General features: G+C 45.9%; 1 pseudogene; it reads right to left on the bottom strand.

Annotated features, from left to right (window-relative positions):
* Positions 1-53,228: 53,228 nt before the first annotated feature.
* Positions 53,229-107,050, bottom strand: LOC146816787 (uncharacterized; annotated as a pseudogene).
* Between the last annotated feature and the right edge of the window lie 37,129 nt (positions 107,051-144,179).

The raw sequence follows: 144,179 nt of genomic DNA, 5'->3' as shown, positions 1-144,179 counted from the left end.
GGCTCAGGCTTATGGTCCGCCTTTTAGAGGTAGTGATAGAGGTGGACGTGGATCTTATGGTTCGTCTTTCCCTTCTTATACTCGTTCGAATTTGTCTGCTGACCAGTGCGCGTACTGTAAGAAATTTGGGCATTGGGCTTCCGATTGTCCAGCACTGTGTGCTCAGCAGTGTCCACGTGGTCGGGGACAAATGAGAAATCGTTCAGGATATTCAGGGCCTAAAGGAAGCACAGGTGATCGTGCTAGGTTTGATGCTAATATACGTGGGCAGAATGGGTTTAACACTTTTGATAGAAAGAACCAATATCAAATGTCCGACTATGTGCCGTCTGATTCTCAAGATTCTGCTTATGCATAGGATTGCCTAGGATGGGGTAAGGAATCAGTTGAAGTTCCATTAGATCAGAGGGGTCCCTATGTCACAGCGAATGTTTTGGGTTCTACTGATCATTTTCTGGTTGATACAGGAGCTACTCGTAGCGCCTAGTCTAAACAATTGGTTCCAAGGGCAGCCCTGTCTGGCTTAACCATTACATCAATAGGTTTCGATGGAACACCTTCCCTTAGCCCATTGTCACAACCACTTGCATTCCATGTGGATACATTTACTGCTCCGTGTCCATTTTTGCTTTCCCCAAATACACCAGACAATATTGTAGGTCTTGATATGCTCAAGTATTTCAGGGCTACGATACGACGTTCTCCAGAAGGTGTACGTGTTAGATTGAATGACATCCATCCTGTGATGGAGAGAGCTTGTCTTGATAAAGAGGATATTGCATTAGCTTCACTCCCTAGTACTTTGTGGGCTACTTCAGACACCGATGTAGGGCAAATGGTTATTCCACCGTTACACATTAGTGTCAAGGAGGGCGCTGTGCTGCCACGTTTGCCTCAATACAAAATTTCACAGGAAGGCGAAGAAGCACTCATACGTATTGTCCATGATATCATTGAAGTGGGGGTTGTTGAGGAAGTTCCTTACAATGTTTGTAACAGTCCGATTCTTCCTATTCTGAAAAAGGATACTGACACTAGGATTTACCGATTCATTATTGATTTGCAAGAAGCTCATAAGATTGTAGCACCACAATACCCCGTGGTTTCTGACATAACGACACTTCTTACTTTGGTTCCTCTGACAGCAACTACATTCTCTGTGATAGACTTGAAGAATACTTTCTTTTTGATCCCTATTCATCCTGATAGCCGATATTTGTTCGGTTTCACTTTGAATAATCGATCGAATAGATTTTGTAGAGTTCCTCAAGGCTACACTGAGAGTCCTAGTATTTACAGTACAGCATTAAAAAGACAACTTGATTCTTTTGTTTTGCCTGAAGGTGTGGCTCTCATACAATATGTCGATGACATCTTGTTGGCAGCCGATACCCCTGAACAGTGTGAAAAATGTACTTTGTCCTTGCTATCTTTTCTTGCTTCCCATCATCACAAAGTGTCACGAAAGAAATTGCAATATTGTAGACCGAAGGTAACCTACTTAGGTCACCTTCTGTCTAAGGAGGGCCGTGCACTCACACCAGATCGCTATTTTAGACACACCAGTGCCCCGTACTTAGAAAGATGTCCGTGCATTCATTGGTCTTACTTCTTTTTGTAGGCAATGGATATTAGGATTTTCGCATATTGTTAAACCCTTGCTAGTACATTTGACTAAAGATACTCCAATGCCCCTCCCATGGACAGATGAATGTGAGACTGCTTTCCGACAGTTACGACAACCCCTTTGTTCAGCACCAGTGTTAGGTACTCCAGATTATACGAAGCCTTTTACACTATATGTACATGAGAAAGATGGATGCGCATTGTCAGTTTTAGTGCAGACACACGGTGACAAACAGCGTCCCTGTGCATATTTTTCAGCAGTACTTGATCCTGTTGCTCGTGCGTTACCTGGATGCTTCCGTTCAGTTGCAGCAACAGCTGTGTCAATACGTCAGAATGAAGGGATAGTTTTGTCACATAAGCTGTTGGCTGTTGGTGCTAGTACCCCATGCGGTTGATGCCCTTTTAAATCAGACGAAGACGCAGTATTTAACTAGTGCTCGTCTGACAGGATCCGAATTGACATTGTTGGCCCCTCACATTACACTAAAGAGATGTGCGATACTAAACCCAGCCACTTTGTTGCCATACCCGGTGACTCAGTCTCAGTCACAGGAGTCTCATGATTGTATATTCCTTACTGAGGAACAGACAAAGGGTCATGTCGATTTGCAAGACATGCCCCTTTCAAGTGTTGATGGGGAACTATGGGTTGATGGGTCCTGTTTGAAGTTACCAGATGGTACAACGTCAGCTGCATATACAATTACAACACTTCAGACGGTAGTTGAGACAGCTCGTATTCCACAGAAGTCAGCTCAAGCAGCTGTGCTAATAGCTTTGACACGAGCGTGTGAACTTAGTATTGACTTATCTGTGAACATTTATACAGATAGCTGCTATGCGTTCGGAGTGGCTCATGATTTTGGGCTACTCTGGAAGGAGAGGGGCTTTCTTACATCCCACAAGGTGCAAATAATGCATGGAGAATGAGTACATAATCTCTTGACTGCTTTAACATACCTGAAGAGAATAGCAATTGTTAAATGTAGCACACATAAGAAAGTAATTAATAAGATAGGACAAGGCAATGCTTTTGCAGACCAAACAGCCCGTGAAACTGCCATGCAGCGAAGCACGACGTCTATGTACGTAGTGAAGTCACAGGCTTAACGTTGGCATGATACCAGACAGGAAGTGCTAGATATGCAGAGATCTGCTTCTGCAGAAGAAATTGAGCAATGGTCTAAGGAGGGAACATTGGATGATGAGGGCTGTTGGAGGAATAAAGAGATGAGCAAGTGGAGATTGCCGACAGTCTATTTACAACCTATGATTCATATGGCACATGGGTCGGCACATGTTGGAGACTCCTTGATAACGAAATTGCTCATGCAAGTTTGAGAGCATCCAGAAATTGCCGGCACAGCTAAAAAGATGGTGCAGTCTTGTCTGATTTGTCTTCAGCATAATCCTGGTAAAGGGACACAAACTCCTACAGGAGGGTTTGCTACGCCAACCGCACCTTTTGAAGTTTTGCAAATGGATTACATCCAGCTTGAGCGCTGTAATAACTTAAAGTATGTTTTGGTAGTGGTATGTGCCTTTAGTAACTGGATAGAGGCATACCCTACGAAGGACAATACAGCTCTCACTACAGCAAAGGTGCTTTTGAAGGAATTTTTCCCTAGATTTGGTGTTTGTAAACTTTCATGGAGTGATAACGGACCCCATTTTACTGGGCAAGTTGTCGAATATGTCCTGAAGGGGTTGGGGATAAAGCAGAAGTTCCACGCTGCTTTCCATCCACAATCAGCAGGGTTAGTGGAAAGGTATAGGTGGGCGGAATTTGCGAAATTAACTTTCGCAAATTATCGCGAAAATGCTAAAAATCTCCGCAAACACGCCGGAAATATCGCGAAGACGCGGAAGTTTTTTTCCCGCCTGTTTGCGGTATTTTTTGCGTGATCGCGGGTCGCCAACTTACCCATGCGGTTGCTCAAGGGCGCGGCCATCTTGTTTTCACTTGTCCCGCCCTCTCGCGATGCTTACTTCCTGTTCCGGGTCGCGCAATGCATGTTCGCGCCCGTTCGCGGTCGAAATTTCCTGTTCGCGACCGCTTTTACTTGATCGCGTTGCTTTTTGCTTGCTCGGGGAGAAAATATTGCGCAAACTTGCGCACGTGGTCGCAATGGGCGCGGCCATCTTGTTTTTCACTCTATTGCATGGTTCTGGGGCCTGATTTTCAATCCTCCCAAAATCCTTTCAATCCTTTGTTTATAGCCACTTTTTTTGGATCTTTATTACTTATTATTTCTCTAACTATTTTCCTGCTTCTATATTTTTGGTTTTTGTCTACTTTTTTTTTGTTTTTTAGCTACTTTTTCTCTTTCTATTGCCTGCTATTTATTTCCTTTACTCCTTTATTTATTTTACCTTTTCTTTCCCGCCCCGTCCCCAGAACCATGTCCAAGGGTAGGGCTGTTCGCCGGCGCAGCCAGAGCCGCGACCGCCTTCCTTGCGGAAGGCGGCGCCCACAAGGGGTGCAGGCACGGGCCTTATTTGGGGAGGAGGAGTTGGCTGCACTAATTTTCTTTGTGCAGCACCACCTCCCCTCAACCCTGGCAGCAGGTGGCAGGCCTGGGTCCGGGTACGGCCTCCAGGAGCGTCGGCAGTGGTGGGGGAAGGTGCGCCGGGCAGTGTCGGCCATCTCTGGGGTCCGGCGCACCCAGGCACAGCTGACGTACCGGTGGTCCGACATCCTGGACCGTGAGCAGGACCTGCTGGACCTGCTAGGAGTGGAGGTCCCGGGGCTTGGTGAGTACATATTTAATTACTACAACTTTGTGTCTGTTCTTCTGCTCTGTGTTATATATTGCGAATATTTTCTTTCCTTCCAACCAGCTAGAATGTTGCTGCTTACAATACATTCCAGGTTAATAACGTTTAAAAGTCTTCTGTGATTATGGTGCTCTTCTGCGCTACTACTAATCTTACTTGTTTGAAGCTTTGCGTTTGCGCTTGCTTAGCGTGATTCTTTACGAGTTTATTTTAGAGAAATTAAGTTACGTAATGCTACAGTGACTCTAGTCCACTCCTTACTTTGTCCCGTCACTAATAGATAGGGGCGGATTGATGTTTAGGTACACTACTTTGTATGAGCTTCTAATTTGTTAATGGTATGCGTGATGCCCCCTCACTCAGTTACGTGACGTGCTGCTAGTACGGCAGTCTTTAGAACCTTTTCTAGTTTGTTCAATGAGTGGTGGTAGGCTTAGCAGTTACTTAGCAGTAGCAGATCAGCATCAATCAAACCAAAATTTGGTGTATACAAAAAATGTAGTCATGTTCATGTGTCCTCCATGATTTGACCATACGCATTGTTGAGGAATACAGTGGAAATGCATACTTAATGTACAATTGGCATGCCTGGAATAGGTGGGCTAGGTTGGGTGGTACGTTGTACTTAGGCTTAGTTGTAACTTAGTTTTCTGGAATCAGAATGGAAGACTGGATTACTGTTGATAAATTGTAACTTAAGTAGTCGAACTGCGAATCCCCCGATATTACATGTTGACCAGATGAGATTGGTCAATGTAGTTATTGCAATTGTTGTTTACATAAGTGTTTTTTGACCGTTGTTGAAAAAAATTGTATTTGTTTGACACCATCCATCAATGTTTGTCTCTTTCTTATATCTTTCCTGTTCATCAGCACCCAGGGGCAGACCGACAGGGACTGGGCAGTCGGCGGGACAGGAACAACACCACCAGGAGGACACCGCTGAGGGCTCCTCTGCTGGCCCCAGTAAGTCTTCTTGTTTTTAATAATATTTCTTATTCCATAACTTTTACTGCCCCATATTTTTCCTGAACTATTGTTGGTTTCCAAATGCTATTTTTTCACCACCAATTATCCTTCGATCTGTACGGTTTCAAAAATCTTATCCCTGCCTCCGCTATGATGACTCTGAGTACTACTACTACTACATACTATCAGTCTGTCTGTACTGTAGTAGCTAGTCTTGCCCAGTTGGCCAGTGCCACTCTTTGTGAAAGGTTGTAATATAAAACTCATATTCACCAGTAGCTCGAGCCATAGAGTCCAATCCGTTGGGTCGTCGTCTTGTACTACTTTTACTCTTATTGATCTTGAGGCTTTGAAAATTCACAGCAACAACAGCCCTACCAGATTTATTACTATTTTGATATGATACCCTATAGGACATATTACTGTTGTAGGGATCTTGCACATACATTTGCACCAAAAAATAGGATGTTGGTGATGGTAGGTTGGACCTTCCTTGCACACCTCAACCAGAAATTCCGCACCCACCACAATTCCACTGCTTGACTATAGTACTGTCTTGTCATAACTATTAGGTCTCGGAACCCTCCCTCCAAGATACCCAACAAGTAGACAACCCAGAACATAACACACCCAACCTCTCAGTCGTGGAAGCAATTCACATGCACACCCTTACTTTAATTTGCTCACTCGTGTATGTTTGTCCACACCAAATACCACCAAGTCTATGTAAGTTCAAAATGTTTATTTCAATTTGAGAAGGTCTGTACACTGTTTTCTTAGCAGCACCAACCGGAAAATCAATAACATTAAAACAATATACATTGTTACACTTATACAGTTGGGAATTAAATCATGATAACTGAACAGTGGTGGAAGGCAGCACCACCATCCCATAGCAATTTAGTTTATATAAATTTATAAAAGAAGATGTGAGTGAAGGGACCCCTCACCTTAGAAGAACCTAGTACTGGTAGTTGTTGCATCATTCAGAAGCTCTGGTTCGTAGAAGGAAATCTTGCGTCTGTAATGCGAAAAAAGATATGGTGTGCGTTAGTATATTGCAACTTGCAAGCATTTCTCAGCCGTGCCAAAAAGTGTAGCATCTATGAATAAGCAATATGGACTAACAGTAACAGTAGTACACCAGTACTTCCTAAAAAAGTGGCTTGTTAATGGTTGTGGACCGCTTGTACGCAGCGCGTAGACTAGACAGTAGCAGTGTGAGGCAGGTCATGTGGGCTCAAAGGTGTCTTAAGAAGCTGCAAGGTAAAGGTAACGTCACATGTGCAAAAATAAAAGCCACAAAGGTAAAATGGTAGCATGGCTACAATGATCATATATAACTATTAGTGTCTACTCTACTACTACCTGATTTGTACTAGTGATGTATGTTAGTATTAACTCATTTTTCAACCTTGCAACTGATCAATAGGGGGGAGGTGTATATGACGCCTAATAAATGTGTAATGTTTTCTAGGCGCACTACCGACCACCAGTGCCGGGGCCAGCGAACAAGGCGACGCGGAGGGAGAGGATGCAGCAGTTGCTGCCGATACCGACGAAGGAGCGGTAGGGGGAGTGGCAGCACCAGTGACAGGCGGTGGTAAGTTAGATTCATAATCCTTAACTATTGTTGAACTTGACAGCACACTCACTGCAAGGGTGTACTGTATGTATATGTATACTGTACAGTTGTGACTTAGGGCCCCATTAGGATGGTGGGCGTATTGCCCCCGCTGGGCCGGCTGGAATTCACTGCCGACACCGCAGGGGCAAACCTCCGCCATCCCTGTAGAAATTATTCAGACCCCCCACATGTCGACCAGGCGGAAAAGGGTTCAATATGCCGGTGGTGTCTCTCTGAACACACCGCCAGCCATATAATCTGCATTTTGGAATGCTTTTGCGTGGCGGCATTGCCGTCCGCCACGGAAAGGCATGCAGACATTGCAGAGTATGCTTGGGTGCCCCCATGGAGGGTACCTACCTATGTTATGGTACCCCCCGCCTTTCCAAGCAAAACGTGACAGGCTCCGTGCGGGGCCCGTCATGTTGTGCTTGGAAAAGCAGCACAGCATGTATTTTTAGCATTGCTTTCGGCACCGCCAACCAGAATGTAAAAAAAACAGGATGCGCCAGCCACTGTGCAGGGCGCATCATCCTAATTAATTGTCCCCACGGGACCCCCACCCTTTTTAGCGTGAGGATGGTGGGCGGACAAAGTCCGCCCACCATACGATGTCGGAAGTAGTAAGTATGAGTTGTTGTGAACGTTTGAAGTGTGAACTATAAGACTAGAATCCTTTTAATTGGCATAGGAGCGGGAGTATTGAGTAACCAATGGCCTCATCTATCTAATTTCAACTCCGCTTTGAAAGTTTTATGGAGAAGAGCACCTGGTGCACTGTTCAACTAAAAAGTGAAAGACGGGTGGAAGGAAGAAGGACGGGCGCGATTTAAAATGTTATGTACTACTGTGCTTTATAGTGCTACTCTACCATGCCACTATGTGTATAAATAATTAACTTGTCTTACTGTTTTTCTAAGAGTATATTTTACAATTGTCTTGTTTTTTTCTTTTCGATACACAGCTACTCCTAAACTAAATCGTAGGGAGTTGGCCGCCAAGGCACGTCGCCGGAAGCTGGAGGCAATCCAGCGAGAATACCGGCGGCTGGTGGTCTTAGCCGAGGAGGAGGAGGAGACTGCGGCTGCAATTGAGGAAGCCTCCTCCCGTGGCCCGGGCCCCAGCCATCACCCTCCAGCGGTACGGCGCCACCGTCTGGCGGCTGCCCGCCGCCACCGTGCCATCTCCAGTGCCCCCCCCCACTGTGGCTGCAACTGCCGCACCCTGAGACGCCGCATCGCCCATTTAGAGGGCGAGATGCGCCAGATGTGTGTCCTCCTCGAGTCCCGCCCCACCAGTTAGTCCCTGTCATCCTGGTCTGCCCCTTTTTTAATTCTTGTTCTTAACTCGTTTGGGCGTTACAGACTTTTTTCTATTATGGACAGTGGTTGGGGTTAGGGAGGGGGGTGGGTCAGCTTTTGTGGGTTTAGTTTATTTTTGTTTAGGTAAATTAAATTTTTTTTCTATGTTACATGCAATGTTGTTAATGTTTTGTAGGTGGGGTAACTGTTTAACATCACACGGTTTCCTTGCTGGTGCATGGCCGCCCATAGCCTGTGTTTGATTTCAATAATTGGCTGACTGTATAAGACACAAACAGATCGATGAGAGACACACCTCACTCATTGACTGGTCCTTCTAGTACTTTCAGTCTGTCATCTAGTCTATGCATTCTTTGTACCGGTGTGTGAAAACGAAATCATTGACATGTCCATTATTAATTCTGCCTCCCCCAAACTTGTCTCTTACCGGTGCTTGATGTTTATGTCCAACTGTGTCACAGCACTGGCTGGATGGTGAAGATGGTTTCCTTTTTCATACATGCCATGATTGGGGTGGTGGTAGTGGTAGTATAGTAGTAGTAGTAGACACTGGCAGGGCGGCAGCATTTCCAAAAAAAGAAAAGGAGACAGTCAATCGCCTTTGAGAGACTGTTGGAGGAGTAGTTGAATGAAGTACAGTACAGAACTTACCGAGCAACAATAATATGCTCAAATATTTGACAAAAAAACTGAATGGTGGTTAGGAGGATAGCCTACTAGACAGAGTTACAAACTATAGTTGTGTCGAGTCACTTGACTATGCCTACAGTCTAACAGTTAGTGCTGTATATGAGGAATGACAACAAACAAATCCAATCAATGCCGGCAATTCATGCTGAGGTATATGTTCCTTTGTTAAATAAAATAGCCTCTGAAATATCCTACTCATGGGTGGCCAAGCAGAAGAAGATCATCGCTCTGCCTTGAAATTGAAGTAGTGTTGCTTTCACCACATCTGCCCCAGCAAGTGTGTTATTAAGTATTGGTGTACATTAATTAAGTTACACCTCGACAATAAGTCACACAGTCGGGGGAAGAGGGTTAGGGTTTGTTGAATGGATGGGAAGGGGGTTTTTGGGAAAGGTTTGACATAGAAAAACAGTATGCATACATAGACAAACAAACGACAATCATTGAAGACTACCATATCCATATGTTAAGGGAGAAAAAGGCAATGCATGCATGATGAAGAGAGACCCGGATTACATACACTTCTAGTTCTTGTTCTGTTGTTCCGGCCTTAATACTTTAACACATAGCAAATAGAAATTTTTAATATTGGTAGGGAAGAAACGTAAACACAGGTCAAACCTAATGATGATAACAACTCCAAAAACACACTGTTGTAAAGATTGTATACAAGATATTAATCAAATTATTTAAAAGAAGATAAAAGTGGATACTGTTACTGTCTTATCCCGGTCAAAAATGTGGACTGGATTTGCATCTCGGCATTCCTCTTGCTCCTCTCGTCCATCAATCTTGGGTGTATCGCCTCGCCACTGCCCGGCTGGAAAAAAAAAAGGTGATGGATTGGTAAGGTAATTATTATGCATTGTAATGTTTTACAAAGTTTAGGGCAAGGCCCGGCCTGTAATTGTAGATGGAAAACCAAAGGGGATATTGTGAAAGAAAGTGAAAACAAATGCACAAGTGATGGTGTAGTGCAACAAGAACACTTTCCGAGGTGGCATGTATGCATCATCTCTACTCTAGTCTGTTTCCAGCATTGACCTTCAACAGTAACAGGAGAGAGCAGGCCCACAGTGCTTAGCATTAGCACATCCTACGTTAACACTTTAGAGTCCTTTTTTTTCTCTCAAAGAGTTGGACAAACGCAAAGCACATTATCCATTCCAAACATAGCATTTTACAGTTTAAGTTAGTAAAATCAATGCACTGCAGTCATCCCACCGCTACACTCTATTCAACTTCTACACAGACATTTGGGTCTGCTGTGGTTGTTGTTGACGTGTTTACCTTTAGGCTTTTCCATTTTATGCCACTCCTGAAACATCCTCCTGACTTCATCATCATCTCTGATACTTTTACTGACTGACTGAAGATCGGCCTGCAGTATAAGTAACATTTTTATGACACAACAAGAGTAGAAATATAAATATTACTGACTTGAGTCATTCTTTATTGTGTACAGAAAGATAGATTACTACTAGTACACTTTGACATCACTTTGTGCACAACAAACAAACAACGCAAACACAAAGACCAATAGCTCAGAGTCAGGTGTCCAATGCATGCCATTAATTGTCATCATTCATTACCTGTTCCTTCTCATCTTAAGTTAACTGGCCGTCTCTTTCGCCATCATCATCATGGACGGTGCTGTTGTGTCACAGTCATTTGCATTGCGCAGATTGAGTGAGTCCCCTTCCTGTATTGAATTAAAAGCAATGTATCACCAAGATGCAGGAGAAGTACACATTTCTTATTTGCAAGAAGGGGAAAATTAGTGTGTTCTGTAGAAAGTTGATTAGTGGCAGTGCACAATTACATAAATTCATGCGCAACAAACACAACAAAATCTACATCATTCAGTCTGCGACTCTGCGGCCAATGCATGGCATCAATCATTACCTGTTCCATCTCATCTTGTTAACGGGCCGTCTATTTCGCCATCATCATCATGGATGGTGCTGTTGTGTCACAGTCATACGCATTGCGCAGATTGAGTGAGTCCCCTTCCTGTATTGAATTAAAAGCAATGTATCACCAAGATGCAAGAGAAGTACACATTTCTTATTTGCAAGAAGGGGAAAATTGAATTCACCTTGAGTTAAGTTTAGTGTGTTCTGTAAAGTTGATTAGTGGCAGTGCACAATTACATAAATTCATGCACAACAAACACAACAAAATCTAAATCATTCAGTCTGCGACTCTGCGTCCAATGCATGGCATCAATCATTACCTGTTCCATCTTATTTTCAGTTAATGGCAAGTCTCTCTCGGCTCTGAAAGGAGGATAGCTATAGTAGTCATCTGATTCATGGTCCACTTGTTTTGGAAGGACGAGGAAAGTTTGAATTTGTTGATACCATCATCCAATCATCATTCATGAGGGAAATGGAATTGAGCAGGAGATTCAGTATGATCGAGCGGAGGAGCTGGATTCGGAGGACTGTACTGTCAAATGGCAGACACCTGAAACTTGTATATTAAATTAGAAGAGTAGAAGATGGTGATAATGGATTTGTTGCGATTCACAAGTTTATAACTGGAACGACAGACACATAAACAAAGGGGGAAAAAAGGGAGGAAGACAGTAAGTGCGAGCCTAATTGTCAGGGAAGTATAGCTCGTCCTCAAACTCTGGGGGTTCTTCCAGTAGTAGGTAATCATCTGACACAATACTTCCGTCACCTGAGCCGCTGTCCTCATCTTCCTCTGTTGATTCATGTACTGTGTAATTCGTGGTATGAAGTGCTGATTCATTTTGATCATTGTTAACCTCTCCACGTTTTTTGGAGATAGACTGGTCCTTCTCAATGTTACAATGGAACCAGCAGCACTGAAAACACGTTCGGAAGAGACACTTGCGACAGGGCAAGCCAGATAGCTTATCGCCAGCCTGCTGAGCTGTGGCCATTCAGACCTTTTCCTATACCAATACTGCAATGTGTTTTGATCAACGTACACCTCTGTTGGGTCGTCCAGATAGGCCTGGACCATCCGCTCAATGTTCAGGGTTGCTGATGGTAAGCTTTTGTGCTGTTTTTTCTGTGCATCAGCACTGTGCTTACAATAGCCCATCTTTACATACCAATCCTGTAATGATGATGATTTTACTCGGCCTAATGATCCAGTTTTTGTTTCTGTAGTCGATAGTGATGGTGAGTGTTGTGATTGTGAGTCAACCGCACTGCCCTCAGCCGACGAATTTGCACTTGATTCTGCATGGCCTGCTTCAGTATCAGTACTTGTTGTGGGTTGATGTGGCGGGCTTTTAATTAGCAGCCCTTCATTTTCAAACTTAATGGCTGCTTCAGCTATACAACTTTTGTAGCGGGCAACATCATTGTCGGAAAAAGCAAGGAATGTCTTCACTAGTCATAATTTTGCACGTGGATCCAGAATTGTGGCACAAATGTAATGTTCTTGTGACAACATCTTATTTTGTATCCTTACATTTTCAGTTCAGCGCCTGGATAAGCTCTCCACCAAGTCATGGGCTTGCCTTCTGTCCTCTACACCTTTGTAGGATTCAGACACATTATTCAGCTCATGCTCTAGCATTTGCAACAATGGGATAGCTTGGCCCATTGTACAGTCCTCCTTGCTGACTTCACGTGTGAAGACCTCAAAAGGAGACAGCATCTCAGTCAGGCATTTAATTAGGGTCCATTGCTCCCTCTGAAGGGTCATGCCTTTAACACTAGCATCACTGCTTCTGTACCAGACATATTCATGGAGGGACCTGTGCTGTTCGTACAGACGATCAAGCATGTAATACGTTGAGTTCCAACGGGTTGCCACCTCCTGGATGAGTGCCTTGACTGGCATCCTAAATTCATGTTGGATGATCCTCAGCTGCTTCCGAGCTTTAAAATAATGGCTGAAATGAGTGCATATTCTTCAGGAGATGGCCAGTAAATTGCTGACTATGGGTTCTTTTTTCAGAAAGTCTTGCACTATAATGTTTATGCAGTGTGCCAAACACGGAACCCTGAAATAGGAACCAAGTTCCATGGCCTTAAGTACATTACTGCCATTGTCTGTGGCAACAAAACCAATACCAAGCCCTCTGGGCCGCAGCCATTCCAAAACCTTGGTGCGAAACTCTTCTAAAATGTTTTCAGCCGTATGAGATTTCTCCATGGCGAACATGGCTACAGTTGGATGTTTCCGAGTACCTTCAAAAATCGCAGCTGTGTCAACAACACCTCGTGCAGATAGTTTATCTCTAACCCCCACAAAAGAGATCCAGTGTGCAGTGATGCACATGTAATCTGTGGCTTGGCAACTGCTCCACATGTCTGTTGTCAGGTGGATATTGTGCACAGCACTCTTCTCCAAAGCTTGTCCAACCAATTCCAGCACATCATGATGTACTGCCGGAACAGCAATTCTTGCGAAATAGGACCGGCTGGGAACTTTCCATTTCGGGCAGATGGCAGACACAAATTCAAGGAAACCCACCCCTTCCACAAATGAAAAAGGAAGAAGGTCCAGCGCTAACATTTTAGCCAGCTTCGCATTGTACAATCGTGCCGTTGGGTGGTTGCGTTGGAACTGCCCCTCCAACCTAAACATGCTCTCAATGGTAGGCTGGCTTACTTTCCTTAGTGGTGCTGTTTTCATTAACCCACTAAGGCTCAACGACACAGATTGTCTCATTGAGGTACTCGCCGGTCGCCTTGGTGTCTCACCCACACTCTAAGTATGGCTCTTACTGCGGTGCCACTCTGATGTTACTGAGGAGGATGTGGGCGTTACCACTGCAGTGACTGCACTACTGGAGACAGGGCTAGAAATGCCTCCCTGTTCTTCACCTGCCACCACAATAATATCGCTCCCTGATTCTGAATCCTGACCAACTTCAATGGGTTTAGTTTTTCTACTTTCTTTTAACTTAAGTAGGTGATCCTCCCACACGATAGTGTGGTGTATTCTGAGATGGCTTGCTTGTCCTCCGGTACCATAGTTTGTACCAAGCTTACCACGCCGAACACCTTGCTGACAAATTGAGCATATAGCAACATTCTCCTCCTTGGCGCTAACAGAAAAGAAGTCCCAAACTGGGGAGGAGAACTTTCTGGCACTGCTGGATGTGCCACTTTCAACACCAGATGAACTTTAGGGGGTGCTTGAAAATATGTGACCCTGTCCACCTACACTGTTACTTTTACTACCACTTCCTACTGAGATGGTTGAGCTGGATGTAGGTCCCTGCCGGGCCTTTGAAAATATGGCAGCTGGAGGTAGTGGTGGTGTAACCTGTGTTGGTGAGATCCGTGCTACATCCCGCTCAGTAGCAGCCTTTCTGGATAGGGTGAGAATGTCGGTCTCCAATCCCTTTGGGGCGGGAGTAATGTGCGTGATGACTGGCTCGTCTTCATCAACATCATCACCCCCCTCTTCTACATCTACCTCCATAACTCTAAGTTTTTCTGGGACCTTCCTTTTCAGAAGCATTGTCTTGTGGCGTATATCACTCTCAGACCGAGCTGGTGGGATCCAAGTGTCATCACCATCATCAGAAGCGGGGCTTGAAGAAGAAGATGGTGGACTAAGCCTCCTTTTCCTTGCTGGTGGTCTGGAAGACAATAGGTCTTCTGAAACAGTGTTTTGACTTTGCTCCACTTTGTCTGCAGGAAGCTCGATTTCCTGAAATGCCCCTACGTCAGGAGCAACAATTACTATGGTGGGCTGTTGCGGCAGCTGCTGCTGTTCTTGTTGCGGCGGCTGCTGCTGTTCTTGTTGCGGCGGCTGCTTCTGTTCTTGTCGCGGCGGCTGCTTCTGTTCTTGTTGCGGCGGCTGCTTCTGTTCTTGTTGCGGTGGCTGCTGCTGTTCTTGTTGCGGTGGCTGCACACTGATCTGCTGAGTTTGCGCCTGCATTGAACTTGATTGTGTACTACTTTGCGGTAATGACATTTCTTCAACATCGTTGCTCGTTAGTAGACTGGCTACCTCTGCGACACTAAAGCCCTTGGGCCTAGGTTGGTGGGGTTGGACTGCTGTGCTGCTCCCAGCTTGGTTCCCGGACAACGCTTTGGTGCCAAAAAAAACATTGGCCGGCACACCACCAGTCGTGGTTAATGGCACTTCCTTTTTCTGTTCCTTCTTCTCACCGGCAACTTTCTTGGTACTGGACCTGGTACCTTTCTTTGGGGCCATCTTCTTCAGATGTCAGGCAGGATGCAGATGCACAACAAGTTCTGGTCACACGTGGACGTGATGGGCAGCAGGACTTCTGTCTGGCTGGCAGTACAACAGGTAGCCGGGTGATGCTGATGACACCTCCTACTCTGTCTTTTGTGCACCTAAAAGCAAATAAGACAGGAGAAGAACATCAGTGAAATGTTGCATTTGTTGTTGTGGTTCAGTTACTTAGTACTGTACTAGTGCAAACAAACGATAGTCTAGCCATTTATGACTTTTTTTTTAACTAGAGGTATGTTATACTACTGTGTACAGCCACACACTACACTCTCAGGAAGGATAGGAAAGTTAATAATAACCACCAAAATAAAAATGTAATGAAAGTGGGGTGGACCATTAAATTATTTGAGCATCTCAGCATCCATGGAGCTGCTGCTGGCAAAGGGGGAGGATGGATGGAAGCAGTAAGCCAAATAGCCAATAGGAAAACCATGCAGGCCTATGGCAAAAGCAGGACACTAATAACTCACAGTCAAAACACCAAAAAAGGCCACCACCCACATGGACACTCACAAATCACAAACAAGCCGGGGGCCTCGGAAACACCAGGAGCTGACAAAAGGCCTATAAAAGCCAGGTAAAGGATGCATGCTAAAGCACACTGCTCTGCCTTTTTAATGCAACAAAATGGAAATGCGAACATTCACAGGCCCCAAAAAGGTCTTCAGGGTGCATGCATTGCACACCAACCAACACACCAGACACATACAACAAAAGCATGTCTTTAAGACAACCAACATCAGAAAGGCCACCCCAAAAAACACACTTCCCCAACTTAATCCAATGCCATCCATGCCCTAAATGATGTCTAAATTCAACAGATCACTCAGAAAACACTTGATTAATAAAACTGTGGCTACCTGCTCTGATCCTAGTGGATGAAAAAGCAGGCCTGTTGGCAGACAAGGCCAGGCAAGCTTGCAGGCCTAGGCTTCAAAATGGCCACCAGCCACATGGCCAGGCCCAACAACATCACAAAGGCCACCCCAAAAAACACACTTCCCCAACTCAATCCAATGCCATCCATGCCCTAAATGATGTCTAAATTCAACAGATCACACAGAAAACACTTGATTAAGAAAGCTGTGGCTACCTGCTCTGATCCTAGTGGATGAAAAAGCAGGCCTGTTGGCAGACAAGGCCAGGCAAGCTTGCAGGCCTAGGCTTCAGAATGGCCACCAGCCACATGGCCAGGCCCAACAACATCACAAAGGCCACGCCAAAAATCACACTTCCCCAACTCAATCCAATGCCATCCATGCCCTAAATGATGTCTAAAAATTCAACAGATCACACAGAAAACACTCGATTAATAAAGCTGTGGCTACCTGCTCTGATCCTAGTGGATGAAAAAGCAGGCCTGTTGGCAGACAAGGCCAAGCAAGCTTGCAGGCCTAGGCTTCAAAATGGCCACCAGCCACATGGCCAGGCCCAACAACATCACAAAGGCCACCCCAAAAAACACACTTCCCCAACTCTATCCAATGCCATCCATGCCCTGAATGATGTCTAAATTCAACAGATCACACAGAAAACACTTGAATAATAAAGCTGTGGCTACCTGCTCTGATCCTAGTGGATGAAAAAGCAGGCCTGTTGGCAGACAAGGCCAGGCAAGCTTGCAGGCCTAGACTTCAAAATGGCCACCAGCCACATGGCCAGGCCCAACAACATCACAAAGGCCACCCCAAAAAACACACTTCCCCAACTCAATCCAATGCCATCCATGCCCTAAATGATGTCTAAATTCAACAGATCACACAGAAAACACTTGATTAATAAAGCTGTGGCTATCTGCTCTGATCCTAGTGGATGAAAAAGCAGGCCTGTTGGCAGACAAGGCCAGGCAAGCTTGCAGGCCTAGGCTTCAAAATGGCCACCAGCCACATGGCCAGGCCCAACAACATCACAAAGGCCACCCCAAAAAACACACTTCCCCAACTCAATCCAATGCCATCCATGCCCTAAATGTGCTTGAAAACGAAATACATTCAAAAAACAACAAAAGGAACAGTTGCTTCATCATGCACACACACACCCATGAGGCCATGCCCATGGCTAGCTCGGGCCTACTACTACTACCCACAAAATTAATAAAGAAAAAAAAAGGAATGATGATAATTAATTATCAAACATAAATTGTAGTTACAACAACTGCAATGCCCACAATCAAACAAACACAACAACCACTTACTTGTAAAATATCCTATACCAAAAATCCTCAAATCCAATTGCAATGATGCAGCAGACAAAAAGAGTGATCTTTCCAGCTCCAAATCCAAAGGCAGAATGAGCAGGAGATGGACAAAGCACTGGGAGGAGCCTGCTGGACAGGAACAGGAAGTTGGAGATTCTGTGTCACTTCCTCCCTCTCTCCACCTTTTAAAAAAATGACTCCTTGCACAAAAAAGGAAAGCCAAATATCAATGTAAGGAGTTGTTTTCATCCAAAATCAGCATTTGCAGAAGGTTTCATGCTGCTAGAGCCGATATTCCTCTCCAAATTGAAAATTTTACGGTGTTGAGTTCTCGAGCTTCACATTACTTCCGCCGGCGTGTCGAAAACGACATGATCGCGTTCTCTTCTTTGTCCCTGTCGCTTTGGATATGATGTGTTCGGGGTCTATTTCTCCTGTTCGCGTTCGATTAGACGTGCCCGCTTCCTCATCCTCTGGCTCGCGATGTAGAATGACATGTTCGAGATCTCAATCTTCACATACTCACGCGGTGCATGATCGCGAGAAGAAAGACATGATTGCGCCACAAATGACGTGATCGCGCGACAAATGACGTTAATGCGGCCGCGAACTGTCGCGAGACAGCGCAAAATGGCTACCAAAATCCAACATCTCGTGGAGAACGCGACCGGGTCGGGAAAACTTGTCGGCGAACGCGGGGTTTCAGGTAAGGCGATCGCGCGAACACGAGAATGTATTTTTTTACAGCGCGAGCAAGAAACAAATTATCGCTAAGCTACGGAATGCGAAAATTTTGACATTTTCGCGCTTTTCGCCGAACGCGAAAATGCCAAAATATCGTAATTTCCGCGAAGGGAACGGAATTTTGGCCAGGCCTAATAACGCCACACTTAAATTAAAACTGGCGAAAATACTGGCTTCCACATCCTTGAATTGGCCAGACGCATTACCTTTGGCACTGTTGTCCATTAGATCAGTGCCACATTAGCGATCTGGTCTTACACCATATGAGGTGGTGTTTGGAAGGCCTATGAACACTTGGGGAATTCCTTAACCACGCCCCATACATGATGTACCATGTGTGTTGATGAGTGACTACCTATCACAATTGACTGACAGTTTGGTTTCTATTCATCAACAGGTTCGAGAAGCTCTTCCTGATAGGTCTGCAGGTGAAGGCCATGGACTTCGACCTGGAGACCAGGTGATGATCCGATCATTCCAGAGGTCGAGCAGCTTGGAACCAAGGTGGCGTGGCCCGGAGCAGGTGCTCCTTTCAACGAGAACTGCGGTCCGAGTGACGAACAGAAGGAACTGGGTGCACTCCTACCTTGGTGGATCCTGTTGCTTTAATCGACCATCAAGACATCCTGGATACAGAGAAAGGCCAAGCCATATCACCTGACGAACCTGAGGAAGTCTTCCCGGACCACACAATTCCTGGAGTATCCCGATACCAACTGAGACAACGGAAAGAGCCTGCATTGCTGAAATAGACTGGTTGAGCAACCTCCCTGGGTTACTGAAACGGAATGCCGATGTGGCAAGGGGGGAGGATCAGTCTTGTATAGTGTAGCGACACCCGTCTTGACCCTCGGTGAAGAAATCAATGGCGGCCCAGGGATAAGAGCTCCAACGATTGTTTTCAACAATAAGCTGATCATGTCCACAATGAGGTCAACTGTTGCTAAGAGAAAGATCATTTGTGCTATAGGGTTTGTTGTTGCTATGGTGGCTGTAGCAGTAATAACCTGGTTCGTTGAGAAAGTGGCTCCTGCTCGAGAACTTTTGATCGCCACTACTCCAGTATCAGTTGAACACCACTACTTTACGCTTCCCTACCATGAGCAGAAGCATCGACAATCCTACTTAAATAATACCTTTATCCAGATGTTGCATCATACTCATAATGCCACAAATACTACCAACTGTTGGGTGTGTGGGATGATACCTGCACATCAAAAGAAAGGAGGAACACCTTTTATTCCTCTTCCCTTTTCTCATAATGGTTCTTGTCAAGCTTGGTATGCGCTTTTTTTGCATCTGGAAGACGCACAGTAGGTGGGCTTCTTTTTCGCCTTAATAAAGTATGCTACCAAGATAAAGATGGTTATCCTCAAGCCAAAGGGACCGAATGGGAAGAGTATCAACCGGACAATATTTCAACGCCATATATCTTCACAAATATGAGAACTTTTACCAGTAATAAACAATTTGTGATTTCTGTTACCAGAGCTAAATCAGATTTATGTGTAAGCAGTATTGGAAGAATTCCAGTGGGGAAAAGCGAATGTACTGTAATTCTGTCTAATGAAGGTATAAACAATAGCCCTTTCATAGCCTCACACAATACTTATTTTATCTGTGGTAGCCACGGATATTATCAACTACCTGCTGGGTGGTTAGGCATGTACTATGTGTCCTTTCTATTGCCCCCTGTGTTTCTGACACCTGCATCACATCACCGGGACTTTACATTATTTAACAATATCGCTAGAAATAGATACAAGAGGACAATAAGTACTGACGAAGTAGACCAAACTGATACCACTCTGCAATAATATGTCGATTTTAATTTAGGTTTGTTCTCCTTTGTGGGTGCTGCATTAAACAGTAGGAAAGTAAGACGATTAACTAGAGTTGTGGAAGCTGTTACCAATCAGACAGCTATGGCACTTGGGAACATTACGGAGGAGCTGCAAGTTGCAAGGATTGTAGCTCTCCAGAACCGAATGGTCCTAGATGTGGTTCTGGCTGATCGAGGTGGTGCATGTCGCATCATCGGTAGCAGCTGTTGCGTATTCATACCGGATCACTCACCTTCAGTATATGACGCAATATCAAAGCTGCATAAGATTGCTGCAGAAATTCATCCAGAGACTGGTACTTGGACTTTGGCTGGATGGTTTTGGACTCTCGTTTCTGTTGGGGCTGGAAGTTACTAACTATCCTGTGTATAATTATTACGATACTTTTTACATGCTGTGTATGTATCCAATGTGGTCCAATGCTTTGCTCCATTTGCATTTCTGTCTGTATACCTGTCAAAAGGAATATTGCAGAGACAAAGGCCCAACAAATGTTGAATAAAGAAGTGGCCGAAATAATGCTAATAGATGTACGGGATGCATATTTAGATTACCCCAGAGGAACAGATGTCTTCAGCTAATGCTAAAAGTGTTGTCTGTTGTAAATTGGCTGCGATTGGATTAGCATTAGCGGAATCCATCTGGTATTTAGAGGCTATCTTGTCCATTTTCTGGAATCCATTTTGTATTTCTGGCAGCCATTTTATTTGCCATGTGCTTTGTCCTCCCTTAGTGTTAACTGCTCTTGTAATCTGCCTAGAAACAAACTATATTTAGTATCTTCTACCTTTGCACATGCCCAGTTGAGTTTGCAGCTGTTAGTAGTTTGTAACTGTCAGGATGTGTTTACTAGCATTGGCAAACTGTTAACTCCTCCTACTTGTCGACTGTGCAGTTTCTGTATGACCATCTATGTGCATAACTCTTCTCATGTGGACTTGTACTGCCTTTTTTCAGCCCCTGTGTGGGTATAAAAGGACCACGCTCTTTCTGTTCAGTGTGCTACTTCACTCAATACCGAAGGGTGCTGTGTGAATGTAGTTCCACCTCATGAGGTTTCTTAAACTTTGTATTTTCTATTCCAGTTTCTGTGCCAACTTCTTCCTATTGGTCTGAGCTGAGGACTCTGTGCAGAGAAGGGAGAACCCCTTGCACTGGTAGGCCTAGCTGAGGTCCACTTCTACAGTGCGTCTAGAGGGTTGGAACAAGACAACAGGGGACAGAGCCGCTTTACAATCATCTAAAGGTGAAGAATGTTTTAGAATGAGTGAGGCCTTCCTCGCTGTGGTGGGGGAGGACTGAATAGATCCTGAGTAATGGTAGGGAGTGTTTAGGGGGTCATAAGGTTTCGCTGAGGCCGCGTTTTTGAGTAAAGGGAAGATATTGGCCATCTTTACTAGGTTGACATTGGAGGCTTTGATTAGGATGATACCGTTGTTGTAGAGGGTGATAGTAGTAATGGCATTCAGCGTGAGCGAGGGCACCGTTGTTAATTTGAGACCATGAGGTGTTTTCCTAGTGCATTATATTCGGAGCATAGAGTAAAAAACGTTCCGCCAGCTTGCTCTTTTTCTGGTGTAGAAAATAAGGTCATTAACTCCACTACCTTTGTTTGCACAGACGTAGATGTCTGAGATTAAAGTTTCAGGCCTAGCCTTGAGTATGTGATGTTTGTGTTTTTTGGCTGCATTTTATGAGAGGTTAGGAGGTTAGGAGGGACTAGTCAGAATTCCCCATCGGCCAGGTCTCAGACTAGCTGTTGGCACACTCCATACACGGTTTTCAGACAGACACCTCTGAGCACTACATTCATTGCATCCCAATAAAGGGGTTGCGCTTGAGCTGCACCAATTCTCCTGGAAGAAATGGGTCATCTCCTTCCATACCGTAGCTGCATACAGCGGGTCTATCAGTGCCTCAGCGAACAAGCGCCAGAGTAACACTGCCGGGTGAGTTGTCCCCTCGCCAGGCAGATCAGTAGTAGTGAGTGGTCCGATATATACCATGCCAAATAGGACACCCACCAGACATATTGTGCCATCCCAGAAGGGGCAAGACAATAGTCCACCCAGCTATATGTTCCCAGAGCCAGGGTGTAGCAGAAGAACAGCCTGGAACACGGGTGTCTCTCCCTCCAGACATGTGGGTATCCCACCCTCCAGACATCCAGTAAGGCAATGCCCAGCATCATTTCTCTCAGTTGCCCAGTCATGTGTGGTTTTGTGCTTCCCCAGGGAGGTTCATGATCGAGCAGCCCATGAAGCATACAATTACAATCGTCTGCCAAGATGATGTCGGAAGTTAAATAGGGGGCAAGAGCCATTGCCACTCCACTCAAGTAAAGAAGCATGCACAGTCAGTGTTGGGGCCATATACATTCAGGAAGCACACCTCCCGTCCATCCAGGACTCTAAACAGAATAACAAAATAGCCCTCCAAATCTAGCACATGTCCCCTATGCTGAAAAGGTACCCCAGGGGCCAACCAAATCATGGTATCCCGCACATAGCCAGAGTACAATGTTGAAAAGACCTGACCCCTCCACCTCTTGCACAAACTTGGAACACAGATCCCCCACACACACATCTCCTGCAAGCAGGCCACAAATACATGACATTGTTTGAGGTATGCATTCACTTTGGGGGATATTCTCAAGAACGTGTGATAACTAACGCAAAAGTAGCTTAACGTAACTCTTCACATCGCAGTCTATCGTGGGAAAATAACACCATGTTAACGTGGTATTCTCAACATGGCGGCACCACGCGACAGACCCACCACAACACGTCAAATGAACGCGTTAAAATCAACGCGATGCTGTAAAAATGTGAAACACAAACGCGAAAAAAGCAGCGATGACGCAAATCACGATACATAAATCCGCGAAAACCAGCCACAGGACTGCAATCCACACGCGACATGCGGGAAAATGCACTAGAAAAGATGGAAAAAAAACAGATACAAAAACCAAACAACAGCGAAGCACAATGGAGTTGGCCGGAGCAAGTGCAGAGGACAACCCGAACTCCACAAGCCCCCCCCGGAGGACCAGCCTGGGACCTCGGGGTCAGGGAAGGGCAAGGAGAAGAAGAGTAGGAAGAAGAGATTCAGTCCGCAGGAAAACAGGACCCTGATAACAGAGGTGACAGAACATCATCAACTACTGTTCATCACCTTCACTGTGTCACTTGCAACTAAAAATGGAATATGGCAGACCATCGTGGACAAGGTGAATGCAGTCGGAGTGCTGAAAAGGACAATGGAAGAGGTCAAGATGTGCTGGAATGATGTCAAAAGCAAAACCAAGCAGAAACTCGCAAACAACCAGAAGGCTGCAATGCAGACTGGAGGCGGGAGCCCAGTGCCACAGAAGGAGCTAGATGAGATGGAGGAAATGGTGTCCACAGTCATCAGTGGGGAGACAGTGGCAGGAGTTGGGGGACCGGACACTGCTCAACATGACCGGACACAACAGCAACATGGTGTGTAATGGCCAGGGACTGGGGGGACGGGGGAGATGGGCACAATGGCACACATGCACAAGTAAGCATAGCACATCTGCAGACAAACCATGCCGCAGACCCCCAACTCCCACCAAGAGACCAATGCAACCAGGTATGCAACATCTCAGCATTGTATAAGCACAGAAGTCAGGCACACCACATGTAAGGGATAAGGGGCAGTCAAATCAGAGCTGCAGAGGCAACTCCCCCAAAATGAAGCACACACACATCACATGCAGAGCACATCAACATTGACAACGATGTGGCACAATCCACAATACATCCACAACAGAACAGAGGATACAACTGGTGCCGCTTGTGTGCAGAAACTGGCCAATCACATATGGCATGACAGGGAAATGTGAACTGACAATGTACAAGTACAAACACACATCCGTGATGTTGTTGAAATGTCCACTGTTCCGCATCATATAGGCAGCTTGCCACAAACAGTCACAATGTGCACTGTCATTCAGTCTGAATGTAAACATGTACAATGCATCAACATACATGTGAACACAATGTTAAACTGCATCTCCCCTTCACATTGCAGACGGAAATTCAACACATCCTGCAGAGCAGTCCCAACCACTCTTCTCTGATGACGAAGAGGACCACCACACCTTTGACTCCGATGCCCTGTAACAGCTCACAGAGAGCCTCCACAGCCCACTCCCAGGAGCAGGGCAGTCCAGCTGCTACGAGGAGATCCCACCCCCTGTACAGAACACACAGCAGGCAGCACCCACCACCACGGCTGTCTCCCAGGACCCCAACGACGAACACATGGCCTTCCAACGCAGTGTGTTGGGGTGCCAGGAAAAGCTGGTTGAACAGGTGCAGGTGGGGTTCGACCGCATGGCAGACAAACTAGATGCCATACGTGGGTGTCTAAGTCCCATCAGGGACCACTCACAGTCCCTAACGGACACCCATAGTCCGCTCCATGCCCTCCAACAAACCATGGCTGACATTGCCAGAGTCCTGACTGCGACAAGAACGACTGTCTAGTCAGAGTGGCTCCAGCTAGCTCGCCCGGTAGTTAAGACTCATGCGGAGGCTGATGGAGAACATGGAGTGGATGCATGCAGAAAGAGCGGCTGCCACGGCTGCACACCAGTGAGAGGTAGCTGGGTCCCTTGATGGCATAAAGACCCTCCTCATGGCATTGCTGCCACAAGACCTGGCGCTGATGCATGCTGCTGCTATCACTCCATCCACATCTCCGGCCCCTGATGTGTCACTGCCTCACAGTGCAGCGGACATTCCACCTCCGGCCCCCAAGGTGTCACTGCCACACAGTGCTGGAGACAGAACACCACCACCCACATGTGAGGCACCTGAAACAGCAGAGGATGAAGATGCGGATGAATCTGCCCTCGTGGTCAGAAGGAAGCGGTAGCATTCATCTCTGCCATATGGCCTGTTTCTGCTTAGTTCTGCCCTCTGCATCATCACCTTCCACTGTCCCTCGATGCACTCTGCGACACTCACCTTGGACCTCGACATGGACTGCCATATTCTGTTTGGTCACCAATGACACAGCTATCAGACTGCGGACTGAACTTCTCCTCTACTGATGTTCTTGTCATTCCCTGAAGGACTCTGGTTGGCCCTCCACAGGCTAACAATGTAAAGTGGGGTTTGCATGGCCTTGTAGTGCTCCATCTGCAACACTCCACTGAATGTGCATTAAACATTCATTTTCACACCGATGTGTCATGTCTATGATCTTGCAAGTGTAGAGGTATGGATGCATGTAGGGTCAATGATTTCACCTTACGTCCATATTGCTCATGTTGTGGGACTTGGGTCACAGGGTGACACATTGTCGATTGCGTGCCGGTTGGTGGCGACACTTGAACGGAGACACATGAACTAGTTACTTCCTTATCCAGCCATGGATGGAACCACACCCAGAGCACCCTTACGCTTCACTGGCATATGCCAGGCCAGCCCACTCCGCTTACACTCACAGGAGGGAACGACAACACTACATGTCCCAGGTCTTCCCTGTAGGGATCTGCTGCTCACAGGTCTAGTTCTCAGCATTAGGCCTGGGCGAAAATTTAGTTCCGTTCGCGGAAATTGCGATAATTTGACATTTTCGCGTTCCGCGGAGAGCGCGAAAATGTCAAAAATTCCGGTTTCCGCAGCTTGGCGATAATTTGTTTCTTGCTCGCGCTGTAAAATAATACATTCTCTCTCGCGCGCGATCGCCTTACCTGAATCCCTGCGTTCGCCGACAAGTTTTCTTGATCCGGTCGCGTTCTCCATGAGATGTTGTATTGTTTTTAGCCATTTGCGCTGTCTCGCGACAGTTCGCGCCCGCAGTGACGTCATGCGTCGCGCGATCACATCTTTCTTCTCGCGATCATGCACCGCGAGACAACTCAAAACAAGATGGCCGCGCCTGCAAGCAACCACATGGGTAAGTTGGCGACCCGCAACCATGCAGAAAATCTCGCGAACGTGCCGGAAAAAAACTTCCGCATCTTCGCGATATTTCCGCTTGTTTGCAATAATTTTAAACATTTTCGCGATAATTTGCGAAAGTTAATTTAGCAAATTCCGCCCACCCCTAGTCAGCATGCCACCGCCACTCCCTCACGGCTGGTTTACATCCACACCACACCCATCCAGCACAGCCATCACAGGACCTGTGACCCTGCCAATAAAAAGGGCCTGGCGCACGTGCTAGACGCCATTTCCACTCTGTATCTGGGTGTCTCCGTGTGGTTATCATTTCTGCCTGAGGGCCTAGGGCCTGGGCACAGCACATTGCCCAGTGCCGGGGATGACATGATGGCATCCGCACCACGGGACTCAATCATAAAGGGTCCATGGTTTGCGGTGCACAGACTTGGTAGCAACGGATACACTGCGGCAGGCACAGGCACACCGCCACGGGACGGGTTTTTTGGTGCACTGAGGTAAGGGCACCTTAAGTGCTGAGCGGGTGTGCAGCCTGCGATGATGCACTGTCCAGGCGGTCCGGAATGGTGGCATTAGTGTGAACCCTGCTGGACTGCAGTGTAGGCCTGAGCCAGCGGGCAGTGCGGGCCTACCGACACGTGGTGTCGCCTCGTGGTTCACAGAGTTAGTGGCACCTCTAGGGCTGAACGGGTGTGGAGCCTGCAATGAGGCCATGTGCACTGATATGTTCTCTGCCACAGCGAAATCAAGACCCAGAATCAAGTGTGTGACCTGGTGGCCCGCGGTGTGGGGCTGCATGATGTGGAGGGTGCCATGGTCGCGGGCCCCGGGCTTGGAGCTCCCAACGGCACATGGTGGGCCGGTGGCGGAAGGTGAGCAGTGTGACCTGGTTGAGGGGTGGGCCATATCTGCTGGGCTGCGGGAGGGGCTGGGGTGCAGCAGCCTGTGTGCGCAGAGGCGGCAAGCGATGATGGCGTGTGTTAATGTATGGACTCTGCCATTCATGTCTCTGGCAACTGTTTCAGGTAAAGGACCTGGGGGACAGCAGTGTGTACCAGCACGTGGTTGGAGACACATTGGTGACTTCAGGTGAGCAGTGAGGCCTGGGTCCGCAATCTCGGCACTCTCTCTTTCTCTTTCTCTCTCCCTCTCTTTCTCTCTCCCTCTATCTCCCTCTCTTTCTCTCTCCCTCTCACTTTCTCTCCCTCTCTCTCTCTCTCTCTCTCTCTTTCTCTCTCCCTCCCTCTCTCGCCCTCTCTTTCTCTCTCCCTCTCTTTCTCTCTCCCTCTCTCCCACTCCCCCCTCTCTCTCTCTCTTTCGCGCTCTTTCTCTCTGTACTTTGATGGGCACATGCCACACCTTCTTATCTGTATTTCTGTCTTGCAGGCTGTGACAGAATGCCCAGAGAAGACCCGCCGTGCCTCTTCAAGATTGCTGATTTTTGTTTAATCTGTCATAAAGGTTTTATTTGGATTATATGATATGAATGTATGATTTCCATTTTTCTGGCAACACCTGTATGTTAGGTGTTGTGATTGTGCGACTGTGAGAAGGTGGCCTGATATATGCTGTCCACTAGTTCTAGTGGGCACCTTGTATCAGTCCAAACAACCCCTTATGGTGATAGGTTAAAGACAACCTTTATTGAAAGCTATCCTAGTGGTACCTAAGGAGAGCAGCCTTCAGGCTAAGTCGTGAAGAAATGTAAAGCAGCTTGTTTTACCAGTCTATAATCTCTTGAATGATCAAATGAAAAGACAACCACACCAGGTATATATTTAAAATATATGTATTTAGTATAAAACACACCCCTCTAGTCTCTTTATGAGACTGGAGTTCGAAGTACTTAGTTTACAAGTCAGCAATTATCAGTAATAGCACAAATACACGTTTGGGCCCTAGGGGCGTACCAAACCATATACCAAAAAAGTGGTATAAGAACCATGACTGGAATAGACACTAGGCCTATAGCATCTAGAATCGCTGGGACCCCAAGGAACCACCCAAGATAGTGACACAGGGGACCCACAGGGACTGTATGCAGTGTGGGAACACAACCGCGGGTTCCCGTTATCTTCTATGGGCAATGTCACGGTTGGAAATGTAAAGATTAGGGACACTTCTAATCGAGTCAGGACCAAACCCTTTTGGACTTAAGAAGTTCTAGGGCTAGCACCCATGAGAGCACCGGAGTACTCGAGTTACCTCACCCAGGGAAGCTGGGTGCATAGGTGTCTTTTGGTGTCGGGTCGCGTCGTCGATTTCAATGGGAGCCTGCAAGGAACTGCTGCTGCCGTGAAGAGGAGAAGTGTTCGCAGAGATCCAAGGCCGGATATAGGATGGAAGGAACCTGAAAGCAGAGGGGACAGAGTCTGGGTCACTTGCCTGGGACCTAGGGCAGGATGGACCAATGCCCACAGATGTCAGGTGCTTCAGGTGAGTTGATGGGTGTCTTGACTCTTCAGCCACGAGGTCCAGGAGGCATCGACGAAGTCCATGAGCTGGATTCAAGCTGTCCCATGAAGTCTGTCGAGTGCTGCGGTGTCGGCGACCAGAATGGACCCAACAAACCTTGGCAACGGCAAGTCACTGGAATTTAGAGAAAGGACGGCGGTGCAGACCAGCAAGGTCTGAGGGACTCACCCAGCAAGGGTAAGTCAGGGCACATCTGGAGAAACCAAGAAAGCCCAAGCAGAAAAGGAGTTGCTTTCGTGGGGACCTGCTAGCCAAGTGATCGCAAAGGAGCCTCAAGCGGTCGCACTTGAAGCTGGCCCACGGGTAACTCGTGGAGGCCAACAATCTTCGGTGCAGGAGGTGCTCAAGGTTGGGGCTACTCGGAGCCCAAAGCACAACTTCAAGGAGGACCAGGAAGATAGTGTTGCTGCAAAAGTTCACGGTGTCTAGGGTCACGGTTCCACATCACCCACGATAGCCACAGGTCTCAGCTTTGATGTGGACTCAGGGTAGCCTCGGGGAAGTCTAGAAATCCACCTCTGGTGATGCAAAGACTTCAGCGCCCGACAGGAGCTTCAGCGATGCAGACCAGTCAGTCGCTTCTTTGGTGCCTGCCAAGCAGGGGAGTCACTCCTTGACCCCAAGGGAGATTTCTTCAGTCTTCCAGTTAAAGTAGAATGTCGAAGGTCCAGGATATCTGTAGCAGAGTTTCGTCCAGGGTAATCTAAAGTCCTAGGGACTGGATTCCTATACTTATAGTAAGTTTAGGGGATGGACTAACTCTAAGGCCCCACCTATGGATGGGCCTGGAAAGAGAGGTGGTTACACCCATTTCCTTTGTCCAGTTTCGCGCCAGAGCAAGGGCTGGTAGCCCCTGCAACCGGTTTGAACTGGGCTATGTACAGGGACAGCAAACGAGCCCCCAGTGCAGGACTTCAAAAGCACCAGAGAGTGCTCCTGCCCAGCCCCAATACACATCTGCCTGTCTGGGGAGGAGGTCTCACCTCCCTTCGACAGGAAACCTATTGTCCAGGCCTCCCCTGCCGGAGTATCGGTCAGCAGCAGGAGGCCAGACCCGTGTCTGTGGCAGAGGCATCCATTTTTTGATGCCAGGGCTCAGGAAAGTCCTACCGGGTTTAGCCAGTGTGAACATGTCTATGCCACCCCCGCCACCAGAACTGGTGAGGGGGTAGTATTCCAAAGTGTTTGACACCAAACACAACATGTTTTGATGCAGCCATTCCAAAGTTAGCATTTACCGCAAGGTTATAATACACTTAAGAGTATATGGTAAGGCTGTATCACAGAGCAGCCATAAGGAAGTATTTCCGAAATCTGCAGAGGGGCTCAGCTCATGCTTGGGCACCCTCTCACATAAAACCAAGCACTCTGCCTTCAGGATTGTCAAGGCCTGCCATAGGAGTGGCTTATAGGTTTATATGTGTCTGTATATGGGTGTTGATATAAGTAGCCTATACTACTGTAAGGGGTGCAAGCACACCCTTACCCAGGCTGCAGTAGCATACCTGTGGTGCCATTTTGGAGTGCTTCCCAAGGGTGGCATAATACATACTGCAGCCCCTGGTAGGCCTCTGAGGAACCTATGCCCTAGGTACAAAGTATACCATATACTAGGGGCTTATAAGGCACTCCAGAATCCAATTAGATATGTACCTAATGTACATGGAAATCATTTTAGAGAGGAAGCAGCTAGGCTGGGGTCCTGATTAGCAGGGCCATAGCCAGATTAAGGTCGAAAAACAGTGAAACACCAGCAAAAAGTGGGGGTACCCATGTGAAGCACATCCTACTCTCCTACAGCGACTTCAGGCAATTTGTTTGGTTCATGGTTTTGTGGAGTTGATGTGCATTCTCTTTGTCCAAAGGGAGGGGGTGTTGGGTCCGGGGGGGGGGGTGGCGGTGTGTGTGTTGTAGCCCTATTGGGGCTCCGGGCTGCATGTTCAGTTGCTCGGGGGTATCTGTTGTTCTTCATGTTTGGCTATGGGCTATGCTTCCTTGGCTGCTGACGGTTGTCGTCCGACTTTACACCAGGTCAGAGCAGGTGTTAAAATCCTGCTGCTAACGTTCCTTATCGCCTGTTTTGGGATCTTATCGCCGATCTGGCTTGGTCGTTGAGAATGTTGTGGAGTGGTGTTTTCGTGGCTTTTTGCTCTGGAACGCCTACTCTGCATCTCATTAGCCATAGTTGCCGAGGTCATCTGTGGCGATGTTTTTTGAGGATGCTGTCACTGGAAAACTGGTGATATCGGCTGTTTGTACCGGCTTGTGAATAGGGTGATAAATGTATTGCGACTTTGGCTGCGATAAAGTGCCGCTAACTCAGCGATAGGTCCTTGAGAATATGCTCCTATGTGTCTTTTCTCCAACTGTGCCAGCCCCCTCTCTTTCTATGTCAGGAATGTAAGTAACTCATCCACCATCATTCATGCAATGTACCATCAACACGAGGTCCGGGCCCCCACACATAAACGTCCACGCCACATACTATAACATGCAGTCACATGAGCAGTCAACTGTTCCCATAAACAGAGTATGAAACAAAACATAATGTCCCCCAACTACCCCACCCCATGAGCATTAACTCAAAATTGCCCTGTCCAATACTATTTTTTTAAAAAACAGATTGTATTGCTTTTTACAATGTCGCATGTATCAATTATCAATGTTTATCTTCTATATTTCTTGAAATTTTATATTTTACAACATTCAAATGTGCATGTTAAATTCCCACTATGTGAGTTAACATCACTGTCACTTTTTTATACGTTCATGCAATACATTGATTTAATTTATAGTTGTCCACATTGAGAATGAGGTTATTAACTAAGAAAAACTACCCCCCCCCGCCCTCCTCCCTCCCTAGTTCTGGCCCATCGTGGCTACAGTCAGGTTTAGTGATGGTTCCCAAACAAACTTCCGTAATGCGCTGAACTTCTGCAGGTGCGCGTAGGAACTAGTCACGCTGTTACAGCCCAGAGTGCTGCGGCTAAACATGGGTTTTACTGTGTAGCTGGGGTGCTTTAAAGCCCTCCAGCATAACATCCCATTCTACGGATATCTGGTTTTTGCGCAGCCCCCGGGCCTCCTCCTGCCTTATAGCTGCACTTTCAGCTCCACTCCATCGCACTACCTCGCAATTCCAAGTGTATCTCGCAGGAGGTCTCATTGACTTCCACCTCATAGTTATGAACCGTTTTGCTATTATAAATGCGAAGTCTAGAAAACGAAGTTGAACTTTCTGAAGGGCTGTGCTTTTACGTAACCCTAATAAGCACTCTTCAATAGTGTCTGCGACTTGTAAGTGTGTGGTTGCCTCTATAGCACGACACACCTCCTCCCAGAACCTTCTGAGGCGTGAGCATGCCCATAGCATGTGGATGAGATCCACCTCCTCCATCTTACAGCAAAGACAGCAATGTTGTGTGTTTGGGAACATCTGCTGTAGACGCCGTGGTGTTAGGTAAGACCTGTGGAGAAATATGCATTGTATAAATTTGAATCTTGCATTACGGGTCACTCGTTTAGGATGTTCTAGAATAATGGCCCATTCTTTGTCGGACAATTCCCACCCAGTTCTCCTGACCACTTGGTTCTCAGATCAGTGAGGGGCACTGCTGCATGGGCTCGGATACCGACATATAACCATTTTATGAGGTGTCGTCCCTCACCCATGTAATATGGCGGGCAAACCAATTCATGTGGCAGAGGTTCCTGTCGCTGAGGGGCCCAATGCTTCCTTACGTAGTGCAGCACCATGGCATGTGTCAAATATAAGTGGTTTGGTACCCCAGTCAAACGTACAAAATTGTCATGATATAGGAGGATTTTATTGCTAAACAGTGCTCCTACCGTATCGACTCTTACATCAGCCCAGGCCTGTAGCCTGCGCTTCGTGATCCTCCCACTATGTGTCGGTATCCCCAGTAGTGGAATGTTATCAGTGTATGGGATGAAGTGGGACGTGTATTGTAGCGCTTTTTTCCAGCACTGTAGCGCTGTTCTTAGCAAGGGTGGTGCATTCGGAGGGATTTTGCATTTCGGTAGCAATAGTGTGTGCAATGTCCCTCAATCCATGTCCTGTATTGTGTACCCTAATTCCTGCAGGTTTCTACCCGCGGTCCATTAGGACAGCCACTGCAACTGGCTCTGAAGTCTGGCATTCCCAGTCCCCCCTTATGTGAGTCTAGATGCAATTTTTTAAGGCTCACACTTCACCGTCCGGACCCCCATATCAGGACTAGGAGTATGGTGTCCAGCGTACGAAAGATGGTTGGTGGGACTATTATTTGCAGATTGGCAAAATAATTTATTAGCCGGGGAAGGACCACCATTTTAGATACAGCTACCCTGCCCATTGCTGATAAAGGTAGCGATGTCCAGAATGGCACTTTAGATCGCACTGTCCTTATTGCTGTTGTGAGATTACCTTCAAGCATATCCGCATGAGACCTATATGTATGTATGCCTAGGTACTTAAACATGTGATGTGCCACTGGTAAAACATACTGGCCAAAACGGATCATATCTGGGCGGGCGCCATCATGAAAAAAGAAGGCATTTGATTTTTCTTCATTGATGGCTAGAACTGATATGCATTCAAAGCTGGAAAAATACTATGGAGGGGCTCCCGCACACGTGTGAGGTCCGGCGCGTTGACAATTATGTCGTCTGAATAGGCTGATATCAGGTGCGTTGCATTGTCTAGTTGAATTCCCAGCTGGCCAGCCTCCTGGCGCAGCCTAATTGCCAGCGGCTCTAGCGCAAGCATGAATAGTAATGGAGATAGGGGACAACATTACCTCGTGCCTCTGTGCACTGAGTATTCTTGAGAAATGTGTCCTCCGGTACGTGCTCTCGCAGTAGGGGTCTTGTATAGTAGCCGAATCCACTGGAGGTACTCAGGGGGTAACCCAAACTTCTCTATGGCCTTAAACATATATTCCCATGTGATGGTATTAAATGCTTGCCATAAGTCTAAGGCAATACATCCAGCATTGACATATTCCTTGGGGGTTGTGGACATGATGTGGTGTAGTCATCCGATAATTAATGACGTGCTACGCGCTAGTAGAAATCCACATTGATTCCTATGTATTAGATTATTTAAGTGGGGAAGAAGTCTGCTGCTAGGATCTTACTGTTGCCAAGAGTGACAGTGGGCAGTATCCTGTCAGGTCTGTCGAGTCCCTTCCTGGCTTGGGGAGTGAGACCACTAATTCCTGCATGGTGGTGTGCTGAAGGTGACCCAGCTCCGGTGATCTATTGTATAGCACCTCCAATTTGGGGATTAAGGCCTCAGAATATGCGTCAAAAAAATCAACCAGAAGACCATCCAGGCCTGGCGCTTTTATGTCAGCTTTCGTGACTGGGCCTATCTGACTTTTTTTTGCATCTGTAGTGAGCTGGGGTAGGGCAGGTTCTCTAGGAATATGTGTATAAGTGTGTTGTCAATTGGGAGGGGGCTTACTGTATAAGGTTCTATAGTATGTACAGAAGGCTTCGTTTATGTCCCGTTGAGAGTGAGCCGTTCCTCCCCCTGGTATAGTGACGTTGCAGATTACATGAATTGGTGGGTCATCTCTCAGTATTTTAGCTAGTAGTGTCCTGGATTTACCAGCATCAGTATGCTTCATCTAGGTGTACGCCCTGTGGTCGAAAACCCTGAGGGTTTCTAACAACTCAGCATGCTGTATGTGCGCTTCCTGTAGGGGAGCCTGTTTAGTTGGGTTGCTCACTGCTCACTGCTTCCTGCTCTAATGAACTAATTTTATCCTGCACCTTAGCAAGGTTTTTGTGTATTTCTTGCCTAACACCTACTGTGGCACTAATCGCTGTGCCTCTTATGACTACATTGAGCACGTCCCATTCAACCTGGATTATTAAGTCCACTTTGTCTTGGGGTTCTTCTGCGTTATTGGGAGGGATAGAGTTGGGTGAGAGTGGGCGCGAGTTGTCTGGGACGTCCGTGGTTTGCGTATTGACGGAAGTTGCCTCCGGTACTTTCCCTTTGGGTTACCCCATTCCTCGTAGCAGTCTTCCCCTCAATTACAGTTATTAATTTGTAGAGGACGGCTGGACCATCGGTTGCAGCGTTGTAGGGATTGCGTACACTCGCTCCGATGATATCAGTATGGGATACTGGAGTGCCACTGGGCCCGGTTAGTCATTTCACTTCTACATGTGGCCGGAGCTCATGAAAGGTCTTCTGGCCGCCGCACATGAAAGAATTACTGGTCCCTGATAATGTCCGCCAAGCCCAAAGTTACATGCGTGTTTTGAGCCAGTGCTCAGTGTGTTCAGCCTTTGATGCGATGTATTATGGGCGACCCCCAACCAGACATAGACTGGGCCCCCTTCTGCAAAACCCCACCGCAGGCCTCAGGTAATGGCGTCTTATTACATTCACACCCCACCGCGCAATTCAGTATTGTTACAGGAGCCGATTCAGGCGACAGCTGTACCTGGATCCATTAAAAAATTAAATAATCATAAATGTATCTAGCTCATCCTTTTGTACTTCACCAATAACCTGTTTTCCCTTGTTTGTTCACCTTGTCACTGAATTCTCACCTAATAGGTTATTGTCACTTCACTGGGGCACACTGAAATATTTAATGTGGAATTATATGGAACCATTTTTGATATTGCATAATTAAATTACCTACTTCGGCTGAAGTCAGGTAGTCTTGCTGACAAAATGTGTATGGATTGTTTTGATTAATTGGTATGAAGACCAAATTAATGTAAATATTACTTGGACTCAATAGAGGGTCATAACTGTATACAATATTTCTGTTTATGATTTAATCTGAGCAATTACTTGAGTTGCAGATCCTTTAATTATTTAGAGAAATGAGTTCCTTTTTGTACTAGTATACTTACCCAGCTCACAAGGACGTATGGGTCGCTCTTGTTTCTTTAATATTGATTGTACCTGGATCCATGACTGTCCACGCGTCTTCAGTCAGGCCACCTGCATCTCACTGAAGCCCCAAACGGGTAGTAGTCAGTTCGGGTCCCAAGTAGGTTGCTTTGGGGATCCCAGCCTTCCACGTGTTACAGGTAGGAGCTCAGTGTCTTCCCCTATATATTTGTTCATTGGCTAGATTGACTGTCCACGCGTCTTCAGTCAGGCCACCTGCATCTCACTGAAGCCCCAAACGGGTAGTAGTCAGTTCGGGTCCCAAGTAGGTTGCTTTGGGGATCCCAGCCTTCCACGTGTTACAGGTAGGAGCTCAGTGTCTTCCCCTATATATTTGTTCATTGGCTAGATTGAGAGGGTGAGGGGAAGACAATCTAGGTAAATAGGCCCACCTAAAGTCCGCACCCGACTCTCTCCCCAAAGACAGCGCTCTTCAGGCTCCTGCTCGAGTCCGTGTATAGGCGCGTCTCACATTTTGGGTCCTCCTGTGTTGTGCGTGCAGAGGGGGCCGAGGGGGCAGGGGCTAGTACCACTCTGTATTCGCTCTCACCTGCAGCTTTGTGACAACCCTCCGGAGTCCAATCAGGCCCGCTGCTTCAGGCGAGAGTCTAAGCCAGTCAGACTCCTCTCAGCTCCTCTGTCATCAGCAAGGTGGGTGCAGCCGCTCATCAGGGCTGTCCCGATCAGGCGCTGTATCTCGACCACCTCCGTCTATCCAGGGGTAGCTTCACTACCAGGAGGATGTGTGCCAGCCTCTGCTAGCGTCAGGAGCAGGGCCGGCATCCTGGGTGCCTCCAGAGTCCGCAGCGCACCAATGCTCACCCCAGGAACCGGCCGCTATCACTCTTGGCAGTCCAAACCCCCTGGCGCCAGTTAGTCGATGAGGGTGTTAGAGGGACAGCTGCTCGTTCCATTGCTCACTGTAGGCTTTAACTCCCTCCGGGCGGCCCCCAATCATCCCTCGCTATGTCAGATCACATCCGGCTCGTAGGGCCTCACTGCTACGCAAGCCGCTCATCAAGGAATCCACCCAGCAATGGCAGTCTCGGATTCCCCAACCTGCCCGCAGACTCGCCTCTATTATGCCGCAACAGTGGTCTGGCGGTGCGGGCTCGATGGGTCGCAGCTTATGATGGCATAACAGGATTTCGATTCCCAGGTTCCGGAGCCCTGCTAAGTTGTGACTGCCATGTTCGGCGGCTAGCCACGCCCCTTCTTGCCCTGTCTAATACTGGGCAGTGCTTGAACATATGGCTCCACCCCATTCACATTGTTCTGTATGCCTTTTGAACCAACAATACAAGTAACAAACAACGAATCGCTTTGCTAGAGATCAGTACCCTGCAGCGGTCGTGAGGCTATACACCTGAACTATGACCCCAGCGCGTAGACCCCTGGTCCCTACATCCTCTGCCAGCCGGTTCTACCACACAACATGCAAATAACCGAGTATTTATTCTGCTGTCCCTGTCCATTCCCCTCCTGCAAGGAAAAGTGATTAGCATAGAAGGAAACAGAGAAAAAACATCCCGTACACATATAATATTCAGAAAGTAGAAACTACAGCTATTTCAAATGGCAGACCATTGACTTAAGTATAATTTTCTCAAGGCAGCAACCCCCTACAGATAGGTCCATTGTAGAGACAGACAGCAACCAACTTACAAGTAGTCTTACCTCGGTAGGAAGGTCAATACAGATTTTTGATACAATGATTGAAAAGTTGCTCTTGGTGGAGGATATTTTTAAATAAGGATTTTGAGAACTATATTCTATTTAATTCTTAGGTTGTGCTAGTAGTAAGCACGGATACCTTAAATCCTCATCTAAAAGTGACAGGTGCCAGAAATGAAATTGGTTGGGGTGTGAGAGTGCTCCCCTGAACAGGCGTAGGTGGGTGTGGGTCACGTGTGTTGTAACATCATGTGAACACATGTTGAGGCCTGTGTTATGGTCCGGCCGCCATGTGTTTAGGGTTTAGGGCTGTGTAAAATTGTAGCCATAGCTGTGTGCGGCAAAGTGTCTGAGTCTGGTACAAAGAACTGTGGCAGATGTATTTCTCAGCAAGAGGAGTTGGGAACTAAGCAGACAGCTCCAGACACCAGGCTTCAGCCTCGTGGCTGCCTAACCAAAAGAGGCTGGTCAAATGTGGCTTTTAAAAAAAAGAAGTGTCTTTCTTAGAACCAGTTAGTCAAATTTGAAATGAAGTCCAAACGCAGGTATTTGTGCCACCAAGCTTCTTCCAAGAGCTCTCAAAAAGGGTAGCAGCTGTAAAATGGTAAAGTTTCAACCCCCATGAGTAGATCAAGGAATGACAAGTGAAAACAACATGGACACAAGGGTGTCCCATCTTCCCACGACTGGACTCAAGTGTGATTAGCAGATGCCTTATGATAAAGTGACAGGAGTCATAAGCAGAGCAATGATGAGAAGTGAAAACACCAAACATACCGACTGTCACAAACTTCCCAGGACAATCTCAAACAGGATAAAACATGGCTTGTTATAAAACTGACAACCCCCCTAAGCAGAGCAATGATGAGAAGTGCAGAAACCAAACATAACGTATCTCCCAAGCTTCCCAGGAGAGTCTTAAACAGGATAACACATGGCATGTTATAAAACTGACAACACCAGCAAGCAGAGCAGCGATGAGAAGTGAAAACCTAGGATGCTGCCCCTCTTCCCACGATAGGGCTCAAGCATGATAAGCAGATGTCAAATGATAAAGTGACATCAGCCGTATGCAGAACAAGGCTGAGAAATGAAAACAAAACATATTGGGCCCGATTCACAGAACTAACTTAAGACAAAATCCTAAACTTACTACCATTTTCGTATTCACAGAAGGCACTTACTCATTTTGGTATTCACAGAAGACACTTACTCACTTCGGTATTCACAGAAGTTAGGAGTCCTAACTTTAGGACTCCTAAATGCCTTCTGTGAATACCGAAAGTCTTAAAATTAAGATTTTTCTCAGTTTAGGAGTCCAAAAGTTAGTACTCCTAATTTTACTACTACTAAACTGAGGAAAAGCCTAATTTTAAGGCTTTCGTTATTCACAGAAGGCATTTAGGAGTCCTAAATTTAGGAGTCCTAACTTTACTACTACTAAATTGAGAAAAATGCTTATTTTAAGACTTTCGGTATTCACAGAAGGCATTTAGGAGTCCTAAAGTTAGGAGTCCTAACTATACTACTACTAAACTGAGAAAAATCCTAATTTTAAGGCTTTCAGTATTCACAGATGGCATTTAGGAGTCCTAAAGTTAGGACTCCTAACTTCTGTGAATACCGAAATGAGTAAGTGCCTTCTGTGAATACCAAAATGAGTAAGTGCCTTCTGTGAATACCAAAATGGTAGTAAGATTAGGATTTTGTCTTAAGTTAGTTCTGTGAATCAGGCCCATTGAATTTCCCAAACTTCCCAGGAGAGTCTCAAACAGGATAACACAGGGCCTGTTATACAACTGACACCAGCAAGCAGGGCATTGCTGAAACAGCAAGCCCATCAAACACATTAGGTTGAGCCAAACTTCCCACGAGAAGGGTTCAAACAGACTTCACAGCTATAAAAGTGACAAAACGTACTACCATCCATGTGTTGAGAATAGTGCCAAACACATATGTTTGCTCCGGTCTTCCCAGGAGAGACCACAAACATGATAGCAGATATCAAATGCTAAAGTGACACCTAACTTAAGCAGTACAATACTGAGGAATGAAGCTCTCCAAAGCCCCATCACATATTTCAAAGCCATCCCCTCTACAAAGTGCTAGAGGCTTCTAATCAGAATGCCGTGACAAGTAAAAAAACACCCTTCAGGACACAAACACAAACCCATATTCAAAAGACCCGCTTTTTGAATGATATACCTGGTTTTTGCAGTGCGTAGGACTGCCCCACCAGGACCTCAAGGAGAAAAAGAATGGCCCAGAATAACAAGGCACAAAGTGCTGCTGTAAACCAGGTTCTGTTGTGGGTAAATAACTAGGGGTGCTTGGGTTGTTTTATATTTACAAGGTTTTAAATGGTGTTTAACGCAGTGTGGGATTGTATTTATTGTGAATAATGTGGATGGTTTTGGGGTGGCACAGGGCTGCGGTCTAAAGGTTTTAAAGGATGTTTAATGCAATGTGGGTGTACATTTAAGGTAAATAAAATGCTGATGGTTTGGGATGGCATATGAAAGCATTCTTAAGGTTTTAAATGGTGATCAACCCAATGTGGAGGGGAATTTAAGTTGAATACTGCTATCTTTTGAGGTGACACAGGCTTGTAACTGATGGTTTTAAAGGGCGTTTAAAGTATTGTGGGTACGCATTTAATGTAAATAATGTTGATGGTTTTGAGGATGCGGGTTTAGCGCTTTGTGTGCATGTATTTAATTTGAATAAGCGTGCAGCAAAATGGTAGGGGTTTTAGGGGTGTGAGACATGGGTTGTAACCTCAAGGTTTTTAAAGGGTGATTAACGCTGGTTGTGTATGTATTTAAGGTGAATAATGTTTGAGGTCTTAAGGTGCCACATGCTGCTGTAACCTTCAGGTTTTTACAGCTCCTACAAACATTTTTACCTGGCACGCTGTGGTTTTAAGGGGCCTTGAGCCTGTAAATATACTAAACAATGTACTAATAAAAACAGTGTTTCAAGTACTCACTCAAATGTGTCCTTTTTGTGTTGTCGCATGGCTGTGTCCTGGTTGTTGCTTGAATCTTCGGTTGGATTGAGGGTAATGGCATGCCTATTCTACAGCCCAATTGGTGGTAAAACTCACGTGCTCACCTGTATTTTAAGTAATCTGGTGCTCTTTTTTAATGGTGCATGTTGGTAAATCCTCCTGAGTGTGAGGTATACTAAATCAATACTGAAAGCGATACCCCCCCCCTTGTGGAGAGCGTTCCCAATCCGGACTCGAAGTTCCCAAATTCAAAATAAAAAACGTATTTCAATTTATTCTGAAAACTTTCTTTATTTTCTTTCCAGAAATTTGGTTAATGTACACTTTGAGGTGTCCACAATCTTTTATAATTGTTTTTAATTCTGATTAATATATCCTTAAAGTAATGTGCCCAATGCATTTCGGGCTGCACCCTTCGTCAGCGGAAAAAATCCTACGAAAATAGAAGAAACTTAAACTTAATATGAATCTGTATGGTAGTTACATCCACATAAATCATCAATATTTCCAATGGTGTCAAAAGGTAACAACTTTATATCCCTAGTAGGTCCTGCATGCTGATGATAGTTGTATAAAGTTAAAAATAGCTTGAGTAATGCGACCAGTGAAAAAAACAACAGCGTGCAGTCGGATGAGACTGAAAAAATAGTGCAGTGAAAGAGAAACCAAAACATGCTGATAAGTATGCTCGTGCTTCAAAAAATTATGACAAGTGTCCATGAATGTGAGACAACATTTGCCGCTTCTCAAGAGTTCCACCTTCTGTAACACCCGTTAGATTGTGAACAAGCTTTTGGTGAATCCCATGTTTCAAAAATGCATATCGTCTCAACCGTACATATCTTCATCAATCAAGCGTGGTGACAACAAACAAGATAAATCACGTAGACTGAATAAGAAGAGTTTTTAAACTCACTTAAATAGAGCGTGCTTGCCTCAAAGAAGTGTTAGACACGTTCATCCTTTTTTTTCATAAATCACGAAGTATCACCTTGAACATGGTAAACAATCTATTTATTAAATTACTGAGTGAAATAAATCATGCAATATACCCACCAGCTTACCCGTAGAAATATGGTGCGCCTACTGAAGTATACCCGCGTTACAAAGTGTGGTGTATTTTCCAATTCAAAGACCCAAATATAAATCCTCTATTTAACCCAGAAGAATAAATGCGTAATCTCGTTCCTGTCTTGTTTTATGTAATAACTTTATTTCAACACAGGTGTTTAATTACCCTGTGATGTTTTTTCATGAATAGAACTTTATTATAATCAGGTTGTTGAATGCTCAGATCCGATCATTTTTTAAAATACCTTTATTTCTACACAGGCACTTATTTACAAACACCCGATAAGCTTAAGATCGCAAATTAACAATTAATTTAAACAACTACTGCTCAGCATTTTAGCCGTAGCTGTCGCTACACTTTATCGCCTAATTTTTTATGTTTTTTTATGTTATTTCACTCGCACCGAGTGTGAACCATATTACGCTTTTCACAAATATAAATGTGTATGTTGCAAAGAGCGTGTACCATAAAGGCCACATAGTACATATAGCGTAAAGAGTGCAAAGGATTACTATGAGAGACAGGCTTTTGCTACTAGCAGTTTATAAGTTAAACTTCTATCATAGAGAGGTGTGTTCAATGTACAGATTAGAGCATAGATTAATGTTGCAAAAAAGGGGTTCATATGTCTAGAAATCAATTTTTATTATTAAAGAGAGCCCTACACAACTATGGTGGCCCTTTTTCAATTCAGAGTTTGTGCTTCGCCAAACCAGGCACGCTTTAACTATACTGGCTACCAGTAGGGTTGACATGTGGCTCCTGCATCCTGCAGGTCTCTGTCTTAAGTAACATCTATCTATACAATGATTTCAACACCTATGCACACGGGGGTGTCTGTGGTGCATACTGCTCTGACACCCTGCACAGGTTATGAGTGGCACTATATAACTAAATCAATACATCTGAAAGATAGTGGTTGTGGAGAATTGAGGGGTGTTGTTAAAAGCTGTTGGTTCTGATGGAATCCTAGGGTGGTGGTGGCATTTTCCATACATCTAACGTAGCGCAGGTGGTGTTAATGTGTTGCAAAGAGTGTATACATTATAGTTCCTAATGTACGTATAATGAAGGTAGTTCAGGGTGGTTACTGATTTTTGGTAGGTAGACCCTTTTGTTACTTGTAGTTTACAGGTTAAAATCCTGACATAGAACAGGGTGTTATTAGCTGTCACAAAGAGCTGTCTCTTGTATATTATTTGCAAGCAGTGAATGTTCTTGTAGATATATCGTTATTTTAAACATGTGTTAGCCTTTTCTGAGGTAAATGTAACAAATGGTAATGCGTTGTTTATTAGAGGTATTTATAAAACAGACCTGTCTGCTCTACCCCGCAGGATCTCCCGGAAATAACTATAAGTGATGAGGAAATGATTGCCTTTCAGCAAGGTATAGAAATTTAGAGTTCTATAGTTCTGAGCCATTTTGTCATCTGGGTGACTCAGCCCCTCTGCTTTTCTAATTATATTCTCCTGTATGTGTGTTTTATAGTCTATGACGCTGAAGTACAGATGGCTGTGGATGCTCTACATCAATTCCTAGAGGGTCAAAATGTGGCGCTCATTGTACAACACTATCCTGCTCTTACTGGTAAATGAAAATGGCCCTGCTCTACACTATGTGTGAGCATTGGGTTGTGATAACCCAAAAACCCTAAAGGTGAACTGTAGGGGTGCTCCTCAGAATGGCTGCTAAGGTCTTGCTTTATTCTGTAGATGTGACATTTTTCTTGTTTTACTTTTTCTTAACAGGTCCCATAGAGTCATGCACGAGGCAGTGCCACGAGCAAAAAAAGGGCAACTAAAAAGGAAGTATTCAGCCTTTAAAGAGGGACCAGTTACAAAGAAAGGGGCTGCACAACGGCAAATAAAAGGTGAGTTTTTACAAAAGATGTCAAAAGAACTCTCAGGTTTTATTCTCTAAAAAAAAAGATCCTACTACATATAGTACAGGGTGTATAAAGGGTTGAGTAGATGGTATGTGGTCAATGGTGGTTTCTAGGGCTAATATATGCATTTTGTACAGGCTCTTTATTTTTTTCTAATATATATATTTTTATGATTACATCCTAGAAACGTCTCAAAAGTTCTCTGGAGTAGAACAGTGTCAGGCTAAGAGGACGACTACCCCTTTAAAGGACCTCACAAAGACCCTGCCGAACATCCAGCCTACAGCAAACGGTAGGAGTAGATTTGTGCACCAGGACAAGCCCTGCTCTGCATCTATTTATATATGCCATAGCCCAAACAATGCTGGTAATCAGCACACAGTATTTAAAGTCAAGGATACATCCAACACACTGAACATTTTTTCAGGGACATAGTTTGTAGAAGGTATTAGAGCTCCAAGAGGTTCTGAGCTTACTGCACTAGACATGCCCCTGAAGGGTTTGTGTAAAAACGTTGAAGAGAATCTGAAACAACCCCAAAACCCAGAAGTGAACCATCTATCCTTAAAATACCGTAAGAAGAAACAGCAGGTCCCCGAGCCGCAAACAGTTCCTTTAGCCCTCTTCTTAAATTGCAGTCTGGCCCCAATAGCCCACAGGCCTCTAAATGTTCAGTGGCTACGTCTTTTAGAGGTAGAGGATCTGACGCAGCACCAGAGCCCAAAAGTGAATCATCTCTCCTTAAAATAATGTAAGAAGAAGCAGGTGGTCAAAGAGTTACAAGCAGTTACATTGGACAGCACCGTAAACAACCCCGTTACACCGCAGCCCCTGCCACATACCCAAAAAGCCTCTAAATGTTTAAAGAAGGTGATGACTGAAGTAGACAATAAGAAGTCCTAATAGTCTTTGAGACGCCCTGCTTAGTAATGATCGATGCATAGAGGCTCCTTATACCGAGTGCATAGTGTTTCTCAAGGCCCTGGCAGGGTTGGTGGAGAGTATTGATAGATCCTCCGAAGACATGCACAATGGTCCTTTTAATGTAGACAATGGGGGTTTCAGGCATGTGCTATATAGACACCTGACCACAATCCTGCCGATTCCCACACTTAAACTCACCATAGGCTCTGTCACCTTTCATACCGCAAGGCACGTACAACGCAAATAGCCCCCTGTCCAGTGTATACCTCCCATCACCTGCCTCACCACACCCCAATAGTAGCACAGGCTAGAGTGGTTGTCAAAATAAAAGTTTGGAAGCTGTATCTAGCAGTAAACCATCCTCAGGAGTTCCAGGTTTTTCGCATTGGGCCCCCCTTTCTTTGATCCCACCAAGTCCCTCCTCGCAGAATGGGTTTGTTGAGGGCAGCCAGAGAATGGGCACTGAGATGCTTCGGGGTAATATTTGGCCCCAATACCCCAAAAATGACAAAGTCCATGGAATACATAGACCCCTTTCAAAGCATCACTCTGGCTTTCCGCCAGACCTCTATAACAGTAATCAGGTACATTATTCAACCCCTTCTATCCAATGGCTTATGTATGTCTCTGCAAAGGAGACATAAATATTCAACACGCCTTACAGGGAGGTGAATACTGCTTTTGACATTATTACCTGGGTATACTGTAATTAAGGATGTGTCAACTGCCTTTGAATACAACAGTTGTTTTTACCACAGGTATCCTCAATGTTACAAACCGCATGAGCTTAACAGACTGTTGGGTACCAAGTTTGGACACCTAAACAAATGTACTTTGATGAAGGCCAAATATATGAAAAAATGTGGCTTTGTTATGAGGTCCCTTTTGGAGCATGATTGGTTACATATGCTAACATCTGATACGTAACTCTGCTCTTTCATTAAGAGTCCTGAGTTACCAGACCCTCTGGAGCCCCGTGAAACCTTATTTGGGGGTCGTCCAAATGCTATACAGCTGTACAGAGCCGTGGGTGAGAGTGAGAAAATATATTACAATGATATCACTAGTCTGTATCCTTCTGTGAACAAGATGAAGTTATACCCTTTAAGCCACCCCAACATCATATATAGAGACTTTAAACCATATCAGAAAACTTTGGGTTAGTTAAACGTCAAATCTACCCTCCAAGGCCGCTTTACTTTCCGGTACTGCCATACAGAGTCGATAAAAGCTAATGTTTCCCCTCTGTCAAACATGTGCTGAGAATAAAGAGCCTAACAAGTGTAGGCACAATGAAAAACAAAGGATGCCCATAGGGACCTAGTGTAGCATTGTGGTACAGGTTGCATTAGAGAAAGACTACTGGCTAGGCAGAGTACACAAAGTTTGGCATTTTAGGATGACCACAACACAGCTCTTTTCTGTGTATATTAACTTGTTTGTCAGAGACAAGCATGAGACATCAGGGTATCTCGATTGGTGCACTAACCAGGATGCAAAGCAAAAATAAGTCGATGACTACCATGCTCAGGAGGGTATACGTTTATTCCCCCAGTTGATAGAAGTCAACCCGCCAGACAACAGGTAGCCAAACTCTGTCTCAACTCCTTATGGTGAAAATTCACAGAGTGTACAAACCTGTCAAACACGTCCACAATCACAGATCCTGATGAACTGTTTAAGTACCTTTTTGCACCGTGTTACGAGGTGTCCAGCTGTGAGTTTAGCGATGGCGAGACCACAGATTTGTGTTGGAAATCCACGTAAGGGAACCCCACAATGTGTTACAACAAACATCTTCATAGCATGCTTCACGACTGCTCACATGTGCTATGGATAAACTACAGGACTGTTGTTTGTTTCACAATACTGAGTTGGTTATTTTTGTGAGTAAAGTAGGAGATGAAGACCCTCCACTAGGTGATTATCTAGGTAATTCGACCAGCGACTCAAAAAGGACGAGTATATAGTTGACTTTACATCATCAGGGCCCAAGAAGTATTTTTACAAAACCAACAACAACAAAGAATGTATGAACGTCAAAGGTTTAACATTAAATGTCAACAACACCCTCAAACCAATTTTAACAGCCTGAAGGACCTGGTGCATGTATACTCAGCACTGGACGATCTTGAAAACGATAAAACCATAGCTGTGAATCAGCCCAGCACAGTCAGGTCAAAACAAAAGTAGAAAATTACAACCCGACTCTTACATAAAACGGTACGCGGAGTTTTTGATAAAAAGGCCCTGACTGAGGACTAAAAAACACTGCTGTATGGTTATAAGAGACATCAGAGCAGTAGACCTCTACACTATGGACACCATATTCTCTTGCGTTTTAGCAGGTCCCTCAAACTGTGGTAAAAGCTATTTTATAAGGAAGCTCCTAGAAAATGATACACATGTTTTATCCCAAACAGCTAATAGTATTGTGTGGCTTTATTATTGCTGGCAAGATCTTTATACTGAACTATCCAAAAGTTTTAGGAGGTACACCTAATAATATCAACGACGATGCGTTGCTGCCATTGAACCTTGTAAACACGGTATTTGCAGACAACCTTATGCCTGAAGGTGGGGATCATCCTGAGCAACAGAAAGCTTTTACTCGGCATTCATACCATCGCAATCTAACAATAAGATACACTGTGTAGAACTTGTTTTATAGAGGTAAGAACAATCACTCTATAGCTCTCAACGCTTCATACCTTGTTTTATTTAAACATCCCTGTGACAAACATCCATCATAGCTAAGCCGATGTATCCGGGATACATACAGTATTTAATTGAAGCATTTAACGATGCTACCGAAAAAAAAAACAAAGCTACTTGTTGGTCAACTTAAAAAATAATACTCTAGAAGACTACAGACTATAGGCTGATATTTTCCCCCTGATCTCCCTGTCATTTACACACCTAAGACCAAGCCCAGAGTTATTGAAGCCTTTTTGTAACATTTACAATATAGACTTTGGGTGTTGACCATGTCTGGCAGTCTGCGGTCTAATTTAACCCTCGTAAAATGTTGCTTATAGCTAGCCCTCACCACAGAAAGGACATCCTGCGCGCGGCTTTGGGCGATTTAGTGGGGGCCATTTCAGAAATAGCACTAAACACCCTAAAAGGTAATGTCCCTATATCAGAGCACCAGTTACAGGTGCAGAAGAAGAAGCGGCACCTTATCAAGAAGCTCAGTAATAAATGGTCTTCCCTAATATCCAAGAAAAAAACTGGTAAAGCAGCACTGTGGTTTTATAGGTTCTTTGTTGGGCAAAGCTATACCCATAATTACAAGTATCCAATCAGGCAGTGATGGAGCATGCCACAGGGATGTATTTGGTGCCTAGACAACAGTTGGAACAGCTGAGACCGTCTACAAACAACGCCTGGGATATAAGGAAATATTAAACTATACAGCTGGATGTTGAAATTAAAGACATTTTTAATAAGACCAATCTAAACCTGCACAACAAAGCAGGTCTTTTAACCAACAGCCTTAAATATTTTTTAAACGACTACAAGCTGTGGAATTCCGAAGAAAATAAGCAAACTATATATGCCCCAGACTCTGAACAGAAACCAACACCCTATGTAGCGCCTCTACACCAACAACAACCGCCACAGGACATCATCAGCCTCAGATATCTTTGTTGATGACCTATTAAAAAATATAAGTCAAGGTACAGGGGGGGGCACGCTAAGCTTGCAGCTTCTAAAAACCTAACATAATGCAATGAGTGGAGTGAATTCCTCTACAAAGGGTAGCCGATTGTTGGGTCCCACATGTACAACCTAGTCAAAGGCCTCAACCACACCAAACCGCTAATGCACCAAAATGCTCCTAGAGTATGGGATCAGTTTCTGCATTCCTCAGCGGAATTCAACATCCCTTCTATGCTAATGGCAACCACAGGCGCTTGCTTGAAAGTTTGGACACCCCCATCCCTCCATCATCCTCTAACATTCCATGGTTATTTCCCGCTTGAAGCAGACAAGTCTAGTCTGTGGGACCCAGAAAAAAGACATTCGCCAGACCCCCACACCTGGCTTACCACCTGATGTTTCTCCAGGCTTTTTAAACATTTGTATCCATTGTTTGTGTGTGTAGTTATGCACCAGGAAATGTATGTGTCTGATTTTTTACTTCTTATATTTCTTAAGTAAGTCTGTCAATGTAATACTCGTCCTGCAAAACTGCTTGTAATAAACACTTTTAACTTTTCATCTGTTTCTGTCATCTTTTAAAGCATTTAATTATGTTGTATGTGTCAGAATAAAAATGCTCAGTCTGAATTCATGTTTTTAAATTCCTTTATTTTAGACATTCACCATTAAACATACAGACATAACACAACCTTACAATTATGAAATACAGTGTATTCCGTTTTAACAGAATGAACCATAGCCCCGGTGTTCTCTTTTACATATTTCACAACTATCTGTTCATTGTTAACAAGGTAATTCGAATTTAAATTTAAGAAATTTCTAAACATCACATCCTCTGCCATTTTGCTAATAAAATATATACAGTGTTCCACACCCGTGATGGCTAGTGAATTCTAGATCCTCATCTTGTAATACTCCACTCGCGCTGAAGCTTTTTTTCACATATATTTGTATATGGGTTTTGTATAGATGCTATGTTTGGAAAAATCTGCTGTACTGTCAAACATGGTAACCATGTCAATACCCGTAAACGCGGCTGCCCAGTGTTTTCCACCCTTGTAATGAGGATTGGTGTTAAAGACGAGTGCACAGGGTCTTTCTGCCCCTATATCCACGGGCAGCCCTTCGCTTGGGAAAACAAATAAAAAGTATTTCCTCACATATTAATGCCAGCTTAAGAACTTGAGTATCTGCACAGTGTCCATTTCACAATGTTTTAAAGATAATCAAACCAAATCTGCCTGGCATGGTTGACCTGAATGACGCTGTTGAATACAGAGAAAAGAAACATGTTCACATTTGCAGGCAGGGCATTACTGAACCGTATTTCAGCTTTTAGATTTCTGTTATTGACCAAATTAGAATGATCCTGGTCTTCCATGTCAGGAGTCAGATCGAATGTGAACAGTGTGAATCCGGCTCATATCCTTCTCTTGACACGACTCAGGTGCATCCCGGTTATCTGAACCAGCCTTAGACATTCCCTGATAAAATTGGAGTTTCCTGCAGAACCCTACACACCCAGGTTCCAAAACTGGGTGTGTAGAGTTGTGCAGGAATCACAGATCCTAGTGGACCAGAGCCGTGTAGTTGATGTCGTAGTGTTTAAAATTGAAGGGGTTTGAGGCATGGACGCCGCTAAAAGCAGTAGTGTCCACAAAACTAATGATAATAAGTTTGAGTAGTTGCCCCAGAAATACATTTTGCTCCAGGGTTAATCGAGTAGCTGCAGGATGCTGAATTCTTTCAGAGCTACTCTTTCCACTGTGTACTTGGCGTTGGCTACTTGTAAAGCATCGGCGTGAGCTAGTCTGACTCTTAGAGACACTTTCACTCTCTTTACAAACAGGCTCATGGACAATATGTCCAGCTTATACTGTTCTGCATCCCCGCTGATGAGACTGAATGAGTCCTTGTTATGGGTGAGCTTGATCTCAAGATCAATACTATTGACGAGCAGTTTATCTTGGAAGAAGAGGTCTGAATGTATGTGCCCTAGGAAGTCAAACTTTCGACTGCCGGCGGCAAACCCTGCTCTTTTTACAAAACCCTGATTGTTACTCTCCAGTTCCTTGCCTTCAAACACTGTGTATGTATCCTTGTAAAAGAGGCCCGCTGAAAGCTGCGTGTCAAGGGCATCACTACTGTAATTTGGAATACTCTCGAGGTAGGCCCTGTTGGCATACATGTTATTGCTCTGTGTGATGAAGTGGTTGCCCACAGTAATGTCCACCTGATTACGCATGGTTGCAATGGGGTAAGCGATCATCGCCACTTTAGTGCTGCTGCTACGTTGGTAACATGCACTTTTATGATTTTACACACAAGATACAGCATCATGTTGTTGAGATCCAAATACATATTCGTGGGCCCTGACACAAAAAACTCTATTAGCGCCAGCCGCGTCAAAGCGGCTAAAGGTGATACCACCATTAAAAAACTGCTTTTGATGCTGGTCTGCATGAGTTTTAAAGTAAACAAGCCTGACTCAGATTTGATGAATTCGTTTGATATGCAATGTATGAGGGCCATGCTTCAGTTTGCAACGCTTTAAAAATATTTGCTTTAGAGGCTGTTCTCTTCTTCTTCGAAGCTCTCTTCCATCTTGGGGTTCTTCTTTTGTGAGCGCCTTGTAAAGAACTCCTCTTTTTTTTATAGGGAACAGGCGGCCCCCTAATGTCTCAAAGATCGCTGCTTCCTTTTAACACATGTGCGCAGCTCGTATACCAACCCAACACCTTCTTGCGGTTGCATGTTCATACACTCAGCAACAGCTGATGTCACAGAACCAATCACATTGTGGGCTAAGTTCGTAGCAACAGCTTTAACATGGGCTTTTGCAATTTGACAGTTTCTTCTCAAGAATGGCATAGCTCTTCTAAACAAACTATGGAAGAAACCCCCCAATCCAGCCCCGTCCATAAAGATGCACCCTTGAAAGTATGGCGGTCCTCCCTATCTGGCCTGTTTTCTGTAATTTTCCCAGTAGATAAATGGGTCACCCTATGTTTTCACGGTCGCCATGATGCCTTCTTAATAGTTATTGCCGTGTCTCATTCTTAAATGAAGTTTAACAATAACTTTCCCATATATAAAGGACACCGGCTCAGACTGGTCGTCGAAGATCATAACTGAATTAGTGTCAAAATGGTTTTTAGAAACGGCTACATAGTCAGTCTTATTAAATTGACTATTGACCATTGTATTATTTTCGCCCTGCACATGAACCCATCTTAACAATGATGAATAACTATCACCGATCCTCTGTGCCTCTACAATATTGCTATACATGTACAGTGTATAGAACCACCCGTTAATATCAGGGCATGTGGGATCCAGTTCGACCTGACTTTTCGTATGTTGCACAGTGCCTAAAACCCTTCATAATTTACCATCACAGCTAAACACTGTATTGCGATTTGGGGCTTTCAGAAACACCTCCCTTCTGACTGTATGTAGCATCAGGTGAATATTCGCATACGTTTCAATGCCGAATATGAATTTGATGATGCGTTGACAACACTTGTAACGGTTGGGTAATAGCTGTGTGGCAAGCCGGCATGTATGGTCAAATGGTTCTGTTCACACTTTATGTTAAATTTGGCATTGCTAGCTGCAAATGTATTCCATGTTCTTGGGTATTGGATTTCTGTTAGGGCTACCTCTCATTCCCCATTCAGGTCCACAGGTTTAGCCAATTTCAAGGTGTAATGAATAATCTGGTTGTCGGGGAACATGTCTTACAGGCGTTGGACAGCATAGTAATATAAAAGGGAGTTGTCTCCACCTTACCAACATCTTTGAGACCATCCCAAACTCACACACACTGCAGGGAGCTGGCTAAAACCAACTGTAAAAGTTTACTGGCCATCACCACCATTTGACAAGTGCCTGTCTGTTAGCTCCGCTACCTTTCCTTTTTGGAATCTTTTCAACCCTGTACTCCTTGTGCGGATCGTCAGGTACCATTTGTAACTCCTCTTTGTAAAAGACGCCCAACACCTCTTCCCCATCGTAGTCCTTTACCCTGTAAATATACAACCCCTTTTTAAGCTTCACACTTTCCACTATAAATATCTTGACGCTTAAAGTCTGCTGATACCCTTTCGTAAAGACCCCTTTCAACTTTAAAATCCTAACATCATCACGTTTTTTAAAAAGAGGTTTCTTCACCATTGTAGAGAAATGGCTCCAGTACACCATTCTCCAGACCATTAAGTGTACTGGACAACATCTCTATGATCGTTAATGTAGAACGAGCGCCGTTACTGTATTTTGCTAAATCTTGCAGACTATTTGTGCATTAACAATTTTAGGTCTCCTCTTAAAACACCGTCTGGCTGGTTTGTGGTGTGAATACGCCTCCTTCCCTGATAACAAAGTCCTCACCAGGGCTCTGCTTATCGGTTCATTTTCAACTATAGCCCTTCTATATAGAGCTTCGGCATTTCGAAAGCTGCCAACCCCTCTTGTATCGCATTTATGTTTTCTTAACCAGACCCCCAACAAATTATCATTCGCAACAGCCCATCAAATGAAAGATGCATGTTTTGTGTAAGGACATTTTATGAAAAATAAAGAGTGTTAGCAAAACATAAACAAAACATACTTCACATTTTTATAGTACATGGTCAGCTTTTTTTAAAAGAGGTTTCTTCACCCTAGTAGTGAAATGACTCCCGTACACCATTCTTCAGACCATTAACGAGTTACCATGCGTTACCTCTACGGGCGATATTTTGATGAATCGATGAAAACTAGCGTTATAAGCATCTGCAAAAGCCTGTAGAACATTGACGTATCTGTAGGTGTTGTAGGCCATAAAATATCTCCACATCTTAGACTTTAAAGTTCTATTAAACCGTTCTACAACCACTGCTTTTACTTTCGTTTGCATTACAATATGCTGAACACAGTGCTGCATTAATAACTTCTGAAATGATTTGCTTTATGATTTCTTTCCCAGCTTGTGTTTGTAGTTTGTGAGGGGTTGTGCCTTCTCGAAGCTGGCTTTAAAAGCAGCTGTGATGCTAACTTCCTTTTTATCGTTTTGCGCTTCTGCAAAGGCATACTTGAACAACACGTCTATGACGGATGATCTATAATTAGTGCTGTTACAATGTTTTGCAAAATCTTGAAGGCTGATTATGTCCACCTGACATTGATAATCTATTTGCGCATTAACGATTGTAGGTTGCCTCTTAAAACACCATCTGGCTGGTTTTTGGAGTGAATACGCCTACTACCCTGATAACCAAGTCTTCACCAGGGCTCTGCTTGCTGGTTCATTTTCAGCTATAGCATTTCTATACAGTGCTTCAGGGATTTCAAAACTGCCAACCCCTCTTGTATCGCAATAAAGTTTACTTAACCGGACCCCATGTTATCATCCACTACAGCCCAGCAAATGAAAGACGCATGTTTTGTGTAAGGACATTTTATTAAAAATAAAGAATATTAGCAAAACAAACAAAACATACTTCACATTTTTATAGCACATGTCTTATTGTCGTTGCATTTTCCATAGCTGATGCTCCTTACGTATCCGGGAGGGTAATGCATAGACAGCTTGCACAGTGACACTATACTGTTTTGTTCTAAATAATAGCCATATAGGATATGTAACTTCAAATAATTACTTATTTATTTTAAAACAGTCTTCGTGGAGCTAAAGAACCTATTCTTCTATTTTTTTAAATACATATTATACATACGCCTCTCTATGAGTATTTTTATCATCTTTCTATCAAAGCACATACACAACTCTGGCATACTACTTAGTTTTGAGCATGGTTCGCTGGCATATTGGATCTCATTGAGTGCCAATGACAAGATCTTCAGCACATCAGAGTGGACATATTTCATTTCCACGGACAACCCATACACCATCCTTGTCAGTTTATACACCTTGTACGGGTCTAAAAAACTAAATATATACCGGATTGTTCGAAATCTACATGAATTGCACAGGTACTCGTGCGCAGCCTGCTGAAGAGCCTTAATTTGATGTCCATAACAAAGGCTGTAATAGTCACGTTTGACAAATGCTAGTACAACAGCCTCCGCAAAACCCTTAACAGGCAATATCGCATCATGGGGCATACCGGGAGTTTCTTTTTCACAATCGACTCTCTTAGAGGCACAGACACATTTCCTGCAAGCATTGTTGCTTTGGTATGTGGAACTTTCAGTCTGTTTCGAACACCACAGACAGTAAAAATGTACGTTGTTAACTTTTGACAGCTGCCACTCTGCGCCCGTTCTTTTTGGGGATGCCCTCTATGGTTTAAAAGAAGAAAGAGAGGCAATCAATCAGTTAAAAATAAAATACAGCAATATATATGTTGACTGTCTATAATGTTTGTACTAACCTCAACATTTTCGCAGAACTCGGAGGTGGCTCTGAAATCTTGAGAGTTGCAAAGGTCCATCTAGGCATCACCGGCGCCTGAGTTTGCACCCGGCAGTTGCAAAATGACTGCCTCGAGAGCCGCTTCCTTCAAAAACCCCATATCTTCATAGACAGGTGAGTTAGGAGGAACTATAGATTTTTCACCATCTTCCATGTCAATGAAATTGCTTCCAGCATGTACGCCATTTATCGAGGCCTCACTGTCGCTGCTGTCAACCTAAATCGGGGATACCAGTCAGGGCAATCCTTGAGACTGAGCTCTTCCATCCGATGGCAAAGGTAATTGTGAAAACTAGTCACTTCGCAATCCATATCTTTTGGAGCTTCCTGTTGAGCCTTCTCGTACAATACTGCAGGTGTTATGCACAATATTATCTATTGAAAGAAGCCTGGCCACCTGCCAAAGGGGTCCATTTGATAAGTGGGCTATATCTCTTTATAATGATATGGTGCTCTTTCTGTATACCGGGTCCTGGTTGTTGTACAGGGCACTTAGGAATGCCTTATATGTATTCTAAACACCCCTAAAAGAGGCACACACCTCAACATTACCTCATGGTCACAGGCTCTCCAGGGGCTCTGGTTTGCTGCAGTCTCCCATACAGATCTATCCATATTGGATCCCAGCACCTGGGACACAAGACCCCGATGTTAGTTCCGGAGGGAGGGAGCCCAAGTCCCAGTCCTCGATGACATAATTCCCGGGGCAGGCACCTGTCACTTTTAGATGATGAGTAAAGGCATCCCTACTTACTACTTGCTCTATATTTACTGGACAGTTCCATCTTTTGAGCAAGGTGCAGCGGAAATTAAAGTTGATCACTTTGTATGTGATGGTATAATAAGACAATATTATAACCAAAATATTGCCTGACAAAAATATGTGTGCCATAAATATTGTTTACAAAAATATCACTCCTTAGAGTAAATAATAGAGAATCTACACTCTACGGAAATTATTTTTGTTAATGAAACTTAGCACAAATATTTCTGTTAAATAATATTTTGTTAATGATATTCTGTTTGTGATTCAAGCTGTTTTATAATTTGAATGAAATTCAAGTGTTAACCCCTTTAAGGAGTACCACATGGGTTTTCAATGTATACACAAGCAAACTAAACTTTTTTCACTATATCAGAACATTCATAATGTCATAGTGCTCACCAACCTTCACTACTGCAACAGCTTACTAGTGGGTCTAGCCCAAAACTCATTTGCATCACTCGAAAGTTCAACAACTTTGCCATCCGAAATTGAAACTCAGTCTCATTGGACATACTCCACCCTTATCTATACGAGGTGACTTTTGTGATCATAGTAAGACATTTTGTGGAACCTAATTACATCCTATTTCCTTTCACATCTACTTGGAATCTAAAATCAGTTAACCATAATCTACTGATACTTTCTCCCTCCATAGGGGCATATTATCAAGACAGGCGATAAAATTATTGCCGCTTTAGCGGCAGAAAACTGCTGCTAAAATGGCAATAATGGGCTTGATAATATGCTAAATGGAATTCCAATTGAAGCCCATGTTAGATGTCCTTTACATCTTTTTTTAAGTTCAAATAATTTTATTGAAAGGAAATTGAAATAACAGAACACAGTATGCAAAATAAACGGTACAACTTAGCATTCCAAGCTCCTTAGAAAAGAATAATAACATTGGACTACCAATATAAAAAAGAAAAAGAAAAATCCAAAACAAGTAAAATACATATGTCATCCAGATGCATAGAAGAAACACATGGAACATTTAGGAAATCTAAGGTGGTTTAAGAACCTCCTTTTGAGAGGGTATTGGTAACGAACATTGTTCAGCACATGTATCAATAAACATTGTAACAGGTGACCATAGGTCCGCACGTTTTGTAGCCATACGGGGAGGGTACACAAAAGCAGTATCTAATATGTGATTATGGCAAACAGTGTACCACCAAGCCCTATAGGAGATTTTCGAGAAATTCATTTGAGACCATACCTGTTGCCAATAGCTATGTACCTGTGAACAATGAAACAACATATGAGATAAATCAGCATTAGGGGAAGAACATGTCCAACACATGTCTGGAGTAGACGGGAAGTGTTTGGATAAGGTAACTGGCGTAAATAATAATCTATTATAGACAAAAAACAACGTTTGGGTAATGTTAGCTGCTCTAGAAGCCTTACGTAATTTAATCCATATGTCCTTCCATGTTGATAGTGGCCAGCAAGTAGTCAAATCTCGTTCCCATGCCTCTTCAGTTTTTGTCTTCTGCCTGCTAGCGTCAGTGCCCTGCAAATAACTGTAAATAGTTGATGCCTTGGATGTGGTCATTAACAAGGTCTGAAGACAGGTAGGAGATTGTGGGTTGTTTGGAGCGTCTTGTATGATAGGGAGATGGGAAAGGGATTCCAGCACAGTGTGTTTGAGCAAGTTATACTTATTGAGGAAGGAAGCCGGAAGATTGAATAATAGCCTGAGCTTATCAAAAGGTAGGAATTGTGAATCTGAAAATAATTGGTGGATCCAAATTAAGCCTCTATGTCTCCAAGTCTTCCAATAAAAGGGCTTACCTTGAATCAGCAACTTAGTATTGTGCTAGATTGTTCAGTTAAAAAAAGAATCTTGAGAATCCTTAAGAGAATGTGAGGTGAAAGCGAGTAGGCTGGAATTGTGTTTTATAACGGGGGTAGAAACGGACTGTGGTTTACGAGATAAGGAAAGAAATTCACGAAATGAGTAAGGAGCTAAGAAGAGGCATTCCGTTAAAGTCCAAGAGGACATTCATCTGTGGAGTCAAGCAACCAAAGACGCAATAAAAAGCTTTCTGATAAGCCTGGAAATCAGGAAAATTGACACCCCCTTCTGATTTGGGTCGAATTCATTTTAACAAGGACATTCTGGGTTTTTTATTACTCCATAGAAAAGAGGATAAAATGGAATTGACTTTTTTAAATAACTTAGTTGTAATTGGAACCGGAATGTTCAAAATAGTGTACAAAACTAAAGGCGACAACATCATCTTAATGGTATCCAAGCGGCCCCACCAAGAGAGGTACAAAGGATGCCATTTAGAAGTAAAATCTGAGAGTTTCTGAATACACCTATTCATGCATACAGTTTCCGATATTGAAGACGTGAAGTGAAGGCCCAGATATTTAATGTTATTTGGACTCCATTTAAAATGGGAGGCTTGAAATTCTGAACTAAAAGTGAATTTCGTTAAAGGCAAAATTTCGCATTCATCATTATTTAATTTATATCCAGAAATAAGAGAATAAGATTTCACCTCCTCCAAAAATGCAGGGATAGATACTTCTGGTTTAGATATAAAGAGTAAATTATCGTCAGCGTAAGCTGCAAGTTTAACGTGGGCATTCTATGTTTGAAATCCATAAATACTAGGGTTATGACGCAGTTTAGATAGAAATGGTTCAAGGGCTAGGTTAAAAAGGAAGGGCGAAAGAGGACACCCTTGACGCACTCCTCTACCCAAATTAAAAAAAGGGGAGATTAGGCCATTAGCTCATATTGCCGCACGCGGATTAGAATAGAGGAGAGATATTAAATTTATGAAAATTGGGCCAAATCCAAACCATTTTAGAGTGTAAAATAAGTATTTCCATTCCACTCTATCAAATGCCTTTTCAGCGTCTAATGCTATGGCCGCTAGAGATTGATTAAAATGGGATGATTTGGACAAAATATCGAAAAAGAGTTGAGTGTTATTGGTAATGACTCGGCCTTTAACGAAGCCAGATTGTTCTTTCCCTAATAAATTTGGTAAGAAGGAGTCAAGACGTATGGCTAAAGCTTTAGAGTTTTTTTTTATAATCGATGTTAACAAGTGAGATAGGTCTATAATTTTTGCAATACTTGGAGTCTTTACCTACCTTGGGGATAAGACAAATGTGTGCTTCTGAGAAGGAGCCAGAAGAATTTTTGGAAGAAGAAAAGAAGCTAATAAGAGAATGTAACTTGGGAATTAGAAGTTTAGAGAAATGTGTGTAAAATTCGACAGTAAAGCCATCGGGGCCAGGAGCTTTATCTTTTTTGAGATGTTGAAGCGCATTAAGAAGTTCCTGTTGGGAAAGATCAGATTCTAAACAAGACCAATCCGGGGGCGTTTCCTGGGGCTGTTGGATATTAGCAAAGAATTGCGATAACGAGTGGTATGTAGGTTGGGTTTCTGAAGAATATAAAGATTTATAGAAAAGAAAAAAATTCATTTAAGATTTCGACTTCCTTGAACTTTAAAACTGATTTGTCATCAAAGATAGAGTCAATGTTCAGTTTGTTTTGGCGAATCTTTAAATAATTGGCAAGGATTTTCCCTGCTTTATTTTTACCCCCATAAAATTTAGCACTCGATTTTAGCAAGTAAAGTGAAGCGTCTTCAGTTGACTTCTTGTTAAATGTCAATTTAGCATTAATGAGGGCTTGTAAACAATCCCCCGAATGGGAAGTGTAGTATGCATGCTCTAATGCTTTAATATCTTGCAGGAGAGTTGTTGTGGACGCACGTGCAGATTTTCGCTTCTCTGCTACAAAGTTTATTATAAAGTCTCTTGCTGACGCTTTAAGAGCATCCCAAATAGTAGCAGGAGATAGAGAATCTGTGTAGTTCCACTCATTATAATCATTAAAGAAGGAGATAAAGGAAGTTAAGAAGTTGGGATCTAAGAGGAGAGCGTTGTTAAAACGCCATCTTTTAGGGACAGTATTCTTGGGCAATATATCAAAGCCAATGGAAATGGGTGCGTGATCAGATAAAAGAATGGGACCAATATCTGCGAATGTTAGGGATTGCGAAATATTATGAGAAACAAAGACATAGTCAAGTCTTGATTGGGTATGATGAGTGGGGGGAGTAAAAAGAATACTCTCTAGTGGTAGGATTGCAGAGGCGCCAAGCATCAAGCAATTTATGTTGGAAAATGGTATGAACAAAAGACTTCTGTGTTATGTTGGGAATGAAGGGCACTTTAGAGTTCCTGTCTATGAAGGGATCAAACACTTGATTACAATCTCCAGCCATAATAAAGTTATCTTCAATGCGTTGGAAATTCGTGTGGCTAAGGCATTCTAAAATGAGGGAATCCCTCTCGTAGGTGCATAAACATTAAGAAGGGAAAATGGAATACCTTTTAGGGATAGTCTAACGATGAGCCATCTTCCTACATCATCCATTTCTTGCGACAAAAGTGTAACTGGAAGAGATTTGCGACATAGTATTCCAACCCCATTCCGTTTGCTATCTCCAGGAGAAAAATAAGCCTCACCGACCCAACCTTTTTTTAATTTCATAGACTCAATATCCGTAAGATGCGTTTCTTATAGAAAGACAATATCAGCATTTAACTTAGCTAAGTGTGCTAAAACCCTCTGTCTTTTAATAGAGGAATTTAATCCCCTAATGTTCCATGAAACCAGTGTAAGCGACATATCAAATTAAGACAAATCGCAAATAACAGTCAAAAATAACAGTCCGAATCAATGAAGTAAAATAAATATCAACAAAAGAGTTCAAACTTATAATGCTAAAATCCAAACCTATGCAAGAACATTGTAAGTTGATAAAGGAGAAAGAAGAAAAGAAGCTGAATAAAATGAGCTTAGAGCAGAGAGAAGTAAAGAAATAAAGTAAGAAAAGGTAGGAAAGAAGAAGAGGAAAATGCATATGAGTAAGAAAAAGTGTATAAGCAGAATGATGAAGAAAAGAGAAAGAAGAATATAATACAGAACAAAAAACAGAAAACATAACGAGGGACAAACAAACAAATAACATACCTACAAAGAGAAAACTCAGAGAAGTACGTGAGGGGGGATGGAGCCACATGGGAATGGCAAGACGTCGGGATCAGCCAAACGGGGAATCCAGGAGAGACCATGGTGTACGAATGAGATATCTGTAAGGACAATGAATAATAAGAGTTAAAAACAATAGTGAAACAAATATTGAAACAAATAATGAGGCTGAATAATAGATCGAACAAAAACAACATTAAAAAGCCAAAGAAAAAACATATAAAAGTCAAAACACAGAAGTAAATACAAATACGGTTAAGGTAAGTTAAAAGGTTAACTTATGTGTAAGATTCCGCAGATATAAACCAACATCTAAGTAAATTGAAGATAGTATAGAAAAAGCCAACAATAAATGGATAAAAAGTCAAGAGGATAAAGAGACATGTAATCCATGAAGAAATAGAAATTGTATAACTTCAAAAAGTTCATAAAGTGGCCGAAGGAGAAGGTCGCTGAGCATCCATAGCATTTGGATTACACAAATTGATGAAACTCTGCAGCCGAATTGGATCTTCATACCTTGTTGCTCTGTTGTTGTATGTGACCTTAAACAAGCACGGATGAAAAAGACCATAGCGGGCCCCCAGTGAGCGAAGAGCTGGTCTCAAATTAAGAAAAGCCTTCCGCCGGGCAGCCGTTGACTTAGCATAGTCTTGCGCAAAGAACAGAGTCGAGCCAGACCAAGTAATGCGTTGAGCCGATTTGACCGCAGATAGCACCAATAACAAATCTGTGTACTCTAAAAAATAAATAATTACTCCTCTTGGTCGTTGTGAGGATGACATGCTTGAGGAGGGACAACCCAGCCAATGTGCTCTCTGAATGTTATGGTTTGTGCCTTTTGCTAGATGAAGAAGCTTGAGGAGGAAAGACGCAAAAAAGGTAAGGAGGTCTGACCCTTCAACTCCCTCCTTCAGGCCATAAATGCGTAGGTTATTCCTTCTGCTGCGATTTTCAAGGTCCTCGACCTGCTTTTGGAGCGTCAGAACTTGAGTCTGACGCTGAGAGACATTCGCAATTGTATCACATAGGTGCCGATTACGATCCGGTAAAAAATATCCCCGTGCGACTTGTATCCGGTCTTTTTACCGTACGAATCGTACAAGTGCCGTACGAACTGGCAATCACGATTTGCATGGTAAAAAGTCCATACGAACCGCATTGGGAATCATTCCCCACACGTCCTCGGGTCGGAAAATGTGTCCGACACGTCCTCGTACGATTTACCGTACAAATGTGAAAGGTGAAGTCCGACCGAGGAATCACGATCCATCCCATGCGTCCGAGGTTACAACCGGATGGAAAAAACACCGTCCGCACCGAACTCCCATAGCAACCATGGAGACGTGCCCGCATACGCGCCGACCCCCCCCAGCCCCCGTACGTACGCGCCGACCCCCCCCAGCCCCCGTACGTACGCGCCGACCCCCCCCCAGCCCCCATACGTACGCGCCGAACCCCCCTGTATGTACACCCGTGTACGTGTCGAACCCCCCGTGTACAATCGAGTCGAACCCCCCGTGTACGTTCGACGTTCGAGTCGAACCCCCCCGTGTACGTTTGAGTCAAACCCCCCCGTGTACGTTCGAGTCGAACCCCCCCGTGTACGTTCGAGTCGAACCCCCCGTGTACGTTCGAGTCGAACCCCCCGTGTACGTTCGAGTCGAACCCCCCCGTGTACGTTCGAGTCGTACCCCCACCCGTGTAGCGCTGGGGGTACGCACCGTACATACACGGGTGGGGGTACCACTCGAACGTACACGGGGGGGTTCGACTCGAACGTACACGGGGGGGTTCAACTCGAACGTACACGGGGGGGTTCGACTCGAACGTACATGGGGGGGTTCGACTCGAACGTACACGGGGGGTACGCACCGTACATACACGGGTGGGGGTACGACTCGAACGTACACGGGGGGGTTTGACACGTACACGGGTGTACATACAGGGGGGTTCGGCGCGTACGTACGGGGGCTGGGGGGGTCGGCGCATACGTATGGGGGCTGGGGGGGGTCGGCGCATACGTACGGGGGCTGGGGGGGGTACGGTGCGTACCGGGCCACCTACTCTGGTCGATTCACGCCGTACTTCGCTTTTCCGGCACTTTTTGGGTGCCGTGAAAATATTGCCGTCCGGACTGCTGTCGGTTCGCATCGTAATTCCTGGGTCGTGAAACGCTGCCTGAAAGCGTACCGACGTCACGTCGCAGCATTCCCGGATCACATTCGTATGTATATTTTCGTCGGTCAGTGTTTTTTACGATTCGTACGGAAATGGTGTTTCCGTGCGAATCGTAATTCCATGTTTGTAAAGTTTTACGACCGGGTACGAGTCGGACGGGGAAAACGCTCCGACCGACGGTTCGTACCCGGTTTTTACCGGATCGTAATCGGCACCTTAGCGTGGAAATTCTTTGTTCAACTGCAGTGACTCGTACATCAAGTTGAGACCAATTATCTGTGAGGACCTGTAACATAGAATTATTTTCCTCCATAAAGGGTTGAAGAGCTCTTATCTCGTCCAACAGCATCTCCATGGATACCGGAGAGGCTGGTTTAGGAGAGAGGGAGAATTGTGTTTTAAGCACTTAGTAAGCGATTTTCCAGGTGGTGTAGGTAAAGGGTCCATGTTGGCCATCAGGGTACCTGACGACAACTGCAAAGAATCCTCTAGGTGGGAAAATGCAGTAAAAAGTTTTGAATTTTTAATAAAAACGTGCTTTTGCTGCGCCTTTGTAGTTAAGACACCTTTTGTTCTGCCCATAGAGACGTAGCGTATCCACAGAGACAAAAGAAAAGTGTAAAAGAGAGTGATAATAAACAGAGGAGTGCTGCGAACGGCAATCAAAACTGCTGGGAGATGTCTAGGTCAGAAGCACAACATCCAGCAAATCAGAGGCAAAGCAAACAAAGTATTTCATGAAATAATATTTAGAAGATACATGGAGAAGAAAAATTAAAGTGTCACAGTCCTTAGTACATGGCGTTGCAGCATGAAAAATTGAGTTGGTGCCACAAAAGTTCAGTAGACTGAGGTAATAGTATCAGAAGGAGCCTCTGAAGCAGTTAAAATGGCCGCCAGAAAATCTTTTCATCCAGAAACATTGAAGAGACAACTACGTGGCAAAAAAGAAAATGCGAGGGGCAAAGGAGGACCACAATGCCACGCAAAGCAAGCAAAACAGTCCTTTGGTAAGATGGGCAGAAAAAAAACAAAGAGAAGCAACGCGGCAGTTAGAAGGAGTTTTACCGATCACTGGTAAAACAAAATGGCGGCCGCAACTTCGTTCGTGAAAACTTACAAGCTAAGTAAATCCAGATAAGGAGCGAATACAGCTTCGTCGAAACATCCATGGGAGTCAGCAGGGTTTCCGACGTCCTACAGGCGATTTCATTGCGTCCAGCGCTGCCTGAAACCGCGGGGACCCGAACTCCCGGCGGAGCGCTTCACTCCGACGCTGCCATTTGCCGCGGGCGCCGAGCCACGTCCCCCATGTCCTTCACATCTAACATGGGCTTCTATTGGAATTACACAGAGCATATTATCAAGCCCATTATGCTGCTTTTGATAATATGCCCCTTAGTTACTTCCACGTTCCGCTCATTCATACTCCTAGGACCTCTCTTCACTAGAACTTCACACCACCATGCACCCGGCAAACACAAAATTCACCCCCAAATGTGTTGACCTCTTTGTTATTGTAAAACAGTTCTGATAAAATAAGTAACACTGACGTTTTTACAGGCATCAGAATTCCAAGTAATATGGTATTTAAAACAGCTCTTGCAATTTCCACCTGCAAAATTTAGCAAGTTAAACTTCTTGTACTTTACTAGGGTGAAGGGTGTGCTAAATTTGTACACATGCAAAATTTGGTGCAGAAATGCTGATTCCGCATGTAATTAATTCCTGCATGAAAACTCGTAATATGCGTATTATACATGAATATTTGCCAGGGGCAGTTAGTTCTTCACCCTTTTAACTAACCTTGTAATCGGGAGGACCTCCTTGGAATAACACACGAGCTGTACAATATGCAAGGCTTAAAGTGCGATGAAAAAACTTTGGGGTCTCTCAATGGGGGTGGCCAATGTAATTAAGGGCGTGGCTTAAAAAACATATTCTAAAAATCTGTGCTTAGCACAGTGTGCCGCTCGACTTGTATTTTCCTGTTTCTGTCATTGCATCCAGATATATGATACAAGTAACTTCATACCTACAACAAGTCAGCACTGTTGGCTTTGTCAATAATTGTTAGTTGCATAAGATAAATAGGCAGCAACTATGGCTTGTATATAATATTGAAAAAGGTTCCACTTAAAGCCCTGGTGACACCACTACAATGTTGTTGCTCCTGAGTTTCAAAAAGATAAGGGAAATCCAGAGAGAAAAAGACTCTCTTTAAAGGATTTCCCTTCCCCTGCAACGCTCACCTGGCACGACGTCATGCTGAAGCATCTCCACTAGTGAGAAGTGAGTAGTGTGAGCACGCGCACATGGATGTGCCTGCTGTCCATGCAGTCCCAGAAAAAACAGAGCGCCTGTGCCAGGGCACAAAACAGAGCTCGATAGAGACCCGTTTCGAGGCCCCCTTTAAAAAAAAAACCTGTGCTCAGCACTATGCCAGCCAATATGGTGTCAAGAAATTGCCCTGAAACCTGAAATCAGTCAGGAATATTTCCTGAAATGTATTAGCTGCGAAAAACTGAATTGCTATACTTCGAAAATATTTACCAGTGAGAATCGGAGACTTAGGTTATGTGTGCGTAAGTCACGAGTATTTGCTCTCTTGATTTGCAGCGGTGGAAAAATGCTGCCATCACAGGAGCAAATAGTGCACATGCGTTGTTTGAGCATATTGGAATGGGGAACAACATGCTCTATTTTTTTATGTTATTTCCCATCCCAAATTGTCAAACTAATAATTGGGATCAACGTGTGTATTGCTAGGTTGTAAAGTGCGCACAAACACACACTAGGGGTGCACAATCTGGCTTTGGCAGGTTCTCCGTGACCAGGCCTACCAGAGTGTAAAAGTGCACACATGGAGGGAAAGATGACACTGCCAGGATAAAAGGTAACTTCTGAAGATTGTGTCGCAGCATACAAAGAATGTAATACAGCTTTGAGGGAGAGCTCAATCTTGAGTAAATATTACCTAAGCAAACTCAGCGATAAATTGAATGACAATCAATATAGGCGATTTGCAATTCATAGTAAACTTAAAATTTGAACAAAGATTGAAAATAATTTTACTAATACCTTTTTTAGATTTACAAACTAATGTGCATAGAAACAACCATGTCTATCGAAAATAAGGCACACCTGCAATGAAAAAATATCAATTTTGGAATGGTTCAGTGCACATGAGGTATACACACTTGTTTGTCCCCAGAGAAGCGACTGGCTACAGGAAGAAGAAAAACGCAAAAAGAATGTAGCTGGGCTACAAGGTTCTCCAAACGTAGAGGTTCATTAGGATGTAGGGCGGAAAAACACCCCGACCGCCATGGAAGCGGAAAACAACCGCCTGCCGGTCCAGTGGGAAAACGGGCGGACAAATTAGCATTAACCGCCCAAAAAAAACGACCGCGGTCATACGTGTCCGTGAATAACCGCCCGTAGCAGGTGGAGATGGCCAAAATCTGTCCGCGGCAGTCGGAATCACGGCGGAAAAACAACAACCTGCCGCTACTATAGCGGAGACACCATCCCGGAAAGTAGTATATCCCCGATGGTCCCACGGTACGTACCGCCGTCTCCGACCGCCACGGTCACACAATGGAATGAATGGGAGAGCCAGCGGAAGAGCTGAAGCACAGCCACCACGGCGGACGAACCGTCAAAAACCCACAAGAAGGCCAAAAAGTGCACACAGAAAACTAGATATGCCTCCCAAATACACAAAACACACCCCAATTGGACACACCCACATAGCTGTGTATAAAACCAGCCCCTTCACTGACCACAATCCCTTGCAAAACGCCAGGAGAGAAGGGACACATACCCCAGCTGACAGGAGAGGCAAATGACACAACATCACCAGCCACACCATAAACCGCACTACCACCACCTCCAAACCAGCACAACTAACCCCCCTGCACAACAAACACCACACACAGCACAACCACAACCACCACTCACACCCCTGCACCCACAATACTTTGCACACCACACACCATGGCCACACAAATTCACTGAGAGTGAGTTGAAGGTCATGGTAGATGAGATAGTCAGAGCGGAACCACAGCTTTTTGGTACCCTGGTCCAACAGACACCATTAGCCACAAGGACACAAATGTGGGCTAGGATAGTCCAAAGGGTCAATGCAGTAGGGACCACCCCAAGACCAAAAAAGGAGACCATGAAGCGGTGGTAGGACCTGAAGAGGGTGGTCAAGGAGAGGAGGAGCAAGAACCGTGAGCTGGCTCAGAGGACTGGCGGTGGCCCTCCCATTCCACTAAAAACATTCACACAATGGGAGGAGCAGGTGCTTGCCATACTGCATCCAGAGAGTCTCACAGGAGTAGCCGGGGGAGTGGAGACTGGTAAGTACAAACAAATGAATACCGCCACTCTGCTATGTACTGCCTTGCACAACTACAAAGCTACACCACCTAGGACACACACCATCCATCTGCACCCCACACACACAAAAACATGGCTCACAGATCCAACATTCACCCATTCCCATTCACCACAAACATAGCTAACAACATAACCATAGGGGCATGTGTACAGGCAGACAGCACTACAACAACCACCAGGCCCCCTGGCCCTCACCTGAGCAGGATGGATCCCTCCCCCACCCCAGCCAGGAGCAGTTGAAAGCCATTGCAGCACAACAAACAAACTTACAGGTAGGTAGCCATATTCACAGTGAGGGTGTCTGGTGGTGGGGGGACAGCACCATTACTCCCACCATGCCCCCTGTCCCACAGCCTAGCAAGATGGATCCCTACCCCACCCCACCCAGGAGCAGTTGGAAGCCATTGCAGTACAACAAACCATCATCATCATCAGTCTTTATTCGAAAGTTCAAATTCATAAAAGACACAAGTATCACAAAGTTACAATTCATTAAAAACACAAAAATAAATGTAACAGGATCATAAAAGACATCATATAATAAATATTAAAATGGGTATTAAAAAAGAATTAAACAGTAAAGCAGACGACTAGATGATAGAATATCATATAAAATAAGGGGAGTTAAAACAGTAAAAGTATTCCATAACTCTATTACACAAAGCTCAATTAAGAATGACAGAGAGGGCGTAACAATTTGTTCCTTAGATACCATGCCCAGTACAACAAACAAACTCACAGGTAGGTAGCCATCTTCACAATGAGGGCGCCTAGGGGTGGGGGGCCTGCACTACTACTCCCACCATGCCCCCTGTCCCACCGCCTAGCAAGATGGATCCCTCCCACACCCCACCCAGAAGCAGTTGGAAGCCATTGCAGTTCAACAAACAAACTTACAGGTAGGTAGCCATCTTTACAATGAGTGTGTCTGGGGTGGGGGGCCTGCACTTTTACTCCCACCATGCCCCTGTCCCACACCTGAGCAGGATAGATCCCCTCCCCCACCCCACCCAGAAGCATGTGTCAGGCATTACACAACCTCATCAAACTTACAGGTAGGTAGCCATCTTCACAATGAGGGTGTCTGGGGGTGGGGGGCCTGCACCTCTACTCCCACCATTCCCCCTGTTCCACATCCTAGCAGGATGGATCCCTACCCCACCCCACCCAGAAGCATGTGTCAGCCATTGCACAACCCTCATCAAACTTACAGGTAGCTAGCCATCTTCCCTGGCAGGGTGTTTGTGGCTGGGAGTGCTGCACTACTACTCCCAACATTCCCTGTGTCCCACACCTCAGCAGGATGGATCCCTCCCCCAACCCACCCAGGAGCAGTTGGAAGCCATTGCAGTACAAGAAACAAACTCACAGGTAGGTAGCCAGTACGTGCACCCACACATTTTCCCCAAATTAAATGGTGCCATATGACAACACCAGCCCTCACATTGCACAAAGAGCCATATCTACCCATTGCCAAGCACAGTGTGCACACAGGTAAGCCAAGGAAACTGTCACAACCACCAAAGTGTGATACACCAATGCACAAGTAGAAGAAAGCCTGGGCACATTCATGCACAGCAACTACTTACATGTGCATCACCATGGGGCAAGTGCAACAAGGACCATTCTCAAAATATGAAAGCATGTGTGGTGGCACAAATCAAGATATGCACATGACAGGACAAAGGGATGCAGGAGATGACAATGGCCAGTCCATGGCCAGATGTGACGTCTGCTAGGTCAGACAACTAAACCATGAGTCCACAATTAAACACATGTTGTGCCAGGCCCTAGATGGCAACAAGTCCCAGTAAACCTCAATTGGACACGGTTCGCATGGTATGCCCTGACACCTCGCACCGTGGACAAGTACTGCTTGTACCACTGTATCATGTCAGGGAGCACAGTACTGCACACAGTCAACAATGTGATGATATGTCAATTGTGCAGTGTACAAAATGTGAATGACACATAACTAACCCAAAGCTTGACGGTGCACTGCAATGACCATTTCCCATCTGACCCACAGGTGAACAAGAACTCACTGCAGAGGACAACACCAGCAACCTGTAGAGCCAGTCTCCACCCCCAGTACAAGGACTCTCGGTTGTTGACACCCAGGATTCCGTGGACGATGAGCTTGAGGTCGGCCCATCTGGTGTGCCAGGGAACAACAGGTCCCAGGACCCCAGCGTCCCCCCCACCACATCTGCGGCAACAACAACTCCCCTGCTGTCACGGCCTGTGCAACCACAGCCACCACCACCACCACCACCAGTGCTGCCGGCAACACCCTCCCTGTCCCAGAGAATGCCCCGCACACACCACCCATGGAGGAGGGCAGGGAGAGGATGCGGGTGCCCACAGTGGTGAGGCAACAGGTTCGTGGCAGAAAGGCAGGTGGGGGGGAGGGTCACCCAGGGACACCAGGAGGCTGGGACCCACTCCCTGGAACACATCACCAGAGTCCTGGGTGCATAGGAACAGGCCCAGAGATGAACGAGCCGGTCAGATGATCTGTTGCATGAGCTCATCCTGCTGATGAGGTCCATCGACAGATGCATGGGACAAATCATGGACCTCTTGGGCCAGCAAGTGGCAGTACTGAGGGACAGGCATGCGCCCCAGACAACACCTCCGCCTCCCTCTGGTGGGCTGTACACTGACAGTTCACCATCCTCCCCTGCACCCACAGAGAGGGGTGAGTCCTTAGACCCCAGTGGCCCTGCAGCAGGGCCCTCCACCAAAGGAAAAAGGGGCCATCCCAAGACGACCCTGGGAGTATCTGGAGGCAAAGCACCTGCCAGACGCAAGCCACGGAGCCAGCCATGATGGCAACCCTCTCCACCACTGCATTGACTCTTTGGACTGTCCTACCCCACACTGCCTTGTGAATGGCATCTGCCTGTTGGACTGGGTCACTCGGCCATCTCATCTACCACGACTGTCAACTCACCCCCCAATGGAAATGTACACCCCTCTTGCATCTCACCATAGTAAATAAAATATCCTCACACACATGTTGTTGTGTCTGCTCCTTCTTTATTGCAGGGTGTACAGTCTTCAACATGATCACAATGTACCCGGACCATGGGCTGTATGTAGGCAAGGAGAAGTCGAAGGCACCTAGGGAAACACAACAGAACAACTATCACTGGTCTGGGTGTGGCATCACAGACATCACACAAGCCCTAACACCAGGATAACCCAACATGCACATGTCACAATGGCCCCCAAGTGTCAATAATACACTTCCCGTTGATGTTCCCAAATGACATGTCCTAGAAACATTTCCAACCACCACTGAGTCTACAACTGGCTGAAGCTACAATTTTCGCATGCCCCTTCACGACAACAGCAATCACATCAGACAATGGGTATGTTGCATATTGCCACCCACCGTCAAGTGAAGTAGTGGGTGATGAGCTGTTCACGCAGGTCAACACCTTCCTCCTCTCCACTGTCCTCATCACTGGACACAGCTTGGTTTGCAGGCTGGGGCCTTGGGTCCTCACCATCATCCAGGAGCAGGGGGATCTCCCTGCAAATGGCTAGGTTGTGTAGCACGCAGCATGCACCAACAATCTGACACACCTTCCCGGGCGAGTATGCCAGTGCACCTCGGGTCTTGTCCAGGCACCGGAAACGTAACTTGAGCAGGCCAAAAGTGCGCTCCACCACACGACGTGTCCTCCCATGGGCCTCATTGTAGCGGACTTCAACTGGGAACCTGGGATTCCGCAGTGGGCTCAGCAGCCAGGGACGGTTGGGATATGCAGAGTCACCTAGGTATGACAAACACAAATAGACATTGCAATGTCACAGAGTCTCAGGGGAGCAGGTCACACACACAGTACGCCACACGACTAGGCATACTCACCCACAATCCATGCACGCTCTGGAAGAAGATTAGCCATCAGCTGAGGCACTATGCTGTTCCTCAGGATGTAGGAGTCGTGGGCAGAGCCTGGGAATTTGGCACACACCTGTGAGTGGTAATGCTTGCGATTGTGGTAAATGTGCTCACTTGCCTGTGGTGGCACAAGTGCAACATGGGTGCAATCAATGGCCCCAACAGCATTGGGGATGTGTCCAAGGGGATAGAAGTCTCCCTTCACAGCTGACAATTCAGCACCCCTGGGGAAATGGATGTATCTGTCCTTTTATAGCATCATGGTGGACAGTACATCACGCAGCACCATGCTGAACATCGGTTGTGACATCCCACCAGCGCTGGCCACAGTCTCCTGGAATGATACTGTTGCAAAAAAATGCATGGCTGCCATCACCTTATAAGTAGGGGTGAAAGCTGTTGGATATGTCCTGTGCGGCTGCAGGTGGGGCTCCAAGAGATCACAAAGGGTTTTCAGGGTGGCTCTGTCCAGGCGGCATTTCTGTATGCAACATCCTCCATGTCCTCTAGCACCGTCAAGTGACAAATCAAATTTGGCCTCCTCCTATTGGAGTTGATAGTGGACACATGTCAATACAATACACCAAGAGATGTGGACAACATATCACGCACAGGATGATACAATGACTGACATCTAGAGTGACTAGCAGACCAGCTTACATGGAGGGACACCACAGCTACACAAAGGGCACACGTGTCAACTTACACCAGACAAGTACCTCAAACACCACCTTTGCACATAGGGATATGGCCACAGTACACATGTGCACGCCTGGGAGTCTAGCATCCAGCATATGTGTAACTAATCAAAACCACTGTCTCCTACCTAGCTGCTGTACCGGTCACACCTTGATGCGTCATTACAACCTGGCACACATCCACCACACAATGACCACAGTTGGCGCTGGAATGATGAATGTGTTCATGAGCAGACATGAGAGGCAATGCTAATTAGATCAACATTCATCGAAACGAGCATTGCTGTGATTGTCACTGGACCTCAACACATTGAAATGTGTACACATTGTACAGTCCAGGACTACACTGTCCTGCCTACACCAACATCAAATCCTCAAGTGACATGTGAGTGGGTACAGACAAACGTATATTACACACACACAAACATGGCATGTGTAGCCATCAGTGGAGTAAATTGAACATCGTGTGCACAATGATGTGCCATTGAACATGTTGGCACTATGCACTGTTGATGTGTGACAGATGGACATCGCCATTGCATGGCACCCATATCACGGTAGCTACCGCCTGGCACCGGCGGTGTGTCACCAGTACCCCCATTCATACCAGTGCGGTACTCATAGGCATGTAGACATGCCCATATGGTTGTTGGCATGCTCTGCCGCCTGAATGGTGGTGCATCGTGTGAATGCATGGCACCCATATCGCGGTAGCTACCGCCTGGCCCCAGCGGTGTGTCACCAGCACCCCCATTCATACCAGTGCAGTACTCATAGGCATGTAGACATGCCCATATGGAGGTTGGCATGCTCCGCTCCCTGAATGGCGGTGCCTCGTGTCAATGCATGGCACCCATATCGCGGTAGCTACCGCCTGATATCGACGGTGTGTCACCAGCACCCCCATTCACACCAGTGCAGTACTCATAGGCATGGAGACGTGGAAATGGCAGTTGGCATGCTCCGCCACTAAAATCGAGGTAGCGCACCCCGGACCCCAGGGGTGTTACACCGCCATGGAGCTCGCCTTAGAGCCAATGGGAAGCTCGATAGCAGTGGCATGATGCAATTTTGAAGATCGTGGTAGGCGTACTCCGCAACCGCGGAGGCAGTCATTGGTTGCATTTGAAAGATGCACCATCGCTGTAGCGCACCCCGGGCCCCAGCGGTGTTACACCGCCATGGAGTTCTCCATAGAGCCAATGGGAAGCTCGATAGCGGTGGCATAATGCAATTTTGAAGATTGCACCGTGGAGGTGGGCATTGGCTGCATTTGAAAGAGGCAGACATGGACCACCAATTGCTGCAGCTTGGCACCTTTGAAACGACCCCAGGGGGCTATATATGTGGGAGTGAGCCTCACATTGCCACTGCTCACAGAGCCTGCTGCCTGAGACCCCTCACCTGCTGCTGCCTCCAGGGACTGCTGCCTTAGACCCCTCACCTGCTGCTGCCTCCAGGGACTGCTGCCTGAGACCCATCACCTGCTGCTGCCTCCAGGGACTGCTGCCTGACACCCCTCACCTGCTGCTGCCTTCAGGGACTGCTGCCTGGGGACCCTTGCCACCAAAATCCCCTGCTGTTGTCTCACATCCACAGTGATGGCAAGGACAGAGAAGATCCGTGCCAGTCCCTTCACGAGCGAGGAGCTGGAGGTCCTGGTGGATGAGGTGCTCACACAGTACCCAAGGCTGTATGGTGCCCCAAATGTCGTGGTGAGTCTTAAACAATGTTGTGGTAGGGCAGGGGCGCTACACATGTAGTGGACTGATGCAGTATGTGCCTGGGAGTGTGGAGTAGTGTAATGCACTGCCTGACATGCTGTCTCCAGTGGGAGGGTGTGTGTACCCAATGCCACAGCGTTCCCTCCCTGCACATGTAAGTATGAGTGACCTGTGTTGTGTTGTCAGCAATACAGTGACATAGAAGGTTGTTCATGCTGTAGTCAGGACAGTGATTGCTTGGCTGGATGGCTGTGTGTGCCCCTGTAGTCCATCTCAGTGTGAGCCCAGCTGGCCTGCACAGTCCCCGTCTACTAAGACTAGGACATATCACTTCACTTACAGAGTATGACATCAGTCTTTTTACATTGCACTCCAGCTGTGGCCCATCTCGGCACTGTAGATTGCACACAGCCGCCCTTGCGAAAGGCATTTTAAATTTGTGAGATCATGTCCCTCAATGTGACATCCTGTAGTGAAGACTGCTATTTATATAGGTACAATGCTAAGTTAGCACAACCGCGTTAGATGTTAGAAAGCCAACTTGCCACTTTTGCTGCTTTTGCACACGACACTGTAGTTACATGTTATTAATTGAGAAATGCTTGCTCGCCTTTGCTTCACATGAGAACTGTCTGTTGTTCACATCCCTAACAGTGAGCAGCGACCTTGGTCTGAACATTGTGTAAAGAAACAGTCCGGTCGCTAGACGGTGCATGTTGTTGGGTTGAGGTTGATCGGCCCACTATTTAGCCATAACACGCACGCAGCTGCAAATACCTGAAAGTCGAGTGCTTTTAATATTGCAGGCTGCATGCTTTAGACACATTCGGAAGAAGAGCTTTCCCAGGAGCAGAGTCTAGCTGATCCTGTGATGTGATTCCACTAAGCTGATCCTTACGGTATGGGGTTCCCCATTGAAGCCTAGAGACCTTTTATTAGTCTAATAATAATAATATTAGTTTACTAGCGAAAGGAAGGTGGCTGTCATCCACTGTCATTTCATTATGATTACTCCTTTCATTTTCTATGGTATTGTAACTATGCTGATGGTTTTGATCTTAATCCTTTGTCTGCTTAGGTTAGCCAAAGTACTGCATCTTAGGACACGAGGTTTATAAAATAAACTCTTTAAACTTTATTGTGTCTCTGTTTATTCTGTTGTGGACTGATATGAGAATAATTACGAACAGGTATTTCTGATTCCCACCATTCCTGAGAATACCCTAAGTCACTTGTTCTGGGTTCTGAGGTGAGTTTTTGGTACACCACAATTCACTGAGGTCCTGGTTTCCTGTGCATAGTTCTGTGCATAAGCAGAATCCCTGCAACATGGCGCACCTAACGTTTGGTCGATTGATTTGAAACGCCTTAGTAGTGCTTATATTAGTCCACAACATGCACTTGTTTCCGGTTAACGGGAGTGACGGGTTTAACCTACCTGTGTTTCGACTAATAGGTTCTTTCAAGCTTGATCATTAAAAAGGTTTTTTTTTCTGAACCCCAGTGCTACTGTTGATATCGTTGATACTCTTTAGTGTGTCCTTATGGCGGTTGACGACGTATGGGGTGCCGGATGATGGGATGGCTGTTATTTTTGTGGTGAGCGCTGATGCGTCCTACCCGTATGAGTTGTTTTACTCTTGGGTGACTTTTCCGGCGGTGGATGCAGACAATGATACATTTCATTCCTATACTCCCACGCAGCTACCTGCGATCTATACGCCGTATAGGACACAATAAATTCCTATTTCTGCCTGGCAGCATACCATTTGGTTTAATGGCGCCCTTCCCCATGCGGTTGCACCGGCTAGAATGGGCTCGTTGTCTATTGCAGGGGCCACATGGCCGGTGCTAGCCGGATTTACGCCTCATCCCCGCTATCTCACGGTGGCGGTGGCTGAGTTGCGGGTACTACACCCAGCCCTGATTACAGTTCATAGGACTTTTGCGCAGTACTTGTCACGCAACGTGCAGGTGGGGGCACCTGCTGTTGCGGGACAACCAACGGACCACCACGCGGTGGTTATTAGTCCTGTTATGGTTAATTTGGTAATGGGCAAGCGCCCCCAAAATAAGGATGATTTACCTTTATGGCTTGCTGAGAAATTTGACCAACTGGAGGCGGTTTTTCCACATACCTCTCCTGTGGAGAAACACAGGATTCTCACCATTAGTTTGCCGAAAGACTTGGTCCCAGATATGGCCGATTGTGCAAACTGGGGCAAGGTCTTTGCCGCGACCTACTCGAAGCGCTTCGGCACTCCGTCTATGTCTGTACTACCCTCCGTCATTAAACGTGTTCAAGAGACTCACGGGGCGGAGGCTGCTGTTGAGTTGGGAATGAGGCTTGTCGGAGTGTTCGATGTGGTTGCTTCCATGGTAATGGGCAACCTCAAAGGCGATGCCATGCAGTTCCAAGTGGCTAATAAGCTGGACTGCGTGGACGAACTCGACAGGCCTAAGGAGTTTGCTAAAATAATTGCGGAAGCCTATAGGACCATAGGTCGCAGTGCCTTAGGTGTTAAACCATCTGTGATGATTCCTGATATAGTACAGCAAACTAAGGTGAGCTCGTCTAGTAAAGACGAACGCCCTAATTTTCCTAAACAGAATTGGTGAGCAAAGAAACAGGGGAAGCAGCAACAGAAACAGGGGTCTCGTCCTGCCTCACCCATACAGTCGTCTAAGTGAACGCACATATGATCTGCGCGATCGATCTAGTATTAAGTCACCTGATAGATTTCAGGTTTCTGAACAATGTTCTCCTTGTTCTTCACAGGAAACATCGGCTTCACAATCCGATGGCGGAGACCGTGGGAAAGGAAGGGGTGCCCAAAGTCGTGAGCAACCCCGTCAGACTGACGACAAAGGCAAGCAGGACGAGTCTGCACGTCAACGACCCCCGTTTCAGAAGAAGAAAGTTGCTGCCCTAACAGCGAGGTATGCCACAGATAGTGCGGACGCAGCTTCGGAACCTGACATGGGCACTAACGCTGCTCGACAGCGCGGCGGAAGTTACAGTAGTGCGACAAGCCCTGCGTCCATATCTGGTGGCGACAGCAACTGATACGTTCATAACTGTAGAAACTGCTGACACTAGAGTGGCTCCCCCTGACAGACTGTATAATATAGTCCTCTTAATTGAAGGTGACATACAACACACGATTCAAGGGATTTTGTGGGATAATCTGACCTCTTCGTATGATATACTATTGGCAGAGGCAGATTGGCCCCCGGCTTTCATTTTAGATGCTCCTAGAGGGGAGGAGATGATCCTCCCGTCCTTTGTGCACACAGTGCCAAAGGACCAAGGTAAGAAGTTCGCCGAGGAGTGGGCTCTGGTGCTAGCACCGGCTTTGTATCGTAATCAGGTAGGCTGGGATAAATTGTCCCCTAGCCATGAGATTCCGTTGTGGTCCACGCCCCAGCCACAACCCCAATATCCCATGCGTCTCGAAGCGAGACCTCACGTCGCGGCTATCCTTGAACAATTGGAATATCAAGGTGTAATTGAAACATGTGGGTCACCAATGAATAATCCTTTATTCGCTGTGATGAAGCCTGATGGGTCGTACCGCCTGGTTTTGGATTACCGGCATTTAAACCCTCATTGCCGGACATGCGCAGTACAGAATACCCACAGTTCGGCTCTCGTCAATAGTCTCGTGAGAAAACGGTTTAAAACCATACTTGACATTTACAACGGCTTTTACAGCCATAACCTGTCCTCTCTAAGTAGTGAATGGACAGCATTCACCTCGGGCTGCAAACAAAAACATTTCAAAATATTACCGATGGGCTATAAGAACAGCCTTGGTGTCTTTGCCGCTCGTGTAGTCTCTCTGTTAGAGAGCATAGACCCTGATGTGTACTCGTATGTGGATGATATTTATCTCACAGATGACAAGTTGTGGCCGCATCTGTGTCGCGTTGATCACATTATTGTTTTGTTTGCAGACTTCGGTTACAAATTCAACTTTGCGAAGTCTCACATTGCGGAATATACAGTGTTGTTTTTGGGATACGAACTCAACAATGAAGGTCGAGGATTGGCTCCGCACTTCCTAGAGAAATGCGCATGCCTACGTGCTCCTACGACACTGAAGAAATTGCAATTTCTGCCGGGCTTTCTGAATTTCGGTCGCACGTACATTCCTGATTATGCCCAGCGTATCAAGTCGCTTTATGCCTTGATACAACCTACTTTTTCCAAATCATGCTGGCTGCCGGAGCATTCAGCTATATTGCAATCTTTGCAAGCTGACCTTCTTGCTTCAAAATACTTACTGACGTGTGATAACCACACTAACCTGGTCATAAGGATTGTGCCGGGCGCAGTGGGTTTCACGTACTTAACGATCAATGAGGGCGATACCGTCCCCATTGCCTACAAATCACACCTGTACACTTTGGCTGAATTGCGATTTTCCGCTGTCGAGAAAGTTCTGACGGCAGTGCAGATGGCGATTCTGAAAGAACGAGCGCTATCGCAAGGAAAACTCATGTTGGTGGTAACACCATATCCTGCCCTTGAGGCGGTGACGAAAGCGAGTGTACCAAATTCTAAGGCTTTGCATCCACGGTGGATACAATGGGGCACTTCCTTGACATCGCCCGACGTCACATATATCTTTGACGCGACTCTACAGACTCAGGAGCTCTTACAGTATGAATTTGTTCATCCAGCTCCTCTGTCCTTACGCCCGCTCGAGGATTACCATTGTGTCATTTACACTGACGGTTCTGCGCAACCGGCTACTGGATCGCAGCATGCGTATTCAGCGGCCTGCGCAATTGTGGTCGGTACTTTCGTGAATGGTGAATTCCAATCTGATGTCATGCATAGGCAGTCATTGGGTGATTGTACCGCACAGTTGGCGGAGCTTCGTGCTCTGGTGCTTTCACTGGAGTTTGCTGATCTACGAGTCACTACCCTTATAGTGAGTGACTCATTCTATTGTGTTCAATCTTATAATGACAATCTACATTTTTGGTCTCAAAATGACTACCGTGATTCCAAAGGTAGCACAATTAAGCATAAAACGCTTTGGGTTCGAGGGGCAGAACTTAAAGAACATCTGCCTCTCGTGAATGTTATTCACACTCTTGGTCACCAACGAGTTGGTATCCATACTGTCGGCAACAGCCTAGCTGACGAGGCAGCAAAAACAGCAGTGGCGACATACTTAGTAGCAGCAGTTACAAGATCACAAAGTAAGATCGATGATGACATCTTGGCAGCTATTGCTGCTACAGAGAAGGGAACAAAATACCCTAGAGGTTTCCCTTCTGGTTACCATTATCGCTTAAGTCCTGATAACGTCCTGTTAGTGAGGATTAATGACATTGGTGACAGATTGATTCCCAACGCAGACTGCAGACCATCTTTGATACTAGCCGCTCACGAGGGCATAACGTCTGCCCATGCCGGCGTTGCAGCTACTGTATCTCTGTTACAACAACGTTACTGGTGGTGCGGTTTATATAAACAAGCTCGCGCTTATGTTCTTAATTGTGACATTTGCCAGCAGATAAAACCTTCAACTGCGGCGTGCCCACCACAGACTCAGTTGTACATATCTAATAAACCACTGGGGTGTGTTTATTTATATCATTGCAGTCCATTCACCTCTGATACTGCGTACAAATACATCTTGGTTGCAGTGGATTCGTGCACACGTTTTCTCTGGGTATGGCCACAAAGGAGTGCTGATGCCCGTACCGTCATCAAGGATTTGCGTGTCTTTGTTGGAAGTTTTGCACGTGGTACCTTTCATTCGGTCAGGGCCCTGCGTTCGCCTGTAAGGCGTACAAAGAAGACATGAGAAATTTGGGGGTCCAAGTCAAATTTTCGTCTCCATACCGACCTGAGGGTAATAGTGTGGTGGAGCGAATGAACCGTGACTTAAAGCAATCTTTGACAGCTAGGGTTTTAGGTACTGGCCGGAACTGTCTAGCCCACTTGTATGATGTACAACGTGCACTTAATAATCATCCTAGAAGGTCTCTGGGTGGGCGGACCCCATACATGATGCTCTTTGGCATACGAATGTTTGTTCCGGACCTTGGTGGTATAGACATGGCGGCGGCGGTCGCACCCTTTGACGTAGATGATCACTGTGCTGTATTGCAGAATCTACAAGAGGCCAGAGACAGTCTAGCGAAGAACACGTGCCCTCCACATCTGATGCTGTGCTTCAGATTCCAGTAGTCGGCTGGCTACCTCGAGTTGGTGACCTGGTCCGTGAGAAGGTGGAGAACAAGAAGGAGTTCGGCCCCTCTTATCGTGCACCAGTTCCGGTGCTTGGAGTACAGGGTACACGTACAGTCATTTTACCTCCACTTCCTGGTCGCAAGGATAACAGGTACATCTCTATTGACAATGTCAAGCTACAGCGAGTGGCCGATTCTTCTTAGTATGACTCCAGCGGTTTCTTGCCCTGCGATGCTGAGAAATTCTGTTGTGGCCCCAGCTTCTACCACCTTGCCTGATGTTGCGTCGAGATGCATACAGTTACTGGTCCTTTATTGCCACCGACACCTGGTGGTCTACCTGAAGATATTGAGTATGCTTATCCTGCGGATGTCCCGTTGCCTGTTTTACAATCCACCACAGTTACCCAGTCGCTCTACTCCTTTGACACTAATTCAATGACTTCCATTGCCCCATCAAAAGTTTCAATTTTTGTAGCCTGGTTGAAAAGACATTTTTTAATTCCCCCTTGGACTTACATTTGGCTGGTGCTCATATTTATTTTTTTGTTTATGTCCATTGGCTTTGTGGTAGTGTTTTTTAGACTTATAAATGGACACTACCTGAAAGAAAGATCTACAATTAGACTAATTGATGGAACTTTGGCCCCCCACTCCTCATCACATATTATGAGAAGGGACCAGACTTTTGTGAACATTACTGCCTGGCCTGTACTGGATGGGATCGCTTGGGATGCTGTTAATTTTCAAATTCATGGTCCCACTGAAGTAATCGATGTGCCAAATGTATTTTGTGTTTCTATGGGTGATGTAGTTAAGCAAAACATCCACTTGGATGATTGGGATGTACAAGCAATATTATGCTGCATTTGATGCTGAGGATTTGTATTTAGATACTGCTAATTATGATGAGCATTCTGCTATCAACATTATGGCACGCATTTCCTACACAAAGCAAATACGTTTAGAAATTTTGTAAATTATACACAATGGGAACACTGTCCCGCCCCTAGGCTGGGCAGCTCCACCACGTTAGTGGACAAATTCACATATTTTTCTGATTTCAGTGTGTCGAATCCGGCCTCCTTTTTTTTTTAAAGTTGCGGCTGAGTCTGCTTCTAAAGTTAGACTGACACACACCAAATTGTTATATTCCAAGTCCTTTATGGACGAGTTGGCAATCGGAGGCTATGATCTGTGGAAAGCTACTATCGGTCTTAAATCGGTTTGGGGTTCTAAACTGTGGCAGGTACAGGGAACAGAAGCTTTGCATCATGCGTGCGTCATCCCGAACCACATGTTATTTTTGAATTCGTCGATTTTTCAGACCACCTGTTTTGGATTGGCTACTTCTAAAAAACTAAATTCTCCCTCCGCTCCGGGTCTGGGTGCTTATCCTAATTGGGATAATCATATGGATCTGTCCCTTGCTATGTTGCAGTCATACATTTCCAACACATCCTTCAATATTTCTGAATTGAATCCGGAAGGGTGGTTAATATGGCAAACAAGCTCAGAGTCCTGTCAACATCGGTTTCTGGATTTGGCGCCGGGGTATACACAAGTTTGTGTAGACCCCCGTTTTGAATCTTCTCACACTGTAACTACCTACTCAGTAGGGAAGTTATGCCAATCTTGGCTGCAACATTCCACCTTAGCATCTGTTAAACTTCATTTATCACAAATGAACGGCAAAATAGTTTTGAATGATTTTGTTAAGGGTCCTGCGGTTGGCAGGTCCAAAAGATGGGTATATGCTGTTTACAACGAAGTTTGATAGCTATCACAGATTGAAGCTGCATCCAGATTACGAGCTATTGATCAAGCCAATATGGAGAAAGTATTGGCTGTAATAGATAATAGCATTAACACCCTGTCTTCCAGAATGTATACCTTAGATAATATTGTTTCATCTGTAGTAGACATTGTGCAGGATGATTTGTCTGTTTTGTATCATGGTCAAAATCAATTGCGTTCCATTATGCAGTTTGCATGGACGTTGCAAACGTTAAAGGCTGGGAAAGTCCCTTGGGATTACATGAATACTTCATTTTTGTTCCTTCCTTTTAATTTAACTGCGAAACAACAGTTCATGTCCATGAAAGATGCCCGATACTCATTACTGCACATTGAAAAGTTAGAACCTTTACCTTTCTCTGTTGCCGAACTAAACTCCGCTGTGTGGTTTATCCACTGGTTGATCACATTACCATTCCTCCTGTTTAAGTTCAGTTCGTGCATGAAACATTATGCCCTTCACGTATAGATGCGTGAGGGACAGAAAAGAGGTTTACTTAAAAGGTGAAGATTGCACTTCCACTCCAGATCATTCTGTGGTGTGTGGGCACATTCAATTGCATGGTGCATGTAATGTGCACGCTCCTAATTTAGCTTGCGTCCTGAAAGGGATCCCGGTGCCAGTTATAACACCGTCTTTTACACTGCTTGCTAACGGTAGTTATTTGTTATTAAATAATGAAGCTTGCTGTGGGATGTTAGTGGGAATTCCCTACATAGTGACTGTATCACAGAGAGTAGTCTGCTGTAATAACGTCCTTTACCCACCCCCGCATGGACGGCTCGATGTATCCATCTGGCCTTCCATTCCAACCTTAAAAGCAGAGTTCAACAAGATGAGCAGAATAAGGGCTCTATTGTCTCAAAAAGAAGTCGCGTTGACTTCACCCCGGGAAACATTTGTCCTTCACGTAGCAAGCACGCGCACAGAGGTGCAAGCGCTTTTGAATACTGATCTCCCACTTCATTTTGGGGCCCTGATTCAGACTATCTTTAATGCCTCGTCAACAAGTGGCCTGGCACATTTTTTCAAAATTGTGGGCTCAGGCCTAGTGACCTCCTTTTAAACTATTTTTGGTGTGATCCCAGCATTTTTTCATTCTATTTTTTCCAGCGTCTTCGGAGGTCTCCCTTTGATTCTCGCCCTCGTAGCTGGGGTGCTTTTGTTGATCTGCGTGCTACGATATGGATGCACAACTTGCGTCACACAACAGCATGTCCCTGCTGCTCCATCTTCGTAACCAAATTCTTGAATACTATGGAACATTACCACTGGCAACTCTAAGCATAGCCTATGGATTTTCCTTCAGGTTTCGCTACTTTACTTGCGTGCAGCCTGTCTTTCTTTGCCTAGAGTGTCCGTTCCAATGGGCTCTGGATTTGTGCTTGTCGAACTCGGTATCTCCTGCCCCGGATTATGATCGGCTAATGAGCCCCTTAGTGGCTCATGAGTTGGACTGTTCTGGTGTCAGGATTATGGCCTGTGGAGCAGCACATGGAGTCCTAGGGAATTGGGACATCGGAACGGCTGCGGCTGAATTCTTAGCGAGACGTTATCTTGAAGAACACACCAGTTGTCCTCTGATGGTACTAGAGGCTCCGGTTGTCGAGGAACATGTGTGTTCCTTCCCCTTGCTGAATTGGATGGCAGATAATTTTGCAGAACGTTCCAATGATTTCCTCTTGGAAACTGTTGCAACTTATCGTGCTTATACCTTGATGGATTAACTTGGAGGTCATCCAGAATTCCTGTGGAATGCCTTTTTGTTTTTTTTCCCCTTCATTTCGTTGAACTTCCATCGATGATATTTTTTTCCCCTTTAAATGGTTATTTTCTCCCTTTTTTCTCCTTCAAACTTTTCACTTACCTTATATGGACTCACAATTTATGCCCTTGGTTCCGTTATATCGAACTTGAACTCTGCGTTCTTGAAATTGCGCCTCTAGTGGTTAGTGGTCCGATCAAGGGGGGGTGTAGTGAAGACTGCTATTTATATATGTACAATGCTAAGTTAGCACAACCGCGTTAGATGTTACAAAGCCATCTTGCCACTTTTGCTGCTTTTGCACACGACACTGTAGTTACATGTTATTAATTGAGAAATGCTTGCTCGCCTTTGCTTCACATGAGAACTGTCTGTTGTTCACATCCCTAACAGTGAGCAGCGACCTTGTTCTGAACATTGTGTAAAGAAACAGTCTGGGTCACTAGACGGTGCATGTTGTTGGGTTCAGGTTGATCGGCCCACTATTTAGCCATAACACGCACACAGCTGCAAATACCTGAAAGTCGAGTGCTTAATATTGCAGGCTGCATGCTTTAGACACATTCAGAAGAAGAGCTTTCCCAGGAGCATAGTCTAGCTGATCCTGTGATGCGATTCCACTAAGCTGATCCTTACGGTATGGGGTTCCCCATTCAAGCTTAGAGACCTTTTATTAGTAATAATAATAATATTAGTTTACTAGCAAAAGGAAAGTGGCTGTCATCCACTGTCATTTTAGTATGATTACTCCTTTCATTTTCTTAATCATTTGTCTGCTTATGTTAGCCAAAGTACTGTATCTTAGGACACAAGGTTTATAAAATAAACTCTTTAAACTTTACCGCGTCTCTGTTTATTCTGTTGTGGACTGATATGAGAATAATTACGAACAGGTATTTCTGATTCCCACCATTCCTGAGAATACCCTAAGTCACTTGTTCTGGGTTGTCTATACATTGGGACGCCGAGATAAAACTCGGATAACGAATGGGACACTGATGCTGGTCGGATAAGGGATTCTGGGTTCTGAGGTGAGTTTTTGGTACACCACAACTCACTGAGGTCCTGGTTTCCTGTGCATAGTTCTGTGCATAAGCAGAATCCCTGCAACAATCCATCACACAGTTATCTATTCACAGGGCAGGGACAATGAGGGCTGCACAGTCTTGGACACAGTGGGTCACCCCCCCAACACAGGTTGATATGTGATGTATGTGTTGCTCAACCCAACAATTGACTGGAGATGTGGGCAGGCAGGTTTCAGTGTTGGCATCCTGCATGTGTGTGAGATGTGCAGGGACTGTGTTCCCCCTCACACCTGCATGCTTTAACATCAGCTTTTCCCATGCAGGGGTCACATGTGGAATGTACTATAGTCTCTGATTGATCTATCGTTGGATATGTGATTTGGTTGTATCTTGCTGCTATACTGATAGATGTTGTTACATGCCACTGTATACCTGATAATTTCTCCCTCTTGTCTCCCATGCCTGCAGCTCAAGGTACACAAGCGTAAGGCCGTGTGGAGGGCCACTGCAGCGAAGGTGCGAGCCCTGGGGGTCTCAAACCGGCAGCGCACCCACTGCCACAAGAGATGGGATGACATCAGCCTGCTGGCAAACAATGTGGTAGAGATGACCCTGGGGCTGCTTCCTTGCACTGGTAGTCTGGCACGGCGCAGCATGACACCACTAATTGGGCGCATCTTGGCGGTGACACAGCCCGAGCTGGATGCATGTTTGAAGGAGCATCAGCAGCAAGCCAGGGGTGAGTATTTGGGGAGTCTGACTTTGGATGGGAGTGGCTTCATGTGTACAGAGCGTGTGCCAGCGCTGGCCTCTCTGACGTTGGGAGTGTGATGCTGTGGCATGTAAGTGGCTGCTGGCCTGGGTGCCTGTGGCATGCATTTGCCCTACCTGTACTTACAAAGTTGATTTGGAAGCTGTGCCTTCACAATACATTCTGAGTTGTGTTCTTCAGGTTTCTTCTGCAATGGTGTAGTCTTGGGAATCCCATCGGAGGGAACGGCAGTGTGCCCAATCTGACTGTGTGTACATCAATGCGTCCATTGCATGCACCAATATTGGGTAGAGCTAGATATCTTACAGCAATGTGCAGCACTCTATTGTCCCCAAGGTACGACATGGTGGGTGGCATGGGCTAATGTCCATTGTGGACTGTCATGTTGTAGTCTGGGTCTGTGTTGTCCCCTCCTGTTACATCCAGTTCTGTCATTAACAACAAGTTGTGTGCCCCCATCATGTCCCTAGGTGTGCTCAGAACTAGTTGTGTGTCTGTTTGAACAGAGCCACAAGCAGGGTGTTGTGCTGTGTGGTCATCACATGGCTCACTCATGCCTAAGTTTTCAGTTTCCATGCACTGCTTGAGTCTATGTAGTGAGTTGCACGATGTGATTGCACAGGGTGGTGTGCAACATATAGATTTGCTCATTTTTTGTCATGCATTGCTTGCATATGTTTGTTCTGTTTTTGTCACTGACCTGACCCTACATCTCTCTCTCCCATGCAGCATCACCTGTGGTTACGGAGGGACAGGAGACGCCAGTGGGGGTGAAACTAGCACCACAGCTGCCCAGGAGCCCAGTGACACAGATGTCACCAGCGCATCAGAGGGGGACAAGAGTCTGCTGGAGGAGTCCCAGCCTGAGACGCAAAGCACCACATCATCTGATGCCAGCGGTGATGCATCCATGTTGGAGGGCACAGGGAACGGGGACTCAGCATCGACTTCCACCACACAGCGCCCATTGCCCACCCTCCCAGCCACTTCCTCTGGTGCTGCCCGTGTCCACCTCAGTAAGAGGGGAAGAGTGTCCTTCACCCCTGGCACTGCTGCCCCTGCCCCTGTCCCCCCTGCTGCCATCAGTGCTGATTCTGTGGACCTTTTGTGCCAGCTGTGTGTAGGCCAGACAGCTCTCCAAATGCCTTCATTGACCACGACAAGAAATTGGCCCAGGTGGTTGCCTTCATGGAGGGCATACATTCCGACGTGGGTGGGCTGCACTGGACAGTCCAGGCTTTGTCATCAACAGTGATGTCTGCCCTGCAACAGGCACATTCTCACAGTCCAGCTCCGGTCCCTATGTCCACCCCCTTGGAAGTGGCCACGTCTGACGATAGTGACCATGATTCACATACATCAAAGTCAAGATACAGTACACAGAGCAGCAACAACCCAAGCAGTCCTGTGCGCAGACACCATCCCCACAGAAGACCAAAGGCACCCCAGAGCGCAGGGAGAAAAGCCCGTCAGGCGACACCAGGGGACAGTTAGCAAAGCAGCAGACCTCAGGCACACATGCCTCAGTGGCATCCCCATCCAAGGACTCTCCTGCCCCTAAGGCATTGTGCAAAGAAAATCATACAGTGTCTGTGCCCACCAAGGAGGTGGTGCATGCCAAGGGTACACCTGGGAAGGGCTCAAAGGCAGTATCACCAACCACCTCGACTCCCATTCCAAGCCCAGTGAAGCAGGGGCCAGAGGGGACTGTAGGGGTGGCACCTAGTAAACAGGGGAAGGGGGGCAGAGGCAAAGCAAGGCAAAGTGTTCCACTGGGTCCAGCATATCACTAGAGGGGCTCCAAGCTCCTGCACCTGCTGCAGCAGTGGTGGTGAATGTGCCTGTTGTGCCCACACTACTTCCCATTGATCCACAGTCAGTCAAGCCATTTAGGATCCCCAAGAACTGGAAGGGCACCCCTCCACAATCTCCCAGCCACACCGTGACTCCCGTCTGCATGACTCCACCTCCATGTGCCACTACACCACCTGGTCCAAGCAGCCCTCCAGCCTGCCAAGACACTGATCGCTCTACCTCAGCTGTTCCGCTCTCTCCCCCTTTAAGTGCCCTGACAGTCCCCGAGGCACAGCCAGCTCCCAGTCTGCCTGACAGCCAAGTCTGAGTGGTAGTCACCCACACATACCTGTGTCTCACACAGGAGGGCCTGTACTGCACATTGTTGCCCCCTGACTGTGTTGCTGGCCATGGAAAGGTACATTTGCACACAATCCCTGTGCAGCTTCTCATGGACATGCTCTGCACTCTGCCCTGGACACTGGCCTTGTTGTTCACTGCTGTTTTGCCCTGGACACTGGCCTTGTTGTTCACTGCTGTGTTGGACCCTTGCCTGTGCAGCTTCTCATGGACATGCTCTGCACCCTGCCCTGGCCACTGGCCTTGTTGTTCACTGCTGTTTGCCCTTGCCTGTGCAGCTTCTCATGGACATACTCTGCACCCTGCCCTGGCCACTGGCCTTGTTGTTCACTGCTGTTTTGCCCTTGCCTGTGCAGCTTCTCATGGACATACTCTGCACCCTGCACTTGCCCACTGGCCTTGTTGTTCACTGCTGTTTTGCCCTTGCCTGTGCAGCTTCTCATGGACATGCTCTGCACTCTGCACCCTGCCCACTGGCCTTGTTGTTCACTGCTGTTTTGCCCTTGCCTGTGCAGCTTCTTGTGGACATGCTCTGCGCCCTGCCCTGGCCACTGGCCTTGTTGTTCACTGCTGTTTTTCCCTTGCCTGTGCAGCTTCTCGTGGACATGCTCTGCACTCTGCTCTGGCCACTGGTCTTGTTGTTCACTGCTGTTTTGCCCTTGCCTGTGCAGCTTCTCATGGACATGCTCTGCACTCTGCCCTGGCCACTAGCCTTGTTGTTCACTGCTGTTTTGCCCTTGCCTGTGCAGCTTCTCATGGACATGCTCTTCATTTTGTGCCTTACTCTTCTCTTCTCATTGTGCCTATCTGTGCAATTGGTGAATAAAAACAGTTGCTCCAGTTGTCTATTTTGTCAGTGTCCTTACTGAATAACGTTCTTTTGCTGTGTGTAAATGGTTTACTGTGCCACATGGTCTGTGTGACACTTCAACATGGTCAATGTTTGGGCACACTTGCTCTCTTTTTTTCAGGGTTGACAGGGGCTTCAGTTGGCCCAGATACTTGTGGTGGCAATGGTGTCAATTTCGAATGTTTAGCAGTAGTCATTTCCTTGATGAGTTCACGTTGGCTCTATTGTACACATGTCAGGTTGGGGGCCACTGCCAGCACAGAGTGGGTTTCTGCACACAGTATTTCAGGCAGGCTGTCCAGGGTCATCATGTGTGTGTTCTTCCTATATGTGTGCCCAGTGGTGTATGTTTGTGGTCATCTTGTGATGGACAGTCATCCTAGTCCCATGGCTTACTTTCCATGTGTGCTCTTGGATGACCAGGTATTGTGCAGTGTGAAGGGGTGAGTTTGTGGGGAGTGCTGATGTGTGCATGCCTCTGCAATGTCAACTACACACATGTGTCGTTCAGGAGTTGTGTGCTTGTTGTTTTGATTGTTCATCCCTGTGGATGTGGTTGTATGCCCATGTGTGAGTTGTATGTTGTGCACTGTGCAGTGTGTTGGTGTGTCCTTGTAGTTCTGTCTGACTCCTACTTGTTGTTTTTGTCACTTGTGAGTATGCAGAGGGTGTTACTGGCAATTCAGTGTTGTGTTTTGTTGCACATCCCTGTGTCTCGTGGCTGTTTGTGGGGTCTGTGCAGACCTGCTGCTCCACTGCCATTGTGGTTTTGTTTTCTCGTGCCTTGCTGCCCCATGGTGCCTTCTTGCCTCCAGTGTGGCATGTTATGTGTGTTATCATGCCATCCCCTATCTGTGCTTCAGCTGCCTACCCATTGTGGGTCTGCACTCCCTCTCTTTGTGTATGGTACACTCCTGCCATGTCCCCTACTGACATGCAGTACACTTCACTTTGGTGTGAGCTGTCTCCTTGGTTTGTGTGTGTGTGTGTGTGCCTCCCCATTACTTCATTTGTGCCACTGTGCTTTGTGGTGCAGTTCTTTGTCCAGGGTCAATGTGTCACTCAGTGCATTTCCCCAATGGGCCATGTGTGATTTACTGGTGCTGTTTGTCAGTCATGGTTGCTGCTATGCAGTTCAATTTTATGTGCTGCCTAGTCCTGTGGTCAAGTTGTTTCCACCTTTGTGTCCCAGACTTGTGCATCTAGTGGGTGTTGTGTTGGATGTATGTGTGTTGTTTGTGTTATTGCTTCACTTCCTGGGTGTGCTGTTGTCTTTGTGCTGTTCTGTATGGTGTTGTGTGGGTTGCTGTTCTGTCACGGATGTCTGTGTGTGTCTGGTATGCTTGGTGTGCACACACAGCTTGTTGTGCTTGCTATGCTGTGTATATGTTGCCTTGTGATTGCCTGTTGTGCATCCCCTGATGTCATGCTCTGTTTGCTGTGTGATTGTTCTGCCTATGCATCTGTTGTTTGTTTGCTGTGGCTGTGTTGCTCTGTGATGGTGTACTTCTTGTGTGTGTTGTGGAATGTTGTCTGTGCATTGTTCCTGGGGGATGAGGTTGTGCACTCCTGTTGTGTCTGTGCTCCCATTGCCTTTCCCCAATTTAGCTGCACAGGGCATGTCTGTTGTTGTTGTGGCTCTGTGTGTTTCAGTTGGGTGATGTGTTTGTCTGTTGTATTTGTTTCCACATTTGTGGTGGCATCCCTGTGTGTGTGTGTGTGTGTGTGATGTTTGTGGCTGAGCCCAGGGTGTGTGGTTGTTTTTGTGTGTACTGCCTGTCAAGTATTGGCAGCGTTCAGTGTGTTTGGCACTGATGTTGTGTGATGCTGGTGTGAGGGAGGTATGTGTGTAGATTCTTACTGGTGTTTGTCAGTCCTGAGGTGTGTAGATGGTCCCTGTGTGTAGTGCTGCTTGTGTACTCCTGTGAGATAGTTGTATGTATGTGTGGCTGTTCCCAGTTTGAGTTCATGGTTTGCCTTGCTGTCTCCCTGTGTGGTTGCACTGAGCTGTCTGTGGTTTGATTTCACTGACTGTGCCAGCCATGTGTGCTTTGATGGTGTGTGGGTGTTGTGCTCTGTTCCTTGTGTTGATATGATGTACACAGGCTTGTGTGTGTCTCCATGGCCTTCCATTTGTGTGCAGCCCACTTTGGTTTCCCTATTTGTTGTGCTCCATTGCTGTTGGCATGTGGCGTGTGTATGTGTGTGTGTGTCAGTCTGTGATATGTATGTGTGACAGTGCAGGCTGTGTGTCCATTTGGATGTTGCTTCCTTGCATGTGTTAATTTGTTGCTTGTCCTCATTGCTTTTTCCCTGAGTGTGGTGTAGTGTGTGTTTCCCTGGCCTTGTGATACTGAGCTGTGTTTTGTGTGTTCCTGGGCAGCCACTCCTGCATTGTGTGCCTCCATGATTGTTGGTTGTGTGGTGCAGGGTATGTATTGCCCTGGCTTGTTGTTGTGCATAGGGTGCACAGGGGGGGCACATGGCATGTGCCTTCATGGGGTGTGGCATGTATGGGTGTGGCCCTGTGGTCTTTGTGCCCTGCCCATGCCTGGCACTGGCCCTGCCTTCTGCATTGCGCATGTATTTGCTTGTGCTCGCCGCTGCTGTGACGTGACCGGGACATTGCTGCATGGTGGCGGTAGCTGTGTGTCCAGGATGCTGTGGGGTGAATTTGTGGCAGGTGGGTGATATGTGGTTGCCCTTGGGGATGTGTCCCTATCCCCCCTAGGGTGTCTGATGTGGATTTGCACACAGTGTCAGGCTGTGGGTTGTGTGTTGTATTATTGTGCACCTGCGGCGGCGTCCGCGGCGGTCCATGAGTTCCTGGTGATGTAGCAGGTACAGTGCCAGAAAGACGTGTAGAGCTGGGTCCATTGCGGTCGTGTCCGGGTGGTGTGGACCGGGACTTTGGTTTCGCGCTCCGCTGTCGAGTTTCCGCCGTCTCTGGTTGGACAGTGTCTCCGCTAAGGTGCATCTGCTTGCTTGAGCCATCCTAATTTGTGGACCAGGGCGGATGTCATTCCGCACGGCGGAGGGTCTCCATTGGCTCCCACCACCGCGGTGGCGGGCGCACTTTGATGGTGGTGCGTGTCGCACTGCGGCGGTCGGGAATTGGCTTATGTTTGACCATACTAATATGGCAGACGTGATGTCCGCTGCTAGCGGTCGGAAAATTGCATTTTTCCGCACCGTCAGCGAGGCGGTGGTCCCACTGCCCTACATCCTAATGGACCCCATAATATTTGGTTTCGAATCAAAGGTGAGTAGAACTGAGAGTAGGCGGTTCCAGGGATAAAAAACAGAACCAGAAACCGAGTGGCTGATTCGATATAGTCAGGTAATGCAACTTATATATTTTTCAAATCATCGAAAGTCGGGTTTTGTTCAGTTAGATTAACTCTGACAGTCTGAAAAAAAAATATGCAGAGCAGAATAAAAATGTACATACTTGTAAAACACGCGCCTTTACAAATTACCACAAAGTTATATTATAGAAATAGCCTTTTGATTGGTACTTTAGTTTTGTGTGTTTGCATTTAAGCAATATGTGTCCAGTGACTGGGAAATCCATTAACTAAACCGAAGTGACAGATGCATGCAGTTCAGCTTTTGGCTCTTGAGAGCAGCAAAAAGTTGTTGATGAATTTTGTCTCCGTGCATTTATCTTGACTAACCACTGTGCTATCACTCACAACAAAACAACAAATTGATATTATTTTGTTTTTACTGTAAAATCCTGTGTTTCATTTTAGACGCAAGGATTGTAACTCCCGTCCGTGGTGCATCCTTTTATTGATGCATACATGTCTTTTTGCATGTTTATTTTCTTACTTGTAGTGTGAAAACTATCACATCACCACATGTTCACAGCCACGGACATATGAAAACATACACCATAAATATGTTAATATGTTTTTTTTTAAACCAATATAACTATTAAACTGCATAAAACAAGCATGGTCAAAGCCAATAGGTCTGGGTTTAATAGGTTAAGGTATTCTTCCTAAGCACACTAAAGCCAGACAAGAAACAGAAGGTGGACTGTGAAAAGTGGCCTGCCAACTGTACATCCCTGTTTTACTCCTACTTCACATAATGGTGGCGGGACAAGGGACCCTTCATTACTGTCCTTCTTTATTTTCTATGACAAGGAATGAAAGGACTATAATGTATGGGTGAGAGGGGCGGGAGGTGCATTTAGAGAGATGAGGGATAGATCACTTTGAGCGTGAGAAAACAATGTCTGGAACACACCAAGGCCCAGATGTATTAACGACTTGCATTGTCCTTGTGTAACTCAAGACATGGGAAGGCAAAGCAAGCCCTTAAATGGGATTTACAAGGTCATACAAGGGCATACAAGGGTCTCCTTGTGTGATTTTGTAAAGAAATGTAAAGGAACACAGCAGCTTGTGACGTGTTACATTTAATTTCACAGTGGTAAGCATCCCATGGGTGGAGCAAGGGTGTTCCCATGCATCCACTGATGGAATTTGATGCAATCCCAGATTTATTAAAGGTAAGAAAACCTGGGGATATACGCCAAAATGGTGCGCTTATCGCAGAAAGGCATAACAAGGAGAAATATGTTTAATTCTCCTTGATACTTCCTTTCTCTTTCTTTGCGTGATGCATGCTGCATCAAGCATAGAAAGAGAAATACCTTCCTGCACAAAAACAACCCTGCTTTTAGAGCAGGGTCCCTGCGCAGCCTCAAGTAAGCCAGCGCAGGTAGAGAGCTAAAAAACACTATATCTTAGTGGAAGTAGCACTGTTCATCTCTCTTCTATTCACGCAACGCAGCACAGCAACTTTGCTTACCACACTGCATTGTGTGAACCTTTAGTAAATATGCTCCCAAGTAAATCTACATGCAAGTCTTATGTAGTTTGTATTGCCTAAAAAGACAATGTTAGATATTTATGCAAATAGTTCTGTTTATTGCAAATAGAAGAAGTGTCTAGCAATTTGCCATCCAGAGTGGTGGTACAATCATTGAAGTTTATAAATGTAAGGATAGTATTATGATGGTATCTGAGAAAAACATAAACATCATGTTAGAAATGGGGTTTCTGGTTGGCTATGGTATGCACCTAAGCAAGGCAGAACCCATCACTCTAGTTGGGGTAAGGGAGTTACACAACCAAGATAAACCCTGCTCACCCCCTTGGTAGCTTGGCTGAGCAGTCAGGCTTACCCAAGAGGCAATGTGTAAAGCGTTTGTGCAACAAACACACACACCAGTGACACAACAAATACACCACAAAAGAGACTTGGCACAGAATTGTATAAAAATATCTCATATATTGTATATAACACATAGACCGCAATCACATACATTATAAATCGCTTTGCCAAGTAGGCAGCTGTCATAACATTACATTTAGGGCAATAAAGTAAAGATTCATACATTTGCACTTGATATACAAGCATCTTTACTGTACATGATATGCAGATCTTGAAATGATACTCTCTATGCTGTTATAGCATGGCATAGAACTACATGAATCATAACTTCCGGGCATTAAATATAAGTCAGTTATGAAGAAAGCACATGACTCACCAGATATCCTCATACACATCGGGTGTAGCGCACCTGCCCTCCTATTAAACTTTATGGGGTAATTTAGGCACCAAATGTTGGGCATAATAGCACCAGTGCGCCTATTACCTTCAATATGGTAATTACCATGTCTCCAATGTGGTTGGTTCCTGATCGGGGGGCTTAATCGAGGACTCATCCTGTAAGGCTACAAACAAGCTCAACAGTGAAAGACAGAATCCCACGAACACGTGGTGCAGCTGCCGAAGCCAATGCAGCACTTCAACACGATGAAGCCGCTCTGAGCTACAGCGTGTACAGAGCCCTCCAGGGTCTCTCAGACCACTGTCTTCAATGCCAAAAATGAGCTGCTAAACAGAAGAAAGCCACTCTGATGATACAGCATGTCTTTAGCCCTCCTGGGCCTTGCGGACCACTCTTGAGACTACAACACTTCCGGAATTTAGGCATCTCTGAAGTTGCAGCAGGGAGACCTCGCAGAGTCCACAGGCCTGAGCACCACTGGCCCCTACAGGCGCCAGAGGGAACCTCCCCAAGCAGAAGTGATATGGAGCGGAGTCTCTGTTGGTGCCGCACTCTTCTCTCTGGCCTTCCATGGCTGATGTGCCCTGGCCACTTGTGGCATCTGCATTGCTAGGCAACGTCGGAACTCCGGGCCGGAATTTCCTTTGCTGTCGCCGCCGAAAAGGTGACACCTGGACTAACGCACTGGCTACCAGGGAGAGGGAGAGCACTTCCTCCACAACAACAAGCTTTTCCCTCCTGCTGCCACAAACACGAGGGGAAGTGCAGCGCTTGACACACGCTGAGTGCAACCAAACTCAGCGCTCACCACACACTAGTTTAGAGTACAACTTCTTGAAAGGGGAAGCACTCTCCACATGCTTGTCTTGCAAATGGAGTGCACAACACGTTCTTACTTGCTAAAAGGGGAAGAACAGTCCAGTCCTTCTATTTAAACGGATGCCTAATCCTTCGCGCAGCGGTTGCGCGCAGCGGGTGCGCTGGCGGCGCGCCGAAGGCACGACAAAGGCAAGCCCGTCTGCGCCCGTCCGTGCCCTGCCGGGACCAGGGGCCATGACCCCTGTCAGTTCCCATAAGATTCTCCGCTACAGTTCCCAGTCACTTATGGCCCTAAGATTAAGTATAACTGTCTACACTCTATGGATATTGCTCTCACTCCATCCAACTGTCCTCTGTGCAGCTTTATTCTTCAGCCCTGTTGGAAGGAAGCTCCTGTCCCTGCCCTTCCACTGAAATTCCTCCTGCTGAACTGCTGCTCCTTCTCTAAACATTTTGCGGAAATCAATCTTTTGTTAGATGACCTTAAACCAGACGCCCTTTTTCTTACCGAAACCTGGCTTCACGAGGGATCTGACCCTGTTATTATTCAAACCCTCCCCGCTGGCTATCTTATAAAAAGAGCCGACTGCAAATCCACAAGAGGTGGGGGCTTAGCTATAATTTATAAGGACAAGATTAGCTGCCGCTCCTCCGCGGTCGGCCCTCCCGACTGTGAAAGCATGCATTTTTCACTTGAAATTTCGTCCACCTGCACCTTTTCTGGTTTATTAATATATCGCCCTCCAGGACCGATTGATCAATTCCTCATCTCTCTCCCTTTATTTGTGGCTGATCTAGCTATCTCCTCAGCGAATTTCTCAATCCTTGGCAACCTCAATATTCATCTGGATGATCCTTCAAACCAACTGGCCTCTGTACTATCCTCTTGCCTATCCGCACTTCAAATCATACAGAAATGCTTTGCCTCGACTCATGATAAGGGTCATCTTCTTGACCCAGTCTTCAGTAACGATCAGAAGCTTTCGGTCGGGGCCCCCATTCCTCTCCTCTGGACCGACCATTCGCTAGTCCCCCTGTTTTGGGAGACTTGGGGTCCCACACCACTATCTAAGTCCACCGTGACCCTAGAGAGGAAATGGTCAAACCTATCTGTTAGCCAATGGACAGAGGCTCTCAGTAGGATAAGACCCCCTGTCGCCTCCAATCCTGAGTTGGGTAACAGTAATTTCAACTCCTGGATTATTAACTCCCTGGATACTCTACTCCCGAAAACATCTTCGCTTAAAAAAGCCAGGGCTAAAACCTCCCCTCGGTTCACCCCTCAACTAAGGAAACTTAAACAGTCCTGTAGACAACGGGAAAGGAGATGGAGACTGAACTATGAAGCAGCTAGGAAAACTGAATATAGAGATCTATTGCGGACCTACAAGGCCGAGATCAAACTGGCACAATTAAAATTCTACGAAGGCAAGATCAATGCAGCCACCAATGCCCCTAAAGAGATCTTCCGCATTGTTAAATCTCTAACTTCCCTACCACAGGAACTCCTCAGAGAGGAGGAAGCCCCTCAGCGCTGCAATGACTTAGCCGAATACTTTTACATCAAAATTCGCCTGATCTGTCTTCCATTCTCCCCTTACATGATAGGTCCCACCGTCCCCTACACAGTAGCCGAAACCAAGAGTTTTCTAGGAGAGTTCCCTCTACTTAATGCCAAATCCTTGGACACTCTCATGTCCATAGTAATCTCTGGCTCTCCTACCGACCCCGCCCCTCCTCAACACCTCTCACATGTCTCCAACACAATTGGCCCTGTCATTCAAGAGATATTAAATTCCTCCATCACCTCTGGCACAGTGCCAATGGCATGGAAATGTGCTCAAGTCAGAGCCCTCTTCAAAAAAACCAATTTGGATCACTCCAACATGGCCAATTACCGCCCCATTTCTCTCCTCCCCTGGCTGAGCAAACTAATTGAAAAACATATCAACTCCACTCTAGTCAACTATCTGGAAACCAACGGTCTGCTTCACATGTCTCAAACCGGGTTTCGCCCTCAGTTGGGAACAGAAACGGCCCTGTTGGCAGTAACTGGAGAAGCTAGAAGACTCCTGGACCATGGTAGCTCAGCAGCTATCATCTTATTAGACCTCAGTACCGCTTTCGACACTGTCAACCATAACATCCTGCTGGAGCATCTGGCAAATCTGGGTGTGGGAAACCTGGCTCTCACTTGGTTCCGGTCCTTCCTCAAGGACCGCTCGTTCCAGGTGTTCGAGGGTTCCTCCACATCCAACCATTGGCCTCTCAGTTGTGGGGTCCCTCAGGGCTCTTCTTTAAGCCCCACACTTTTTAATGCCTACATGGCCCCACTTGCTGAGATTGTCCTCCCATATGGTATAAAAATCATTACCTATGCGGACGACACCCAATTGGTGGTGGCATTAAATCACCCTGAGGGCTCTTCTAGCACGCTGGGTCTCTGTCTAGAGGCAGTTGCTCACTGGATGAACCACTACCATCTCAAGTTAAACGGGGATAAGACCGAACTTATGTTCCTGGGCAAAAGTCCATCACCCACCCCGTCACTCATTTGGCCACCCTGTCTTGGCCCCATGCCCACCCCTAAGTCACAGATCAAAAGCCTTGGCATATGGCTTGACAGCTCCCTCTGCTTCAGTCACCAAGCCACCAAGCTTGCTGCCACATGTTTTGGCTTGATGCGGATGCTCAGGAAGATTCCTCTGCTTCCGTTCCAGGCCAGGAGAGTCATGGTACAGGCCTTGATTCTGTCTCGCTTAGACTACGGAAACGCACTATATTTAGGCGCTCCCCATTCTACTCTTCACAGACTTCAAGTTATTCAAAATTGTGCGGCGCGCCAACTACTCCAGATTCCACGCAGGCAAACAGCAAGACCCGCCCTGAAGCTCCTCCACTGGCTGCCCATACGAGCCAGGATCCATTTCAAGACTCTGTGCTTGGCCCACAAAGCTCTATGGAAATCCGGTCCCCCATTCTTCAGTCCTTGATCACCCCTTACCACCCCTCCAGAACAAACCTGTTCAAGTTCGGCTTTTCTTGCCACTCCCCTAAAAGTCCGAAGATCTAGATGGGGTGGACGTTCATTTTCTCTAAATGCTTCCAATCTTTGGAACACCTTACCCCCCACTCTCCGGGGAGAACCTAATCTGTTGGCTTTCCGGAAATTGCTCAAGACCCACCTCTTCCTCTCAGCACTCTAGTGTAACTTCTCTCGCTTTTATCTCTCCGCTCCGCTAAGCGCTAGGAGGCCTCAGGGTAGCTAAGCGCTATATAAATATAATTTCATTCATTCATTCATTCTGCTCCAGACTTAAGCAGCAATTATAGGCCAACCCACCAGAAACACACATCAGGAGCAGCGCGCCTCACACTGTTCTCCCAGCTATCCTTCCAGGCATTATCCTTTTGGAACCAGAAAGGACCTTTTGGAGTATTTGATTTCCCTGAGACTTCCAACAGGAGGCAAGCACACACAAGCCCTTGGAGATCTTCTCAAGCAGGATACCACAGCAGGGCAAAAAGAGCCAGTCCTTTTCCTCTGCCCATATATAGAAGCAGCAACTGCAGGTCAAAGCACCCCTCATACAACAGAGAGGGTAGCGCTCCTCACACAGCTCCTCAGCTCTTCTTCTTGACAGGGTCTTCTTGTTTCCAGAAGTGATCTAAAGTTCTGCGATTTTAGGTCCATTACTTATACCCCAATGTTCTCATTGCAGTCTTTCTGGCACATGCATCAAAGCTTTTTGCGATCGCAAACGGTGCGATTTGCAAAAATCGGTCATTTGTGATCGCAAAATTAGCTTTCGCGATGCATCAAGGGTCAAGACCCTCGCAATTTGAGAATTCGTAATTAATTGCGAGTTCTCAAATTGCGACTGCATTTAAGGAATCGTACTTTGCGATTCCTTAAATGCAATGCAAGAACCACTTTGAAGTAGCGATTTCGCTACTAGGGGGCGCAAATTACCATGAAATTGAACTTCATGGTAATTTGCAAAAACTTTGAAAAATGCACTAAAGTGCATTTTTCAAAGTTGTAGGTTACACACACACATGTCCTTGGGATATGTGTGTGCGCAACATTTGTGCACAGATCAATTTCAGGGGTGCAACAGGGTGTCCTTTGACACCCTTGCACCCTTGAAATTGCATGAGCAATTGCGCTTGCAATTTCCCATTCATTCCTATGGGCCTACAGGCCCATAGGATTGAATAGGAAGCTATTCCTTATTTGCGACTCGCTATTTGCGAGTCACAAATAAGGAATGTGTAGGAATCGCTATTAATATAGTGATTCCTACATGCATAGGATTTTGCAAGTCCTTAATTGCAAATCCTTAATATTCGCAATTAAGAACTCGCAAAATCCTAGCATGATGCATGTGCCCGTTTGTTTCAGAGTCCCTGACCTCAGTACAGACCAGTTCTGTCCTTCCTGGCCCAGCTTGACCACAGGGTGTAGAGACAGTATTGTGCAAAGCAGATACCACCTATTCAGGTAATAGTGAAAACTCCTCCCACCACTCTAAATGCAGAAAGGTCTATTCAGACTGGCCATGAGTCCCACAGGAAAGGCAGGACACACCTCAACCTCCCTTGTGACGGTCTAGAGTAAAGCACATCCCCAGCTCCCAGCACTCCAAAATCAGATGGTGAATACACAAACAGGCAGAGGCACACAGAAAGGTAAAGCAAGAAAATTTCCACTTTCTAAAAGTAGAATTTCCAAACACACAAATTAAAAGACACACTTACTAAAAGATGTGTTATTATATTCTGAGTTCAGCGAGCCTAAACTCCATTTCTCTATCTTGCTGCTATGGAAAGTTACACGTGTAAGATGTTTCAAGCCAGCTCCCGTGTTAACCTTTGGGACAGACAGCCTTTCAGTAGTGAAAAATGAAATGGACAGTATTTCACTATCAGGACATGCAAAATACTGCAGTGCATGTCCTACCTTTCACATACACTGCACCCTGCCCATAGGGGTACTTTGTGCCTACCGTAAGGGTACCTTACATGTAAGAAAAGGGGAGGTTAGAGCCTGGAAAGTGGGAGCACTTGCCAGGTCGACATGGCAGATTACAACTGCGCACACAGACACAGCAGGTCTGCGACGCATTTACAGGGCTACTCATGTGGGTGGCACAACCAGTGCTGCAAGCCCACTAGCAGCATTTGATTTACAGGCCCTGGCCCACTCTGTGCACTTTACTGGGGACTTACCAGTAAATCAATGCCATTCATGCATAACTAATCAAAATCACAATTGACAAAGAGAGCATGTGCACTTTAGCCCTGATCAGCAGTGGTAAAGTGCCCAGAATCCTATAGCCAACAAAAACAGTGTCAGAAAAATAGAAGGCAAAATGCAAAGAGTTTGGAGATAAACCTGCAAAAAGGGCCAGGTCTAACACGTCACATAAATTGATCACAGTTGTAAAGATAGGCAGAATGAAGAGCACTGTTATGACTAACGACGCAGTGACACCATGAATGCCATTTTTGGACCTGTCATTCTTAGGGTGGTCTTCCCCTACCTTTTTGCCCTTGTGCCTCCCATTTTCACCGTACCTTTTTGTTGGACTTAGGCCACTGGGTGCCTCACCACTTCTAAACAGTGCTGAGGTGCAGGTGCTGTCCCCTAAAATATTGCGACGCTGGCATATCTGCCACAAGCCCCTGCTACTGCAGTGAGGCTGAACCCTCCATAGGCTAACATTGGGAACCCCCCCTTATGGGATAATTTCTGACAGGGACCTAATAAGTCTGTTGTGTTTGGTCTTGTTGGACTCGGGGCGGGAAACCCTTTCCAATGATATATGGGGTTTGGGCACTACTCCTTGAGCTATCCCACTTTTAGAGAGCAGATATTTTCCTGCCTACACTTAGTCTGGGCACTGCAAATTCCCCCCTCCCATCTACACACTGATAGCTGCCTGGGTTGGGAGGTGAGAGTGGTGATTCACATCTTCTCCCCCTTGAAGGGGCTGTGAATGGCTGCCCACTGTAGCCTTAACGACCCTGTATCTCGTCACCGTGACATCCAGGTCAGGGAAGGCAGGGAACATCCCAGAACTCCCTGGACTCTTCCAGAAACCCCCTGCCCCCGGACCCTTCCAGAGACTTCTACCACCTTTCAGTCACTAGACTGCAGGATATATAAGGGAGGGTCCTGGCCTCACATTCTTGTTACACTGCTGGACCTGGAAGAATCCCTGCTGGAGTGAGGACTGCTGCGCCAGGAAGGATTGCCATCTGGAAGGAGGCTGACTGCTCTAAGGAACTGCTGCCCCAAGCTGCTGAGCTGCCCTACTGCCTGCTGATCCTGCCCTGCCAGGGAGAACTAAAGAAACATTCCCAGAGTGTCTCCACCACAGACTACAAGGACTGCCTTTGCAATGCGGTGCGCAAGGAACTGCCTTGCTCCAAGAGAACTACGACGTCTGATTGTCCCTATAAGCTGCCTCTGCAAAACTGGGTGCAAGGATCTACCACCACCTGAGGACATGCCCTGCTTAAAGCGGACTTCGCCTTCGAAATCATTGTTCACACACAGTGTATCTGAGGCTATGTTTAACTTGGGTCTTCCTCCGCAATGTGGTAAAGACGTGCCCCTGCAACACTGTGCCTGCGTTCAGCATTGCTGGCCCTGGGACCTTTAAAAACTGCCTCTGCCACCCGGGGTGTGTGGAATCATTTTATTTAGCAACCCCAAAGTCACCGCTGCTGGCCCGAGTGGCGCGGGTTATGCAAATCACCCAGCTGAGCGAGTGAGCTAAATCGCTCCAGCAATCACCGCTGGTGGCCAGAGTTCGAGCGCATTGAAAACGCTCCAGAAATCACCGCCCCGGACCCGTGTTCAATCTAAACGAAACTTCCCCGATAACACCGCCGCGAGCCGGGAGCCTCGGGAACCCATCCCACGTCACCGCGGACGTCAGAGGTAAAGCCGCGCTGGGATTGGCCCCGGCGCCCGGTTGCCCGGCAACGAGGGGCGTCCCAGCAAGGCCGTGCCGAGCACCGGAAGGGCTTTCCCGCTCCTCCGCCATGCCGCCGCACCTGGAACTGATTGCCCAGAGGACGGAGGAGCTCCCTGCCGGTGCCTGCCTCGCCCCAACCCAAGGTAACGTGTAGTGGTGGGCGCTAGGCCGCTGTGTGCGTGGGCGCCTCTGGCGGGTTGCAGGCTAGCTGGGCGGTGGTACGAGGGCCGGGGAACGTGTGAGGATACTGTCAGCTGGGAAGTGGCCTACCGGGGATCGCAACTGGCGGACTGCAGACCAGGGACTACGTAGAGCCGCAACCGGATTGCCTTCATTCGTTAGCAGGCATGCTCAGGACTGTGTTATTAAGTTGCGGGCCAGCTGGAGACTGTTAGGGTGACAGAGGGATCCTGTAACTACAAAGAAAAAAAAAGAGGCACCGCGCATCGGTAGGGAGTGACGGGTGCCAATAACCCCGAACTATTTCCAACCAAAAGAAAAGTGTTACATGTTGGTAAGGACTGGGAGTAGTGCATAGTCTACGGATCTTGAGGAACTGTTGTTGCCCCAGGACTGCCCACTCAAGGAACATTTACCACCTTGTATTGGTGGCACTCTCCTCAGAGACATTGCTTGCTGGAAAAGTTCTACTGAGCAGGGAATATTCTTACTATTTTTGAACCTTGCACAATTTCTAGATAAGGGTAACTTTACTTTCTTTATATGAAACTGGATGTACCTGATTGTTGATCTTGCCTGGAAACTGAATTTTCCTGTTTTTGGTTCTCGCACAATTTTAGATAAAGATTCTTTTATTTTTATATAAAAACCGGTGTGGTGTCTCATCTGTGCGTGTTTTACTGTGTTACTATTGGTGTGTGTTGCACAAATACTTTAAACATTGCCTCTGAAATTAATCCTCCCTGCTCTGCGCCAAGCTACCCTGTCGGAAGCGGTGGTCCCTACTTGGACTAGGGTGCATACCCCGGCCAACTAGAGACCCTGGTTCTAACAGCCATGTGGACAAATAAGTAGCTATGTCACCTTTTAAAGCTTTTATACTCTTATTCCACAATTGAATCTTTGCTCTACACACTTTGGTGAAAAGATCCTTTTGTTTCACCCTACAGTGCAAACACAGTATGATGTTCTAGGTAACCCTGGGCATGACACTACGCTTCGCCCACGTAGTGTACGTAGCGCTGCCTGTTTCGCAGTTTTCGAAGTAGGCGAAGCTGGCAGTGCTACGCACACGCCAGGGCGAAGCGTAGCTGCCTGCCGCCCACCACCCGCCTCCCGCCCGCCCTCCTTTTAAAACATACCCTGAATGTAAAATTAATAAAAGTAAAGACACTTACCTGAAGCGCAGCGTCTCCGGGGCTCCCTCTTCCTGGTTTCCAACTTCTTCTGACAAATGCACATGCGCGGACGCCAGCGCATGCGCATTTCTCGCAAGAAGTTGGAAACCAGGAAGAGGGAGCCCCGGAGACGCCACGCTTCATGTAAGTGCCTTTACTCTTATTTATTATAAATTCAGGGTATGTTTTAAAAGGAGGGCGGGCGGGTGGCGCGTAGTGGGGCTACGCGGAGCGCGTAGTGTGCAAAGATTTGGGCACACTACGTGCTGCTTCACGTAGCCCCACTACGCCCACCTTTAGTTCTAGGCCCCTATTTTATTCTCACAGAAGGTCTTCGCTTTCTGTCCTCAACTTTCGTCGCTTCACATGGCCTCTATTGGCCCTAATAACATTAATTTCTTCTACTCACCTTGGTGTTTGCATAAATGTAATCCAGTGTTTTATCTGACTTTCATTTATGGACATTCTGACATTATTTCTTACAGCCTTAAAAAAGTATTTTTAATGAACCACATGCCGGCTGTAGTGGATGTCTACCAAATCTGAATTGACTGCAACTCTTTAATGCTCATCTAATTCACGAAAAACAAAATCTGTCACCAGCTTTTGTAATATCTGCGGTTTCCTCAGATACCATCAAAGTACTATCCTTACACATAAACTTTAGTGATTGTACCACCATACTGGATGGGAAATTGCTAGACATTTGTCCTACTTGGAATAAGTTGAAATATTTATATATTTATCTAGGTTTGTCTTGCAGTCACAATAAACTACATATGACTTACATATAAATTTATTTGGTGTGATCCAGATACTCTTTTGTCATTGCTAATGAATGACACAAGTTTATAGATTTTTTAAATTGTCACCAATTACATATTACAGTGACCTTCTTTCTTTTATTTCTCGGAAGTACCCATTCTCCATCTCTTAATCCCGAATCTACAGCTGCAGAAATCCATGCTACTTCCCAGTTTTCTGTTAAAAGTTTACACCTTTATATGATCAATATACCGTTCATTTACATTTCTAAATCATGGACAAAGAGAATAATGTCAAAAAAATAGTTTTCACATTACTCAACATCATAGATCATTGCTTCAAATGAAATACTGAAGATTATGAAGAATTTAGTGATCCTAACATAAAAGTATAGTTTCTTCAGTAATGATGACCAGTGACTACCTATTATGACAGACTAATTGTTATTTTGGAGGATTTGATTATTATTCCTAGAGTGAGATCCAAGATTATTATTAATTGAGTAGAAAGCAACATATGTGTTCCCACATATTAGTAATCTGGCACCTTAATAGGTAAATTCACTTTCGAGAGGAAACCATAGGCCTCCCCTGGTTGCAAAAGCATACAAGGGGTAGACATTTTCTGGAAATGTAAATATGCATTTTCCATAATATTTGCCACACCTTTGCTGCTCTGCTTTTCACTTATGTAACATTAAGATAAGGCATTGGAGTATTGGTTGAGGAGTGTGATAACCCACCTCAAGGAATACACACAGTTTTGGTCAGGGTGAGCCACTAAAGTCACTAAATAAACCTGTGCTTAGCACTCTGGTGGCTTGGCGCAAATCAGTCAGGGTTAACTTAGAGGCTATGTGTAAAGTATTTGTGCAGCACTCAAACAGTAATAAAGTGAAAACACAACACAAGAAAAATTCCAAATACATTTGGAAAAATAGTGTACATTCTAATAAATAAAACGACACCAAAATAACAAAAATCCAATAAGCAAAACAAGTGGTGTGAACTTTCATATTTTCAATAAAAAACTAGTGCTAAAAGCACAAACTGCAAACCATGGTTATCTGGTGATGCTAGTTAGGGTCAAAGTCAAAAGTCAAGCCTGAACGCAATGGAACATGGGCAGGATACAGGATGCAAGTTAATCCCAGTTGAAAATGTACCTGTGGACTTGGATTGTTTTATGGAGAAAAAGTGGTTGTCGATGAGTCAAGCTGGATCTGAAAAGGGTCTCGATGACAGAGGGTTGCTGAAGAGTGGGGTTCCAGTGCAGGCATTGACGAAGGCTGGAAATCTCAGAGTGAGCAAAGTCCCGAGTCAGTATTCAAGGAGGACTCAACCCGGATCGGATTTGGCTTGGCGTCTATCTTTGAGAAGCCCTCTACGTTCGGACTTAGAAACTTTTCTGGAAACCAGATCTCTTTCAGCAGCGCAAAACTGGAAGCTGTGTGGTGAGTCAACGTCAACAGATGCAGCTTCGACAGCACTCCCATTCTCTGATGGTTCTTCAGGCAGAAAGTTAGCAAAATGTTTCTAAGCCAAAGATCTTGAAGTTTAGGGATGGAATAAGTACACTATAGCACCAGCTAAGGGCCCAGGACCTAAGGGACACAACTAGGGGTTTAGGAATCCCTCCAACAGAAGCCAGCAGCAAGTCCAGGGCAAACTTAGTTGGTACTGGTCGGCTGGATAGTTGTAGGGAATGGCCTCTGGAAGCATGCTGTGCACCCGCAACTCAAACTAGAGGTCAAGCCAAATAACCCTTGGATTCCCTTCTGGGATCCTGGGTTCAAGGCAAGTAGATCCAGTCTTCCTTCAGGTTTCAGATAGCCGGTCAGTCCTGCTTCTGATATTTGCAGATCCAAGAATTATATGAGGAGCAGTGTATGGAATCCACTTTTATTCCCCGGTGCCAGACAGTAGGTGGAGGAAAAAATGTGCTATCAACCTAAACCAATTTTGATCAGTTTGTCTAATCCCACTGGGTTTGGGGCCATCCTGGCTGTTTGAAATGGGGTCTGTAATAGGCAGAGGATTGCACCCCATCCAAGTAGGGACCACGACCGTTGTCAGGGTAAGTCAGATACACACCCTAAATGAACCTGTGCTCACCCTCTCATATCTTGGCGCAGAACAGTCAGGCTTAACTTAAGAGGGAATGTGTAAAGTATTTGTGTAGCACTTAAATTACAGTAATTCAAGGGAAACACCACAAAAAAGACCCCAAAAAGGTTTAGAAAAATAGAGAATACTTATTGGAGTAAAGCAAGACCAAAACAACAACAATCCAATCAGTAGAAGTCAAGTTATGATATATTTCAAGATTACATGCAAAAACAGTGCTTAAGGTCAATAGCACTAAAGGTTACTTGAGGTCATGCTAGACTGGGTAAATCTGAAAAGTCAATCTGAATGCGAGTGAGCACAGGTTGGATACAGTTCCAAACAGTTCCCGCTGAAGTTTTACCTTCTCAAGCAAGTTGAACCAAGAGTCCTGTTTGCGGGGAAAGAGTTTGCCTGGGACATGGTGAGCATCACTGGTGGTGCTCTGCGGGGTGCAAAGGGAAGCTGGGTGTCATGGACAGATGGGCTGGGGACTCGTGGTTCTGTGCATCAATGCTGCTGTGCAGAGAGATGAACTTGTGCTCACTTACTCTGATCCTTCGAGCGAGCAATGCCGTTCTGGAGCAAGCAGGCCTGATCATGGTCGTGAAGAGCCCAAAAGCTTGATTGAGAGGGCCCAGGAGCTGCAGATGATAAAAGCAGCTGCAGAACCCACATATGATGCCCAGAGCTTGGAGGGGGCACCTCAGGCAAGGATAGGACTCACAGAAGGCAGAGTCCAGCAGCTTCAGCAGAATTATAGGAAGTGTTTTGTGCCCCTGAACTTCAGAAAACAGGAGGCATGCCAGAAAGCCCTTGGAGTCACTCTGGTTTCAGTTTTTGGCCTCGGCAGGGCACAGATCAGCAGGCAGCAGGGCAGCTCACCAAATCAGGGAAGCAGGTCCTCAGAACAGTCAGTCACAGCAGAGTAGCATTCCTTCAGCACAGCAGCATATACTCCAGCAGAGTTCTTCCTAGATCCAGAAGTGTACTCATTTGATAGGGCCACAGCCCTAGTACTTAAACCCAAAAGTGCCTTTAATGTAGTGGGTGACTTCAAAGGAGTTCTCTGAAGTGCACAAGGATCCCTTTCAACCCAGCCCTGTCTGCCAGGCTATCTGTGTAGGGGATCAGTCCTTTATGTGAAGACAGGACATTGCCTATTCAGATGCAAATGCGAGCTACCTCTCCACCTTCCTGCCCAGGAAGGCTATGAGAATGCAGAGGAATGCAGATGCATCCTCTGTCACATCCAGCACTTCCTGTGTTTGTAGCTGTCTAAATGGAATGCATAAAGTCTAGCTGTCACCCAGCCCAGACTTGTATAAGGGACAGACTGCAGGTACACAGAGCAAAGTTCAGAGCAGAGAAATGTCCACATTATAAGAGTATTATGTAAACTCTATTCAATAATTCTTTAATCATAAAATCCAACCATGCACAACACATATTCAGCATGAGGCATACTGTTTATATAAATGTATTTTATAATTCAATGTTCAAGATGGAACATATTCCAAAAGGCAAGAAAAACGAAGTACATGATGAAGGAATCAATAAAGCAGCACTGACGCCACCCATGTGATCACATCAATAATAGTGGAATCAATCAAGCCCAAAGTTCACTGAGTAGCGTAAAATCCTCTTAAACATATGTGGTCATCAATCCTTTAGTCCCATATATTTATTTCTTTGTTCCAATAATGGTCAGGCATGAAGAGCAATTTAAGCGTTATGATTGTTGAAAAAGTGATGAACCATTGACGTTTCGGTCTCTTTATGGCCAGATGATCTGCGAGACCATCATCAGGACCCAGTTGTGTAAATGTACCAACAAGGACATAACCTACAAAAGTTGACAGAATAAAACACAGACAAACATTCAACAATGTGCTACAAGAAATGAATTGCACTGCTTTCCCACAATGTAAAACCATGTGCCACTGTAGTGTGTGACTCCACAATACCTAAAATGTCCCGCTCCTCTGGGGACAAGTTCTTTGATGAGACACTGCTTCCTGCTCTGGGAACAACTACTACTGCTTGCAAGTCTCGAATCCACATTGGTGTCCAGGGTCTGTTCCTCATCCTCCTCAGGAATTTCCTTCTCCTCATCCAGGTCATCACCCATTGTACCCTGGGACCCTACCCAAGCCCTTAAGGCTTTCTGTAGGCGCACCTTTCTGCTGAATCTCCCCATTGAGCATTCAATTGCTTGCAAAAGACCTTAATCTGAGCCATGGTATAAGCCCCTAACTGGACCAGAACACATTCTAGGAGAAGCAGAGTTCTTGCCTGGTCCAGTAGAGTACTCATTTGATAGTGCCAGAACCCTGGTACATATACCAAAAAGTGTCTTTGATGTAGGGGTGACTTCAAAGGAGTTCTCTGAAGTGCACAAGAATCTCTTTTAACCCAGTCCTGCCTGCCAGGTGATCTGTGTAGAGTGACCATTCCTTTTGTGAGGACAGGACATAGCCTATTCAGATGTAAGTGTGAGCCACCTCTCTGCCTTCTTGCTCGGGAAGGCTATCAGAATGCTGATAAAATCAGATGAATCCTTTATCACATTCAGTCCCTCCTGTGTTGGTGGGTGTCTAGAGGGAATGCACATACTGCATATGTCACCCAGTCAAAGCATGTATTGGAGACAGGATGCAGGCACACAGATCAAAATTCAGAACAGAGAAGTATTCAATTTCCAAAAGTGGCATTTCTAAAATTGTAATATGAAATCCAAGTTTACTATTAAAGAGAATTTATCACCACTGTTCCAAAGATATTAAACATGAAGTACTTACTCCATTCCAATTAGAACTTATAGCTTAAAAGGTGTTTTAAGGAATCCCTAAAGCTAGCCCATGGAAGGAGTAAGCCTCACTGCAGTGACAAATGAACTTAGCTAGTTGTCACTGCCAGGGCATGTCCTGCCTTTTAGTTACTCAGCACCCTGCTTTTAGGGTCACTTAGGGCCTAGCTTAGGGATGATGTATGTGTAACAAAAGGTGAATTTAATGACTTGGAAAGTGATTTTAAATTTCAAGTTGAAGTGACAGTAAACTGAACACACAAGCCTTGCAATGGCAGGCCTGAGGCCAGTTGAAAGATGGGTGGCACAATCAGTGCCGCATGCCAACTAGTAGCCTCTAGATTGCAGACCCTGTATATATTGTATACCACTTTACAAGGGAATTACAGGTAAACTAAATATGCCAATCAGATATACAGCAATGCCACCATGTTTTGGGGAGAAGCACATGTGCTTTAGCAGAGGTCAATTTCTCAGAGTCCTAAAGCCAACAAAAAGACGGTCAGAAAAAGAGGTGGAGGAAGGCAAACTGTTTGGTGTAACCTGCCAAAAGTGCCAGTTCCCACGCTGACTAATGTCACAAAGGGGAGGCAAGCCTAAGTGTGAGCTTCATCGGCCAGTGACAAGGTAAACAACCTTTAAAGCTCCAGAAGGGGCTGGCTGAAGCTCCAGAAGGAGCTGGGCACAGCCCCAAACCCATCCTGTCAGGAAAGGAGTACCACTACCCACTCCCAGGGCCCTTTATCCACTGTCCAGGAACAATACATATCTTCGCACAAGGGAGGCATCAGGAATAACATGACAGCTGGACTCTGCCAGGAAAACCTTTAAGCAAGAAAATGACAACATTCTAAAAGCTTCACTTCCAAAATAATAATATAAAATCTGACTTGACCATTAAGTTGTATTTTAAATTATGATCAAAATGAGTTCTTGAATCATCATTCTAGTTGCTCCCTAACTGCAAAACCATTACAAGCGAGCCAGCCTTGCCACAGTGAAAATCAATTGTGTGGGCTTTTCATTGCCAGGATATGTAAAACATTAAATTACCACCCATCCATCCATCATCTCCTATTGTTCGCTTATTTTGCCCCAGGTTGGCAGGGTATGCCCAGACATAGGTCCCTTGCTCATTTTGGACTCAAGCTAGCCTGGCTGATGAGGGGTAGTAGCCCAAAACTGGTCCCAGGGTGCTTGTTTCCAGTTCAGGGAAGACCTGACTTGGCAGTTCGGGCAGGACTGTTCCCATGAGGCACAGGGTCAAGACAGATTTGCATAAGTGAGCTAAAGAACGATGATGGATTCAACCCAGGTGAGTGTCTGAAAGGTTTCAGCACTCTGTCCATTATCTCTTTGTGTTTGATTTGTTCTCCCTATGTTGGCAGGGTATGCCCAGACGTATGTCCCTTGCTCACTTTGCCACTGGATTCAAGCTAGCCTGGCTGATGAGGGGTGTTACCTTCAAACCGGTCAGAGGATGCTTGTTTCTAGTTCAGGGGAGCCCTCGCTTGGCAGTTCGGGCTGGACTGTTCCCATGAGGCACAGGGTCAAGGCTGATTTGCATATAGCTGGGTCTGAAATGAGGTTGCGAAGTGAGCTAAAGAACGGTGATGGATCAACCCAGATCTGTGACTGATGGTGAGTGTCTGAAAAGTTTCAGCACTCCGTCCATCATCTCCTATTGTTTGCTTTGTTCACCCTAAGTTGCCAGGGTATGCCCAGACGTGGTTCCCTTGCTCAATTTGCCATTAGATTCAAGCTAGCCTGGCTGATGAGGGGTGTTACGCCGAAACAAGTCTCAGGATTATTGTTTCTGGTACAGGGAAGACCTGGCTTGGCAGTTCCGGCTGAACTGTTCTCATGAGGCACAGGGTCAAGACGGATTTGCATATAGCTGGGTCTGAACTGAGGTGGCAAAGTGCGTTAAAGAACAATGATGGATTCAACCCAAATCTGTGACTAGGGTTGAGTGTCTGAAAAGTTTCAGCACTCCATCCATCATCTCCTATTGTTTGCTTTTTTCGCCCTAAGTTGGCAGCGTATGCCCAGGCGTGGGTCCCTTGCTCATTTTGCCACTGGATTCAAGCTAGCCTGGCTGATATGGGGTGGTAGCCTGAAACCGGTCCAAGGGTGCTTGTTTCCAGTTCAGGGAAGACCTGGCTTGGCAGTTCTGGCTGGACTGTTCCCATGAGGCACAGGGTCAACGCCGACTTATATATCGCTGGGTCTGAACTGAAGTGGCGAAGTGAGCTAAAGAACAATGATTGACTCAACCCAGATCTGTGACTGGGGGTGAGTGTCTGAAAAGTTTCAGCACTCTGTCCATTATCTCCTTGTGTTTGATTTGTTCGCCCTAAGTTGGCAGGGTATGCCCAGACATATGTCCCTTGCTCACTTTGCCACTGGATTCAAGCTAGCCTTGTCCATCATCTCCTTGCGTTTGTTTGGTGCAGTTTTAAACTGCCAGGAGTACTTTACAAATTGGTCACAGGTAAATCTTTGTGAAATAGTGCAGATGGTTTTAAAGTCACACATGAGGGTCATATGAGGTGACACAGCAGCCCACATGGGACAGCGAACATTTATCCCAATGGTGACTTTTGCTCTATATTACCATGGCTTGCTAAAGAATTCCATATGCTTGTTAGAATTAACTGGTGTTACAATGGTTTAAAGGGTGGATCAATCAGTCAGAAAAAGTGGAGGGGCCATGCGAAAAAGCTAATTTTTCTACACCTACATATTTATCAGGGGTGAAGAAATATAGCTTTTTTCCTGGAGTATGTATGTTTGCAAAGCAATATTTAGGTGGTGTTTAAATAAAGTACCATCTTGCACCTTTTTTCGTTCTCTGGTAATTAGTTCCAAAGTGTTGCTTAGCACCCTATTGCACTTTTGTAATTGATGTGTTATGTTCCTCTATTTATAGATAATATGTACACAAAAGATATATTCCTTATATTTTGTGCATAATTCAAAAAACTATTTTATTTTAGGCCAAATATAAAAAAGACTCTTTAGCAATATGGTTACAAAACATTTAATTAAAGCAAGCACACTTTAGGGCTTGTGGAACGTTCTATACACTAACCACAAAACCCTCGAAGAAATACAAATTAAAACCATCCCTTAGGATGTTCAGAAGTCTGTTGGACTTGTCCCTTTTTGCAATGTCATCCCAGAACTTTTTGCCTTCCTCCTGTATTTTTTCTGGCCTGTTTTTGTTGGTTTTATGACTGGGCACTTTACCACTGTTGATCAGTGCTAAAGTGCACGTGCTCTCTCCTGTAAACATGGTAAGATTGGTCTACACCTGTTGGCATATTTAATTTACCTATAAGTTTCTTGTACAGTGATATCCCATATGCCCAGGGCCTGTAAATTCAATACTACTAGTGGGCTTGCAACGCTGCTTGCTCCACCCACCAAAGTAGCCTTTCAAACCTGACTCAGGCCTCTGCTGCTGCAGGGCCTGTGCGCGCAGTTTACTGTCGCAGTGACGTGGCATTTAAAGTGGTTGCCACATCTAGAACGTCTATTTTACTACATATGAGTCATCCTTAAGGTCGGCCCTAGCTAGCCCTATGGGCAGGGTGCTGTGTAGGTAAAAGGTAGGAGATGTGCCTTAACTGTATGACATGCCTGGTGGTGACAAACAGCCTATTTGGTTTCTCACTGCTGTGAGGCAGCCCTGTCATAGCTTTGCATGTGCTTCAGTGGTAATTTCTGATATGAGAGGGTTAGCATGACCATGTTTGGTATGTTTGAAATAGCAGTGTTAAATCCTGCTTATTGGTGAAAGCGGATTTGTCCTTACTATTTTAGAAATGCCACTTTTAGAAGTGAGCATTTCTGTGTGCTTATGAGTCTTTGTGCCCTGCCTGGATGTGTATCGACCGTCTGGTTGTGACTGACAGGGGAGAAGGGATATGCATCCACTGTGGACAATCACAAGGGGGTTGACATGTGTCCTGCCTTTCCTGGGCGACTCAGCACTAGGCTGAATAGACATTGACAGAATTTTGAGTAGCAGAAGGAGTTTCCCTTGCACCTGAATAGGCCTGGTCTCCATTTAGAGTGGTGTGAGGTGTTGCATCTGCACCTGGATGGGGCTGTGCCTGCCTTCTACAATGCAGTCTCTGCCCTCTTGTGGTGTGTCTGGGGCCAGGACCTACAATGTGAATGGGGGTGTTGTGTACTTCTAATATGTTTTTGAAGTGCCCCCAGAACAAAGACTTTTGCACTATAAATACAGGGGCTGTGACCCCATGAAAATGAGAAGATACTACGTGGACTTGTCAGCGGAAAGCAGCTAGACTGCCAGTAGGAGCAGCCTAGGGAATTAATTATTCTGGAGTGCTGACCTGCTGCCTGTGGGCTGAAATAAGGACTGCCACTTTGCGCTGAGGACCCTTCTGCTGGCCTGCCTTTCAGCACCTTGCCGGTGTGTCCCAGTGCACTCCCAGGACGGCTGCTATGCCCTTGATCCATGCAACTTAGAGTGTTTTTATCCCTTTGGGCTCTTGGCCCTGAAACTACTTGGGGTGCGCTGTGCCTTGTGTATCCGGGCCCTAGGCGTGGTCTTGTGCTGCAGTAAAGCACCTGGTGTGTGCTGCCTTTCGTTGGGCTCATGGTGAGCACTGTGTCTTGCAGACTGCCTCCTCGAAGTGTGTGAGGAGCGCCTACATCAACGGAGATCTGAGCTGAGCCTCACCCGCTGCTGTCCTTGCTGTGAGAAGGTGTGGAGCACGTCGCAGAAGCGATGAGGGTGCCACAAAAGAGTGTCACGCTTCCCCCAATTTGCCAGAGCAACCTCCGAGTCAGCTGAGTTCCGGTGGCAGCAACTGGAGGGCTGCGCATCACTGTCAGGAGGCAGCTGCAGAGAGGACCCTTCGAACCAGTGTGGGAAGCCACCGTGAGTTACACAGTGGAACCCCGCCTGTAAGGGCATTCCAGGGAAGCCGGTGCCCCGGTCAGACGTGGCCTAGAGCCGGCCCAGCTCTCACACAGAGCTACTTTTCCACAGCTACACTGCATGCTTGCGGGCAGCTGCACGCCTGGAAATCCTGCCAGAGTGGACCCTGAGAGGTCTCCCCTCCTTTGAGGACTGGGAGGCTGCGGTTCTCGCGGCCTTTTCCTTGAGTGGCTAGAATTGTGGGGGGGAGATTCAGATTTGGGTGTCCCATCCCAAGGGCAGTGAAGGGCAGCCCGGTCCCCCCAGCTGGGTTAGGGGGCCTGCACACAATAGCGAGAAAAGTGACATTATTGCTTACCTGAGAGGTAAGCTGTGTCTAGCCACAGTTCCTGGGGCTCCCATTCTTGAAGAATGCTGTGGCTGCTTCACTAATAGTGAAGCGGGGTCTACCTACTCGGCAGCGTGATTTATGCACAACATTGCATGCTTTGGGAGCACCAAGGGGTGTTCGTAATAGGTGCCTAGGGGCACAGTGACCTATCCACTTTTGTGACAAGTGCCTAGCGGCATCGTGACTTATGTGATGGTGGCCAAAAATGTCCTAATCACATGTCAGTGACCTGTGCAACTTACAAATGTTTACTGGCTTGCACCCTATTGTACTGTTATGACAATGGCCAGATTGGCCAAGTGATTTATGAGTCTATGTGACGTCATGACAAAGTGCCTAGTGGCACAGTGATTTATGTGATTATGTTCTAATGTGTTTTATGTGCAATACAAAGGATATTTTTAATTAACCTTATGTGGAGTTTCTTTTTGTGGTGTGCATAGTGCGTCACCTGTGTGTGTGTGTTGCGCAAGCTCTTTACACATTGCATCTGGGATACGCCTGACTGCTCTGCCAAGATACCAAGGGGGTGAGCAGTGGTTATCTTAGGTATGTAACTCCCTTTCCCTGTCTAGAGTGGTGGATGCTGCCTGGCTTAGGTGCATACCCTAGTCAACCGTAAACCCCATTTCTTACAAAGTCCAAACCCTTCACAATTCAATGGCTGGAACTGCATTACAAACACCACACCATGAAAGATGTCCCATGTTGACCATAGGAATGTATGGTGGACGGTTTGCCGGAAGCTTGATTTGCAAAGACTAAGGGTTTGTTTTAGAGTTCGGTGGACTGGTAAAGTGTCACAAACTTGACGGATATCCCATCTATCTTTTTACAAGTGCCACAGGATATAATACACTTGTAATAAGGAGGACAGGACATCTGTCAAGTTTGTGATAGAGTAATCGATCCACCAAACAGCTTAATCAAGCCCTAGGTCTCCAAAAGGCCTCTTGTTTTACAAAACTCTCCTTTTTCACACTCGCAATTGCGTCATGAAAAGCACCACTGATGCCAAATAGGCAAGAGGATTAAACTCTGTATCCACTCTTCAGCTCATCTGAGAATGTTATAAGCCACTATATTTGAAGCAGACACAATAAAAACTTGACAACTAAAGGATTCTTCACTAATGCTGCGAGGACCAAGATTACATGCTTGCACTTCTGGGAAGGTTCCTTGAAGGTCTCTTGGGATAGATAAACCCCTTGAAAGGAAGAAGCACTTGAATCATGCACATTGTCAGACAATGTTGTCCAATCTCCCTATGTCTTCCACGGAGAAAGAAAAACAGATACTGATCTACACACAGCGATTTCCTAAGCTACATTTCCCAGACATCTATATCTAATACACCCCAGATTCTTTAAGAGGGATTTTGTGATGTTCTCAGTCTGTTTAGTTTTCAGAGACAAAAAAATCATGGGGCATATGTACAAGCCCCTATCGCCATGGGAACGTCACTTTTTGTGACGTTCCTGTGGCAATAGGGGCCTTGACTTACGTACAAGGCACTGTTAAGGCACTTAACATGGCTTAACGCTACCTTGTATGTAAGGCACCCTTTCACGCTATAGTTAGCGTGAAAGGGGCATGCAGTGGGTGCTGCGGTGGGCATTCCACCGCAACACCCATTTTATTTGACGCTGCCAATTATGTACAAGGGTGGCGTTCATAGGAGGCAGGCCAAAATTAACACCAGGAAAATCCTGGTCTTAAGTTGGCGAAACGAGGAGAAATGCATTATTTCTCCTTGTTCAGCAAACAAGGAGAAAGCAAAATGCCATGGTTTGTTTATGTCCTGTACATAAACAAACCTTTTTAAAAAATCAAATTTTGTAACTTTCATGTGTGCTGAATGAAGCAGCATACATGAAAGTTACAAAATTGCATTTTAGGATTGTTAATGCCCAGGAAGGGACACCTTCCTACACATAACCAATCCTCCCCTGCACACAGACACCCTTGCACTCTGGTGCAAGGGTGCCTGCATTGGTGCTAAGTTGTTTAACTTAGCGCCATCGCAGGGGGAAACGCAAGGCTGCACCACATTCTTGTAAATGTGGTGCAGCTTTGCATTTCTGAAGTGGTAGAACGTGTCGTTAAGCCCAAGAGGCTAACATCACGCTCTGCCATTTTATTGTATATATTCTTCCATGTTTCTAGATGTACAAATTACCAGGAGAAACAATACACTCGAAACAGACATTTATACTGTAAAATCTTCTAACACTACAACAGTTTTCAGCAGAACCCGTTGAAAAAGCATCTACCTATTTCACAGCTTTTAAGAGTGAAAAGAATTCTGTCTGCCCCCAATAAGTTCGATATGGGAAAGAACCAGATGGTGACGAAGTTCACACATTGAGGTTATCCTGACACTATCATCAATAAAGCTATTGAATGGGTCAACAACACCAAAGCCAGATCAGAACTTCTGGCTATGAGTAGTTCTAAGCAAGACATGAAGAGAATTATATATGTTTCAAAATACTCTACCAGGAGTACAAAATTAAGAAAATCATTTTAAAACACTCATGCTTTAAGCGGAAAATAGTTTTCTAGGGATCTTCAGTCAATTTCCACTTTTTTTGCATAAGAAAGAGCAAAAAACATTAAAGGAACTACTAGACAACAAAGAAGATTCAAAAGCAAAGATTGAGTACAAAGGGACAGTTCTTTGCTTGAAATGTGCCAACCAAGAAGGCGATAACCTTATGCACACAATTAAACATAGAAATTATGATTCCTAATAACCACAAAGGAGTGCATTGCCAACTTTCGAAAAGTGGCATTTTCTAAATTGTAATTTAAATTCCAGCTCCATTATCAGTTAGGATTTCGAATTCTAATTACAGAGACACCATAAATGAACTGGTTACTGGTTCCCATTTGGAAATTGCACTTATAAAATGTAATAAGGTTACTCAAATGTTATCCTATGGGAGGGGCGTTGCAGTAGTGAAAAACAAATGTAAGAGATTTTCACTACCACGACATGTAAAACATAAAAGTTCATGTCCTATTTTTTAAATATGTTGCATTCTGCCCTTGGCCTGCCCAGGGCCTAGTGACCTACATGTGTTAAAAAAGAAGACTTGGGCCTGGCAAAAGCTTTATTTTGCAAGGGCGAAATGGAAGTTTGAAACTGCACACACAGGTTACAATGGCAGGCCTGACGGTTACTTAAGTGGATGGCACAATCAGGGCTGCGCATCCACTAGTAGCATTAAATTTACAGGCCCTGGCACGTTACTAGGGACGTACAAAGAAATTAAATATGCCATTTCGGTATAAGCCAATCTACATCTTTTCAAGAGAGAGCACAAGCACTTTAGCACTGGTTACCAACAAAAAATAATTCAGCAAATAACAGGAGAAGGAAGGCAAAATGTTTGGGAATTGCCCTGCAGAAAGGGCCAAGTTCAACACAACTGTTTATATAAATGAGCATAAAAACATTTCACAGGGAGGTTCTAAAGAGTTAATGCCAAGAGTTATAGTGTGCACCTATTCTGTGGCTGCAGAAGCACAGCGAGTGCACCCATTTTTAGGTGTGTTCTTTCACAATGACCATCCTTGCAGAGAGCTTGAGGTTTGACTCCGTCTAGTTTGACACTTTGGGAATCATGTCTTGGCTGTGCTTAGTTGAGTATGTCTCTCCCACCTAATGCTACTGGCTGTTTGGGTGTATCTTTCCACCTGAAATCAAATATTTGTGTTGCACTGCTCGAGTGACTATTTCACTCTGAAATAGAGTCCCCTGTTCCTAAATACTTGTTTCCCCTTGTGTACACACTGATTTCTCCCCTACAAGTCCTCTCCTGTGTTTGCACTGGAAAGGGACCCTTCACTATAGTCCTTTCTTTCTTTCTATGTAATTGAAATGATGGGAGAAGCTTAATTTCATATAGAAAGCAAAAGAGGAATGTAGTGAACGCCAGGTAGACAATTATAGTCCATCCTTTTTTTTTAGCTTTATTGAGATTTAATGTGCAGCACCAGCAATAACAAAGTAATTAGATGAAATGAGCTGCAGACACTGCAGCTCAAGACACTCGGAATCAAGAACTGCTCTTCCATTGTGACATCTTCAGTTCATGCACTCAAATGAATTACTGAATATCTGCCTGTGCCGTAGACAGCACAATAGAAAATGGCCAAATGGCTTTCTTCTGAGCCGAATGGCATCATAGCATGATCTTAGACTTACAAAACACACAGTGACACTGTGCGTCATCCCATATCCACTCTATTTCAGTGGTTTCCTGATGAAGGACAGATATCACAATGTGAAGGATAAAGTGAGCTCTATATGTCTACATGGCAAGGGTTTCTAGGTCATGTGGGTGTAATCTACACGCATCAGGATTTTTACAACCTCCCTGGGATTGATGCATCAGTGTCAGAAATCTTTGTAGAGTTTTGGAGGAGGTAGGCGAGTCTGCTCAGGTAGGAACCCCACTCCCTGTTCTCAGTCCTGTCTACTCTAAAGCCTATGCCTGGCTCATAAGGCAGAGAGTGCCTGAAAGCCCTGACCCTGCCACTTTCTGTTCCGCCTCTTCCTTTCACAAGGTGGAGATATTTTAAATGCCCTATGATTACTATGATGTGTGCATTAAAACTGAGTTACACATTTGTTGGCCTGCAATACCAGGTGCAGGGGCTTAGTTTAATACACCAATACAAATTAGAAATCCTGTTGGACTACGGCTCCTACACAACCCACTAAACAATGCTGTGCAGATGTAGTTTTCTGGTCATTATTAGTCCCTGTAGATAAGAGCAAGGACACAGCAGAACTCAAACCCCTCTTTCAATTATGAATAACGCAACCAAAGAAGCACTATGACACGTGGTAAAACTTTAAAATGTTTAAAAACCCAAGACACTATGGTCCCAATAAGACAAAATAGATATGGGCGTGAATGCTTGACTTCATGAATTAGTGACTTCAATTCACATGTTGACATGTTAGCTTTCAGTATATGTGTCCATGTTAACATGGCAGCAATATATTATAAACAACAAAAATATGTTAGCCTAGATAGGAGGCAGACAGGATGCTAACACTTCTGAGTGTCTAAAACTTCACATTCTCTACTAGAAAGAGATATTAGTGTTTACAAGCCAACATGTGATAAAATAGAAGACATTAAGGGCCTCATGTAGGTAAAAAAATTTTACCGGTTCTTAAATACCGAGCCGTACCGAATCGGTAAATTAGAATCGGTAAGTTATATGTAGGTAAAAATTCGGTAACAGTTACCGATTCGGTAACATTCGGTAAATACGAATCGGAATTCACCGAATCGGTAAATACCGAGGTGATAATTACCGATTCGGAAAATACCGAGGTGGAATCAACCGAATCGGAAAATACCGAGGTGGTATCTACCGAATCGGAAAATACCGAATCGGTACGTACGGATTCGGTAAATAACATCACATGACTTGACGAAACAGCTAATCCTGTGCAACGACAGCCCACCCAACCAGGAACTGCCCACACCCAGGCAGGTGTACACAATTAGCCGAAGTGGCCACACCCAGGCAGGTGTACATAATTAGCCGACCCTGGAGAGGCTCGGAGTGCAGAGGAGAGGCAGGGAGCAGTTGCATGTGCGAGCGGGAAACGAACAGCATGTCCAGCCAGAGAACACAGAAAGACGGAGGGGAAAGGAGGAGGAAGCTCAAATTCAGCCCCAAGGAACTCCAGGTGCTGGTGGAGGAGGTGGTGAAGCAGCACCAGAAGCTGTTTGGGAGGCAATCCCTGCAAGTGCCTGAGGCCGAAAAGCGCAACATATGGCTGGCCATCCAGGCGCAGGTCAATGCTGTGGGAGTGACCCACAGGGACATTGAGGTCCTCAAAAAGCGCTGGTATGACCTGAGGATTGTGACCAAGAGGAAGATGGGCGACATCCAGAAGGAGGCCAGCCAGACCGGAGGTGGAACCAACAGGGCACCTGCCCTCACCGAACTGGAGGAGCTGGTGGCGGCCACACTCGAGCAAGAGAGCGTCGTGGGTCTTGGGGACGCCGACAGCTCTGCCAGAGCCGCAACACAGCAAGGTAAGACGAAAGCACAGCAATGTAGCCGCCCCTACCCCTATCCCACATCCCCCATTGTGAAACGAGAATCACACTGCAGTCCACACGTGTCAGTGCAGACAGGCAATGCATTCCGGGAGATGTAGTCAGGGCAACACTAACCATGACGTAAATGTCACAGGGCAACAAGGCATGTCACGCACTCGAGGCACAAGGAGACAGAGGACAGATTGGAATGTGAAATTATTTATTGTGACGCTTGCAATGCAGCCCTTCGGGGACACTGAGCCAATGTTGTTTTTCTGTCCACAGATGTGACATCATGCAGTACAGGGCATGCTGCAGGGGAGACGGCACACCGGCCACAAAAATCACCTCTAGCCAGCACGAGTTCAGACCAGGGAGCAGGCCCACTTGCAGCCGCACCACCTACGCAGCCAGCCTCGCCGCACACAGAGCCAGCATCACCTCACCGAGAGCCAGCATCACCACCACCAGAGTCAGCATCGCCACTCATGTTCGATTCACCGGCCACATCTCCGCTTGCAGGTGTGAGAATGAGGAGGCGTCCAGCAGCCAGGCTACGAGCCTTAGACACCTCGTCAGACGACAGCATGGGCCCAGAAGTCCGCACCGGGCCCCAGGAAGGGAGCCATCCCACTGTGCCCCACACCTCACAGGCAGCACAGACGGGAGCAAGAGGGCGCCGCAGGTCGCGTGTCCAGAGTCCACCAGCACCCACTGACGGCCATGGTGTCTTCTTGGGGCTCGAGGGCCAAATGTTGAAGCAACAGCGCCTGCAATCAAAGGCAGTAATGTCAGTCCAGAGGCACATGCGGGTGATGAGGACAAGCTTAGTCAACATGGACACAAACATTGGCGGCATGGCTGCGGGCATTCGGGACATGTCCCAGTCAATCCAGCAGTTGTGCAGCAAATTAGATGCTGACATCGAAGCACGGCGCCGGGAACGCCAGAGAAGGGACACTACCAGCAGGGCACTCAACCGTCTGGCAACTGCGACTTCCCTACTTTGCCGGCGCTCTGTGACGATGCAGGAGGGCCTAACACAGTGCTGCAGCGACCTGTCTCGGGGGATGGTGCAGGTGACAAGTGCACTAGGGGTGCTATTGACTAGTCAGGCGTCGACAACTGCTGCAGGGGATGCTGCGGAGAGCATCAACACCAGCAGCAGCATCACACCCCCCGTCCCAGAAGCACGCAGGAGCAGCAGGCGGCTTGGGGTTGGCTCTAGTGAGGATGCACAGGCCGTGCAATCCACCACTGCAGCGCGTATGCGCAAACATTGATGTGGCCCTGCTTATCCACTTGCCATTGGGTGACGTAACCCTGGACATACTCATTGTATAGATGGCATATTGCCAGATTGGCCTGTTCATGTGTTCATGGCGTGGTGCCACATTAAACTACGTCATGACTTCTCACAACTCGCTGTGTCCCCTCACTTACTCAGAAATAGTTGCATGTGATCTCTGCCCGTCTCTCTCTCCCATCGATTGCAGTTGGCACTCTAGCTGCGCTGCCCTCGGGCTGGCCTGACTCATCCTCGTTGTCCTCAAAATATGTTAGTTCCACATCTGTACCTTTTTTCGTGGCAAGGTTGTGCAGCATTGCACAAGTGGCAATTATCTTGCAGCAGGTGATGGGTTTGTACTGGCGTGCGCCTCCGCTCTTGTGGAGACAGCGGAACCTGCTCTTCAGCAGTCCAAACGTGCGCTCCACCACATTGCGTGTAGATTTGTGGGCCACGTTGTATCGTCTCTCACTCTGGGTTGCTGGGTGTAGGTAGGGAGTGAGGATGAATGAACGGCATGCATATGCACTGTCGCCTGGATGAGTAAAAGGGAACCATCAGTTACATGCCTCTATACACTCTGATTTGCAGGTTTCAAGGGGCGTCACTGTTACTTACCCAGCAGGTATCCCTCTCCGAATTCTCCGGCTCTCAGTCGTGTGTAGATCCCACTATTCTGGAAGATGTAAGAGTCGTGGGTGCTCCCAGGAAACTTTGCAACAATATCTGTGATGATGTTCCCTGCATCACAGATCACCTGCACATTGATGGAGTGGGTGGACTTCCTGTTCCTGTAGATGTGCTCTGTCTCAGCTGGTGGACAGATTGGGATGTGTGTACCATCAATACAGCCGATGACATGGGGGAACTGTGCCATGTGATAAAAGTCTGTTTTTGTTTTCTGCAGTGCAGCCTGTGTGTTTGGGAAGCTTATGTAGTGGTGCATTCTCTGCATCATGGCATCCAGGAACTTCCTGAAGAAACGTGACAGGCAACTCTGGGATACACCACCCACCGCAGCTATCACCACCTGATAACTGCCGGATGCCAACAGATGTAGGCTGCAGAGCACCTGCACATGTGGGGGTATGGCGTGCGCCCTTCTTATTGGCTGGTCCAGGAGTGGGTGAAGGTCCCTGATTAAGTCCATGATGGTTTCGGGGTGTAGCCTGTACCTCTCATGTATCTCTGCATCAGTCAGCTGGAATAGTGTGATGCGCTGTCTGTAGATTTGTTCCTCCCGTCGCCACACCCTCAGTCCTGCTGCCTGTAGACGTAGGCGCCTTGCAATGACGTACATGGCGGCCATGTTGTCCACGCTGTTGCATTTTGGGATTGCTTATGTGCATTGTTGATGGTTACCACCTGCTTTCCATCCGTGTTAATTACCGACTCTTATTTACCGATTTTCCTGGATTTCTTAATTACCGACTGCTCCTACATGTCATTTTAAAGTTTTACCACTTCATATTTACCACTTCATATTTACCGATTCGTTAATAATGTATTCGGTAAATATGAATCGGTATTTTAGAATTCGGTAACTATGAATCGGTATTTACCGCCTCATATTTACCGAAAAGTGGTTTTTGGACTCCTACATCTCACTTGTCTGAATACCGGTCGGTAACGGCATATTTACCGAAAATCGGCCGTTACCGACCGGTATTTGGCTACCTACATGAGGCCCTTAATGAGCCCTGTCACAGTGTTCATGACGAAGGTTGAATGTATGACTCATGCCGGCTTCTTTCTTATTTGTGCAAATGCACCATAGGGACAAATAAACTTCATTTAAGGGTGATGTACAGAGAAACTGCTATTAATACCATTGCAGTTTTTCATATGTGCGAACAGCAAATGTGTAAATGCAAATCTTGCTTTAGCCAGCCTAATTGCTTTGTAAACCTGTAACACATTGTGACTGAAAATAACCAAATGAGTGTGCAAATTGCTTACAGTGCCGATTAATGGAGGGTTTTTTTTTTTTTTTTTAGATGAACCAATTTTTATTGTTTTATTTACAAGTCAACAGATCACAGTTATAGTCCTTGAAAAACCCCTAACTGCATCGCTTACAAACAGTAGCAGCACCAATTTGGCCTTTAGCACCTCACACAAGGAAATAACAATCATTATACATACAGTGCAATTATAGTACCCCATCGCTCTGCCACCCCTAGCCATTTACCCCAAACCCTGGCATGCTTGGTGGGGCAACCCCATGCCTTGTACACTGGTTTCTCCTGCTGAATGCACCAGTCAACTCCATGTCTACCCGTCAACCGTCTTCGGTGCTTTAGGGGCCTTCCAATGGGTTGCACTGTCCCTCTTAGCCACCAGTAAGGCAGTACCCAACAGTGCCCTATTGGCCCAGGATCACCATACACCATTGTTCACTCCCAACAGAATCAAGAGAGGGGAGAAGTCCAATGCCAGGTCTAATACATGCAAGAGTTGGGCTGAAACCACTTGCAGTAGCGTGTTATGATGGGGCAGGATCAAACCAAGTAAAATTAATCTGATGGGGCTTGGGAGCAACGATTGCACCCAGGAATAGTTCTAAGTTTTTCTTGAAACAGCTTGGCAGGGGTGAGGTTGGCATAGTGTAGGTAGTATGCATGCATTAAGTGGAGCCTAGAAGAAATTGTAAGGACTCTGGAGGCCATTAGAGCATCTTGCCAATCATCATTCTCCAAGGCTGCAAGCCAAGTCTCCCAACGGGTTCAAAGGACCTGAATTGTGTCAGGGCCTTTTATGATCAAGGTGCGATAAATCTTGGGTACACCTCCCTTCCCCAAATATCCCATGATTAACTTGGCCTCAATAGGACTGAATTCTGAGACACAAGTATTTGGGAGGATGTGCACCTTCAGCGCATGGCGTAACTAGAGGAATTTATGAAATTGTGTTTTAGACAACATGTATTTATCCTAAGGATCTTGAAAGGAAGCCATGAGTGAGCCCACCCGAACATCGCTAAAAAGAGTGATTCCGATGGTGTCCCAATGAGCAAACCTCCAGCACCACCATCTCCCCATCCATGTGTTGTGCCACCGAGGGGTATGTTGAGTGATTTTCTTCCACCAACCCCTGTGTAGCAGTGTTTCCCTCCACCCACTGAACACTAACCGAGTCACCTCCCGAAGGGTCTTGGGTATGGCGCAGTGTTATATCCTGACTTTAGTAAATGCAATGCTATTTACCACCAATGGAATGTTACTTTGATGCTGCTGTTTAGAATGTTATGATTCAGTCAGAGAAGACACAGTTGAGTGGGCTGAGCAGCTTGATGGCTGCTCCTGGTGGGGTCTCCCTGTGATCTTGTACTATCTTCAGTAAAACCTCTTTGAATCACCTTAACCTGCATGGACTTGATCACTACAATTTTTGGCGACGATCTTCAAAAGAACCCACATCTATCACCTCTTCAAACCTCAAGCTACTTCAAGTACAGACTCTACAGCTACTCAAGCTAAGCATCTACTTTCAACCGTCATCCTTGACCCCACCAGTGACCTCCCATCGGTAGCCCACAGCAGTCTGCCAGTTGTTCTGTGCTGTGCCTTCAGTGAGGCTAAGCCTTCTTACTAAGGTCTGCACTTTGTGCTGTGCCTTCAGCCAGGGTAAGCCTGCCAATGTCTGCGCCTGCCAACGTCTGCGTCTTATGCTGTGCCTTCATTGAAGGTAAGCCTGCCAACGTCCGTGTTCTGTGCTGTGCCTTCAGTGAGGGTAAGCCTGTTTTACTGTCTTCAGTGCCACACATCGATGTCTACACTGTCTGGTGAAGAAGTGTGTCTTTTCGTGTGTGCGCCAACCCTGGTTTCTCTTCTATCTGGATGTCTGTTCCATTCAAGTGTCCTGCACTGCTCTACAATCCTTCACTTTCTATAGTTGCTGCAGCTTCAAGTGTTCTGATTTATTCAATGTACTACTTTGAAAAGGTGTCTTTCCCCTGCTACTGAGTCCTCCTACTTTGGGACTGTGAACCTGTACACCTCCTGAAGTGTGCGTTTTGCATAGTTAGTGTGGTTTGACTCAACCTGCGCTCGCACAGAAGCTGTTTGATTAGTTTTGGCAGTGCCAGAGGCAAGTGGACATCCTACATCGCTAAGTCAACTCTATCGTTAGAGATATGCACTGTACTATGTTTGTTTATGTGGTCCCACTGTAGCGAGGAGTGTCTGAGGGGCTTGTTAAGGACCCTGGATGGTGAACGTTTCATTGAACTTGGACTTTGTTCGCATCAGGACACTGTCGGCAACAGGCGCTGCTGGTGTTTTGCGAGTTTTTATAGTTCAGGCTATTGTGTCCGTGGTTGAGGGCCGCCTTTTAAGACTTCTCTCTGTAGGCTATTCCCACCTGCCATGTTGCCTTTTCAAAAGTATGTTGTGCGCAGTTGGAGCAGAATGCGCTCTTACCTCCTATTTCGGTCCCGTGAAGTCTCCATGGTACTTGTCTCATGCTCCTCTGTCTTCCCTGTGATCCCGCATGCACAGACATACCGTGAGCCATCCAGCTCGATGTAGGGTGCCTGGTGCCATCTTACGATTGGCAGAAGGGATCCATATGCTGCAACACTGTGGGCATCATTTCATCAAACAACGCTGCCTCAACCAACAACTCAACAACGTTGACTCAACCAAGTTTAACCATTTCAGATGGTGCCCGGTTACGACACACTACCCGTCGTTTCTTCCTCAACTGCATGTCAAGCAACCGTCATCGTCGAGGGACTCATTCTGGAATATAGACTTTTACAAGCGTAACTGTCTTCGACTGTCTGTCTTAACTAAACTGGATCCAAGTCAGTTATCACGTGGAGACATGCGATGTATAATCTGGATTGGCCAAGTGATTTATGAGTCTATGTGACGTCATGACAAAGTGCCTAGTGGCACAGTGATTTATGTGATTATGTTCTAATGTGTTTTATGTGCAATACAAAGGATATTTTTAATTAACCTTATGTGGAGTTTCTTTTTGTGGTGTGCATAGTGCGTCACCTGTGTGTGTGTGTTGCGCAAGCTCTTTACACATTGCATCTGGGATACGCCTGACTGCTCTGCCAAGATACCAAGGGGGTGAGCAGTGGTTATCTTAGGTATGTAACTCCCTTTCCCTGTCTAGAGTGGTGGATGCTGCCTGGCTTAGGTGCATACCCTAGTCAACCGTAAACCCCATTTCTTACAAAGTCCAAACCCTTCACAATTCAATGGCTGGAACTGCATTACAAACACCACACCATGAAAGATGTCCCATGTTGACCATAGGAATGTATGGTGGACGGTTTGCCGGAAGCTTGAATTGCAAAGACTAAGGGTTTGTTTTAGAGTTCGGTGGACTGGTAAAGTGTCACAAACTTGACGGATATCCCATCTATCTTTTTACAAGTGCCACAGGATATAATACACTTGTAATAAGGAGGACAGGACATCTGTCAAGTTTGTGATAGAGTAATCGATCCACCAAACAGCTTAATCAAGCCCTAGGTCTCCAAAAGGCCTCTTGTTTTACAAAACTCTCCTTTTTCACACTCGCAATTGCGTCATGAAAAGCACCACTGATGCCAAATAGGCAAGAGGATTAAACTCTGTATCCACTCTTCAGCTCATCTGAGAATGTTATAAGCCACTATATTTGAAGCAGACACAATAAAAACTTGACAACTAAAGGATTCTTCACTAATGCTGCGAGGACCAAGATTACATGCTTGCACTTCTGGGAAGGTTCCTTGAAGGTCTCTTGGGATAGATAAACCCCTTGAAAGGAAGAAGCACTTGAATCATGCACATTGTCAGACAATGTTGTCCAATCTCCCTATGTCTTCCACGGAGAAAGAAAAACAGATACTGATCTACACACAGCGATTTCCTAAGCTACATTTCCCAGACATCTATATCTAATACACCCCAGATTCTTTAAGAGGGATTTTGTGATGTTCTCAGTCTGTTTAGTTTTCAGAGACAAAAAAATCATGGGGCATATGTACAAGCCCCTATCGCCATGGGAACGTCACTTTTTGTGACGTTCCTGTGGCAATAGGGGCCTTGACTTACGTACAAGGCACTGTTAAGGCACTTAACATGGCTTAACGCTACCTTGTATGTAAGGCACCCTTTCACGCTATAGTTAGCGTGAAAGGGGCATGCAGTGGGTGCTGCGGTGGGCATTCCACCGCAACACCCATTTTATTTGACGCTGCCAATTATGTACAAGGGTGGCGTTCATAGGAGGCAGGCCAAAATTAACACCAGGAAAATCCTGGTCTTAAGTTGGCGAAACGAGGAGAAATGCATTATTTCTCCTTGTTCAGCACACATGGAGAAAGCAAAATGCCATGGTTTGTTTATGTCCTGTACATAAACAAACCTTTTAAAAAAATCAAATTTTGTAACTTTCATGTGTGCTGAATGAAGCAGCATACATGAAAGTTACAAAATTGCATTTTAGGATTGTTAATGCCCAGGAAGGGACACCTTCCTACACATAACCAATCCTCCCCTGCACACAGACACCCTTGCACTCTGGTGCAAGGGTGCCTGCATTGGTGCTAAGTTGTTTAACTTAGCGCCATCGCAGGGGGAAACGCAAGGCTGCACCACATTCTTGTAAATGTGGTGCAGCTTTGCATTTCTGAAGTGGTAGAACGTGTCGTTAAGCCCAAGAGGCTAACATCACGCTCTGCCATTTTATTGTATATATTCTTCCATGTTTCTAGATGTACAAATTACCAGGAGAAACAATACACTCGAAACAGACATTTATACTGTAAAATCTTCTAACACTACAACAGTTTTCAGCAGAACCCGTTGAAAAAGCATCTACCTATTTCACAGCTTTTAAGAGTGAAAAGAATTCTGTCTGCCCCCAATAAGTTCGATATGGGAAAGAACCAGATGGTGACGAAGTTCACACATTGAGGTTATCCTGACACTATCATCAATAAAGCTATTGAATGGGTCAACAACACCAAAGCCAGATCAGAACTTCTGGCTATGAGTAGTTCTAAGCAAGACATGAAGAGAATTATATATGTTTCAAAATACTCTACCAGGAGTACAAAATTAAGAAAATCATTTTAAAACACTCATGCTTTAAGCGGAAAATAGTTTTCTAGGGATCTTCAGTCAATTTCCACTTTTTTTGCATAAGAAAGAGCAAAAAACATTAAAGGAACTACTAGACAACAAAGAAGATTCAAAAGCAAAGATTGAGTACAAAGGGACAGTTCTTTGCTTGAAATGTGCCAACCAAGAAGGCGATAACCTTATGCACACAATTAAACATAGAAATTATGATTCCTAATAACCACAAAGGAGTGCATTGCCAACTTTCGAAAAGTGGCATTTTCTAAATTGTAATTTAAATTCCAGCTCCATTATCAGTTAGGATTTCGAATTCTAATTACAGAGACACCATAAATGAACTGGTTACTGGTTCCCATTTGGAAATTGCACTTATAAAATGTAATAAGGTTACTCAAATGTTATCCTATGGGAGGGGCGTTGCAGTAGTGAAAAACAAATGTAAGAGATTTTCACTACCACGACATGTAAAACATAAAAGTTCATGTCCTATTTTTTAAATATGTTGCATTCTGCCCTTGGCCTGCCCAGGGCCTAGTGACCTACATGTGTTAAAAAAGAAGACTTGGGCCTGGCAAAAGCTTTATTTTGTAAGGGCGAAATGGAAGTTTGAAACTGCACACACAGGTTACAATGGCAGGCCTGACGGTTACTTAAGTGGATGGCACAATCAGGGCTGCGCATCCACTAGTAGCATTAAATTTACAGGCCCTGGCACGTTACTAGGGACGTACAAAGAAATTAAATATGCCATTTCGGTATAAGCCAATCTACATCTTTTCAAGAGAGAGCACAAGCACTTTAGCACTGGTTACCAACAAAAAATAATTCAGCAAATAACAGGAGAAGGAAGGCAAAATGTTTGGGAATTGCCCTGCAGAAAGGGCCAAGTTCAACACAACTGTTTATATAAATGAGCATAAAAACATTTCACAGGGAGGTTCTAAAGAGTTAATGCCAAGAGTTATAGTGTGCACCTATTCTGTGGCTGCAGAAGCACAGCGAGTGCACCCATTTTTAGGTGTGTTCTTTCACAATGACCATCCTTGCAGAGAGCTTGAGGTTTGACTCCGTCTAGTTTGACACTTTGGGAATCATGTCTTGGCTGTGCTTAGTTGAGTATGTCTCTCCCACCTAATGCTACTGGCTGTTTGGGTGTATCTTTCCACCTGAAATCAAATATTTGTGTTGCACTGCTCGAGTGACTATTTCACTCTGAAATAGAGTCCCCTGTTCCTAAATACTTGTTTCCCCTTGTGTACACACTGATTTCTCCCCTACAAGTCCTCTCCTGTGTTTGCACTGGAAAGGGACCCTTCACTATAGTCCTTTCTTTCTTTCTATGTAATTGAAATGATGGGAGAAGCTTAATTTCATATAGAAAGCAAAAGAGGAATGTAGTGAACGCCAGGTAGACAATTATAGTCCATCCTTTTTTTTTAGCTTTATTGAGATTTAATGTGCAGCACCAGCAATAACAAAGTAATTAGATGAAATGAGCTGCAGACACTGCAGCTCAAGACACTCGGAATCAAGAACTGCTCTTCCATTGTGACATCTTCAGTTCATGCACTCAAATGAATTACTGAATATCTGCCTGTGCCGTAGACAGCACAATAGAAAATGGCCAAATGGCTTTCTTCTGAGCCGAATGGCATCATAGCATGATCTTAGACTTACAAAACACACAGTGACACTGTGCGTCATCCCATATCCACTCTATTTCAGTGGTTTCCTGATGAAGGACAGATATCACAATGTGAAGGATAAAGTGAGCTCTATATGTCTACATGGCAAGGGTTTCTAGGTCATGTGGGTGTAATCTACACGCATCAGGATTTTTACAACCTCCCTGGGATTGATGCATCAGTGTCAGAAATCTTTGTAGAGTTTTGGAGGAGGTAGGCGAGTCTGCTCAGGTAGGAACCCCACTCCCTGTTCTCAGTCCTGTCTACTCTAAAGCCTATGCCTGGCTCATAAGGCAGAGAGTGCCTGAAAGCCCTGACCCTGCCACTTTCTGTTCCGCCTCTTCCTTTCACAAGGTGGAGATATTTTAAATGCCCTATGATTACTATGATGTGTGCATTAAAACTGAGTTACACATTTGTTGGCCTGCAATACCAGGTGCAGGGGCTTAGTTTAATACACCAATACAAATTAGAAATCCTGTTGGACTACGGCTCCTACACAACCCACTAAACAATGCTGTGCAGATGTAGTTTTCTGGTCATTATTAGTCCCTGTAGATAAGAGCAAGGACACAGCAGAACTCAAACCCCTCTTTCAATTATGAATAACGCAACCAAAGAAGCACTATGACACGTGGTAAAACTTTAAAATGTTTAAAAACCCAAGACACTATGGTCCCAATAAGACAAAATAGATATGGGCGTGAATGCTTGACTTCATGAATTAGTGACTTCAATTCACATGTTGACATGTTAGCTTTCAGTATATGTGTCCATGTTAACATGGCAGCAATATATTATAAACAACAAAAATATGTTAGCCTAGATAGGAGGCAGACAGGATGCTAACACTTCTGAGTGTCTAAAACTTCACATTCTCTACTAGAAAGAGATATTAGTGTTTACAAGCCAACATGTGATAAAATAGAAGACATTAAGGGCCTCATGTAGGTAAAAAATTTTTACCGGTTCTTAAATACCGAGCCGTACCGAATCGGTAAATTAGAATCGGTAAGTTATATGTAGGTAAAAATTCGGTAACAGTTACCGATTCGGTAACATTCGGTAAATACGAATCGGAATTCACCGAATCGGTAAATACCGAGGTGATAATTACCGATTCGGAAAATACCGAGGTGGAATCAACCGAATCGGAAAATACCGAGGTGGTATCTACCGAATCGGAAAATACCGAATCGGTACGTACGGATTCGGTAAATAACATCACATGACTTGACGAAACAGCTAATCCTGTGCAACGACAGCCCACCCAACCAGGAACTGCCCACACCCAGGCAGGTGTACACAATTAGCCGAAGTGGCCACACCCAGGCAGGTGTACATAATTAGCCGACCCTGGAGAGGCTCGGAGTGCAGAGGAGAGGCAGGGAGCAGTTGCATGTGCGAGCGGGAAACGAACAGCATGTCCAGCCAGAGAACACAGAAAGACGGAGGGGAAAGGAGGAGGAAGCTCAAATTCAGCCCCAAGGAACTCCAGGTGCTGGTGGAGGAGGTGGTGAAGCAGCACCAGAAGCTGTTTGGGAGGCAATCCCTGCAAGTGCCTGAGGCCAAAAAGCGCAACATATGGCTGGCCATCCAGGCGCAGGTCAATGCTGTGGGAGTGACCCACAGGGACATTGAGGTCCTCAAAAAGCGCTGGTATGACCTGAGGATTGTGACCAAGAGGAAGATGGGCGACATCCAGAAGGAGGCCAGCCAGACCGGAGGTGGAACCAACAGGGCACCTGCCCTCACCGAACTGGAGGAGCTGGTGGCGGCCACACTCGAGCAAGAGAGCGTCGTGGGTCTTGGGGACGCCGACAGCTCTGCCAGAGCCGCAACACAGCAAGGTAAGACGAAAGCACAGCAATGTAGCCGCCCCTACCCCTATCCCACATCCCCCATTGTGAAACGAGAATCACACTGCAGTCCACACGTGTCAGTGCAGACAGGCAATGCATTCCGGGAGATGTAGTCAGGGCAACACTAACCATGACGTAAATGTCACAGGGCAACAAGGCATGTCACGCACTCGAGGCACAAGGAGACAGAGGACAGATTGGAATGTGAAATGATTTATTGTGACGCTTGCAATGCAGCCCTTCGGGGACACTGAGCCAATGTTGTTTTTCTGTCCACAGATGTGACATCATGCAGTACAGGGCATGCTGCAGGGGAGACGGCACACCGGCCACAAAAATCACCTCTAGCCAGCACGAGTTCAGACCGGGGAGCAGGCCCACTTGCAGCCGCACCACCTACGCAGCCAGCCTCGCCGCACACAGAGCCAGCATCACCTCACCGAGAGCCAGCATCACCACCACCAGAGTCAGCATCGCCACTCATGTTCGATTCACCGGCCACATCTCCGCTTGCAGGTGTGAGAATGAGGAGGCGTCCAGCAGCCAGGCTACGAGCCTTAGACACCTCGTCAGACGACAGCATGGGCCCAGAAGTCCGCACCGGGCCCCAGGAAGGGAGCCATCCCACTGTGCCCCACACCTCACAGGCAGCACAGACGGGAGCAAGAGGGCGCCGCAGGTCGCGTGTCCAGAGTCCACCAGCACCCACTGACGGCCATGGTGTCTTCTTGGGGCTCGAGGGCCAAATGTTGAAGCAACAGCGCCTGCAATCAAAGGCAGTAATGTCAGTCCAGAGGCACATGCGGGTGATGAGGACAAGCTTAGTCAACATGGACACAAACATTGGCGGCATGGCTGCGGGCATTCGGGACATGTCCCAGTCAATCCAGCAGTTGTGCAGCAAATTAGATGCTGACATCGAAGCACGGCGCCGGGAACGCCAGAGAAGGGACACTACCAGCAGGGCACTCAACCGTCTGGCAACTGCGACTTCCCTACTTTGCCGGCGCTCTGTGACGATGCAGGAGGGCCTAACACAGTGCTGCAGCGACCTGTCTCGGGGGATGGTGCAGGTGACAAGTGCACTAGGGGTGCTATTGACTAGTCAGGCGTCGACAACTGCTGCAGGGGATGCTGCGGAGAGCATCGACACCAGCAGCAGCATCACACCCCCCGTCCCAGAAGCACGCAGGAGCAGCAGGCGGCTTGGGGTTGGCTCTAGTGAGGATGCACAGGCCGTGCAATCCACCACTGCAGCGCGTATGCGCAAACATTGATGTGGCCCTGCTTATCCACTTGCCATTGGGTGACGTAACCCTGGACATACTCATTGTATAGATGGCATATTGCCAGATTGGCCTGTTCATGTGTTCATGGCGTGGTGCCACATTAAACTACGTCATGACTTCTCACAACTCGCTGTGTCCCCTCACTTACTCAGAAATAGTTGCATGTGATCTCTGCCCGTCTCTCTCTCCCATCGATTGCAGTTGGCACTCTAGCTGCGCTGCCCTCGGGCTGGCCTGACTCATCCTCGTTGTCCTCAAAATATGTTAGTTCCACATCTGTACCTTTTTTCGTGGCAAGGTTGTGCAGCATTGCACAAGTGGCAATTATCTTGCAGCAGGTGATGGGTTTGTACTGGCGTGCGCCTCCGCTCTTGTGGAGGCAGCGGAACCTGCTCTTCAGCAGTCCAAACGTGCGCTCCACCACATTGCGTGTAGATTTGTGGGCCACGTTGTATCGTCTCTCACTCTGGGTTGCTGGGTGTAGGTAGGGAGTGAGGATGAATGAACGGCATGCATATGCACTGTCGCCTGGATGAGTAAAAGGGAACCATCAGTTACATGCCTCTATACACTCTGATTTGCAGGTTTCAAGGGGCGTCACTGTTACTTACCCAGCAGGTATCCCTCTCCGAATTCTCCGGCTCTCAGTCGTGTGTAGATCCCACTATTCTGGAAGATGTAAGAGTCGTGGGTGCTCCCAGGAAACTTTGCAACAATATCTGTGATGATGTTCCCTGCATCACAGATCACCTGCACATTGATGGAGTGGGTGGACTTCCTGTTCCTGTAGATGTGCTCTGTCTCAGCTGGTGGACAGATTGGGATGTGTGTACCATCAATACAGCCGATGACATGGGGGAACTGTGCCATGTGATAAAAGTCTGTTTTTGTTTTCTGCAGTGCAGCCTGTGTGTTTGGGAAGCTTATGTAGTGGTGCATTCTCTGCATCATGGCATCCAGGAACTTCCTGAAGAAACGTGACAGGCAACTCTGGGATACACCACCCACCGCAGCTATCACCACCTGATAACTGCCGGATGCCAACAGATGTAGGCTGCAGAGCACCTGCACATGTGGGGGTATGGCGTGCGCCCTTCTTATTGGCTGGTCCAGGAGTGGGTGAAGGTCCCTGATTAAGTCCATGATGGTTTCGGGGTGTAGCCTGTACCTCTCATGTATCTCTGCATCAGTCAGCTGGAATAGTGTGATGCGCTGTCTGTAGATTTGTTCCTCCCGTCGCCACACCCTCAGTCCTGCTGCCTGTAGACGTAGGCGCCTTGCAATGACGTACATGGCGGCCATGTTGTCCACGCTGTTGCATTTTGGGATTGCTTATGTGCATTGTTGATGGTTACCACCTGCTTTCCATCCGTGTTAATTACCGACTCTTATTTACCGATTTTCCTGGATTTCTTAATTACCGACTGCTCCTACATGTCATTTTAAAGTTTTACCACTTCATATTTACCACTTCATATTTACCGATTCGTTAATAATGTATTCGGTAAATATGAATCGGTATTTTAGAATTCGGTAACTATGAATCGGTATTTACCGCCTCATATTTACCGAAAAGTGGTTTTTGGACTCCTACATCTCACTTGTCTGAATACCGGTCGGTAACGGCATATTTACCGAAAATCGGCCGTTACCGACCGGTATTTGGCTACCTACATGAGGCCCTTAATGAGCCCTGTCACAGTGTTCATGACGAAGGTTGAATGTATGACTCATGCCGGCTTCTTTCTTATTTGTGCAAATGCACCATAGGGACAAATAAACTTCACTTAAGGGTGATGTACAGAGAAACTGCTATTAATACCATTGCAGTTTTTCATATGTGCGAACAGCAAATGTGTAAATGCAAATCTTGCTTTAGCCAGCCTAATTGCTTTGTAAACCTGTAACACATTGTGACTGAAAATAACCAAATGAGTGTGCAAATTGCTTACAGTGCCGATTAATGGAGGGTTTTTTTTTTTTTTTTTAGATGAACCAATTTTTATTGTTTTATTTACAAGTCAACAGATCACAGTTATAGTCCTTGAAAAACCCCTAACTGCATCGCTTACAAACAGTAGCAGCACCAATTTGGCCTTTAGCACCTCACACAAGGAAATAACAATCATTATACATACAGTGCAATTATAGTACCCCATCGCTCTGCCACCCCTAGCCATTTACCCCAAACCCTGGCATGCTTGGTGGGGCAACCCCATGCCTTGTACACTGGTTTCTCCTGCTGAATGCACCAGTCAACTCCATGTCTACCCGTCAACCGTCTTCGGTGCTTTAGGGGCCTTCCAATGGGTTGCACTGTCCCTCTTAGCCACCAGTAAGGCAGTACCCAACAGTGCCCTATTGGCCCAGGATCACCATACACCATTGTTCACTCCCAACAGAATCAAGAGAGGGGAGAAGTCCAATGCCAGGTCTAATACATGCAAGAGTTGGGCTGAAACCACTTGCAGTAGCGTGTTATGATGGGGCAGGATCAAACCAAGTAAAATTAATCTGATGGGGCTTGGGAGCAACGATTGCACCCAGGAATAGTTCTAAGTTTTTCTTGAAACAGCTTGGCAGGGGTGAGGTTGGCATAGTGTAGGTAGTATGCATGCATTAAGTGGAGCCTAGAAGAAATTGTAAGGACTCTGGAGGCCATTAGAGCATCTTGCCAATCATCATTCTCCAAGGCTGCAAGCCAAGTCTCCCAACGGGTTCAAAGGACCTGAATTGTGTCAGGGCCTTTTATGATCAAGGTGCGATAAATCTTGGGTACACCTCCCTTCCCCAAATATCCCATGATTAACTTGGCCTCAATAGGACTGAATTCTGAGACACAAGTATTTGGGAGGATGTGCACCTTCAGCGCATGGCGTAACTAGAGGAATTTATGAAATTGTGTTTTAGACAACATGTATTTATCCTAAGGATCTTGAAAGGAAGCCATGAGTGAGCCCACCCGAACATCGCTAAAAAGAGTGATTCCGATGGTGTCCCAATGAGCAAACCTCTAGCACCACCACCTCCCCATCCATGTGTTGTGCCACCGAGGGGTATGTTGAGTGATTTTCTTCCACCAACCCCTGTGTAGCAGTGTTTCCCTCCACCCACTGAACACTAACCGAGTCACCTCCCGAAGGGTCTTGGGTATGGCGCAGTGTTATATCCTGACTTTAGTAAATGCAATGCTATTTACCACCAATGGAATGTTACTTTGATGCTGCTGTTTAGAATGTTATGATTCAGTCAGAGAAGACACAGTTGAGTGGGCTGAGCAGCTTGATGGCTGCTCCTGGTGGGGTCTCCCTGTGATCTTGTACTATCTTCAGTAAAACCTCTTTGAATCACCTTAACCTGCATGGACTTGATCACTACAATTTTTGGCGACGATCTTCAAAAGAACCCACATCTATCACCTCTTCAAACCTCAAGCTACTTCAAGTACAGACTCTACAGCTACTCAAGCTAAGCATCTACTTTCAACCGTCATCCTTGACCCCACCAGTGACCTCCCATCGGTAGCCCACAGCAGTCTGCCAGTTGTTCTGTGCTGTGCCTTCAGTGAGGGTAAGCCTTCTTACTAAGGTCTGCACTTTGTGCTGTGCCTTCAGCCAGGGTAAGCCTGCCAATGTCTGCGCCTGCCAACGTCTGCGTCTTATGCTGTGCCTTCATTGAAGGTAAGCCTGCCAACGTCCGTGTTCTGTGCTGTGCCTTCAGTGAGGGTAAGCCTGTTTTACTGTCTTCAGTGCCACACATCGATGTCTACACTGTCTGGTGAAGAAGTGTGTCTTTTCGTGTGTGCGCCAACCCTGGTTTCTCTTCTATCTGGATGTCTGTTCCATTCAAGTGTCCTGCACTGCTCTACAATCCTTCACTTTCTATAGTTGCTGCAGCTTCAAGTGTTCTGATTTATTCAATGTACTACTTTGAAAAGGTGTCTTTCCCCTGCTACTGAGTCCTCCTACTTTGGGACTGTGAACCTGTACACCTCCTGAAGTGTGCGTTTTGCATAGTTAGTGTGGTTTGACTCAACCTGCGCTCGCACAGAAGCTGTTTGATTAGTTTTGGCAGTGCCAGAGGCAAGTGGACATCCTACATCGCTAAGTCAACTCTATCGTTAGAGATATGCACTGTACTATGTTTGTTTATGTGGTCCCACTGTAGCGAGGAGTGTCTGAGGGGCTTGTTAAGGACCCTGGATGGTGAACGTTTCATTGAACTTGGACTTTGTTCGCATCAGGACACTGTCGGCAACAGGCGCTGCTGGTGTTTTGCGAGTTTTTATAGTTCAGGCTATTGTGTCCGTGGTTGAGGGCCGCCTTTTAAGACTTCTCTCTGTAGGCTATTCCCACCTGCCATGTTGCCTTTTCAAAAGTATGTTGTGCGCAGTTGGAGCAGAATGCGCTCTTACCTCCTATTTCGGTCCCGTGAAGTCTCCATGGTACTTGTCTCATGCTCCTCTGTCTTCCCTGTGATCCCGCATGCACAGACATACCGTGAGCCATCCAGCTCGATGTAGGGTGCCTGGTGCCATCTTACGATTGGCAGAAGGGATCCATATGCTGCAACACTGTGGGCATCATTTCATCAAACAACGCTGCCTCAACCAACAACTCAACAACGTTGACTCAACCAAGTTTAACCATTTCAGATGGTGCCCGGTTACGACACACTACCCGTCGTTTCTTCCTCAACTGCATGTCAAGCAACCGTCATCGTCGAGGGACTCATTCTGGAATATAGACTTTTACAAGCGTAACTGTCTTCGACTGTCTGTCTTAACTAAACTGGATCCAAGTCAGTTATCACGTGGAGACATGCGATGTATAATCTGGATTGGCCAAGTGATTTATGAGTCTATGTGACGTCATGACAAAGTGCCTAGTGGCACAGTGATTTATGTGATTATGTTCTAATGTGTTTTATGTGCAATACAAAGGATATTTTTAATTAACCTTATGTGGAGTTTCTTTTTGTGGTGTGCATAGTGCGTCACCTGTGTGTGTGTGTTGCGCAAGCTCTTTACACATTGCATCTGGGATACGCCTGACTGCTCTGCCAAGATACCAAGGGGGTGAGCAGTGGTTATCTTAGGTATGTAACTCCCTTTCCCTGTCTAGAGTGGTGGATGCTGCCTGGCTTAGGTGCATACCCTAGTCAACCGTAAACCCCATTTCTTACAAAGTCCAAACCCTTCACAATTCAATGGCTGGAACTGCATTACAAACACCACACCATGAAAGATGTCCCATGTTGACCATAGGAATGTATGGTGGACGGTTTGCCGGAAGCTTGAATTGCAAAGACTAAGGGTTTGTTTTAGAGTTCGGTGGACTGGTAAAGTGTCACAAACTTGACGGATATCCCATCTATCTTTTTACAAGTGCCACAGGATATAATACACTTGTAATAAGGAGGACAGGACATCTGTCAAGTTTGTGATAGAGTAATCGATCCACCAAACAGCTTAATCAAGCCCTAGGTCTCCAAAAGGCCTCTTGTTTTACAAAACTCTCCTTTTTCACACTCGCAATTGCGTCATGAAAAGCACCACTGATGCCAAATAGGCAAGAGGATTAAACTCTGTATCCACTCTTCAGCTCATCTGAGAATGTTATAAGCCACTATATTTGAAGCAGACACAATAAAAACTTGACAACTAAAGGATTCTTCACTAATGCTGCGAGGACCAAGATTACATGCTTGCACTTCTGGGAAGGTTCCTTGAAGGTCTCTTGGGATAGATAAACCCCTTGAAAGGAAGAAGCACTTGAATCATGCACATTGTCAGACAATGTTGTCCAATCTCCCTATGTCTTCCACGGAGAAAGAAAAACAGATACTGATCTACACACAGCGATTTCCTAAGCTACATTTCCCAGACATCTATATCTAATACACCCCAGATTCTTTAAGAGGGATTTTGTGATGTTCTCAGTCTGTTTAGTTTTCAGAGACAAAAAAATCATGGGGCATATGTACAAGCCCCTATCGCCATGGGAACGTCACTTTTTGTGACGTTCCTGTGGCAATAGGGGCCTTGACTTACGTACAAGGCACTGTTAAGGCACTTAACATGGCTTAACGCTACCTTGTATGTAAGGCACCCTTTCACGCTATAGTTAGCGTGAAAGGGGCATGCAGTGGGTGCTGCGGTGGGCATTCCACCGCAACACCCATTTTATTTGACGCTGCCAATTATGTACAAGGGTGGCGTTCATAGGAGGCAGGCCAAAATTAACACCAGGAAAATCCTGGTCTTAAGTTGGCGAAACGAGGAGAAATGCATTATTTCTCCTTGTTCAGCACACATGGAGAAAGCAAAATGCCATGGTTTGTTTATGTCCTGTACATAAACAAACCTTTTTAAAAAATCAAATTTTGTAACTTTCATGTGTGCTGAATGAAGCAGCATACATGAAAGTTACAAAATTGCATTTTAGGATTGTTAATGCCCAGGAAGGGACACCTTCCTACACATAACCAATCCTCCCCTGCACACAGACACCCTTGCACTCTGGTGCAAGGGTGCCTGCATTGGTGCTAAGTTGTTTAACTTAGCGCCATCGCAGGGGGAAACGCAAGGCTGCACCACATTCTTGTAAATGTGGTGCAGCTTTGCATTTCTGAAGTGGTAGAACGTGTCGTTAAGCCCAAGAGGCTAACATCACGCTCTGCCATTTTATTGTATATATTCTTCCATGTTTCTAGATGTACAAATTACCAGGAGAAACAATACACTCGAAACAGACATTTATACTGTAAAATCTTCTAACACTACAACAGTTTTCAGCAGAACCCGTTGAAAAAGCATCTACCTATTTCACAGCTTTTAAGAGTGAAAAGAATTCTGTCTGCCCCCAATAAGTTCGATATGGGAAAGAACCAGATGGTGACGAAGTTCACACATTGAGGTTATCCTGACACTATCATCAATAAAGCTATTGAATGGGTCAACAACACCAAAGCCAGATCAGAACTTCTGGCTATGAGTAGTTCTAAGCAAGACATGAAGAGAATTATATATGTTTCAAAATACTCTACCAGGAGTACAAAATTAAGAAAATCATTTTAAAACACTCATGCTTTAAGCGGAAAATAGTTTTCTAGGGATCTTCAGTCAATTTCCACTTTTTTTGCATAAGAAAGAGCAAAAAACATTAAAGGAACTACTAGACAACAAAGAAGATTCAAAAGCAAAGATTGAGTACAAAGGGACAGTTCTTTGCTTGAAATGTGCCAACCAAGAAGGCGATAACCTTATGCACACAATTAAACATAGAAATTATGATTCCTAATAACCACAAAGGAGTGCATTGCCAACTTTCGAAAAGTGGCATTTTCTAAATTGTAATTTAAATTCCAGCTCCATTATCAGTTAGGATTTCGAATTCTAATTACAGAGACACCATAAATGAACTGGTTACTGGTTCCCATTTGGAAATTGCACTTATAAAATGTAATAAGGTTACTCAAATGTTATCCTATGGGAGGGGCGTTGCAGTAGTGAAAAACAAATGTAAGAGATTTTCACTACCACGACATGTAAAACATAAAAGTTCATGTCCTATTTTTTAAATATGTTGCATTCTGCCCTTGGCCTGCCCAGGGCCTAGTGACCTACATGTGTTAAAAAAGAAGACTTGGGCCTGGCAAAAGCTTTATTTTGCAAGGGCGAAATGGAAGTTTGAAACTGCACACACAGGTTACAATGGCAGGCCTGACGGTTACTTAAGTGGATGGCACAATCAGGGCTGCGCATCCACTAGTAGCATTAAATTTACAGGCCCTGGCACGTTACTAGGGACGTACAAAGAAATTAAATATGCCATTTCGGTATAAGCCAATCTACATCTTTTCAAGAGAGAGCACAAGCACTTTAGCACTGGTTACCAACAAAAAATAATTCAGCAAATAACAGGAGAAGGAAGGCAAAATGTTTGGGAATTGCCCTGCAGAAAGGGCCAAGTTCAACACAACTGTTTATATAAATGAGCATAAAAACATTTCACAGGGAGGTTCTAAAGAGTTAATGCCAAGAGTTATAGTGTGCACCTATTCTGTGGCTGCAGAAGCACAGCGAGTGCACCCATTTTTAGGTGTGTTCTTTCACAATGACCATCCTTGCAGAGAGCTTGAGGTTTGACTCCGTCTAGTTTGACACTTTGGGAATCATGTCTTGGCTGTGCTTAGTTGAGTATGTCTCTCCCACCTAATGCTACTGGCTGTTTGGGTGTATCTTTCCACCTGAAATCAAATATTTGTGTTGCACTGCTCGAGTGACTATTTCACTCTGAAATAGAGTCCCCTGTTCCTAAATACTTGTTTCCCCTTGTGTACACACTGATTTCTCCCCTACAAAACCTCTCCTGTGTTTGCACTGGAAAGGGACCCTTCACTATAGTCCTTTCTTTCTTTCTATGTAATTGAAATGATGGGAGAAGCTTAATTTCATATAGAAAGCAAAAGAGGAATGTAGTGAACGCCAGGTAGACAATTATAGTCCATCCTTTTTTTTTAGCTTTATTGAGATTTAATGTGCAGCACCAGCAATCACAAAGTAATTAGATGAAATGAGCTGCAGACACTGCAGCTCAAGACACTCGGAATCAAGAACTGCTCTTCCATTGTGACATCTTCAGTTCATGCACTCAAATGAATTACTGAATATCTGCCTGTGCCGTAGACAGCACAATAGAAAATGGCCAAATGGCTTTCTTCTGAGCCGAATGGCATCATAGCATGATCTTAGACTTACAAAACACACAGTGACACTGTGCGTCATCCCATATCCACTCTATTTCAGTGGTTTCCTGATGAAGGACAGATATCACAATGTGAAGGATAAAGTGAGCTCTATATGTCTACATGGCAAGGGTTTCTAGGTCATGTGGGTGTAATCTACACGCATCAGGATTTTTACAACCTCCCTGGGATTGATGCATCAGTGTCAGAAATCTTTGTAGAGTTTTGGAGGAGGTAGGCGAGTCTGCTCAGGTAGGAACCCCACTCCCTGTTCTCAGTCCTGTATACTCTAAAGCCTATGCCTGGCTCATAAGGCAGAGAGTGCCTGAAAGCCCTGACCCTGCCACTTTCTGTTCCGCCTCTTCCTTTCACAAGGTGGAGATATTTTAAATGCCCTATGATTACTATGATGTGTGCATTAAAACTGAGTTACACATTTGTTGGCCTGCAATACCAGGTGCAGGGGCTTAGTTTAATACACCAATACAAATTAGAAATCCTGTTGGACTACGGCTCCTACACAACCCACTAAACAATGCTGTGCAGATGTAGTTTTCTGGTCATTATTAGTCCCTGTAGATAAGAGCAAGGACACAGCAGAACTCAAACCCCTCTTTCAATTATGAATAACGCAACCAAAGAAGCACTATGACACGTGGTAAAACTTTAAAATGTTTAAAAACCCAAGACACTATGGTCCCAATAAGACAAAATAGATATGGGCGTGAATGCTTGACTTCATGAATTAGTGACTTCAATTCACATGTTGACATGTTAGCTTTCAGTATATGTGTCCATGTTAACATGGCAGCAATATATTATAAACAACAAAAATATGTTAGCCTAGATAGGAGGCAGACAGGATGCTAACACTTCTGAGTGTCTAAAACTTCACATTCTCTACTAGAAAGAGATATTAGTGTTTACAAGCCAACATGTGATAAAATAGAAGACATTAAGGGCCTCATGTAGGTAAAAATTTTTTACCGGTTCTTAAATACCGAGCCGTACCGAATCGGTAAATTAGAATCGGTAAGTTATATGTAGGTAAAAATTCGGTAACAGTTACCGATTCGGTAACATTCGGTAAATACGAATCGGAATTCACCGAATCGGTAAATACCGAGGTGATAATTACCGATTCGGAAAATACCGAGGTGGAATCAACCGAATCGGAAAATACCGAGGTGGTATCTACCGAATCGGAAAATACCGAATCGGTACGTACGGATTCGGTAAATAACATCACATGACTTGACGAAACAGCTAATCCTGTGCAACGACAGCCCACCCAACCAGGAACTGCCCACACCCAGGCAGGTGTACACAATTAGCCGAAGTGGCCACACCCAGGCAGGTGTACATAATTAGCCGACCCTGGAGAGGCTCGGAGTGCAGAGGAGAGGCAGGGAGCAGTTGCATGTGCGAGCGGGAAACGAACAGCATGTCCAGCCAGAGAACACAGAAAGACGGAGGGGAAAGGAGGAGGAAGCTCAAATTCAGCCCCAAGGAACTCCAGGTGCTGGTGGAGGAGGTGGTGAAGCAGCACCAGAAGCTGTTTGGGAGGCAATCCCTGCAAGTGCCTGAGGCCGAAAAGCGCAACATATGGCTGGCCATCCAGGCGCAGGTCAATGCTGTGGGAGTGACCCACAGGGACATTGAGGTCCTCAAAAAGCGCTGGTATGACCTGAGGATTGTGACCAAGAGGAAGATGGGCGACATCCAGAAGGAGGCCAGCCAGACCGGAGGTGGAACCAACAGGGCACCTGCCCTCACCGAACTGGAGGAGCTGGTGGCGGCCACACTCGAGCAAGAGAGCGTCGTGGGTCTTGGGGACGCCGACAGCTCTGCCAGAGCCGCAACACAGCAAGGTAAGACGAAAGCACAGCAATGTAGCCGCCCCTACCCCTATCCCACATCCCCCATTGTGAAACGAGAATCACACTGCAGTCCACACGTGTCAGTGCAGACAGGCAATGCATTCCGGGAGATGTAGTCAGGGCAACACTAACCATGACGTAAATGTCACAGGGCAACAAGGCATGTCACGCACTCGAGGCACAAGGAGACAGAGGACAGATTGGAATGTGAAATGATTTATTGTGACGCTTGCAATGCAGCCCTTCGGGGACACTGAGCCAATGTTGTTTTTCTGTCCACAGATGTGACATCATGCAGTACAGGGCATGCTGCAGGGGAGACGGCACACCGGCCACAAAAATCACCTCTAGCCAGCACGAGTTCAGACCAGGGAGCAGGCCCACTTGCAGCCGCACCACCTACGCAGCCAGCCTCGCCGCACACAGAGCCAGCATCACCTCACCGAGAGCCAGCATCACCACCACCAGAGTCAGCATCGCCACTCATGTTCGATTCACCGGCCACATCTCCGCTTGCAGGTGTGAGAATGAGGAGGCGTCCAGCAGCCAGGCTACGAGCCTTAGACACCTCGTCAGACGACAGCATGGGCCCAGAAGTCCGCACCGGGCCCCAGGAAGGGAGCCATCCCACTGTGCCCCACACCTCACAGGCAGCACAGACGGGAGCAAGAGGGCGCCGCAGGTCGCGTGTCCAGAGTCCACCAGCACCCACTGACGGCCATGGTGTCTTCTTGGGGCTCGAGGGCCAAATGTTGAAGCAACAGCGCCTGCAATCAAAGGCAGTAATGTCAGTCCAGAGGCACATGCGGGTGATGAGGACAAGCTTAGTCAACATGGACACAAACATTGGCGGCATGGCTGCGGGCATTCGGGACATGTCCCAGTCAATCCAGCAGTTGTGCAGCAAATTAGATGCTGACATCGAAGCACGGCGCCGGGAACGCCAGAGAAGGGACACTACCAGCAGGGCACTCAACCGTCTGGCAACTGCGACTTCCCTACTTTGCCGGCGCTCTGTGACGATGCAGGAGGGCCTAACACAGTGCTGCAGCGACCTGTCTCGGGGGATGGTGCAGGTGACAAGTGCACTAGGGGTGCTATTGACTAGTCAGGCGTCGACAACTGCTGCAGGGGATGCTGCGGAGAGCATCGACACCAGCAGCAGCATCACACCCCCCGTCCCAGAAGCACGCAGGAGCAGCAGGCGGCTTGGGGTTGGCTC

The sequence above is a fragment of the Triturus cristatus genome, chromosome 6, assembly GCF_964204655.1.
Source record: "Triturus cristatus chromosome 6, aTriCri1.1, whole genome shotgun sequence".
NCBI classification, from domain to species: Eukaryota; Metazoa; Chordata; class Amphibia; order Caudata; family Salamandridae; genus Triturus; species Triturus cristatus.
Note: the sequence above shows the minus strand (reverse complement) of the source record. Positions and strands in the feature narration are given on the sequence as shown.